We start from the raw sequence: 137,093 nt of genomic DNA, 5'->3' as shown, positions 1-137,093 counted from the left end.
AACGTTGAGTCCAATACTTATACCTTGACCATTTCAGGCAAGTCTTGTGGTTCCTTCTGGAGGTGTGTGGCTCTTGCAGAAATGTGAAGATCTTCCATCGTCCTCAGACTTTGGTGTCATTTGCAATCATCCAGAAAGCTTCCAGGTCTAGGTTCCAGACCACCAGCACACACAGTCAGTAGCCAACGGAGTGGATTCCAGGAATACGCATTGTTCACCGGCATTACCGTTGATATTGTTGCTGCACACTCAATGCAGTGGGCAGGGCCTGGATTGTCCACTGGGTCTCATGTGGAATGGAAAGAAGGGCTCCCCCCCTCCCCCCCCCCACACACACACCACCCACCCCCACTGTTGACAGCCTTGTGACGAGAAACGGTCCCTGAAACAAGAATCAGACAAACCAGAGAAGCCCAGATGATAGTCCTTGAGATGAAGGAACTAAGCAGCTGGTTGCGATGGCACCAAGGGGAAAGGTTGCTCTTTGTGTCTGCCCCTCTACTCCTTTCTTCCTGGACGCCTTAGGGTTTTGTCATGGAGATTTGAAATAAAGTGCACAAAAGTCATATGTGTTGAATCAAGATTTTGCATTTAACCATCTCTCAAAAAGGAAGAGAGCTTCGCCTGCACATGTTTCTTTCAAAACCGTCAATTGCTTTTCAATTCTGGGGTTTCTCTCTTGCCTTGTTCAGTTAGCCTTAACAGTAAAAATCAACGAAAACTACATAAAGATTCAAAGATACCAACAAAGGACAGCTTCTGTTTTTGAAATCGTCTTTCCATTTAGTAGAACACGAGCTCTATTCTTTGTATTTTGCCTAGGGAATTAGCAATGTCCTGGTTCAGATGGCAAGGCATCCGCGCGCAGGAGACTGGGGTTTGATCCCTGGGTCGGGAAGATCCCGCCGGAGAAGGAAATGGCAACCCACTCCCAGTATCCTCGCCTGGGAAATGCCACGGACAGAGGAGCCTGATGGGCCGCAGTCCATGGGTTGTATTAAAGTTGGGCTCAACCCAGCAACTACGAACACAAGTATTTCCAAAGACCACACTCAAGTGTGTGTGTGTGTGTGTGTGTGTGTGTGTGTGTGTGTGTGTGTGTATCTCCTCTTGCCGTCTTGGAGTCTGTCTCGGAATCTTCATGTATTTCTGCCTCTGTATCTCCTGACAGCCAGCCGCCGGCCCGTTCGTCTGGCCCCGGCCTCTCCCAGGCGCTCTGGCTCTGGCTGAGGAGCTTGCGCAGGCCAGCTGTCTCCCTTGGCGTGGGTGCGTGCGAGTGTCTGTGTGTCTGTGTGCCTGCCTGTGGCTCGTCTGCTCTCTCAGGAAGGTCGAGGGCTTGGCGTGGGGGCAAAGGGGGGGCCTCGGTAGTGCGAAGGGGAGGGGCTGAGGCGCTCCGGTCGACCGCGCCTCCCTGGCTTCTGGTGGGTTTGGGCACCGGACAGGTGCCGGGCAAGTTGGGCGCTCAAGTTTCGCTGCGTCTAGGCCCGCAGGAGGTTCAGAGGCCCCTGGGCCCCGGGGGTTGGGAGGCGGCGGGCGCCGAAGACCGACACCTCCGGGGCCGCGCGGGCCTGAGCAGCGAATGGGATCGGGGGGAGGCCCGGCTCAGCGAGCGCGGCCGGGTCTGGAGTGGCCGCGGGTGGGAGGGCGCCGAGACCTCCGCACCCCTCAGCCCAGCCCCCAGGCCCCGCGCGCACGCACGCACGCACGACCTCCCGGTCAATGGGGGGTCCTGGAAGCCCCTCGGGCCCCCGGGCCCGGCCAGGCGCTTGCTGGTCTGGTGTTGGCGGTGTTCGGGGGGTGGGGGTGGGGGGGCGGGCCGGCGTCAGCAGGCTGGAGTCCGGTCGCGGGTCGTGCGGCTCAAGTACAGCATGCCCCGCGACGAGAGGTGCGGCCCGTTGGCCCGACCTGCAGGGCAGAGCGAAAGGGAGGCGAAGCGCAAGGCTCTTAGGGCGCCCCGAGCCAAGCGCCACCGTCTCAGCCTGAAGGCGCCCGATCTCGTCTGATCTCGGAAGCTAAGCAGGGTCGGGCCTGGTTAGTATCTTGGATGGGAGACCACCTGGGAATCCCGGGTGCTCGAGGCTTTTTGCCTACCAGAAGAGGTCCTTTAGCCCCCGCCGCGCGTCCCGATTCTTGGATCCCCCCCGCAGCCCCAGCCCCTCCCGGGCCGCGGGGAGCGGGTGGCCGGGGCCCCGACTCCCGCTGCAGACCTGGGTTGCCTCCGCGCGGCCCGCGAGCCCCTCCGCATTCGCATTCGGCTTCCAGGACACCCGACGACCGGCAGTCCCGTCTCCACCTGGGGCTCCTTTGGCTTGCCTCAGGCAATCCCGGGGCTTGCACCGACTCCAGCCAGAGCCCCGGCCCCCGCCCCACCCCCTGCCTCGAGGCGATCGCGCATGCGCATGTGCGCGCGCACGCACAGATAGATGTGCCCAAACGGGGCATCTATCTTGTTCACTTATACCGTGGGTGGATCTATGCCTGGGAGTCGGACTGCTGGACCATAGGCTACTTCCACTTTTAGTTCCTTCGGGAACCTCCATATTCTTTTCCATACCGGCTCTACCCACGCCCATTCCTACTCACCGTGGAGGAGAGTTCCCTTTGCTCCACATCTTCTCCAGCATCGGTTATTGACAGACATCGCAGTGAGGCCCAGTCGGACTCATGTGAAGTGGTCCCTCCTTGGAGTTTGGAGTTGAGCCTCTCCAATCATTAGTGACGTGGAGCAAGATGACCTTTTGGAAATGCAGATGCAATGCTGTCACCTCCCTGCTCCAACGGCTCTCGTATTTTCCCAGCATATTGAAGATACGACCACTTCCCTTCAGGCTTGCTCCTCACGTTCTTCTCTGATGTCTTTTGCCTGGAATGCCCTCTGCACTCTTTGGCTTCCATCCCATAGGGCATTTTTCGTTTCTTGAATGTCCTAAGTTTCCCTGGTCACATAGCCTTCCAAGATGCTATTTTCCCTGCCTGAAATTCTTCCTGCATCTCAACCCTGGTTTACCTAGGTTCAACCTATGGACCTCAACGAAATGGTGCCTCTGGAAAGCCTTCCCTGACACCCAGGTTTTGTGGTGAGGGAAGAGGCCCCTCTATAGGTTCTCAAAGGATCTGCCTGTGATGTATCATTAGAGTCGTCTCAGTGAAAGCAGGAACTCTGTGTCTTCTTCTCTCCGCCTTCTATTCCCTGAAACTTATTACATGCCTCCTAGCTCATCGTAGGTGCTCAGTATTTACTTAGTGTGTGAAAGACAGAAAAGCTCTTGGAAGCCTCAAGGGGTCACTTGGCTCGGCACTTTTGATCTCTTTGTATATTTGGCGATTCAATTCTTTCCTTTCCTGGGTTGATGGGTACACTATATTCGAGGCACAATCTAAGGCATGAAGACATATCCATACATAGAGGGTCTTGCTTTCAAGGAACTCGTACAGCAGATTTCTACAAGTTAGGGCTTTTCAAATGCTCTAGAAGAATGTGAACGTTCAGTAGGCTCCATTTTCATTTCAAAGAAAGATCGTTTGACTTCCATAGCAAAGGTGGAGACCTTCCAACGTTGAGTCCAATACTTATACCTTGACCATTTCAGGCAAGTCTTGTGGTTCCTTCTGGAGGTGTGTGGCTCTTGCAGAAATGTGAAGATCTTCCATCGTCCTCAGACTTTGGTGTCATTTGCAATCATCCAGAAAGCTTCCAGGTCTAGGTTCCAGACCACCAGCACACACAGTCAGTAGCCAACGGAGTGGATTCCAGGAATACGCATTGTTCACCGGCATTACCGTTGATATTGTTGCTGCACACTCAATGCAGTGGGCAGGGCCTGGATTGTCCACTGGGTCTCATGTGGAATGGAAAGAAGGGCTCCCCCCCTCCCCCCCCCCACACACACACCACCCACCCCCACTGTTGACAGCCTTGTGACGAGAAACGGTCCCTGAAACAAGAATCAGACAAACCAGAGAAGCCCAGATGATAGTCCTTGAGATGAAGGAACTAAGCAGCTGGTTGCGATGGCACCAAGGGGAAAGGTTGCTCTTTGTGTCTGCCCCTCTACTCCTTTCTTCCTGGACGCCTTAGGGTTTTCTCATGGAGATTTGAAATAAAGTGCACAAAAGTCATATGTGTTGAATCAAGATTTTGCATTTAACCATCTCTCAAAAAGGAAGAGAGCTTCGCCTGCACATGTTTCTTTCAAAACCGTCAATTGCTTTTCAATTCTGGGGTTTCTCTCTTGCCTTGTTCAGTTAGCCTTAACAGTAAAAATCAACGAAAACTACATAAAGATTCAAAGATACCAACAAAGGACAGCTTCTGTTTTTGAAATCGTCTTTCCATTTAGTAGAACACGAGCTCTATTCTTTGTATTTTGCCTAGGGAATTAGCAATGTCCTGGTTCAGATGGCAAGGCATCCGCGCGCAGGAGACTGGGGTTTGATCCCTGGGTCGGGAAGATCCCGCCGGAGAAGGAAATGGCAACCCACTCCCAGTATCCTCGCCTGGGAAATGCCACGGACAGAGGAGCCTGATGGGCCGCAGTCCATGGGTTGTATTAAAGTTGGGCTCAACCCAGCAACTACGAACACAAGTATTTCCAAAGACCACACTCAAGTGTGTGTGTGTGTGTGTGTGTGTGTGTGTGTGTGTGTGTGTGTGTATCTCCTCTTGCCGTCTTGGAGTCTGTCTCGGAATCTTCATGTATTTCTGCCTCTGTATCTCCTGACAGCCAGCCGCCGGCCCGTTCGTCTGGCCCCGGCCTCTCCCAGGCGCTCTGGCTCTGGCTGAGGAGCTTGCGCAGGCCAGCTGTCTCCCTTGGCGTGGGTGCGTGCGAGTGTCTGTGTGTCTGTCTGTGTGCCTGCCTGTGGCTCGTCTGCTCTCTCAGGAAGGTCGAGGGCTTGGCGTGGGGGCAAAGGGGGGGCCTCGGTAGTGCGAAGGGGAGGGGCTGAGGCGCTCCGGTCGACCGCGCCTCCCTGGCTTCTGGTGGGTTTGGGCACCGGACAGGTGCCGGGCAAGTTGGGCGCTCAAGTTTCGCTGCGTCTAGGCCCGCAGGAGGTTCAGAGGCCCCTGGGCCCCGGGGGTTGGGAGGCGGCGGGCGCCGAAGACCGACACCTCCGGGGCCGCGCGGGCCTGAGCAGCGAATGGGATCGGGGGGAGGCCCGGCTCAGCGAGCGCGGCCGGGTCTGGAGTGGCCGCGGGTGGGAGGGCGCCGAGACCTCCGCACCCCTCAGCCCAGCCCCCAGGCCCCGCGCGCACGCACGCACGCACGACCTCCCGGTCAATGGGGGGTCCTGGAAGCCCCTCGGGCCCCCGGGCCCGGCCAGGCGCTTGCTGGTCTGGTGTTGGCGGTGTTCGGGGGGTGGGGGTGGGGGGGCGGGCCGGCGTCAGCAGGCTGGAGTCCGGTCGCGGGTCGTGCGGCTCAAGTACAGCATGCCCCGCGACGAGAGGTGCGGCCCGTTGGCCCGACCTGCAGGGCAGAGCGAAAGGGAGGCGAAGCGCAAGGCTCTTAGGGCGCCCCGAGCCAAGCGCCACCGTCTCAGCCTGAAGGCGCCCGATCTCGTCTGATCTCGGAAGCTAAGCAGGGTCGGGCCTGGTTAGTATCTTGGATGGGAGACCACCTGGGAATCCCGGGTGCTCGAGGCTTTTTGCCTACCAGAAGAGGTCCTTTAGCCCCCGCCGCGCGTCCCGATTCTTGGATCCCCCCCGCAGCCCCAGCCCCTCCCGGGCCGCGGGGAGCGGGTGGCCGGGGCCCCGACTCCCGCTGCAGACCTGGGTTGCCTCCGCGCGGCCCGCGAGCCCCTCCGCATTCGCATTCGGCTTCCAGGACACCCGACGACCGGCAGTCCCGTCTCCACCTGGGGCTCCTTTGGCTTGCCTCAGGCAATCCCGGGGCTTGCACCGACTCCAGCCAGAGCCCCGGCCCCCGCCCCACCCCCTGCCTCGAGGCGATCGCGCATGCGCATGTGCGCGCGCACGCACAGATAGATGTGCCCAAACGGGGCATCTATCTTGTTCACTTATACCGTGGGTGGATCTATGCCTGGGAGTCGGACTGCTGGACCATAGGCTACTTCCACTTTTAGTTCCTTCGGGAACCTCCATATTCTTTTCCATACCGGCTCTACCCACGCCCATTCCTACTCACCGTGGAGGAGAGTTCCCTTTGCTCCACATCTTCTCCAGCATCGGTTATTGACAGACATCGCAGTGAGGCCCAGTCGGACTCATGTGAAGTGGTCCCTCCTTGGAGTTTGGAGTTGAGCCTCTCCAATCATTAGTGACGTGGAGCAAGATGACCTTTTGGAAATGCAGATGCAATGCTGTCACCTCCCTGCTCCAACGGCTCTCGTATTTTCCCAGCATATTGAAGATACGACCACTTCCCTTCAGGCTTGCTCCTCACGTTCTTCTCTGATGTCTTTTGCCTGGAATGCCCTCTGCACTCTTTGGCTTCCATCCCATAGGGCATTTTTCGTTTCTTGAATGTCCTAAGTTTCCCTGGTCACATAGCCTTCCAAGATGCTATTTTCCCTGCCTGAAATTCTTCCTGCATCTCAACCCTGGTTTACCTAGGTTCAACCTATGGACCTCAACGAAATGGTGCCTCTGGAAAGCCTTCCCTGACACCCAGGTTTTGTGGTGAGGGAAGAGGCCCCTCTATAGGTTCTCAAAGGATCTGCCTGTGATGTATCATTAGAGTCGTCTCAGTGAAAGCAGGAACTCTGTGTCTTCTTCTCTCCGCCTTCTATTCCCTGAAACTTATTACATGCCTCCTAGCTCATCGTAGGTGCTCAGTATTTACTTAGTGTGTGAAAGACAGAAAAGCTCTTGGAAGCCTCAAGGGGTCACTTGGCTCGGCACTTTTGATCTCTTTGTATATTTGGCGATTCAATTCTTTCCTTTCCTGGGTTGATGGGTACACTATATTCGAGGCACAATCTAAGGCATGAAGACATATCCATACATAGAGGGTCTTGCTTTCAAGGAACTCGTACAGCAGATTTCTACAAGTTAGGGCTTTTCAAATGCTCTAGAAGAATGTGAACGTTCAGTAGGCTCCATTTTCATTTCAAAGAAAGATCGTTTGACTTCCATAGCAAAGGTGGAGACCTTCCAACGTTGAGTCCAATACTTATACCTTGACCATTTCAGGCAAGTCTTGTGGTTCCTTCTGGAGGTGTGTGGCTCTTGCAGAAATGTGAAGATCTTCCATCGTCCTCAGACTTTGGTGTCATTTGCAATCATCCAGAAAGCTTCCAGGTCTAGGTTCCAGACCACCAGCACACACAGTCAGTAGCCAACGGAGTGGATTCCAGGAATACGCATTGTTCACCGGCATTACCGTTGATATTGTTGCTGCACACTCAATGCAGTGGGCAGGGCCTGGATTGTCCACTGGGTCTCATGTGGAATGGAAAGAAGGGCTCCCCCCCTCCACCCCCCACACACACACCACCCACCCCCACTGTTGACAGCCTTGTGACGAGAAACGGTCCCTGAAACAAGAATCAGACAAACCAGAGAAGCCCAGATGATAGTCCTTGAGATGAAGGAACTAAGCAGCTGGTTGCGATGGCACCAAGGGGAAAGGTTGCTCTTTGTGTCTGCCCCTCTACTCCTTTCTTCCTGGACGCCTTAGGGTTTTCTCATGGAGATTTGAAATAAAGTGCACAAAAGTCATATGTGTTGAATCAAGATTTTGCATTTAACCATCTCTCAAAAAGGAAGAGAGCTTCGCCTGCACATGTTTCTTTCAAAACCGTCAATTGCTTTTCAATTCTGGGGTTTCTCTCTTGCCTTGTTCAGTTAGCCTTAACAGTAAAAATCAACGAAAACTACATAAAGATTCAAAGATACCAACAAAGGACAGCTTCTGTTTTTGAAATCGTCTTTCCATTTAGTAGAACACGAGCTCTATTCTTTGTATTTTGCCTAGGGAATTAGCAATGTCCTGGTTCAGATGGCAAGGCATCCGCGCGCAGGAGACTGGGGTTTGATCCCTGGGTCGGGAAGATCCCGCCGGAGAAGGAAATGGCAACCCACTCCCAGTATCCTCGCCTGGGAAATGCCACGGACAGAGGAGCCTGATGGGCCGCAGTCCATGGGTTGTATTAAAGTTGGGCTCAACCCAGCAACTACGAACACAAGTATTTCCAAAGACCACACTCAAGTGTGTGTGTGTGTGTGTGTGTGTGTGTGTGTGTGTGTGTGTGTGTATCTCCTCTTGCCGTCTTGGAGTCTGTCTCGGAATCTTCATGTATTTCTGCCTCTGTATCTCCTGACAGCCAGCCGCCGGCCCGTTCGTCTGGCCCCGGCCTCTCCCAGGCGCTCTGGCTCTGGCTGAGGAGCTTGCGCAGGCCAGCTGTCTCCCTTGGCGTGGGTGCGTGCGAGTGTCTGTGTGTCTGTCTGTGTGCCTGCCTGTGGCTCGTCTGCTCTCTCAGGAAGGTCGAGGGCTTGGCGTGGGGGCAAAGGGGGGGCCTCGGTAGTGCGAAGGGGAGGGGCTGAGGCGCTCCGGTCGACCGCGCCTCCCTGGCTTCTGGTGGGTTTGGGCACCGGACAGGTGCCGGGCAAGTTGGGCGCTCAAGTTTCGCTGCGTCTAGGCCCGCAGGAGGTTCAGAGGCCCCTGGGCCCCGGGGGTTGGGAGGCGGCGGGCGCCGAAGACCGACACCTCCGGGGCCGCGCGGGCCTGAGCAGCGAATGGGATCGGGGGGAGGCCCGGCTCAGCGAGCGCGGCCGGGTCTGGAGTGGCCGCGGGTGGGAGGGCGCCGAGACCTCCGCACCCCTCAGCCCAGCCCCCAGGCCCCGCGCGCACGCACGCACGCACGACCTCCCGGTCAATGGGGGGTCCTGGAAGCCCCTCGGGCCCCCGGGCCCGGCCAGGCGCTTGCTGGTCTGGTGTTGGCGGTGTTCGGGGGGTGGGGGTGGGGGGGCGGGCCGGCGTCAGCAGGCTGGAGTCCGGTCGCGGGTCGTGCGGCTCAAGTACAGCATGCCCCGCGACGAGAGGTGCGGCCCGTTGGCCCGACCTGCAGGGCAGAGCGAAAGGGAGGCGAAGCGCAAGGCTCTTAGGGCGCCCCGAGCCAAGCGCCACCGTCTCAGCCTGAAGGCGCCCGATCTCGTCTGATCTCGGAAGCTAAGCAGGGTCGGGCCTGGTTAGTATCTTGGATGGGAGACCACCTGGGAATCCCGGGTGCTCGAGGCTTTTTGCCTACCAGAAGAGGTCCTTTAGCCCCCGCCGCGCGTCCCGATTCTTGGATCCCCCCCGCAGCCCCAGCCCCTCCCGGGCCGCGGGGAGCGGGTGGCCGGGGCCCCGACTCCCGCTGCAGACCTGGGTTGCCTCCGCGCGGCCCGCGAGCCCCTCCGCATTCGCATTCGGCTTCCAGGACACCCGACGACCGGCAGTCCCGTCTCCACCTGGGGCTCCTTTGGCTTGCCTCAGGCAATCCCGGGGCTTGCACCGACTCCAGCCAGAGCCCCGGCCCCCGCCCCACCCCCTGCCTCGAGGCGATCGCGCATGCGCATGTGCGCGCGCACGCACAGATAGATGTGCCCAAACGGGGCATCTATCTTGTTCACTTATACCGTGGGTGGATCTATGCCTGGGAGTCGGACTGCTGGACCATAGGCTACTTCCACTTTTAGTTCCTTCGGGAACCTCCATATTCTTTTCCATACCGGCTCTACCCACGCCCATTCCTACTCACCGTGGAGGAGAGTTCCCTTTGCTCCACATCTTCTCCAGCATCGGTTATTGACAGACATCGCAGTGAGGCCCAGTCGGACTCATGTGAAGTGGTCCCTCCTTGGAGTTTGGAGTTGAGCCTCTCCAATCATTAGTGACGTGGAGCAAGATGACCTTTTGGAAATGCAGATGCAATGCTGTCACCTCCCTGCTCCAACGGCTCTCGTATTTTCCCAGCATATTGAAGATACGACCACTTCCCTTCAGGCTTGCTCCTCACGTTCTTCTCTGATGTCTTTTGCCTGGAATGCCCTCTGCACTCTTTGGCTTCCATCCCATAGGGCATTTTTCGTTTCTTGAATGTCCTAAGTTTCCCTGGTCACATAGCCTTCCAAGATGCTATTTTCCCTGCCTGAAATTCTTCCTGCATCTCAACCCTGGTTTACCTAGGTTCAACCTATGGACCTCAACGAAATGGTGCCTCTGGAAAGCCTTCCCTGACACCCAGGTTTTGTGGTGAGGGAAGAGGCCCCTCTATAGGTTCTCAAAGGATCTGCCTGTGATGTATCATTAGAGTCGTCTCAGTGAAAGCAGGAACTCTGTGTCTTCTTCTCTCCGCCTTCTATTCCCTGAAACTTATTACATGCCTCCTAGCTCATCGTAGGTGCTCAGTATTTACTTAGTGTGTGAAAGACAGAAAAGCTCTTGGAAGCCTCAAGGGGTCACTTGGCTCGGCACTTTTGATCTCTTTGTATATTTGGCGATTCAATTCTTTCCTTTCCTGGGTTGATGGGTACACTATATTCGAGGCACAATCTAAGGCATGAAGACATATCCATACATAGAGGGTCTTGCTTTCAAGGAACTCGTACAGCAGATTTCTACAAGTTAGGGCTTTTCAAATGCTCTAGAAGAATGTGAACGTTCAGTAGGCTCCATTTTCATTTCAAAGAAAGATCGTTTGACTTCCATAGCAAAGGTGGAGACCTTCCAACGTTGAGTCCAATACTTATACCTTGACCATTTCAGGCAAGTCTTGTGGTTCCTTCTGGAGGTGTGTGGCTCTTGCAGAAATGTGAAGATCTTCCATCGTCCTCAGACTTTGGTGTCATTTGCAATCATCCAGAAAGCTTCCAGGTCTAGGTTCCAGACCACCAGCACACACAGTCAGTAGCCAACGGAGTGGATTCCAGGAATACGCATTGTTCACCGGCATTACCGTTGATATTGTTGCTGCACACTCAATGCAGTGGGCAGGGCCTGGATTGTCCACTGGGTCTCATGTGGAATGGAAAGAAGGGCTCCCCCCCTCCCCCCCCCCCACACACACACCACCCACCCCCACTGTTGACAGCCTTGTGACGAGAAACGGTCCCCGAAACAAGAATCAGACAAACCAGAGAAGCCCAGATGATAGTCCTTGAGATGAAGGAACTAAGCAGCTGGTTGCGATGGCACCAAGGGGAAAGGTTGCTCTTTGTGTCTGCCCCTCTACTCCTTTCTTCCTGGACGCCTTAGGGTTTTGTCATGGAGATTTGAAATAAAGTGCACAAAAGTCATATGTGTTGAATCAAGATTTTGCATTTAACCATCTCTCAAAAAGGAAGAGAGCTTCGCCTGCACATGTTTCTTTCAAAACCGTCAATTGCTTTTCAATTCTGGGGTTTCTCTCTTGCCTTGTTCAGTTAGCCTTAACAGTAAAAATCAACGAAAACTACATAAAGATTCAAAGATACCAACAAAGGACAGCTTCTGTTTTTGAAATCGTCTTTCCATTTAGTAGAACACGAGCTCTATTCTTTGTATTTTGCCTAGGGAATTAGCAATGTCCTGGTTCAGATGGCAAGGCATCCGCGCGCAGGAGACTGGGGTTTGATCCCTGGGTCGGGAAGATCCCGCCGGAGAAGGAAATGGCAACCCACTCCCAGTATCCTCGCCTGGGAAATGCCACGGACAGAGGAGCCTGATGGGCCGCAGTCCATGGGTTGTATTAAAGTTGGGCTCAACCCAGCAACTACGAACACAAGTATTTCCAAAGACCACACTCAAGTGTGTGTGTGTGTGTGTGTGTGTGTGTGTGTGTGTGTGTGTGTATCTCCTCTTGCCGTCTTGGAGTCTGTCTCGGAATCTTCATGTATTTCTGCCTCTGTATCTCCTGACAGCCAGCCGCCGGCCCGTTCGTCTGGCCCCGGCCTCTCCCAGGCGCTCTGGCTCTGGCTGAGGAGCTTGCGCAGGCCAGCTGTCTCCCTTGGCGTGGGTGCGTGCGAGTGTCTGTGTGTCTGTCTGTGTGCCTGCCTGTGGCTCGTCTGCTCTCTCAGGAAGGTCGAGGGCTTGGCGTGGGGGCAAAGGGGGGGCCTCGGTAGTGCGAAGGGGAGGGGCTGAGGCGCTCCGGTCGACCGCGCCTCCCTGGCTTCTGGTGGGTTTGGGCACCGGACAGGTGCCGGGCAAGTTGGGCGCTCAAGTTTCGCTGCGTCTAGGCCCGCAGGAGGTTCAGAGGCCCCTGGGCCCCGGGGGTTGGGAGGCGGCGGGCGCCGAAGACCGACACCTCCGGGGCCGCGCGGGCCTGAGCAGCGAATGGGATCGGGGGGAGGCCCGGCTCAGCGAGCGCGGCCGGGTCTGGAGTGGCCGCGGGTGGGAGGGCGCCGAGACCTCCGCACCCCTCAGCCCAGCCCCCAGGCCCCGCGCGCACGCACGCACGCACGACCTCCCGGTCAATGGGGGGTCCTGGAAGCCCCTCGGGCCCCCGGGCCCGGCCAGGCGCTTGCTGGTCTGGTGTTGGCGGTGTTCGGGGGGTGGGGGTGGGGGGGCGGGCCGGCGTCAGCAGGCTGGAGTCCGGTCGCGGGTCGTGCGGCTCAAGTACAGCATGCCCCGCGACGAGAGGTGCGGCCCGTTGGCCCGACCTGCAGGGCAGAGCGAAAGGGAGGCGAAGCGCAAGGCTCTTAGGGCGCCCCGAGCCAAGCGCCACCGTCTCAGCCTGAAGGCGCCCGATCTCGTCTGATCTCGGAAGCTAAGCAGGGTCGGGCCTGGTTAGTATCTTGGATGGGAGACCACCTGGGAATCCCGGGTGCTCGAGGCTTTTTGCCTACCAGAAGAGGTCCTTTAGCCCCCGCCGCGCGTCCCGATTCTTGGATCCCCCCCGCAGCCCCAGCCCCTCCCGGGCCGCGGGGAGCGGGTGGCCGGGGCCCCGACTCCCGCTGCAGACCTGGGTTGCCTCCGCGCGGCCCGCGAGCCCCTCCGCATTCGCATTCGGCTTCCAGGACACCCGACGACCGGCAGTCCCGTCTCCACCTGGGGCTCCTTTGGCTTGCCTCAGGCAATCCCGGGGCTTGCACCGACTCCAGCCAGAGCCCCGGCCCCCGCCCCACCCCCTGCCTCGAGGCGATCGCGCATGCGCATGTGCGCGCGCACGCACAGATAGATGTGCCCAAACGGGGCATCTATCTTGTTCACTTATACCGTGGGTGGATCTATGCCTGGGAGTCGGACTGCTGGACCATAGGCTACTTCCACTTTTAGTTCCTTCGGGAACCTCCATATTCTTTTCCATACCGGCTCTACCCACGCCCATTCCTACTCACCGTGGAGGAGAGTTCCCTTTGCTCCACATCTTCTCCAGCATCGGTTATTGACAGACATCGCAGTGAGGCCCAGTCGGACTCATGTGAAGTGGTCCCTCCTTGGAGTTTGGAGTTGAGCCTCTCCAATCATTAGTGACGTGGAGCAAGATGACCTTTTGGAAATGCAGATGCAATGCTGTCACCTCCCTGCTCCAACGGCTCTCGTATTTTCCCAGCATATTGAAGATACGACCACTTCCCTTCAGGCTTGCTCCTCACGTTCTTCTCTGATGTCTTTTGCCTGGAATGCCCTCTGCACTCTTTGGCTTCCATCCCATAGGGCATTTTTCGTTTCTTGAATGTCCTAAGTTTCCCTGGTCACATAGCCTTCCAAGATGCTATTTTCCCTGCCTGAAATTCTTCCTGCATCTCAACCCTGGTTTACCTAGGTTCAACCTATGGACCTCAACGAAATGGTGCCTCTGGAAAGCCTTCCCTGACACCCAGGTTTTGTGGTGAGGGAAGAGGCCCCTCTATAGGTTCTCAAAGGATCTGCCTGTGATGTATCATTAGAGTCGTCTCAGTGAAAGCAGGAACTCTGTGTCTTCTTCTCTCCGCCTTCTATTCCCTGAAACTTATTACATGCCTCCTAGCTCATCGTAGGTGCTCAGTATTTACTTAGTGTGTGAAAGACAGAAAAGCTCTTGGAAGCCTCAAGGGGTCACTTGGCTCGGCACTTTTGATCTCTTTGTATATTTGGCGATTCAATTCTTTCCTTTCCTGGGTTGATGGGTACACTATATTCGAGGCACAATCTAAGGCATGAAGACATATCCATACATAGAGGGTCTTGCTTTCAAGGAACTCGTACAGCAGATTTCTACAAGTTAGGGCTTTTCAAATGCTCTAGAAGAATGTGAACGTTCAGTAGGCTCCATTTTCATTTCAAAGAAAGATCGTTTGACTTCCATAGCAAAGGTGGAGACCTTCCAACGTTGAGTCCAATACTTATACCTTGACCATTTCAGGCAAGTCTTGTGGTTCCTTCTGGAGGTGTGTGGCTCTTGCAGAAATGTGAAGATCTTCCATCGTCCTCAGACTTTGGTGTCATTTGCAATCATCCAGAAAGCTTCCAGGTCTAGGTTCCAGACCACCAGCACACACAGTCAGTAGCCAACGGAGTGGATTCCAGGAATACGCATTGTTCACCGGCATTACCGTTGATATTGTTGCTGCACACTCAATGCAGTGGGCAGGGCCTGGATTGTCCACTGGGTCTCATGTGGAATGGAAAGAAGGGCTCCCCCCCCCCCCCCCCCCCACACACACACCACCCACCCCCACTGTTGACAGCCTTGTGACGAGAAACGGTCCCCGAAACAAGAATCAGACAAACCAGAGAAGCCCAGATGATAGTCCTTGAGATGAAGGAACTAAGCAGCTGGTTGCGATGGCACCAAGGGGAAAGGTTGCTCTTTGTGTCTGCCCCTCTACTCCTTTCTTCCTGGACGCCTTAGGGTTTTGTCATGGAGATTTGAAATAAAGTGCACAAAAGTCATATGTGTTGAATCAAGATTTTGCATTTAACCATCTCTCAAAAAGGAAGAGAGCTTCGCCTGCACATGTTTCTTTCAAAACCGTCAATTGCTTTTCAATTCTGGGGTTTCTCTCTTGCCTTGTTCAGTTAGCCTTAACAGTAAAAATCAACGAAAACTACATAAAGATTCAAAGATACCAACAAAGGACAGCTTCTGTTTTTGAAATCGTCTTTCCATTTAGTAGAACACGAGCTCTATTCTTTGTATTTTGCCTAGGGAATTAGCAATGTCCTGGTTCAGATGGCAAGGCATCCGCGCGCAGGAGACTGGGGTTTGATCCCTGGGTCGGGAAGATCCCGCCGGAGAAGGAAATGGCAACCCACTCCCAGTATCCTCGCCTGGGAAATGCCACGGACAGAGGAGCCTGATGGGCCGCAGTCCATGGGTTGTATTAAAGTTTGGCTCAACCCAGCAACTACGAACACAAGTATTTCCAAAGACCACACTCAAGTGTGTGTGTGTGTGTGTGTGTGTGTGTGTGTGTGTGTGTGTGTATCTCCTCTTGCCGTCTTGGAGTCTGTCTCGGAATCTTCATGTATTTCTGCCTCTGTATCTCCTGACAGCCAGCCGCCGGCCCGTTCGTCTGGCCCCGGCCTCTCCCAGGCGCTCTGGCTCTGGCTGAGGAGCTTGCGCAGGCCAGCTGTCTCCCTTGGCGTGGGTGCGTGCGAGTGTCTGTGTGTCTGTCTGTGTGCCTGCCTGTGGCTCGTCTGCTCTCTCAGGAAGGTCGAGGGCTTGGCGTGGGGGCAAAGGGGGGGCCTCGGTAGTGCGAAGGGGAGGGGCTGAGGCGCTCCGGTCGACCGCGCCTCCCTGGCTTCTGGTGGGTTGGGCACCGGACAGGTGCCGGGCAAGTTGGGCGCTCAAGTTTCGCTGCGTCTAGGCCCGCAGGAGGTTCAGAGGCCCCTGGGCCCCGGGGGTTGGGAGGCGGCGGGCGCCGAAGACCGACACCTCCGGGGCCGCGCGGGCCTGAGCAGCGAATGGGATCGGGGGGAGGCCCGGCTCAGCGAGCGCGGCCGGGTCTGGAGTGGCCGCGGGTGGGAGGGCGCCGAGACCTCCGCACCCCTCAGCCCAGCCCCCAGGCCCCGCGCGCACGCACGCACGCACGACCTCCCGGTCAATGGGGGGTCCTGGAAGCCCCTCGGGCCCCCGGGCCCGGCCAGGCGCTTGCTGGTCTGGTGTTGGCGGTGTTCGGGGGGTGGGGGGGGGGGGGGGGGCGGGCCGGCGTCAGCAGGCTGGAGTCCGGTCGCGGGTCGTGCGGCTCAAGTACAGCATGCCCCGCGACGAGAGGTGCGGCCCGTTGGCCCGACCTGCAGGGCAGAGCGAAAGGGAGGCGAAGCGCAAGGCTCTTAGGGCGCCCCGAGCCAAGCGCCACCGTCTCAGCCTGAAGGCGCCCGATCTCGTCTGATCTCGGAAGCTAAGCAGGGTCGGGCCTGGTTAGTATCTTGGATGGGAGACCACCTGGGAATCCCGGGTGCTCGAGGCTTTTTGCCTACCAGAAGAGGTCCTTTAGCCCCCGCCGCGCGTCCCGATTCTTGGATCCCCCCGCAGCCCCAGCCCCTCCCGGGCCGCGGGGAGCGGGTGGCCGGGGCCCCGACTCCCGCTGCAGACCTGGGTTGCCTCCGCGCGGCCCGCGAGCCCCTCCGCATTCGCATTCGGCTTCCAGGACACCCGACGACCGGCAGTCCCGTCTCCACCTGGGGCTCCTTTGGCTTGCCTCAGGCAATCCCGGGGCTTGCACCGACTCCAGCCAGAGCCCCGGCCCCCGCCCCACCCCCTGCCTCGAGGCGATCGCGCATGCGCATGTGCGCGCGCACGCACAGATAGATGTGCCCAAACGGGGCATCTATCTTGTTCACTTATACCGTGGGTGGATCTATGCCTGGGAGTCGGACTGCTGGACCATAGGCTACTTCCACTTTTAGTTCCTTCGGGAACCTCCATATTCTTTTCCATACCGGCTCTACCCACGCCCATTCCTACTCACCGTGGAGGAGAGTTCCCTTTGCTCCACATCTTCTCCAGCATCGGTTATTGACAGACATCGCAGTGAGGCCCAGTCGGACTCATGTGAAGTGGTCCCTCCTTGGAGTTTGGAGTTGAGCCTCTCCAATCATTAGTGACGTGGAGCAAGATGACCTTTTGGAAATGCAGATGCAATGCTGTCACCTCCCTGCTCCAACGGCTCTCGTATTTTCCCAGCATATTGAAGATACGACCACTTCCCTTCAGGCTTGCTCCTCACGTTCTTCTCTGATGTCTTTTGCCTGGAATGCCCTCTGCACTCTTTGGCTTCCATCCCATAGGGCATTTTTCGTTTCTTGAATGTCCTAAGTTTCCCTGGTCACATAGCCTTCCAAGATGCTATTTTCCCTGCCTGAAATTCTTCCTGCATCTCAACCCTGGTTTACCTAGGTTCAACCTATGGACCTCAACGAAATGGTGCCTCTGGAAAGCCTTCCCTGACACCCAGGTTTTGTGGTGAGGGAAGAGGCCCCTCTATAGGTTCTCAAAGGATCTGCCTGTGATGTATCATTAGAGTCGTCTCAGTGAAAGCAGGAACTCTGTGTCTTCTTCTCTCCGCCTTCTATTCCCTGAAACTTATTACATGCCTCCTAGCTCATCGTAGGTGCTCAGTATTTACTTAGTGTGTGAAAGACAGAAAAGCTCTTGGAAGCCTCAAGGGGTCACTTGGCTCGGCACTTTTGATCTCTTTGTATATTTGGCGATTCAATTCTTTCCTTTCCTGGGTTGATGGGTACACTATATTCGAGGCACAATCTAAGGCATGAAGACATATCCATACATAGAGGGTCTTGCTTTCAAGGAACTCGTACAGCAGATTTCTACAAGTTAGGGCTTTTCAAATGCTCTAGAAGAATGTGAACGTTCAGTAGGCTCCATTTTCATTTCAAAGAAAGATCGTTTGACTTCCATAGCAAAGGTGGAGACCTTCCAACGTTGAGTCCAATACTTATACCTTGACCATTTCAGGCAAGTCTTGTGGTTCCTTCTGGAGGTGTGTGGCTCTTGCAGAAATGTGAAGATCTTCCATCGTCCTCAGACTTTGGTGTCATTTGCAATCATCCAGAAAGCTTCCAGGTCTAGGTTCCAGACCACCAGCACACACAGTCAGTAGCCAACGGAGTGGATTCCAGGAATACGCATTGTTCACCGGCATTACCGTTGATATTGTTGCTGCACACTCAATGCAGTGGGCAGGGCCTGGATTGTCCACTGGGTCTCATGTGGAATGGAAAGAAGGGCTCCCCCCCTCCCCCCCCCACACACACACACCACCCACCCCCACTGTTGACAGCCTTGTGACGAGAAACGGTCCCCGAAACAAGAATCAGACAAACCAGAGAAGCCCAGATGATAGTCCTTGAGATGAAGGAACTAAGCAGCTGGTTGCGATGGCACCAAGGGGAAAGGTTGCTCTTTGTGTCTGCCCCTCTACTCCTTTCTTCCTGGACGCCTTAGGGTTTTGTCATGGAGATTTGAAATAAAGTGCACAAAAGTCATATGTGTTGAATCAAGATTTTGCATTTAACCATCTCTCAAAAAGGAAGAGAGCTTCGCCTGCACATGTTTCTTTCAAAACCGTCAATTGCTTTTCAATTCTGGGGTTTCTCTCTTGCCTTGTTCAGTTAGCCTTAACAGTAAAAATCAACGAAAACTACATAAAGATTCAAAGATACCAACAAAGGACAGCTTCTGTTTTTGAAATCGTCTTTCCATTTAGTAGAACACGAGCTCTATTCTTTGTATTTTGCCTAGGGAATTAGCAATGTCCTGGTTCAGATGGCAAGGCATCCGCGCGCAGGAGACTGGGGTTTGATCCCTGGGTCGGGAAGATCCCGCCGGAGAAGGAAATGGCAACCCACTCCCAGTATCCTCGCCTGGGAAATGCCACGGACAGAGGAGCCTGATGGGCCGCAGTCCATGGGTTGTATTAAAGTTGGGCTCAACCCAGCAACTACGAACACAAGTATTTCCAAAGACCACACTCAAGTGTGTGTGTGTGTGTGTGTGTGTGTGTGTGTGTGTGTGTGTGTATCTCCTCTTGCCGTCTTGGAGTCTGTCTCGGAATCTTCATGTATTTCTGCCTCTGTATCTCCTGACAGCCAGCCGCCGGCCCGTTCGTCTGGCCCCGGCCTCTCCCAGGCGCTCTGGCTCTGGCTGAGGAGCTTGCGCAGGCCAGCTGTCTCCCTTGGCGTGGGTGCGTGCGAGTGTCTGTGTGTCTGTCTGTGTGCCTGCCTGTGGCTCGTCTGCTCTCTCAGGAAGGTCGAGGGCTTGGCGTGGGGGCAAAGGGGGTAGTGCGAAGGGGAGGGGCTGAGGCGCTCTGGTCGACCGCGCCTCCCTGGCTTCTGGTGGGTTTGGGCACCGGACAGGTGCCGGGCAAGTTGGGCGCTCAAGTTTCGCTGCGTCTAGGCCCGCAGGAGGTTCAGAGGCCCCTGGGCCCCGGGGGTTGGGAGGCGGCGGGCGCCGAAGACCGACACCTCCGGGGCCGCGCGGGCCTGAGCAGCGAATGGGATCGGGGGGAGGCCCGGCTCAGCGAGCGCGGCCGGGTCTGGAGTGGCCGCGGGTGGGAGGGCGCCGAGACCTCCGCACCCCTCAGCCCAGCCCCCAGGCCCCGCGCGCACGCACGCACGCACGACCTCCCGGTCAATGGGGGGTCCTGGAAGCCCCTCGGGCCCCCGGGCCCGGCCAGGCGCTTGCTGGTCTGGTGTTGGCGGTGTTCGGGGGGTGGGGGGGGGGGGGGGGCGGGCCGGCGTCAGCAGGCTGGAGTCCGGTCGCGGGTCGTGCGGCTCAAGTACAGCATGCCCCGCGACGAGAGGTGCGGCCCGTTGGCCCGACCTGCAGGGCAGAGCGAAAGGGAGGCGAAGCGCAAGGCTCTTAGGGCGCCCCGAGCCAAGCGCCACCGTCTCAGCCTGAAGGCGCCCGATCTCGTCTGATCTCGGAAGCTAAGCAGGGTCGGGCCTGGTTAGTATCTTGGATGGGAGACCACCTGGGAATCCCGGGTGCTCGAGGCTTTTTGCCTACCAGAAGAGGTCCTTTAGCCCCCGCCGCGCGTCCCGATTCTTGGATCCCCCCCGCAGCCCCCAGCCCCTCCCGGGCCGCGGGGAGCGGGTGGCCGGGGCCCCGACTCCCGCTGCAGACCTGGGTTGCCTCCGCGCGGCCCGCGAGCCCCTCCGCATTCGCATTCGGCTTCCAGGACACCCGACGACCGGCAGTCCCGTCTCCACCTGGGGCTCCTTTGGCTTGCCTCAGGCAATCCCGGGGCTTGCACCGACTCCAGCCAGAGCCCCGGCCCCCGCCCCACCCCCTGCCTCGAGGCGATCGCGCATGCGCATGTGCGCGCGCACGCACAGATAGATGTGCCCAAACGGGGCATCTATCTTGTTCACTTATACCGTGGGTGGATCTATGCCTGGGAGTCGGACTGCTGGACCATAGGCTACTTCCACTTTTAGTTCCTTCGGGAACCTCCATATTCTTTTCCATACCGGCTCTACCCACGCCCATTCCTACTCACCGTGGAGGAGAGTTCCCTTTGCTCCACATCTTCTCCAGCATCGGTTATTGACAGACATCGCAGTGAGGCCCAGTCGGACTCATGTGAAGTGGTCCCTCCTTGGAGTTTGGAGTTGAGCCTCTCCAATCATTAGTGACGTGGAGCAAGATGACCTTTTGGAAATGCAGATGCAATGCTGTCACCTCCCTGCTCCAACGGCTCTCGTATTTTCCCAGCATATTGAAGATACGACCACTTCCCTTCAGGCTTGCTCCTCACGTTCTTCTCTGATGTCTTTTGCCTGGAATGCCCTCTGCACTCTTTGGCTTCCATCCCATAGGGCATTTTTCGTTTCTTGAATGTCCTAAGTTTCCCTGGTCACATAGCCTTCCAAGATGCTATTTTCCCTGCCTGAAATTCTTCCTGCATCTCAACCCTGGTTTACCTAGGTTCAACCTATGGACCTCAACGAAATGGTGCCTCTGGAAAGCCTTCCCTGACACCCAGGTTTTGTGGTGAGGGAAGAGGCCCCTCTATAGGTTCTCAAAGGATCTGCCTGTGATGTATCATTAGAGTCGTCTCAGTGAAAGCAGGAACTCTGTGTCTTCTTCTCTCCGCCTTCTATTCCCTGAAACTTATTACATGCCTCCTAGCTCATCGTAGGTGCTCAGTATTTACTTAGTGTGTGAAAGACAGAAAAGCTCTTGGAAGCCTCAAGGGGTCACTTGGCTCGGCACTTTTGATCTCTTTGTATATTTGGCGATTCAATTCTTTCCTTTCCTGGGTTGATGGGTACACTATATTCGAGGCACAATCTAAGGCATGAAGACATATCCATACATAGAGGGTCTTGCTTTCAAGGAACTCGTACAGCAGATTTCTACAAGTTAGGGCTTTTCAAATGCTCTAGAAGAATGTGAACGTTCAGTAGGCTCCATTTTCATTTCAAAGAAAGATCGTTTGACTTCCATAGCAAAGGTGGAGACCTTCCAACGTTGAGTCCAATACTTATACCTTGACCATTTCAGGCAAGTCTTGTGGTTCCTTCTGGAGGTGTGTGGCTCTTGCAGAAATGTGAAGATCTTCCATCGTCCTCAGACTTTGGTGTCATTTGCAATCATCCAGAAAGCTTCCAGGTCTAGGTTCCAGACCACCAGCACACACAGTCAGTAGCCAACGGAGTGGATTCCAGGAATACGCATTGTTCACCGGCATTACCGTTGATATTGTTGCTGCACACTCAATGCAGTGGGCAGGGCCTGGATTGTCCACTGGGTCTCATGTGGAATGGAAAGAAGGGCTCCCCCCCTCCCCCCCCCCCACACACACACCACCCACCCCCACTGTTGACAGCCTTGTGACGAGAAACGGTCCCCGAAACAAGAATCAGACAAACCAGAGAAGCCCAGATGATAGTCCTTGAGATGAAGGAACTAAGCAGCTGGTTGCGATGGCACCAAGGGGAAAGGTTGCTCTTTGTGTCTGCCCCTCTACTCCTTTCTTCCTGGACGCCTTAGGGTTTTGTCATGGAGATTTGAAATAAAGTGCACAAAAGTCATATGTGTTGAATCAAGATTTTGCATTTAACCATCTCTCAAAAAGGAAGAGAGCTTCGCCTGCACATGTTTCTTTCAAAACCGTCAATTGCTTTTCAATTCTGGGGTTTCTCTCTTGCCTTGTTCAGTTAGCCTTAACAGTAAAAATCAACGAAAACTACATAAAGATTCAAAGATACCAACAAAGGACAGCTTCTGTTTTTGAAATCGTCTTTCCATTTAGTAGAACACGAGCTCTATTCTTTGTATTTTGCCTAGGGAATTAGCAATGTCCTGGTTCAGATGGCAAGGCATCCGCGCGCAGGAGACTGGGGTTTGATCCCTGGGTCGGGAAGATCCCGCCGGAGAAGGAAATGGCAACCCACTCCCAGTATCCTCGCCTGGGAAATGCCACGGACAGAGGAGCCTGATGGGCCGCAGTCCATGGGTTGTATTAAAGTTGGGCTCAACCCAGCAACTACGAACACAAGTATTTCCAAAGACCACACTCAAGTGTGTGTGTGTGTGTGTGTGTGTGTGTGTGTGTGTGTGTGTGTATCTCCTCTTGCCGTCTTGGAGTCTGTCTCGGAATCTTCATGTATTTCTGCCTCTGTATCTCCTGACAGCCAGCCGCCGGCCCGTTCGTCTGGCCCCGGCCTCTCCCAGGCGCTCTGGCTCTGGCTGAGGAGCTTGCGCAGGCCAGCTGTCTCCCTTGGCGTGGGTGCGTGCGAGTGTCTGTGTGTCTGTCTGTGTGCCTGCCTGTGGCTCGTCTGCTCTCTCAGGAAGGTCGAGGGCTTGGCGTGGGGGCAAAGGGGGGGCCTCGGTAGTGCGAAGGGGAGGGGCTGAGGCGCTCCGGTCGACCGCGCCTCCCTGGCTTCTGGTGGGTTTGGGCACCGGACAGGTGCCGGGCAAGTTGGGCGCTCAAGTTTCGCTGCGTCTAGGCCCGCAGGAGGTTCAGAGGCCCCTGGGCCCCGGGGGTTGGGAGGCGGCGGGCGCCGAAGACCGACACCTCCGGGGCCGCGCGGGCCTGAGCAGCGAATGGGATCGGGGGGAGGCCCGGCTCAGCGAGCGCGGCCGGGTCTGGAGTGGCCGCGGGTGGGAGGGCGCCGAGACCTCCGCACCCCTCAGCCCAGCCCCCAGGCCCCGCGCGCACGCACGCACGCACGACCTCCCGGTCAATGGGGGGTCCTGGAAGCCCCTCGGGCCCCCGGGCCCGGCCAGGCGCTTGCTGGTCTGGTGTTGGCGGTGTTCGGGGGGTGGGGGGGGGGGGGGGCGGGCCGGCGTCAGCAGGCTGGAGTCCGGTCGCGGGTCGTGCGGCTCAAGTACAGCATGCCCCGCGACGAGAGGTGCGGCCCGTTGGCCCGACCTGCAGGGCAGAGCGAAAGGGAGGCGAAGCGCAAGGCTCTTAGGGCGCCCCGAGCCAAGCGCCACCGTCTCAGCCTGAAGGCGCCCGATCTCGTCTGATCTCGGAAGCTAAGCAGGGTCGGGCCTGGTTAGTATCTTGGATGGGAGACCACCTGGGAATCCCGGGTGCTCGAGGCTTTTTGCCTACCAGAAGAGGTCCTTTAGCCCCCGCCGCGCGTCCCGATTCTTGGATCCCCCCCGCAGCCCCAGCCCCTCCCGGGCCGCGGGGAGCGGGTGGCCGGGGCCCCGACTCCCGCTGCAGACCTGGGTTGCCTCCGCGCGGCCCGCGAGCCCCTCCGCATTCGCATTCGGCTTCCAGGACACCCGACGACCGGCAGTCCCGTCTCCACCTGGGGCTCCTTTGGCTTGCCTCAGGCAATCCCGGGGCTTGCACCGACTCCAGCCAGAGCCCCGGCCCCCGCCCCACCCCCTGCCTCGAGGCGATCGCGCATGCGCATGTGCGCGCGCACGCACAGATAGATGTGCCCAAACGGGGCATCTATCTTGTTCACTTATACCGTGGGTGGATCTATGCCTGGGAGTCGGACTGCTGGACCATAGGCTACTTCCACTTTTAGTTCCTTCGGGAACCTCCATATTCTTTTCCATACCGGCTCTACCCACGCCCATTCCTACTCACCGTGGAGGAGAGTTCCCTTTGCTCCACATCTTCTCCAGCATCGGTTATTGACAGACATCGCAGTGAGGCCCAGTCGGACTCATGTGAAGTGGTCCCTCCTTGGAGTTTGGAGTTGAGCCTCTCCAATCATTAGTGACGTGGAGCAAGATGACCTTTTGGAAATGCAGATGCAATGCTGTCACCTCCCTGCTCCAACGGCTCTCGTATTTTCCCAGCATATTGAAGATACGACCACTTCCCTTCAGGCTTGCTCCTCACGTTCTTCTCTGATGTCTTTTGCCTGGAATGCCCTCTGCACTCTTTGGCTTCCATCCCATAGGGCATTTTTCGTTTCTTGAATGTCCTAAGTTTCCCTGGTCACATAGCCTTCCAAGATGCTATTTTCCCTGCCTGAAATTCTTCCTGCATCTCAACCCTGGTTTACCTAGGTTCAACCTATGGACCTCAACGAAATGGTGCCTCTGGAAAGCCTTCCCTGACACCCAGGTTTTGTGGTGAGGGAAGAGGCCCCTCTATAGGTTCTCAAAGGATCTGCCTGTGATGTATCATTAGAGTCGTCTCAGTGAAAGCAGGAACTCTGTGTCTTCTTCTCTCCGCCTTCTATTCCCTGAAACTTATTACATGCCTCCTAGCTCATCGTAGGTGCTCAGTATTTACTTAGTGTGTGAAAGACAGAAAAGCTCTTGGAAGCCTCAAGGGGTCACTTGGCTCGGCACTTTTGATCTCTTTGTATATTTGGCGATTCAATTCTTTCCTTTCCTGGGTTGATGGGTACACTATATTCGAGGCACAATCTAAGGCATGAAGACATATCCATACATAGAGGGTCTTGCTTTCAAGGAACTCGTACAGCAGATTTCTACAAGTTAGGGCTTTTCAAATGCTCTAGAAGAATGTGAACGTTCAGTAGGCTCCATTTTCATTTCAAAGAAAGATCGTTTGACTTCCATAGCAAAGGTGGAGACCTTCCAACGTTGAGTCCAATACTTATACCTTGACCATTTCAGGCAAGTCTTGTGGTTCCTTCTGGAGGTGTGTGGCTCTTGCAGAAATGTGAAGATCTTCCATCGTCCTCAGACTTTGGTGTCATTTGCAATCATCCAGAAAGCTTCCAGGTCTAGGTTCCAGACCACCAGCACACACAGTCAGTAGCCAACGGAGTGGATTCCAGGAATACGCATTGTTCACCGGCATTACCGTTGATATTGTTGCTGCACACTCAATGCAGTGGGCAGGGCCTGGATTGTCCACTGGGTCTCATGTGGAATGGAAAGAAGGGCTCCCCCCCTCCCCCCCCCACACACACACACCACCCACCCCCACTGTTGACAGCCTTGTGACGAGAAACGGTCCCCGAAACAAGAATCAGACAAACCAGAGAAGCCCAGATGATAGTCCTTGAGATGAAGGAACTAAGCAGCTGGTTGCGATGGCACCAAGGGGAAAGGTTGCTCTTTGTGTCTGCCCCTCTACTCCTTTCTTCCTGGACGCCTTAGGGTTTTGTCATGGAGATTTGAAATAAAGTGCACAAAAGTCATATGTGTTGAATCAAGATTTTGCATTTAACCATCTCTCAAAAAGGAAGAGAGCTTCGCCTGCACATGTTTCTTTCAAAACCGTCAATTGCTTTTCAATTCTGGGGTTTCTCTCTTGCCTTGTTCAGTTAGCCTTAACAGTAAAAATCAACGAAAACTACATAAAGATTCAAAGATACCAACAAAGGACAGCTTCTGTTTTTGAAATCGTCTTTCCATTTAGTAGAACACGAGCTCTATTCTTTGTATTTTGCCTAGGGAATTAGCAATGTCCTGGTTCAGATGGCAAGGCATCCGCGCGCAGGAGACTGGGGTTTGATCCCTGGGTCGGGAAGATCCCGCCGGAGAAGGAAATGGCAACCCACTCCCAGTATCCTCGCCTGGGAAATGCCACGGACAGAGGAGCCTGATGGGCCGCAGTCCATGGGTTGTATTAAAGTTGGGCTCAACCCAGCAACTACGAACACAAGTATTTCCAAAGACCACACTCAAGTGTGTGTGTGTGTGTGTGTGTGTGTGTGTGTGTGTGTGTGTGTGTATCTCCTCTTGCCGTCTTGGAGTCTGTCTCGGAATCTTCATGTATTTCTGCCTCTGTATCTCCTGACAGCCAGCCGCCGGCCCGTTCGTCTGGCCCCGGCCTCTCCCAGGCGCTCTGGCTCTGGCTGAGGAGCTTGCGCAGGCCAGCTGTCTCCCTTGGCGTGGGTGCGTGCGAGTGTCTGTGTGTCTGTCTGTGTGCCTGCCTGTGGCTCGTCTGCTCTCTCAGGAAGGTCGAGGGCTTGGCGTGGGGGCAAAGGGGGTAGTGCGAAGGGGAGGGGCTGAGGCGCTCTGGTCGACCGCGCCTCCCTGGCTTCTGGTGGGTTTGGGCACCGGACAGGTGCCGGGCAAGTTGGGCGCTCAAGTTTCGCTGCGTCTAGGCCCGCAGGAGGTTCAGAGGCCCCTGGGCCCCGGGGGTTGGGAGGCGGCGGGCGCCGAAGACCGACACCTCCGGGGCCGCGCGGGCCTGAGCAGCGAATGGGATCGGGGGGAGGCCCGGCTCAGCGAGCGCGGCCGGGTCTGGAGTGGCCGCGGGTGGGAGGGCGCCGAGACCTCCGCACCCCTCAGCCCAGCCCCCAGGCCCCGCGCGCACGCACGCACGCACGACCTCCCGGTCAATGGGGGGTCCTGGAAGCCCCTCGGGCCCCCGGGCCCGGCCAGGCGCTTGCTGGTCTGGTGTTGGCGGTGTTCGGGGGGTGGGGGGGGGGGGGGGGCGGGCCGGCGTCAGCAGGCTGGAGTCCGGTCGCGGGTCGTGCGGCTCAAGTACAGCATGCCCCGCGACGAGAGGTGCGGCCCGTTGGCCCGACCTGCAGGGCAGAGCGAAAGGGAGGCGAAGCGCAAGGCTCTTAGGGCGCCCCGAGCCAAGCGCCACCGTCTCAGCCTGAAGGCGCCCGATCTCGTCTGATCTCGGAAGCTAAGCAGGGTCGGGCCTGGTTAGTATCTTGGATGGGAGACCACCTGGGAATCCCGGGTGCTCGAGGCTTTTTGCCTACCAGAAGAGGTCCTTTAGCCCCCGCCGCGCGTCCCGATTCTTGGATCCCCCCCGCAGCCCCAGCCCCTCCCGGGCCGCGGGGAGCGGGTGGCCGGGGCCCCGACTCCCGCTGCAGACCTGGGTTGCCTCCGCGCGGCCCGCGAGCCCCTCCGCATTCGCATTCGGCTTCCAGGACACCCGACGACCGGCAGTCCCGTCTCCACCTGGGGCTCCTTTGGCTTGCCTCAGGCAATCCCGGGGCTTGCACCGACTCCAGCCAGAGCCCCGGCCCCCGCCCCACCCCCTGCCTCGAGGCGATCGCGCATGCGCATGTGCGCGCGCACGCACAGATAGATGTGCCCAAACGGGGCATCTATCTTGTTCACTTATACCGTGGGTGGATCTATGCCTGGGAGTCGGACTGCTGGACCATAGGCTACTTCCACTTTTAGTTCCTTCGGGAACCTCCATATTCTTTTCCATACCGGCTCTACCCACGCCCATTCCTACTCACCGTGGAGGAGAGTTCCCTTTGCTCCACATCTTCTCCAGCATCGGTTATTGACAGACATCGCAGTGAGGCCCAGTCGGACTCATGTGAAGTGGTCCCTCCTTGGAGTTTGGAGTTGAGCCTCTCCAATCATTAGTGACGTGGAGCAAGATGACCTTTTGGAAATGCAGATGCAATGCTGTCACCTCCCTGCTCCAACGGCTCTCGTATTTTCCCAGCATATTGAAGATACGACCACTTCCCTTCAGGCTTGCTCCTCACGTTCTTCTCTGATGTCTTTTGCCTGGAATGCCCTCTGCACTCTTTGGCTTCCATCCCATAGGGCATTTTTCGTTTCTTGAATGTCCTAAGTTTCCCTGGTCACATAGCCTTCCAAGATGCTATTTTCCCTGCCTGAAATTCTTCCTGCATCTCAACCCTGGTTTACCTAGGTTCAACCTATGGACCTCAACGAAATGGTGCCTCTGGAAAGCCTTCCCTGACACCCAGGTTTTGTGGTGAGGGAAGAGGCCCCTCTATAGGTTCTCAAAGGATCTGCCTGTGATGTATCATTAGAGTCGTCTCAGTGAAAGCAGGAACTCTGTGTCTTCTTCTCTCCGCCTTCTATTCCCTGAAACTTATTACATGCCTCCTAGCTCATCGTAGGTGCTCAGTATTTACTTAGTGTGTGAAAGACAGAAAAGCTCTTGGAAGCCTCAAGGGGTCACTTGGCTCGGCACTTTTGATCTCTTTGTATATTTGGCGATTCAATTCTTTCCTTTCCTGGGTTGATGGGTACACTATATTCGAGGCACAATCTAAGGCATGAAGACATATCCATACATAGAGGGTCTTGCTTTCAAGGAACTCGTACAGCAGATTTCTACAAGTTAGGGCTTTTCAAATGCTCTAGAAGAATGTGAACGTTCAGTAGGCTCCATTTTCATTTCAAAGAAAGATCGTTTGACTTCCATAGCAAAGGTGGAGACCTTCCAACGTTGAGTCCAATACTTATACCTTGACCATTTCAGGCAAGTCTTGTGGTTCCTTCTGGAGGTGTGTGGCTCTTGCAGAAATGTGAAGATCTTCCATCGTCCTCAGACTTTGGTGTCATTTGCAATCATCCAGAAAGCTTCCAGGTCTAGGTTCCAGACCACCAGCACACACAGTCAGTAGCCAACGGAGTGGATTCCAGGAATACGCATTGTTCACCGGCATTACCGTTGATATTGTTGCTGCACACTCAATGCAGTGGGCAGGGCCTGGATTGTCCACTGGGTCTCATGTGGAATGGAAAGAAGGGCTCCCCCCCTCCCCCCCCCACACACACACACCACCCACCCCCACTGTTGACAGCCTTGTGACGAGAAACGGTCCCCGAAACAAGAATCAGACAAACCAGAGAAGCCCAGATGATAGTCCTTGAGATGAAGGAACTAAGCAGCTGGTTGCGATGGCACCAAGGGGAAAGGTTGCTCTTTGTGTCTGCCCCTCTACTCCTTTCTTCCTGGACGCCTTAGGGTTTTGTCATGGAGATTTGAAATAAAGTGCACAAAAGTCATATGTGTTGAATCAAGATTTTGCATTTAACCATCTCTCAAAAAGGAAGAGAGCTTCGCCTGCACATGTTTCTTTCAAAACCGTCAATTGCTTTTCAATTCTGGGGTTTCTCTCTTGCCTTGTTCAGTTAGCCTTAACAGTAAAAATCAACGAAAACTACATAAAGATTCAAAGATACCAACAAAGGACAGCTTCTGTTTTTGAAATCGTCTTTCCATTTAGTAGAACACGAGCTCTATTCTTTGTATTTTGCCTAGGGAATTAGCAATGTCCTGGTTCAGATGGCAAGGCATCCGCGCGCAGGAGACTGGGGTTTGATCCCTGGGTCGGGAAGATCCCGCCGGAGAAGGAAATGGCAACCCACTCCCAGTATCCTCGCCTGGGAAATGCCACGGACAGAGGAGCCTGATGGGCCGCAGTCCATGGGTTGTATTAAAGTTGGGCTCAACCCAGCAACTACGAACACAAGTATTTCCAAAGACCACACTCAAGTGTGTGTGTGTGTGTGTGTGTGTGTGTGTGTGTGTGTGTGTGTATCTCCTCTTGCCGTCTTGGAGTCTGTCTCGGAATCTTCATGTATTTCTGCCTCTGTATCTCCTGACAGCCAGCCGCCGGCCCGTTCGTCTGGCCCCGGCCTCTCCCAGGCGCTCTGGCTCTGGCTGAGGAGCTTGCGCAGGCCAGCTGTCTCCCTTGGCGTGGGTGCGTGCGAGTGTCTGTGTGTCTGTCTGTGTGCCTGCCTGTGGCTCGTCTGCTCTCTCAGGAAGGTCGAGGGCTTGGCGTGGGGGCAAAGGGGGGGCCTCGGTAGTGCGAAGGGGAGGGGCTGAGGCGCTCCGGTCGACCGCGCCTCCCTGGCTTCTGGTGGGTTTGGGCACCGGACAGGTGCCGGGCAAGTTGGGCGCTCAAGTTTCGCTGCGTCTAGGCCCGCAGGAGGTTCAGAGGCCCCTGGGCCCCGGGGGTTGGGAGGCGGCGGGCGCCGAAGACCGACACCTCCGGGGCCGCGCGGGCCTGAGCAGCGAATGGGATCGGGGGGAGGCCCGGCTCAGCGAGCGCGGCCGGGTCTGGAGTGGCCGCGGGTGGGAGGGCGCCGAGACCTCCGCACCCCTCAGCCCAGCCCCCAGGCCCCGCGCGCACGCACGCACGCACGACCTCCCGGTCAATGGGGGGTCCTGGAAGCCCCTCGGGCCCCCGGGCCCGGCCAGGCGCTTGCTGGTCTGGTGTTGGCGGTGTTCGGGGGGTGGGGGGGGGGGGCGGGCCGGCGTCAGCAGGCTGGAGTCCGGTCGCGGGTCGTGCGGCTCAAGTACAGCATGCCCCGCGACGAGAGGTGCGGCCCGTTGGCCCGACCTGCAGGGCAGAGCGAAAGGGAGGCGAAGCGCAAGGCTCTTAGGGCGCCCCGAGCCAAGCGCCACCGTCTCAGCCTGAAGGCGCCCGATCTCGTCTGATCTCGGAAGCTAAGCAGGGTCGGGCCTGGTTAGTATCTTGGATGGGAGACCACCTGGGAATCCCGGGTGCTCGAGGCTTTTTGCCTACCAGAAGAGGTCCTTTAGCCCCCGCCGCGCGTCCCGATTCTTGGATCCCCCCCGCAGCCCCAGCCCCTCCCGGGCCGCGGGGAGCGGGTGGCCGGGGCCCCGACTCCCGCTGCAGACCTGGGTTGCCTCCGCGCGGCCCGCGAGCCCCTCCGCATTCGCATTCGGCTTCCAGGACACCCGACGACCGGCAGTCCCGTCTCCACCTGGGGCTCCTTTGGCTTGCCTCAGGCAATCCCGGGGCTTGCACCGACTCCAGCCAGAGCCCCGGCCCCCGCCCCACCCCCTGCCTCGAGGCGATCGCGCATGCGCATGTGCGCGCGCACGCACAGATAGATGTGCCCAAACGGGGCATCTATCTTGTTCACTTATACCGTGGGTGGATCTATGCCTGGGAGTCGGACTGCTGGACCATAGGCTACTTCCACTTTTAGTTCCTTCGGGAACCTCCATATTCTTTTCCATACCGGCTCTACCCACGCCCATTCCTACTCACCGTGGAGGAGAGTTCCCTTTGCTCCACATCTTCTCCAGCATCGGTTATTGACAGACATCGCAGTGAGGCCCAGTCGGACTCATGTGAAGTGGTCCCTCCTTGGAGTTTGGAGTTGAGCCTCTCCAATCATTAGTGACGTGGAGCAAGATGACCTTTTGGAAATGCAGACGCAATGCTGTCACCTCCCTGCTCCAACGGCTCTCGTATTTTCCCAGCATATTGAAGATACGACCACTTCCCTTCAGGCTTGCTCCTCACGTTCTTCTCTGATGTCTTTTGCCTGGAATGCCCTCTGCACTCTTTGGCTTCCATCCCATAGGGCATTTTTCGTTTCTTGAATGTCCTAAGTTTCCCTGGTCACATAGCCTTCCAAGATGCTATTTTCCCTGCCTGAAATTCTTCCTGCATCTCAACCCTGGTTTACCTAGGTTCAACCTATGGACCTCAACGAAATGGTGCCTCTGGAAAGCCTTCCCTGACACCCAGGTTTTGTGGTGAGGGAAGAGGCCCCTCTATAGGTTCTCAAAGGATCTGCCTGTGATGTATCATTAGAGTCGTCTCAGTGAAAGCAGGAACTCTGTGTCTTCTTCTCTCCGCCTTCTATTCCCTGAAACTTATTACATGCCTCCTAGCTCATCGTAGGTGCTCAGTATTTACTTAGTGTGTGAAAGACAGAAAAGCTCTTGGAAGCCTCAAGGGGTCACTTGGCTCGGCACTTTTGATCTCTTTGTATATTTGGCGATTCAATTCTTTCCTTTCCTGGGTTGATGGGTACACTATATTCGAGGCACAATCTAAGGCATGAAGACATATCCATACATAGAGGGTCTTGCTTTCAAGGAACTCGTACAGCAGATTTCTACAAGTTAGGGCTTTTCAAATGCTCTAGAAGAATGTGAACGTTCAGTAGGCTCCATTTTCATTTCAAAGAAAGATCGTTTGACTTCCATAGCAAAGGTGGAGACCTTCCAACGTTGAGTCCAATACTTATACCTTGACCATTTCAGGCAAGTCTTGTGGTTCCTTCTGGAGGTGTGTGGCTCTTGCAGAAATGTGAAGATCTTCCATCGTCCTCAGACTTTGGTGTCATTTGCAATCATCCAGAAAGCTTCCAGGTCTAGGTTCCAGACCACCAGCACACACAGTCAGTAGCCAACGGAGTGGATTCCAGGAATACGCATTGTTCACCGGCATTACCGTTGATATTGTTGCTGCACACTCAATGCAGTGGGCAGGGCCTGGATTGTCCACTGGGTCTCATGTGGAATGGAAAGAAGGGCTCCCCCCCTCCCCCCCCCACACACACACCACCCACCCCCACTGTTGACAGCCTTGTGACGAGAAACGGTCCCCGAAACAAGAATCAGACAAACCAGAGAAGCCCAGATGATAGTCCTTGAGATGAAGGAACTAAGCAGCTGGTTGCGATGGCACCAAGGGGAAAGGTTGCTCTTTGTGTCTGCCCCTCTACTCCTTTCTTCCTGGACGCCTTAGGGTTTTGTCATGGAGATTTGAAATAAAGTGCACAAAAGTCATATGTGTTGAATCAAGATTTTGCATTTAACCATCTCTCAAAAAGGAAGAGAGCTTCGCCTGCACATGTTTCTTTCAAAACCGTCAATTGCTTTTCAATTCTGGGGTTTCTCTCTTGCCTTGTTCAGTTAGCCTTAACAGTAAAAATCAACGAAAACTACATAAAGATTCAAAGATACCAACAAAGGACAGCTTCTGTTTTTGAAATCGTCTTTCCATTTAGTAGAACACGAGCTCTATTCTTTGTATTTTGCCTAGGGAATTAGCAATGTCCTGGTTCAGATGGCAAGGCATCCGCGCGCAGGAGACTGGGGTTTGATCCCTGGGTCGGGAAGATCCCGCCGGAGAAGGAAATGGCAACCCACTCCCAGTATCCTCGCCTGGGAAATGCCACGGACAGAGGAGCCTGATGGGCCGCAGTCCATGGGTTGTATTAAAGTTGGGCTCAACCCAGCAACTACGAACACAAGTATTTCCAAAGACCACACTCAAGTGTGTGTGTGTGTGTGTGTGTGTGTGTGTGTGTGTGTGTGTGTATCTCCTCTTGCCGTCTTGGAGTCTGTCTCGGAATCTTCATGTATTTCTGCCTCTGTATCTCCTGACAGCCAGCCGCCGGCCCGTTCGTCTGGCCCCGGCCTCTCCCAGGCGCTCTGGCTCTGGCTGAGGAGCTTGCGCAGGCCAGCTGTCTCCCTTGGCGTGGGTGCGTGCGAGTGTCTGTGTGTCTGTCTGTGTGCCTGCCTGTGGCTCGTCTGCTCTCTCAGGAAGGTCGAGGGCTTGGCGTGGGGGCAAAGGGGGGGCCTCGGTAGTGCGAAGGGGAGGGGCTGAGGCGCTCCGGTCGACCGCGCCTCCCTGGCTTCTGGTGGGTTTGGGCACCGGACAGGTGCCGGGCAAGTTGGGCGCTCAAGTTTCGCTGCGTCTAGGCCCGCAGGAGGTTCAGAGGCCCCTGGGCCCCGGGGGTTGGGAGGCGGCGGGCGCCGAAGACCGACACCTCCGGGGCCGCGCGGGCCTGAGCAGCGAATGGGATCGGGGAGAGGCCCGGCTCAGCGAGCGCGGCCGGGTCTGGAGTGGCCGCGGGTGGGAGGGCGCCGAGACCTCCGCACCCCTCAGCCCAGCCCCCAGGCCCCGCGCGCACGCACGCACGCACGACCTCCCGGTCAATGGGGGGTCCTGGAAGCCCCTCGGGCCCCCGGGCCCGGCCAGGCGCTTGCTGGTCTGGTGTTGGCGGTGTTCGGGGGGGGGGGGGGGGGGGGGGCGGGCCGGCGTCAGCAGGCTGGAGTCCGGTCGCGGGTCGTGCGGCTCAAGTACAGCATGCCCCGCGACGAGAGGTGCGGCCCGTTGGCCCGACCTGCAGGGCAGAGCGAAAGGGAGGCGAAGCGCAAGGCTCTTAGGGCGCCCCGAGCCAAGCGCCACCGTCTCAGGCCGTATCAGCCTGAAGGCGCCCGATCTCGTCTGATCTCGGAAGCTAAGCAGGGTCGGGCCTGGTTAGTATCTTGGATGGGAGACCACCTGGGAAGAAGGGCTCCCCCCCTCCCCCCCCCCCCACACACACACCACCCACCCCCACTGTTGACAGCCTTGTGACGAGAAACGGTCCCCGAAACAAGAATCAGACAAACCAGAGAAGCCCACATGATAGTCCTTGAGATGAAGGAACTAAGCAGCTGGTTGCGATGGCACCAAGGGGAAAGGTTGCTCTTTGTGTCTGCCCCTCTACTCCTTTCTTCCTGGACGCCTTAGGGTTTTGTCATGGAGATTTGAAATAAAGTGCACAAAAGTCATATGTGTTGAATCAAGATTTTGCATTTAACCATCTCTCAAAAAGGAAGAGAGCTTCGCCTGCACATGTTTCTTTCAAAACCGTCAATTGCTTTTCAATTCTGGGGTTTCTCTCTTGCCTTGTTCAGTTAGCCTTAACAGTAAAAATCAACGAAAACTACATAAAGATTCAAAGATACCAACAAAGGACAGCTTCTGTTTTTGAAATCGTCTTTCCATTTAGTAGAACACGAGCTCTATTCTTTGTATTTTGCCTAGGGAATTAGCAATGTCCTGGTTCAGATGGCAAGGCATCCGCGCGCAGGAGACTGGGGTTTGATCCCTGGGTCGGGAAGATCCCGCCGGAGAAGGAAATGGCAACCCACTCCCAGTATCCTCGCCTGGGAAATGCCACGGACAGAGGAGCCTGATGGGCCGCAGTCCATGGGTTGTATTAAAGTTGGGCTCAACCCAGCAACTACGAACACAAGTATTTCCAAAGACCACACTCAAGTGTGTGTGTGTGTGTGTGTGTGTGTGTGTGTGTGTGTGTGTGTGTATCTCCTCTTGCCGTCTTGGAGTCTGTCTCGGAATCTTCATGTATTTCTGCCTCTGTATCTCCTGACAGCCAGCCGCCGGCCCGTTCGTCTGGCCCCGGCCTCTCCCAGGCGCTCTGGCTCTGGCTGAGGAGCTTGCGCAGGCCAGCTGTCTCCCTTGGCGTGGGTGCGTGCGAGTGTCTGTGTGTCTGTCTGTGTGCCTGCCTGTGGCTCGTCTGCTCTCTCAGGAAGGTCGAGGGCTTGGCGTGGGGGCAAAGGGGGGGCCTCGGTAGTGCGAAGGGGAGGGGCTGAGGCGCTCCGGTCGACCGCGCCTCCCTGGCTTCTGGTGGGTTTGGGCACCGGACAGGTGCCGGGCAAGTTGGGCGCTCAAGTTTCGCTGCGTCTAGGCCCGCAGGAGGTTCAGAGGCCCCTGGGCCCCGGGGGTTGGGAGGCGGCGGGCGCCGAAGACCGACACCTCCGGGGCCGCGCGGGCCTGAGCAGCGAATGGGATCGGGGGGAGGCCCGGCTCAGCGAGCGCGGCCGGGTCTGGAGTGGCCGCGGGTGGGAGGGCGCCGAGACCTCCGCACCCCTCAGCCCAGCCCCCAGGCCCCGCGCGCACGCACGCACGCACGACCTCCCGGTCAATGGGGGGTCCTGGAAGCCCCTCGGGCCCCCGGGCCCGGCCAGGCGCTTGCTGGTCTGGTGTTGGCGGTGTTCGGGGGGTGGGGGGGGGGGGCGGGCCGGCGTCAGCAGGCTGGAGTCCGGTCGCGGGTCGTGCGGCTCAAGTACAGCATGCCCCGCGACGAGAGGTGCGGCCCGTTGGCCCGACCTGCAGGGCAGAGCGAAAGGGAGGCGAAGCGCAAGGCTCTTAGGGCGCCCCGAGCCAAGCGCCACCGTCTCAGGCCGTATCAGCCTGAAGGCGCCCGATCTCGTCTGATCTCGGAAGCTAAGCAGGGTCGGGCCTGGTTAGTATCTTGGATGGGAGACCACCTGGGAATCCCGGGTGCTCGAGGCTTTTTGCCTACCAGAAGAGGTCCTTTAGCCCCCGCCGCGCGTCCCGATTCTTGGATCCCCCCCGCAGCCCCAGCCCCTCCCGGGCCGCGGGGAGCGGGTGGCCGGGGCCCCGACTCCCGCTGCAGACCTGGGTTGCCTCCGCGCGGCCCGCGAGCCCCTCCGCATTCGCATTCGGCTTCCAGGACACCCGACGACCGGCAGTCCCGTCTCCACCTGGGGCTCCTTTGGCTTGCCTCAGGCGATCCCGGGGCTTGCACCGACTCCAGCCAGAGCCCCGGCCCCCGCCCCACCCCCTGCCTCGAGGCGATCGCGCATGCGCATGTGCGCGCGCACGCACAGATAGATGTGCCCAAACGGGGCATCTATCTTGTTCACTTATACCGTGGGTGGATCTATGCCTGGGAGTCGGACTGCTGGACCATAGGCTACTTCCACTTTTAGTTCCTTCGGGAACCTCCATATTCTTTTCCATACCGGCTCTACCCACGCCCATTCCTACTCACCGTGGAGGAGAGTTCCCTTTGCTCCACATCTTCTCCAGCATCGGTTATTGACAGACATCGCAGTGAGGCCCAGTCGGACTCATGTGAAGTGGTCCCTCCTTGGAGTTTGGAGTTGAGCCTCTCCAATCATTAGTGACGTGGAGCAAGATGACCTTTTGGAAATGCAGATGCAATGCTGTCACCTCCCTGCTCCAACGGCTCTCGTATTTTCCCAGCATATTGAAGATACGACCACTTCCCTTCAGGCTTGCTCCTCACGTTCTTCTCTGATGTCTTTTGCCTGGAATGCCCTCTGCACTCTTTGGCTTCCATCCCATAGGGCATTTTTCGTTTCTTGAATGTCCTAAGTTTCCCTGGTCACATAGCCTTCCAAGATGCTATTTTCCCTGCCTGAAATTCTTCCTGCATCTCAACCCTGGTTTACCTAGGTTCAACCTATGGACCTCAACGAAATGGTGCCTCTGGAAAGCCTTCCCTGACACCCAGGTTTTGTGGTGAGGGAAGAGGCCCCTCTATAGGTTCTCAAAGGATCTGCCTGTGATGTATCATTAGAGTCGTCTCAGTGAAAGCAGGAACTCTGTGTCTTCTTCTCTCCGCCTTCTATTCCCTGAAACTTATTACATGCCTCCTAGCTCATCGTAGGTGCTCAGTATTTACTTAGTGTGTGAAAGACAGAAAAGCTCTTGGAAGCCTCAAGGGGTCACTTGGCTCGGCACTTTTGATCTCTTTGTATATTTGGCGATTCAATTCTTTCCTTTCCTGGGTTGATGGGTACACTATATTCGAGGCACAATCTAAGGCATGAAGACATATCCATACATAGAGGGTCTTGCTTTCAAGGAACTCGTACAGCAGATTTCTACAAGTTAGGGCTTTTCAAATGCTCTAGAAGAATGTGAACGTTCAGTAGGCTCCATTTTCATTTCAAAGAAAGATCGTTTGACTTCCATAGCAAAGGTGGAGACCTTCCAACGTTGAGTCCAATACTTATACCTTGACCATTTCAGGCAAGTCTTGTGGTTCCTTCTGGAGGTGTGTGGCTCTTGCAGAAATGTGAAGATCTTCCATCGTCCTCAGACTTTGGTGTCATTTGCAATCATCCAGAAAGCTTCCAGGTCTAGGTTCCAGACCACCAGCACACACAGTCAGTAGCCAACGGAGTGGATTCCAGGAATACGCATTGTTCACCGGCATTACCGTTGATATTGTTGCTGCACACTCAATGCAGTGGGCAGGGCCTGGATTGTCCACTGGGTCTCATGTGGAATGGAAAGAAGGGCTCCCCCCCTCCCCCCCCCACACACACACACCACCCACCCCCACTGTTGACAGCCTTGTGACGAGAAACGGTCCCCGAAACAAGAATCAGACAAACCAGAGAAGCCCACATGATAGTCCTTGAGATGAAGGAACTAAGCAGCTGGTTGCGATGGCACCAAGGGGAAAGGTTGCTCTTTGTGTCTGCCCCTCTACTCCTTTCTTCCTGGACGCCTTAGGGTTTTGTCATGGAGATTTGAAATAAAGTGCACAAAAGTCATATGTGTTGAATCAAGATTTTGCATTTAACCATCTCTCAAAAAGGAAGAGAGCTTCGCCTGCACATGTTTCTTTCAAAACCGTCAATTGCTTTTCAATTCTGGGGTTTCTCTCTTGCCTTGTTCAGTTAGCCTTAACAGTAAAAATCAACGAAAACTACATAAAGATTCAAAGATACCAACAAAGGACAGCTTCTGTTTTTGAAATCGTCTTTCCATTTAGTAGAACACGAGCTCTATTCTTTGTATTTTGCCTAGGGAATTAGCAATGTCCTGGTTCAGATGGCAAGGCATCCGCGCGCAGGAGACTGGGGTTTGATCCCTGGGTCGGGAAGATCCCGCCGGAGAAGGAAATGGCAACCCACTCCCAGTATCCTCGCCTGGGAAATGCCACGGACAGAGGAGCCTGATGGGCCGCAGTCCATGGGTTGTATTAAAGTTGGGCTCAACCCAGCAACTACGAACACAAGTATTTCCAAAGACCACACTCAAGTGTGTGTGTGTGTGTGTGTGTGTGTGTGTGTGTGTGTGTGTGTATCTCCTCTTGCCGTCTTGGAGTCTGTCTCGGAATCTTCATGTATTTCTGCCTCTGTATCTCCTGACAGCCAGCCGCCGGCCCGTTCGTCTGGCCCCGGCCTCTCCCAGGCGCTCTGGCTCTGGCTGAGGAGCTTGCGCAGGCCAGCTGTCTCCCTTGGCGTGGGTGCGTGCGAGTGTCTGTGTGTCTGTCTGTGTGCCTGCCTGTGGCTCGTCTGCTCTCTCAGGAAGGTCGAGGGCTTGGCGTGGGGGCAAAGGGGGGGCCTCGGTAGTGCGAAGGGGAGGGGCTGAGGCGCTCCGGTCGACCGCGCCTCCCTGGCTTCTGGTGGGTTTGGGCACCGGACAGGTGCCGGGCAAGTTGGGCGCTCAAGTTTCGCTGCGTCTAGGCCCGCAGGAGGTTCAGAGGCCCCTGGGCCCCGGGGGTTGGGAGGCGGCGGGCGCCGAAGACCGACACCTCCGGGGCCGCGCGGGCCTGAGCAGCGAATGGGATCGGGGGGAGGCCCGGCTCAGCGAGCGCGGCCGGGTCTGGAGTGGCCGCGGGTGGGAGGGCGCCGAGACCTCCGCACCCCTCAGCCCAGCCCCCAGGCCCCGCGCGCACGCACGCACGCACGACCTCCCGGTCAATGGGGGGTCCTGGAAGCCCCTCGGGCCCCCGGGCCCGGCCAGGCGCTTGCTGGTCTGGTGTTGGCGGTGTTCGGGGGGTGGGGGGGGGGGGGCGGGCCGGCGTCAGCAGGCTGGAGTCCGGTCGCGGGTCGTGCGGCTCAAGTACAGCATGCCCCGCGACGAGAGGTGCGGCCCGTTGGCCCGACCTGCAGGGCAGAGCGAAAGGGAGGCGAAGCGCAAGGCTCTTAGGGCGCCCCGAGCCAAGCGCCACCGTCTCAGCCTGAAGGCGCCCGATCTCGTCTGATCTCGGAAGCTAAGCAGGGTCGGGCCTGGTTAGTATCTTGGATGGGAGACCACCTGGGAATCCCGGGTGCTCGAGGCTTTTTGCCTACCAGAAGAGGTCCTTTAGCCCCCGCCGCGCGTCCCGATTCTTGGATCCCCCCCGCAGCCCCAGCCCCTCCCGGGCCGCGGGGAGCGGGTGGCCGGGGCCCCGACTCCCGCTGCAGACCTGGGTTGCCTCCGCGCGGCCCGCGAGCCCCTCCGCATTCGCATTCGGCTTCCAGGACACCCGACGACCGGCAGTCCCGTCTCCACCTGGGGCTCCTTTGGCTTGCCTCAGGCAATCCCGGGGCTTGCACCGACTCCAGCCAGAGCCCCGGCCCCCGCCCCACCCCCTGCCTCGAGGCGATCGCGCATGCGCATGTGCGCGCGCACGCACAGATAGATGTGCCCAAACGGGGCATCTATCTTGTTCACTTATACCGTGGGTGGATCTATGCCTGGGAGTCGGACTGCTGGACCATAGGCTACTTCCACTTTTAGTTCCTTCGGGAACCTCCATATTCTTTTCCATACCGGCTCTACCCACGCCCATTCCTACTCACCGTGGAGGAGAGTTCCCTTTGCTCCACATCTTCTCCAGCATCGGTTATTGACAGACATCGCAGTGAGGCCCAGTCGGACTCATGTGAAGTGGTCCCTCCTTGGAGTTTGGAGTTGAGCCTCTCCAATCATTAGTGACGTGGAGCAAGATGACCTTTTGGAAATGCAGACGCAATGCTGTCACCTCCCTGCTCCAACGGCTCTCGTATTTTCCCAGCATATTGAAGATACGACCACTTCCCTTCAGGCTTGCTCCTCACGTTCTTCTCTGATGTCTTTTGCCTGGAATGCCCTCTGCACTCTTTGGCTTCCATCCCATAGGGCATTTTTCGTTTCTTGAATGTCCTAAGTTTCCCTGGTCACATAGCCTTCCAAGATGCTATTTTCCCTGCCTGAAATTCTTCCTGCATCTCAACCCTGGTTTACCTAGGTTCAACCTATGGACCTCAACGAAATGGTGCCTCTGGAAAGCCTTCCCTGACACCCAGGTTTTGTGGTGAGGGAAGAGGCCCCTCTATAGGTTCTCAAAGGATCTGCCTGTGATGTATCATTAGAGTCGTCTCAGTGAAAGCAGGAACTCTGTGTCTTCTTCTCTCCGCCTTCTATTCCCTGAAACTTATTACATGCCTCCTAGCTCATCGTAGGTGCTCAGTATTTACTTAGTGTGTGAAAGACAGAAAAGCTCTTGGAAGCCTCAAGGGGTCACTTGGCTCGGCACTTTTGATCTCTTTGTATATTTGGCGATTCAATTCTTTCCTTTCCTGGGTTGATGGGTACACTATATTCGAGGCACAATCTAAGGCATGAAGACATATCCATACATAGAGGGTCTTGCTTTCAAGGAACTCGTACAGCAGATTTCTACAAGTTAGGGCTTTTCAAATGCTCTAGAAGAATGTGAACGTTCAGTAGGCTCCATTTTCATTTCAAAGAAAGATCGTTTGACTTCCATAGCAAAGGTGGAGACCTTCCAACGTTGAGTCCAATACTTATACCTTGACCATTTCAGGCAAGTCTTGTGGTTCCTTCTGGAGGTGTGTGGCTCTTGCAGAAATGTGAAGATCTTCCATCGTCCTCAGACTTTGGTGTCATTTGCAATCATCCAGAAAGCTTCCAGGTCTAGGTTCCAGACCACCAGCACACACAGTCAGTAGCCAACGGAGTGGATTCCAGGAATACGCATTGTTCACCGGCATTACCGTTGATATTGTTGCTGCACACTCAATGCAGTGGGCAGGGCCTGGATTGTCCACTGGGTCTCATGTGGAATGGAAAGAAGGGCTCCCCCCCTCCCCCCCCCACACACACACCACCCACCCCCACTGTTGACAGCCTTGTGACGAGAAACGGTCCCCGAAACAAGAATCAGACAAACCAGAGAAGCCCAGATGATAGTCCTTGAGATGAAGGAACTAAGCAGCTGGTTGCGATGGCACCAAGGGGAAAGGTTGCTCTTTGTGTCTGCCCCTCTACTCCTTTCTTCCTGGACGCCTTAGGGTTTTGTCATGGAGATTTGAAATAAAGTGCACAAAAGTCATATGTGTTGAATCAAGATTTTGCATTTAACCATCTCTCAAAAAGGAAGAGAGCTTCGCCTGCACATGTTTCTTTCAAAACCGTCAATTGCTTTTCAATTCTGGGGTTTCTCTCTTGCCTTGTTCAGTTAGCCTTAACAGTAAAAATCAACGAAAACTACATAAAGATTCAAAGATACCAACAAAGGACAGCTTCTGTTTTTGAAATCGTCTTTCCATTTAGTAGAACACGAGCTCTATTCTTTGTATTTTGCCTAGGGAATTAGCAATGTCCTGGTTCAGATGGCAAGGCATCCGCGCGCAGGAGACTGGGGTTTGATCCCTGGGTCGGGAAGATCCCGCCGGAGAAGGAAATGGCAACCCACTCCCAGTATCCTCGCCTGGGAAATGCCACGGACAGAGGAGCCTGATGGGCCGCAGTCCATGGGTTGTATTAAAGTTGGGCTCAACCCAGCAACTACGAACACAAGTATTTCCAAAGACCACACTCAAGTGTGTGTGTGTGTGTGTGTGTGTGTGTGTGTGTGTGTGTGTGTATCTCCTCTTGCCGTCTTGGAGTCTGTCTCGGAATCTTCATGTATTTCTGCCTCTGTATCTCCTGACAGCCAGCCGCCGGCCCGTTCGTCTGGCCCCGGCCTCTCCCAGGCGCTCTGGCTCTGGCTGAGGAGCTTGCGCAGGCCAGCTGTCTCCCTTGGCGTGGGTGCGTGCGAGTGTCTGTGTGTCTGTCTGTGTGCCTGCCTGTGGCTCGTCTGCTCTCTCAGGAAGGTCGAGGGCTTGGCGTGGGGGCAAAGGGGGGGCCTCGGTAGTGCGAAGGGGAGGGGCTGAGGCGCTCCGGTCGACCGCGCCTCCCTGGCTTCTGGTGGGTTTGGGCACCGGACAGGTGCCGGGCAAGTTGGGCGCTCAAGTTTCGCTGCGTCTAGGCCCGCAGGAGGTTCAGAGGCCCCTGGGCCCCGGGGGTTGGGAGGCGGCGGGCGCCGAAGACCGACACCTCCGGGGCCGCGCGGGCCTGAGCAGCGAATGGGATCGGGGAGAGGCCCGGCTCAGCGAGCGCGGCCGGGTCTGGAGTGGCCGCGGGTGGGAGGGCGCCGAGACCTCCGCACCCCTCAGCCCAGCCCCCAGGCCCCGCGCGCACGCACGCACGCACGACCTCCCGGTCAATGGGGGGTCCTGGAAGCCCCTCGGGCCCCCGGGCCCGGCCAGGCGCTTGCTGGTCTGGTGTTGGCGGTGTTCGGGGGGGGGGGGGGGGGGGGCGGGCCGGCGTCAGCAGGCTGGAGTCCGGTCGCGGGTCGTGCGGCTCAAGTACAGCATGCCCCGCGACGAGAGGTGCGGCCCGTTGGCCCGACCTGCAGGGCAGAGCGAAAGGGAGGCGAAGCGCAAGGCTCTTAGGGCGCCCCGAGCCAAGCGCCACCGTCTCAGGCCGTATCAGCCTGAAGGCGCCCGATCTCGTCTGATCTCGGAAGCTAAGCAGGGTCGGGCCTGGTTAGTATCTTGGATGGGAGACCACCTGGGAAGAAGGGCTCCCCCCCTCCCCCCCCCCCCCCCACACACACACCACCCACCCCCACTGTTGACAGCCTTGTGACGAGAAACGGTCCCCGAAACAAGAATCAGACAAACCAGAGAAGCCCACATGATAGTCCTTGAGATGAAGGAACTAAGCAGCTGGTTGCGATGGCACCAAGGGGAAAGGTTGCTCTTTGTGTCTGCCCCTCTACTCCTTTCTTCCTGGACGCCTTAGGGTTTTGTCATGGAGATTTGAAATAAAGTGCACAAAAGTCATATGTGTTGAATCAAGATTTTGCATTTAACCATCTCTCAAAAAGGAAGAGAGCTTCGCCTGCACATGTTTCTTTCAAAACCGTCAATTGCTTTTCAATTCTGGGGTTTCTCTCTTGCCTTGTTCAGTTAGCCTTAACAGTAAAAATCAACGAAAACTACATAAAGATTCAAAGATACCAACAAAGGACAGCTTCTGTTTTTGAAATCGTCTTTCCATTTAGTAGAACACGAGCTCTATTCTTTGTATTTTGCCTAGGGAATTAGCAATGTCCTGGTTCAGATGGCAAGGCATCCGCGCGCAGGAGACTGGGGTTTGATCCCTGGGTCGGGAAGATCCCGCCGGAGAAGGAAATGGCAACCCACTCCCAGTATCCTCGCCTGGGAAATGCCACGGACAGAGGAGCCTGATGGGCCGCAGTCCATGGGTTGTATTAAAGTTGGGCTCAACCCAGCAACTACGAACACAAGTATTTCCAAAGACCACACTCAAGTGTGTGTGTGTGTGTGTGTGTGTGTGTGTGTGTGTGTGTGTGTGTATCTCCTCTTGCCGTCTTGGAGTCTGTCTCGGAATCTTCATGTATTTCTGCCTCTGTATCTCCTGACAGCCAGCCGCCGGCCCGTTCGTCTGGCCCCGGCCTCTCCCAGGCGCTCTGGCTCTGGCTGAGGAGCTTGCGCAGGCCAGCTGTCTCCCTTGGCGTGGGTGCGTGCGAGTGTCTGTGTGTCTGTCTGTGTGCCTGCCTGTGGCTCGTCTGCTCTCTCAGGAAGGTCGAGGGCTTGGCGTGGGGGCAAAGGGGGGGCCTCGGTAGTGCGAAGGGGAGGGGCTGAGGCGCTCCGGTCGACCGCGCCTCCCTGGCTTCTGGTGGGTTTGGGCACCGGACAGGTGCCGGGCAAGTTGGGCGCTCAAGTTTCGCTGCGTCTAGGCCCGCAGGAGGTTCAGAGGCCCCTGGGCCCCGGGGGTTGGGAGGCGGCGGGCGCCGAAGACCGACACCTCCGGGGCCGCGCGGGCCTGAGCAGCGAATGGGATCGGGGGGAGGCCCGGCTCAGCGAGCGCGGCCGGGTCTGGAGTGGCCGCGGGTGGGAGGGCGCCGAGACCTCCGCACCCCTCAGCCCAGCCCCCAGGCCCCGCGCGCACGCACGCACGCACGACCTCCCGGTCAATGGGGGGTCCTGGAAGCCCCTCGGGCCCCCGGGCCCGGCCAGGCGCTTGCTGGTCTGGTGTTGGCGGTGTTCGGGGGGTGGGGGGGGGGGGCGGGCCGGCGTCAGCAGGCTGGAGTCCGGTCGCGGGTCGTGCGGCTCAAGTACAGCATGCCCCGCGACGAGAGGTGCGGCCCGTTGGCCCGACCTGCAGGGCAGAGCGAAAGGGAGGCGAAGCGCAAGGCTCTTAGGGCGCCCCGAGCCAAGCGCCACCGTCTCAGGCCGTATCAGCCTGAAGGCGCCCGATCTCGTCTGATCTCGGAAGCTAAGCAGGGTCGGGCCTGGTTAGTATCTTGGATGGGAGACCACCTGGGAATCCCGGGTGCTCGAGGCTTTTTGCCTACCAGAAGAGGTCCTTTAGCCCCCGCCGCGCGTCCCGATTCTTGGATCCCCCCCGCAGCCCCAGCCCCTCCCGGGCCGCGGGGAGCGGGTGGCCGGGGCCCCGACTCCCGCTGCAGACCTGGGTTGCCTCCGCGCGGCCCGCGAGCCCCTCCGCATTCGCATTCGGCTTCCAGGACACCCGACGACCGGCAGTCCCGTCTCCACCTGGGGCTCCTTTGGCTTGCCTCAGGCGATCCCGGGGCTTGCACCGACTCCAGCCAGAGCCCCGGCCCCCGCCCCACCCCCTGCCTCGAGGCGATCGCGCATGCGCATGTGCGCGCGCACGCACAGATAGATGTGCCCAAACGGGGCATCTATCTTGTTCACTTATACCGTGGGTGGATCTATGCCTGGGAGTCGGACTGCTGGACCATAGGCTACTTCCACTTTTAGTTCCTTCGGGAACCTCCATATTCTTTTCCATACCGGCTCTACCCACGCCCATTCCTACTCACCGTGGAGGAGAGTTCCCTTTGCTCCACATCTTCTCCAGCATCGGTTATTGACAGACATCGCAGTGAGGCCCAGTCGGACTCATGTGAAGTGGTCCCTCCTTGGAGTTTGGAGTTGAGCCTCTCCAATCATTAGTGACGTGGAGCAAGATGACCTTTTGGAAATGCAGATGCAATGCTGTCACCTCCCTGCTCCAACGGCTCTCGTATTTTCCCAGCATATTGAAGATACGACCACTTCCCTTCAGGCTTGCTCCTCACGTTCTTCTCTGATGTCTTTTGCCTGGAATGCCCTCTGCACTCTTTGGCTTCCATCCCATAGGGCATTTTTCGTTTCTTGAATGTCCTAAGTTTCCCTGGTCACATAGCCTTCCAAGATGCTATTTTCCCTGCCTGAAATTCTTCCTGCATCTCAACCCTGGTTTACCTAGGTTCAACCTATGGACCTCAACGAAATGGTGCCTCTGGAAAGCCTTCCCTGACACCCAGGTTTTGTGGTGAGGGAAGAGGCCCCTCTATAGGTTCTCAAAGGATCTGCCTGTGATGTATCATTAGAGTCGTCTCAGTGAAAGCAGGAACTCTGTGTCTTCTTCTCTCCGCCTTCTATTCCCTGAAACTTATTACATGCCTCCTAGCTCATCGTAGGTGCTCAGTATTTACTTAGTGTGTGAAAGACAGAAAAGCTCTTGGAAGCCTCAAGGGGTCACTTGGCTCGGCACTTTTGATCTCTTTGTATATTTGGCGATTCAATTCTTTCCTTTCCTGGGTTGATGGGTACACTATATTCGAGGCACAATCTAAGGCATGAAGACATATCCATACATAGAGGGTCTTGCTTTCAAGGAACTCGTACAGCAGATTTCTACAAGTTAGGGCTTTTCAAATGCTCTAGAAGAATGTGAACGTTCAGTAGGCTCCATTTTCATTTCAAAGAAAGATCGTTTGACTTCCATAGCAAAGGTGGAGACCTTCCAACGTTGAGTCCAATACTTATACCTTGACCATTTCAGGCAAGTCTTGTGGTTCCTTCTGGAGGTGTGTGGCTCTTGCAGAAATGTGAAGATCTTCCATCGTCCTCAGACTTTGGTGTCATTTGCAATCATCCAGAAAGCTTCCAGGTCTAGGTTCCAGACCACCAGCACACACAGTCAGTAGCCAACGGAGTGGATTCCAGGAATACGCATTGTTCACCGGCATTACCGTTGATATTGTTGCTGCACACTCAATGCAGTGGGCAGGGCCTGGATTGTCCACTGGGTCTCATGTGGAATGGAAAGAAGGGCTCCCCCCCTCCCCCCCCCACACACACACACCACCCACCCCCACTGTTGACAGCCTTGTGACGAGAAACGGTCCCCGAAACAAGAATCAGACAAACCAGAGAAGCCCAGATGATAGTCCTTGAGATGAAGGAACTAAGCAGCTGGTTGCGATGGCACCAAGGGGAAAGGTTGCTCTTTGTGTCTGCCCCTCTACTCCTTTCTTCCTGGACGCCTTAGGGTTTTGTCATGGAGATTTGAAATAAAGTGCACAAAAGTCATATGTGTTGAATCAAGATTTTGCATTTAACCATCTCTCAAAAAGGAAGAGAGCTTCGCCTGCACATGTTTCTTTCAAAACCGTCAATTGCTTTTCAATTCTGGGGTTTCTCTCTTGCCTTGTTCAGTTAGCCTTAACAGTAAAAATCAACGAAAACTACATAAAGATTCAAAGATACCAACAAAGGACAGCTTCTGTTTTTGAAATCGTCTTTCCATTTAGTAGAACACGAGCTCTATTCTTTGTATTTTGCCTAGGGAATTAGCAATGTCCTGGTTCAGATGGCAAGGCATCCGCGCGCAGGAGACTGGGGTTTGATCCCTGGGTCGGGAAGATCCCGCCGGAGAAGGAAATGGCAACCCACTCCCAGTATCCTCGCCTGGGAAATGCCACGGACAGAGGAGCCTGATGGGCCGCAGTCCATGGGTTGTATTAAAGTTGGGCTCAACCCAGCAACTACGAACACAAGTATTTCCAAAGACCACACTCAAGTGTGTGTGTGTGTGTGTGTGTGTGTGTGTGTGTGTGTGTGTGTGTGTATCTCCTCTTGCCGTCTTGGAGTCTGTCTCGGAATCTTCATGTATTTCTGCCTCTGTATCTCCTGACAGCCAGCCGCCGGCCCGTTCGTCTGGCCCCGGCCTCTCCCAGGCGCTCTGGCTCTGGCTGAGGAGCTTGCGCAGGCCAGCTGTCTCCCTTGGCGTGGGTGCGTGCGAGTGTCTGTGTGTCTGTCTGTGTGCCTGCCTGTGGCTCGTCTGCTCTCTCAGGAAGGTCGAGGGCTTGGCGTGGGGGCAAAGGGGGGGCCTCGGTAGTGCGAAGGGGAGGGGCTGAGGCGCTCCGGTCGACCGCGCCTCCCTGGCTTCTGGTGGGTTTGGGCACCGGACAGGTGCCGGGCAAGTTGGGCGCTCAAGTTTCGCTGCGTCTAGGCCCGCAGGAGGTTCAGAGGCCCCTGGGCCCCGGGGGTTGGGAGGCGGCGGGCGCCGAAGACCGACACCTCCGGGGCCGCGCGGGCCTGAGCAGCGAATGGGATCGGGGGGAGGCCCGGCTCAGCGAGCGCGGCCGGGTCTGGAGTGGCCGCGGGTGGGAGGGCGCCGAGACCTCCGCACCCCTCAGCCCAGCCCCCAGGCCCCGCGCGCACGCACGCACGCACGACCTCCCGGTCAATGGGGGGTCCTGGAAGCCCCTCGGGCCCCCGGGCCCGGCCAGGCGCTTGCTGGTCTGGTGTTGGCGGTGTTCGGGGGGTGGGGGTGGGGGGGCGGGCCGGCGTCAGCAGGCTGGAGTCCGGTCGCGGGTCGTGCGGCTCAAGTACAGCATGCCCCGCGACGAGAGGTGCGGCCCGTTGGCCCGACCTGCAGGGCAGAGCGAAAGGGAGGCGAAGCGCAAGGCTCTTAGGGCGCCCCGAGCCAAGCGCCACCGTCTCAGCCTGAAGGCGCCCGATCTCGTCTGATCTCGGAAGCTAAGCAGGGTCGGGCCTGGTTAGTATCTTGGATGGGAGACCACCTGGGAATCCCGGGTGCTCGAGGCTTTTTGCCTACCAGAAGAGGTCCTTTAGCCCCCGCCGCGCGTCCCGATTCTTGGATCCCCCCCGCAGCCCCAGCCCCTCCCGGGCCGCGGGGAGCGGGTGGCCGGGGCCCCGACTCCCGCTGCAGACCTGGGTTGCCTCCGCGCGGCCCGCGAGCCCCTCCGCATTCGCATTCGGCTTCCAGGACACCCGACGACCGGCAGTCCCGTCTCCACCTGGGGCTCCTTTGGCTTGCCTCAGGCAATCCCGGGGCTTGCACCGACTCCAGCCAGAGCCCCGGCCCCCGCCCCACCCCCTGCCTCGAGGCGATCGCGCATGCGCATGTGCGCGCGCACGCACAGATAGATGTGCCCAAACGGGGCATCTATCTTGTTCACTTATACCGTGGGTGGATCTATGCCTGGGAGTCGGACTGCTGGACCATAGGCTACTTCCACTTTTAGTTCCTTCGGGAACCTCCATATTCTTTTCCATACCGGCTCTACCCACGCCCATTCCTACTCACCGTGGAGGAGAGTTCCCTTTGCTCCACATCTTCTCCAGCATCGGTTATTGACAGACATCGCAGTGAGGCCCAGTCGGACTCATGTGAAGTGGTCCCTCCTTGGAGTTTGGAGTTGAGCCTCTCCAATCATTAGTGACGTGGAGCAAGATGACCTTTTGGAAATGCAGATGCAATGCTGTCACCTCCCTGCTCCAACGGCTCTCGTATTTTCCCAGCATATTGAAGATACGACCACTTCCCTTCAGGCTTGCTCCTCACGTTCTTCTCTGATGTCTTTTGCCTGGAATGCCCTCTGCACTCTTTGGCTTCCATCCCATAGGGCATTTTTCGTTTCTTGAATGTCCTAAGTTTCCCTGGTCACATAGCCTTCCAAGATGCTATTTTCCCTGCCTGAAATTCTTCCTGCATCTCAACCCTGGTTTACCTAGGTTCAACCTATGGACCTCAACGAAATGGTGCCTCTGGAAAGCCTTCCCTGACACCCAGGTTTTGTGGTGAGGGAAGAGGCCCCTCTATAGGTTCTCAAAGGATCTGCCTGTGATGTATCATTAGAGTCGTCTCAGTGAAAGCAGGAACTCTGTGTCTTCTTCTCTCCGCCTTCTATTCCCTGAAACTTATTACATGCCTCCTAGCTCATCGTAGGTGCTCAGTATTTACTTAGTGTGTGAAAGACAGAAAAGCTCTTGGAAGCCTCAAGGGGTCACTTGGCTCGGCACTTTTGATCTCTTTGTATATTTGGCGATTCAATTCTTTCCTTTCCTGGGTTGATGGGTACACTATATTCGAGGCACAATCTAAGGCATGAAGACATATCCATACATAGAGGGTCTTGCTTTCAAGGAACTCGTACAGCAGATTTCTACAAGTTAGGGCTTTTCAAATGCTCTAGAAGAATGTGAACGTTCAGTAGGCTCCATTTTCATTTCAAAGAAAGATCGTTTGACTTCCATAGCAAAGGTGGAGACCTTCCAACGTTGAGTCCAATACTTATACCTTGACCATTTCAGGCAAGTCTTGTGGTTCCTTCTGGAGGTGTGTGGCTCTTGCAGAAATGTGAAGATCTTCCATCGTCCTCAGACTTTGGTGTCATTTGCAATCATCCAGAAAGCTTCCAGGTCTAGGTTCCAGACCACCAGCACACACAGTCAGTAGCCAACGGAGTGGATTCCAGGAATACGCATTGTTCACCGGCATTACCGTTGATATTGTTGCTGCACACTCAATGCAGTGGGCAGGGCCTGGATTGTCCACTGGGTCTCATGTGGAATGGAAAGAAGGGCTCCCCCCCTCCCCCCCCCACACACACACACCACCCACCCCCACTGTTGACAGCCTTGTGACGAGAAACGGTCCCCGAAACAAGAATCAGACAAACCAGAGAAGCCCAGATGATAGTCCTTGAGATGAAGGAACTAAGCAGCTGGTTGCGATGGCACCAAGGGGAAAGGTTGCTCTTTGTGTCTGCCCCTCTACTCCTTTCTTCCTGGACGCCTTAGGGTTTTGTCATGGAGATTTGAAATAAAGTGCACAAAAGTCATATGTGTTGAATCAAGATTTTGCATTTAACCATCTCTCAAAAAGGAAGAGAGCTTCGCCTGCACATGTTTCTTTCAAAACCGTCAATTGCTTTTCAATTCTGGGGTTTCTCTCTTGCCTTGTTCAGTTAGCCTTAACAGTAAAAATCAACGAAAACTACATAAAGATTCAAAGATACCAACAAAGGACAGCTTCTGTTTTTGAAATCGTCTTTCCATTTAGTAGAACACGAGCTCTATTCTTTGTATTTTGCCTAGGGAATTAGCAATGTCCTGGTTCAGATGGCAAGGCATCCGCGCGCAGGAGACTGGGGTTTGATCCCTGGGTCGGGAAGATCCCGCCGGAGAAGGAAATGGCAACCCACTCCCAGTATCCTCGCCTGGGAAATGCCACGGACAGAGGAGCCTGATGGGCCGCAGTCCATGGGTTGTATTAAAGTTGGGCTCAACCCAGCAACTACGAACACAAGTATTTCCAAAGACCACACTCAAGTGTGTGTGTGTGTGTGTGTGTGTGTGTGTGTGTGTGTGTATCTCCTCTTGCCGTCTTGGAGTCTGTCTCGGAATCTTCATGTATTTCTGCCTCTGTATCTCCTGACAGCCAGCCGCCGGCCCGTTCGTCTGGCCCCGGCCTCTCCCAGGCGCTCTGGCTCTGGCTGAGGAGCTTGCGCAGGCCAGCTGTCTCCCTTGGCGTGGGTGCGTGCGAGTGTCTGTGTGTCTGTCTGTGTGCCTGCCTGTGGCTCGTCTGCTCTCTCAGGAAGGTCGAGGGCTTGGCGTGGGGGCAAAGGGGGGGCCTCGGTAGTGCGAAGGGGAGGGGCTGAGGCGCTCCGGTCGACCGCGCCTCCCTGGCTTCTGGTGGGTTTGGGCACCGGACAGGTGCCGGGCAAGTTGGGCGCTCAAGTTTCGCTGCGTCTAGGCCCGCAGGAGGTTCAGAGGCCCCTGGGCCCCGGGGGTTGGGAGGCGGCGGGCGCCGAAGACCGACACCTCCGGGGCCGCGCGGGCCTGAGCAGCGAATGGGATCGGGGGGAGGCCCGGCTCAGCGAGCGCGGCCGGGTCTGGAGTGGCCGCGGGTGGGAGGGCGCCGAGACCTCCGCACCCCTCAGCCCAGCCCCCAGGCCCCGCGCGCACGCACGCACGCACGACCTCCCGGTCAATGGGGGGTCCTGGAAGCCCCTCGGGCCCCCGGGCCCGGCCAGGCGCTTGCTGGTCTGGTGTTGGCGGTGTTCGGGGGGTGGGGGGGGGGGCGGGCCGGCGTCAGCAGGCTGGAGTCCGGTCGCGGGTCGTGCGGCTCAAGTACAGCATGCCCCGCGACGAGAGGTGCGGCCCGTTGGCCCGACCTGCAGGGCAGAGCGAAAGGGAGGCGAAGCGCAAGGCTCTTAGGGCGCCCCGAGCCAAGCGCCACCGTCTCAGGCCGTATCAGCCTGAAGGCGCCCGATCTCGTCTGATCTCGGAAGCTAAGCAGGGTCGGGCCTGGTTAGTATCTTGGATGGGAGACCACCTGGGAATCCCGGGTGCTCGAGGCTTTTTGCCTACCAGAAGAGGTCCTTTAGCCCCCGCCGCGCGTCCCGATTCTTGGATCCCCCCCGCAGCCCCAGCCCCTCCCGGGCCGCGGGGAGCGGGTGGCCGGGGCCCCGACTCCCGCTGCAGACCTGGGTTGCCTCCGCGCGGCCCGCGAGCCCCTCCGCATTCGCATTCGGCTTCCAGGACACCCGACGACCGGCAGTCCCGTCTCCACCTGGGGCTCCTTTGGCTTGCCTCAGGCGATCCCGGGGCTTGCACCGACTCCAGCCAGAGCCCCGGCCCCCGCCCCACCCCCTGCCTCGAGGCGATCGCGCATGCGCATGTGCGCGCGCACGCACAGATAGATGTGCCCAAACGGGGCATCTATCTTGTTCACTTATACCGTGGGTGGATCTATGCCTGGGAGTCGGACTGCTGGACCATAGGCTACTTCCACTTTTAGTTCCTTCGGGAACCTCCATATTCTTTTCCATACCGGCTCTACCCACGCCCATTCCTACTCACCGTGGAGGAGAGTTCCCTTTGCTCCACATCTTCTCCAGCATCGGTTATTGACAGACATCGCAGTGAGGCCCAGTCGGACTCATGTGAAGTGGTCCCTCCTTGGAGTTTGGAGTTGAGCCTCTCCAATCATTAGTGACGTGGAGCAAGATGACCTTTTGGAAATGCAGATGCAATGCTGTCACCTCCCTGCTCCAACGGCTCTCGTATTTTCCCAGCATATTGAAGATACGACCACTTCCCTTCAGGCTTGCTCCTCACGTTCTTCTCTGATGTCTTTTGCCTGGAATGCCCTCTGCACTCTTTGGCTTCCATCCCATAGGGCATTTTTCGTTTCTTGAATGTCCTAAGTTTCCCTGGTCACATAGCCTTCCAAGATGCTATTTTCCCTGCCTGAAATTCTTCCTGCATCTCAACCCTGGTTTACCTAGGTTCAACCTATGGACCTCAACGAAATGGTGCCTCTGGAAAGCCTTCCCTGACACCCAGGTTTTGTGGTGAGGGAAGAGGCCCCTCTATAGGTTCTCAAAGGATCTGCCTGTGATGTATCATTAGAGTCGTCTCAGTGAAAGCAGGAACTCTGTGTCTTCTTCTCTCCGCCTTCTATTCCCTGAAACTTATTACATGCCTCCTAGCTCATCGTAGGTGCTCAGTATTTACTTAGTGTGTGAAAGACAGAAAAGCTCTTGGAAGCCTCAAGGGGTCACTTGGCTCGGCACTTTTGATCTCTTTGTATATTTGGCGATTCAATTCTTTCCTTTCCTGGGTTGATGGGTACACTATATTCGAGGCACAATCTAAGGCATGAAGACATATCCATACATAGAGGGTCTTGCTTTCAAGGAACTCGTACAGCAGATTTCTACAAGTTAGGGCTTTTCAAATGCTCTAGAAGAATGTGAACGTTCAGTAGGCTCCATTTTCATTTCAAAGAAAGATCGTTTGACTTCCATAGCAAAGGTGGAGACCTTCCAACGTTGAGTCCAATACTTATACCTTGACCATTTCAGGCAAGTCTTGTGGTTCCTTCTGGAGGTGTGTGGCTCTTGCAGAAATGTGAAGATCTTCCATCGTCCTCAGACTTTGGTGTCATTTGCAATCATCCAGAAAGCTTCCAGGTCTAGGTTCCAGACCACCAGCACACACAGTCAGTAGCCAACGGAGTGGATTCCAGGAATACGCATTGTTCACCGGCATTACCGTTGATATTGTTGCTGCACACTCAATGCAGTGGGCAGGGCCTGGATTGTCCACTGGGTCTCATGTGGAATGGAAAGAAGGGCTCCCCCCCTCCCCCCCCCACACACACACACCACCCACCCCCACTGTTGACAGCCTTGTGACGAGAAACGGTCCCCGAAACAAGAATCAGACAAACCAGAGAAGCCCAGATGATAGTCCTTGAGATGAAGGAACTAAGCAGCTGGTTGCGATGGCACCAAGGGGAAAGGTTGCTCTTTGTGTCTGCCCCTCTACTCCTTTCTTCCTGGACGCCTTAGGGTTTTGTCATGGAGATTTGAAATAAAGTGCACAAAAGTCATATGTGTTGAATCAAGATTTTGCATTTAACCATCTCTCAAAAAGGAAGAGAGCTTCGCCTGCACATGTTTCTTTCAAAACCGTCAATTGCTTTTCAATTCTGGGGTTTCTCTCTTGCCTTGTTCAGTTAGCCTTAACAGTAAAAATCAACGAAAACTACATAAAGATTCAAAGATACCAACAAAGGACAGCTTCTGTTTTTGAAATCGTCTTTCCATTTAGTAGAACACGAGCTCTATTCTTTGTATTTTGCCTAGGGAATTAGCAATGTCCTGGTTCAGATGGCAAGGCATCCGCGCGCAGGAGACTGGGGTTTGATCCCTGGGTCGGGAAGATCCCGCCGGAGAAGGAAATGGCAACCCACTCCCAGTATCCTCGCCTGGGAAATGCCACGGACAGAGGAGCCTGATGGGCCGCAGTCCATGGGTTGTATTAAAGTTGGGCTCAACCCAGCAACTACGAACACAAGTATTTCCAAAGACCACACTCAAGTGTGTGTGTGTGTGTGTGTGTGTGTGTGTGTGTGTGTGTGTGTATCTCCTCTTGCCGTCTTGGAGTCTGTCTCGGAATCTTCATGTATTTCTGCCTCTGTATCTCCTGACAGCCAGCCGCCGGCCCGTTCGTCTGGCCCCGGCCTCTCCCAGGCGCTCTGGCTCTGGCTGAGGAGCTTGCGCAGGCCAGCTGTCTCCCTTGGCGTGGGTGCGTGCGAGTGTCTGTGTGTCTGTCTGTGTGCCTGCCTGTGGCTCGTCTGCTCTCTCAGGAAGGTCGAGGGCTTGGCGTGGGGGCAAAGGGGGGGCCTCGGTAGTGCGAAGGGGAGGGGCTGAGGCGCTCCGGTCGACCGCGCCTCCCTGGCTTCTGGTGGGTTTGGGCACCGGACAGGTGCCGGGCAAGTTGGGCGCTCAAGTTTCGCTGCGTCTAGGCCCGCAGGAGGTTCAGAGGCCCCTGGGCCCCGGGGGTTGGGAGGCGGCGGGCGCCGAAGACCGACACCTCCGGGGCCGCGCGGGCCTGAGCAGCGAATGGGATCGGGGGGAGGCCCGGCTCAGCGAGCGCGGCCGGGTCTGGAGTGGCCGCGGGTGGGAGGGCGCCGAGACCTCCGCACCCCTCAGCCCAGCCCCCAGGCCCCGCGCGCACGCACGCACGCACGACCTCCCGGTCAATGGGGGGTCCTGGAAGCCCCTCGGGCCCCCGGGCCCGGCCAGGCGCTTGCTGGTCTGGTGTTGGCGGTGTTCGGGGGGTGGGGGGGGGGGCGGGCCGGCGTCAGCAGGCTGGAGTCCGGTCGCGGGTCGTGCGGCTCAAGTACAGCATGCCCCGCGACGAGAGGTGCGGCCCGTTGGCCCGACCTGCAGGGCAGAGCGAAAGGGAGGCGAAGCGCAAGGCTCTTAGGGCGCCCCGAGCCAAGCGCCACCGTCTCAGGCCGTATCAGCCTGAAGGCGCCCGATCTCGTCTGATCTCGGAAGCTAAGCAGGGTCGGGCCTGGTTAGTATCTTGGATGGGAGACCACCTGGGAATCCCGGGTGCTCGAGGCTTTTTGCCTACCAGAAGAGGTCCTTTAGCCCCCGCCGCGCGTCCCGATTCTTGGATCCCCCCCGCAGCCCCAGCCCCTCCCGGGCCGCGGGGAGCGGGTGGCCGGGGCCCCGACTCCCGCTGCAGACCTGGGTTGCCTCCGCGCGGCCCGCGAGCCCCTCCGCATTCGCATTCGGCTTCCAGGACACCCGACGACCGGCAGTCCCGTCTCCACCTGGGGCTCCTTTGGCTTGCCTCAGGCAATCCCGGGGCTTGCACCGACTCCAGCCAGAGCCCCGGCCCCCGCCCCACCCCCTGCCTCGAGGCGATCGCGCATGCGCATGTGCGCGCGCACGCACAGATAGATGTGCCCAAACGGGGCATCTATCTTGTTCACTTATACCGTGGGTGGATCTATGCCTGGGAGTCGGACTGCTGGACCATAGGCTACTTCCACTTTTAGTTCCTTCGGGAACCTCCATATTCTTTTCCATACCGGCTCTACCCACGCCCATTCCTACTCACCGTGGAGGAGAGTTCCCTTTGCTCCACATCTTCTCCAGCATCGGTTATTGACAGACATCGCAGTGAGGCCCAGTCGGACTCATGTGAAGTGGTCCCTCCTTGGAGTTTGGAGTTGAGCCTCTCCAATCATTAGTGACGTGGAGCAAGATGACCTTTTGGAAATGCAGATGCAATGCTGTCACCTCCCTGCTCCAACGGCTCTCGTATTTTCCCAGCATATTGAAGATACGACCACTTCCCTTCAGGCTTGCTCCTCACGTTCTTCTCTGATGTCTTTTGCCTGGAATGCCCTCTGCACTCTTTGGCTTCCATCCCATAGGGCATTTTTCGTTTCTTGAATGTCCTAAGTTTCCCTGGTCACATAGCCTTCCAAGATGCTATTTTCCCTGCCTGAAATTCTTCCTGCATCTCAACCCTGGTTTACCTAGGTTCAACCTATGGACCTCAACGAAATGGTGCCTCTGGAAAGCCTTCCCTGACACCCAGGTTTTGTGGTGAGGGAAGAGGCCCCTCTATAGGTTCTCAAAGGATCTGCCTGTGATGTATCATTAGAGTCGTCTCAGTGAAAGCAGGAACTCTGTGTCTTCTTCTCTCCGCCTTCTATTCCCTGAAACTTATTACATGCCTCCTAGCTCATCGTAGGTGCTCAGTATTTACTTAGTGTGTGAAAGACAGAAAAGCTCTTGGAAGCCTCAAGGGGTCACTTGGCTCGGCACTTTTGATCTCTTTGTATATTTGGCGATTCAATTCTTTCCTTTCCTGGGTTGATGGGTACACTATATTCGAGGCACAATCTAAGGCATGAAGACATATCCATACATAGAGGGTCTTGCTTTCAAGGAACTCGTACAGCAGATTTCTACAAGTTAGGGCTTTTCAAATGCTCTAGAAGAATGTGAACGTTCAGTAGGCTCCATTTTCATTTCAAAGAAAGATCGTTTGACTTCCATAGCAAAGGTGGAGACCTTCCAACGTTGAGTCCAATACTTATACCTTGACCATTTCAGGCAAGTCTTGTGGTTCCTTCTGGAGGTGTGTGGCTCTTGCAGAAATGTGAAGATCTTCCATCGTCCTCAGACTTTGGTGTCATTTGCAATCATCCAGAAAGCTTCCAGGTCTAGGTTCCAGACCACCAGCACACACAGTCAGTAGCCAACGGAGTGGATTCCAGGAATACGCATTGTTCACCGGCATTACCGTTGATATTGTTGCTGCACACTCAATGCAGTGGGCAGGGCCTGGATTGTCCACTGGGTCTCATGTGGAATGGAAAGAAGGGCTCCCCCCCTCCCCCCCCCACACACACACACCACCCACCCCCACTGTTGACAGCCTTGTGACGAGAAACGGTCCCCGAAACAAGAATCAGACAAACCAGAGAAGCCCAGATGATAGTCCTTGAGATGAAGGAACTAAGCAGCTGGTTGCGATGGCACCAAGGGGAAAGGTTGCTCTTTGTGTCTGCCCCTCTACTCCTTTCTTCCTGGACGCCTTAGGGTTTTGTCATGGAGATTTGAAATAAAGTGCACAAAAGTCATATGTGTTGAATCAAGATTTTGCATTTAACCATCTCTCAAAAAGGAAGAGAGCTTCGCCTGCACATGTTTCTTTCAAAACCGTCAATTGCTTTTCAATTCTGGGGTTTCTCTCTTGCCTTGTTCAGTTAGCCTTAACAGTAAAAATCAACGAAAACTACATAAAGATTCAAAGATACCAACAAAGGACAGCTTCTGTTTTTGAAATCGTCTTTCCATTTAGTAGAACACGAGCTCTATTCTTTGTATTTTGCCTAGGGAATTAGCAATGTCCTGGTTCAGATGGCAAGGCATCCGCGCGCAGGAGACTGGGGTTTGATCCCTGGGTCGGGAAGATCCCGCCGGAGAAGGAAATGGCAACCCACTCCCAGTATCCTCGCCTGGGAAATGCCACGGACAGAGGAGCCTGATGGGCCGCAGTCCATGGGTTGTATTAAAGTTGGGCTCAACCCAGCAACTACGAACACAAGTATTTCCAAAGACCACACTCAAGTGTGTGTGTGTGTGTGTGTGTGTGTGTGTGTGTGTGTGTGTGTATCTCCTCTTGCCGTCTTGGAGTCTGTCTCGGAATCTTCATGTATTTCTGCCTCTGTATCTCCTGACAGCCAGCCGCCGGCCCGTTCGTCTGGCCCCGGCCTCTCCCAGGCGCTCTGGCTCTGGCTGAGGAGCTTGCGCAGGCCAGCTGTCTCCCTTGGCGTGGGTGCGTGCGAGTGTCTGTGTGTCTGTCTGTGTGCCTGCCTGTGGCTCGTCTGCTCTCTCAGGAAGGTCGAGGGCTTGGCGTGGGGGCAAAGGGGGGGCCTCGGTAGTGCGAAGGGGAGGGGCTGAGGCGCTCCGGTCGACCGCGCCTCCCTGGCTTCTGGTGGGTTTGGGCACCGGACAGGTGCCGGGCAAGTTGGGCGCTCAAGTTTCGCTGCGTCTAGGCCCGCAGGAGGTTCAGAGGCCCCTGGGCCCCGGGGGTTGGGAGGCGGCGGGCGCCGAAGACCGACACCTCCGGGGCCGCGCGGGCCTGAGCAGCGAATGGGATCGGGGGGAGGCCCGGCTCAGCGAGCGCGGCCGGGTCTGGAGTGGCCGCGGGTGGGAGGGCGCCGAGACCTCCGCACCCCTCAGCCCAGCCCCCAGGCCCCGCGCGCACGCACGCACGCACGACCTCCCGGTCAATGGGGGGTCCTGGAAGCCCCTCGGGCCCCCGGGCCCGGCCAGGCGCTTGCTGGTCTGGTGTTGGCGGTGTTCGGGGGGTGGGGGGGGGGGCGGGCCGGCGTCAGCAGGCTGGAGTCCGGTCGCGGGTCGTGCGGCTCAAGTACAGCATGCCCCGCGACGAGAGGTGCGGCCCGTTGGCCCGACCTGCAGGGCAGAGCGAAAGGGAGGCGAAGCGCAAGGCTCTTAGGGCGCCCCGAGCCAAGCGCCACCGTCTCAGGCCGTATCAGCCTGAAGGCGCCCGATCTCGTCTGATCTCGGAAGCTAAGCAGGGTCGGGCCTGGTTAGTATCTTGGATGGGAGACCACCTGGGAATCCCGGGTGCTCGAGGCTTTTTGCCTACCAGAAGAGGTCCTTTAGCCCCCGCCGCGCGTCCCGATTCTTGGATCCCCCCCGCAGCCCCAGCCCCTCCCGGGCCGCGGGGAGCGGGTGGCCGGGGCCCCGACTCCCGCTGCAGACCTGGGTTGCCTCCGCGCGGCCCGCGAGCCCCTCCGCATTCGCATTCGGCTTCCAGGACACCCGACGACCGGCAGTCCCGTCTCCACCTGGGGCTCCTTTGGCTTGCCTCAGGCAATCCCGGGGCTTGCACCGACTCCAGCCAGAGCCCCGGCCCCCGCCCCACCCCCTGCCTCGAGGCGATCGCGCATGCGCATGTGCGCGCGCACGCACAGATAGATGTGCCCAAACGGGGCATCTATCTTGTTCACTTATACCGTGGGTGGATCTATGCCTGGGAGTCGGACTGCTGGACCATAGGCTACTTCCACTTTTAGTTCCTTCGGGAACCTCCATATTCTTTTCCATACCGGCTCTACCCACGCCCATTCCTACTCACCGTGGAGGAGAGTTCCCTTTGCTCCACATCTTCTCCAGCATCGGTTATTGACAGACATCGCAGTGAGGCCCAGTCGGACTCATGTGAAGTGGTCCCTCCTTGGAGTTTGGAGTTGAGCCTCTCCAATCATTAGTGACGTGGAGCAAGATGACCTTTTGGAAATGCAGATGCAATGCTGTCACCTCCCTGCTCCAACGGCTCTCGTATTTTCCCAGCATATTGAAGATACGACCACTTCCCTTCAGGCTTGCTCCTCACGTTCTTCTCTGATGTCTTTTGCCTGGAATGCCCTCTGCACTCTTTGGCTTCCATCCCATAGGGCATTTTTCGTTTCTTGAATGTCCTAAGTTTCCCTGGTCACATAGCCTTCCAAGATGCTATTTTCCCTGCCTGAAATTCTTCCTGCATCTCAACCCTGGTTTACCTAGGTTCAACCTATGGACCTCAACGAAATGGTGCCTCTGGAAAGCCTTCCCTGACACCCAGGTTTTGTGGTGAGGGAAGAGGCCCCTCTATAGGTTCTCAAAGGATCTGCCTGTGATGTATCATTAGAGTCGTCTCAGTGAAAGCAGGAACTCTGTGTCTTCTTCTCTCCGCCTTCTATTCCCTGAAACTTATTACATGCCTCCTAGCTCATCGTAGGTGCTCAGTATTTACTTAGTGTGTGAAAGACAGAAAAGCTCTTGGAAGCCTCAAGGGGTCACTTGGCTCGGCACTTTTGATCTCTTTGTATATTTGGCGATTCAATTCTTTCCTTTCCTGGGTTGATGGGTACACTATATTCGAGGCACAATCTAAGGCATGAAGACATATCCATACATAGAGGGTCTTGCTTTCAAGGAACTCGTACAGCAGATTTCTACAAGTTAGGGCTTTTCAAATGCTCTAGAAGAATGTGAACGTTCAGTAGGCTCCATTTTCATTTCAAAGAAAGATCGTTTGACTTCCATAGCAAAGGTGGAGACCTTCCAACGTTGAGTCCAATACTTATACCTTGACCATTTCAGGCAAGTCTTGTGGTTCCTTCTGGAGGTGTGTGGCTCTTGCAGAAATGTGAAGATCTTCCATCGTCCTCAGACTTTGGTGTCATTTGCAATCATCCAGAAAGCTTCCAGGTCTAGGTTCCAGACCACCAGCACACACAGTCAGTAGCCAACGGAGTGGATTCCAGGAATACGCATTGTTCACCGGCATTACCGTTGATATTGTTGCTGCACACTCAATGCAGTGGGCAGGGCCTGGATTGTCCACTGGGTCTCATGTGGAATGGAAAGAAGGGCTCCCCCCCTCCCCCCCCCCACACACACACCACCCACCCCCACTGTTGACAGCCTTGTGACGAGAAACGGTCCCCGAAACAAGAATCAGACAAACCAGAGAAGCCCAGATGATAGTCCTTGAGATGAAGGAACTAAGCAGCTGGTTGCGATGGCACCAAGGGGAAAGGTTGCTCTTTGTGTCTGCCCCTCTACTCCTTTCTTCCTGGACGCCTTAGGGTTTTGTCATGGAGATTTGAAATAAAGTGCACAAAAGTCATATGTGTTGAATCAAGATTTTGCATTTAACCATCTCTCAAAAAGGAAGAGAGCTTCGCCTGCACATGTTTCTTTCAAAACCGTCAATTGCTTTTCAATTCTGGGGTTTCTCTCTTGCCTTGTTCAGTTAGCCTTAACAGTAAAAATCAACGAAAACTACATAAAGATTCAAAGATACCAACAAAGGACAGCTTCTGTTTTTGAAATCGTCTTTCCATTTAGTAGAACACGAGCTCTATTCTTTGTATTTTGCCTAGGGAATTAGCAATGTCCTGGTTCAGATGGCAAGGCATCCGCGCGCAGGAGACTGGGGTTTGATCCCTGGGTCGGGAAGATCCCGCCGGAGAAGGAAATGGCAACCCACTCCCAGTATCCTCGCCTGGGAAATGCCACGGACAGAGGAGCCTGATGGGCCGCAGTCCATGGGTTGTATTAAAGTTGGGCTCAACCCAGCAACTACGAACACAAGTATTTCCAAAGACCACACTCAAGTGTGTGTGTGTGTGTGTGTGTGTGTGTGTGTGTGTGTATCTCCTCTTGCCGTCTTGGAGTCTGTCTCGGAATCTTCATGTATTTCTGCCTCTGTATCTCCTGACAGCCAGCCGCCGGCCCGTTCGTCTGGCCCCGGCCTCTCCCAGGCGCTCTGGCTCTGGCTGAGGAGCTTGCGCAGGCCAGCTGTCTCCCTTGGCGTGGGTGCGTGCGAGTGTCTGTGTGTCTGTCTGTGTGCCTGCCTGTGGCTCGTCTGCTCTCTCAGGAAGGTCGAGGGCTTGGCGTGGGGGCAAAGGGGGTAGTGCGAAGGGGAGGGGCTGAGGCGCTCTGGTCGACCGCGCCTCCCTGGCTTCTGGTGGGTTTGGGCACCGGACAGGTGCCGGGCAAGTTGGGCGCTCAAGTTTCGCTGCGTCTAGGCCCGCAGGAGGTTCAGAGGCCCCTGGGCCCCGGGGGTTGGGAGGCGGCGGGCGCCGAAGACCGACACCTCCGGGGCCGCGCGGGCCTGAGCAGCGAATGGGATCGGGGGGAGGCCCGGCTCAGCGAGCGCGGCCGGGTCTGGAGTGGCCGCGGGTGGGAGGGCGCCGAGACCTCCGCACCCCTCAGCCCAGCCCCCAGGCCCCGCGCGCACGCACGCACGCACGACCTCCCGGTCAATGGGGGGTCCTGGAAGCCCCTCGGGCCCCCGGGCCCGGCCAGGCGCTTGCTGGTCTGGTGTTGGCGGTGTTCGGGGGGTGGGGGTGGGGGGGCGGGCCGGCGTCAGCAGGCTGGAGTCCGGTCGCGGGTCGTGCGGCTCAAGTACAGCATGCCCCGCGACGAGAGGTGCGGCCCGTTGGCCCGACCTGCAGGGCAGAGCGAAAGGGAGGCGAAGCGCAAGGCTCTTAGGGCGCCCCGAGCCAAGCGCCACCGTCTCAGCCTGAAGGCGCCCGATCTCGTCTGATCTCGGAAGCTAAGCAGGGTCGGGCCTGGTTAGTATCTTGGATGGGAGACCACCTGGGAATCCCGGGTGCTCGAGGCTTTTTGCCTACCAGAAGAGGTCCTTTAGCCCCCGCCGCGCGTCCCGATTCTTGGATCCCCCCCGCAGCCCCAGCCCCTCCCGGGCCGCGGGGAGCGGGTGGCCGGGGCCCCGACTCCCGCTGCAGACCTGGGTTGCCTCCGCGCGGCCCGCGAGCCCCTCCGCATTCGCATTCGGCTTCCAGGACACCCGACGACCGGCAGTCCCGTCTCCACCTGGGGCTCCTTTGGCTTGCCTCAGGCAATCCCGGGGCTTGCACCGACTCCAGCCAGAGCCCCGGCCCCCGCCCCACCCCCTGCCTCGAGGCGATCGCGCATGCGCATGTGCGCGCGCACGCACAGATAGATGTGCCCAAACGGGGCATCTATCTTGTTCACTTATACCGTGGGTGGATCTATGCCTGGGAGTCGGACTGCTGGACCATAGGCTACTTCCACTTTTAGTTCCTTCGGGAACCTCCATATTCTTTTCCATACCGGCTCTACCCACGCCCATTCCTACTCACCGTGGAGGAGAGTTCCCTTTGCTCCACATCTTCTCCAGCATCGGTTATTGACAGACATCGCAGTGAGGCCCAGTCGGACTCATGTGAAGTGGTCCCTCCTTGGAGTTTGGAGTTGAGCCTCTCCAATCATTAGTGACGTGGAGCAAGATGACCTTTTGGAAATGCAGATGCAATGCTGTCACCTCCCTGCTCCAACGGCTCTCGTATTTTCCCAGCATATTGAAGATACGACCACTTCCCTTCAGGCTTGCTCCTCACGTTCTTCTCTGATGTCTTTTGCCTGGAATGCCCTCTGCACTCTTTGGCTTCCATCCCATAGGGCATTTTTCGTTTCTTGAATGTCCTAAGTTTCCCTGGTCACATAGCCTTCCAAGATGCTATTTTCCCTGCCTGAAATTCTTCCTGCATCTCAACCCTGGTTTACCTAGGTTCAACCTATGGACCTCAACGAAATGGTGCCTCTGGAAAGCCTTCCCTGACACCCAGGTTTTGTGGTGAGGGAAGAGGCCCCTCTATAGGTTCTCAAAGGATCTGCCTGTGATGTATCATTAGAGTCGTCTCAGTGAAAGCAGGAACTCTGTGTCTTCTTCTCTCCGCCTTCTATTCCCTGAAACTTATTACATGCCTCCTAGCTCATCGTAGGTGCTCAGTATTTACTTAGTGTGTGAAAGACAGAAAAGCTCTTGGAAGCCTCAAGGGGTCACTTGGCTCGGCACTTTTGATCTCTTTGTATATTTGGCGATTCAATTCTTTCCTTTCCTGGGTTGATGGGTACACTATATTCGAGGCACAATCTAAGGCATGAAGACATATCCATACATAGAGGGTCTTGCTTTCAAGGAACTCGTACAGCAGATTTCTACAAGTTAGGGCTTTTCAAATGCTCTAGAAGAATGTGAACGTTCAGTAGGCTCCATTTTCATTTCAAAGAAAGATCGTTTGACTTCCATAGCAAAGGTGGAGACCTTCCAACGTTGAGTCCAATACTTATACCTTGACCATTTCAGGCAAGTCTTGTGGTTCCTTCTGGAGGTGTGTGGCTCTTGCAGAAATGTGAAGATCTTCCATCGTCCTCAGACTTTGGTGTCATTTGCAATCATCCAGAAAGCTTCCAGGTCTAGGTTCCAGACCACCAGCACACACAGTCAGTAGCCAACGGAGTGGATTCCAGGAATACGCATTGTTCACCGGCATTACCGTTGATATTGTTGCTGCACACTCAATGCAGTGGGCAGGGCCTGGATTGTCCACTGGGTCTCATGTGGAATGGAAAGAAGGGCTCCCCCCCTCCCCCCCCCCCCACACACACCACCCACCCCCACTGTTGACAGCCTTGTGACGAGAAACGGTCCCCGAAACAAGAATCAGACAAACCAGAGAAGCCCAGATGATAGTCCTTGAGATGAAGGAACTAAGCAGCTGGTTGCGATGGCACCAAGGGGAAAGGTTGCTCTTTGTGTCTGCCCCTCTACTCCTTTCTTCCTGGACGCCTTAGGGTTTTGTCATGGAGATTTGAAATAAAGTGCACAAAAGTCATATGTGTTGAATCAAGATTTTGCATTTAACCATCTCTCAAAAAGGAAGAGAGCTTCGCCTGCACATGTTTCTTTCAAAACCGTCAATTGCTTTTCAATTCTGGGGTTTCTCTCTTGCCTTGTTCAGTTAGCCTTAACAGTAAAAATCAACGAAAACTACATAAAGATTCAAAGATACCAACAAAGGACAGCTTCTGTTTTTGAAATCGTCTTTCCATTTAGTAGAACACGAGCTCTATTCTTTGTATTTTGCCTAGGGAATTAGCAATGTCCTGGTTCAGATGGCAAGGCATCCGCGCGCAGGAGACTGGGGTTTGATCCCTGGGTCGGGAAGATCCCGCCGGAGAAGGAAATGGCAACCCACTCCCAGTATCCTCGCCTGGGAAATGCCACGGACAGAGGAGCCTGATGGGCCGCAGTCCATGGGTTGTATTAAAGTTGGGCTCAACCCAGCAACTACGAACACAAGTATTTCCAAAGACCACACTCAAGTGTGTGTGTGTGTGTGTGTGTGTATCTCCTCTTGCCGTCTTGGAGTCTGTCTCGGAATCTTCATGTATTTCTGCCTCTGTATCTCCTGACAGCCAGCCGCCGGCCCGTTCGTCTGGCCCCGGCCTCTCCCAGGCGCTCTGGCTCTGGCTGAGGAGCTTGCGCAGGCCAGCTGTCTCCCTTGGCGTGGGTGCGTGCGAGTGTCTGTGTGTCTGTCTGTGTGCCTGCCTGTGGCTCGTCTGCTCTCTCAGGAAGGTCGAGGGCTTGGCGTGGGGGCAAAGGGGGGGCCTCGGTAGTGCGAAGGGGAGGGGCTGAGGCGCTCCGGTCGACCGCGCCTCCCTGGCTTCTGGTGGGTTTGGGCACCGGACAGGTGCCGGGCAAGTTGGGCGCTCAAGTTTCGCTGCGTCTAGGCCCGCAGGAGGTTCAGAGGCCCCTGGGCCCCGGGGGTTGGGAGGCGGCGGGCGCCGAAGACCGACACCTCCGGGGCCGCGCGGGCCTGAGCAGCGAATGGGATCGGGGGGAGGCCCGGCTCAGCGAGCGCGGCCGGGTCTGGAGTGGCCGCGGGTGGGAGGGCGCCGAGACCTCCGCACCCCTCAGCCCAGCCCCCAGGCCCCGCGCGCACGCACGCACGCACGACCTCCCGGTCAATGGGGGGTCCTGGAAGCCCCTCGGGCCCCCGGGCCCGGCCAGGCGCTTGCTGGTCTGGTGTTGGCGGTGTTCGGGGGGTGGGGGGGGGGGGGGCGGGCCGGCGTCAGCAGGCTGGAGTCCGGTCGCGGGTCGTGCGGCTCAAGTACAGCATGCCCCGCGACGAGAGGTGCGGCCCGTTGGCCCGACCTGCAGGGCAGAGCGAAAGGGAGGCGAAGCGCAAGGCTCTTAGGGCGCCCCGAGCCAAGCGCCACCGTCTCAGGCCGTATCAGCCTGAAGGCGCCCGATCTCGTCTGATCTCGGAAGCTAAGCAGGGTCGGGCCTGGTTAGTATCTTGGATGGGAGACCACCTGGGAATCCCGGGTGCTCGAGGCTTTTTGCCTACCAGAAGAGGTCCTTTAGCCCCCGCCGCGCGTCCCGATTCTTGGATCCCCCCCGCAGCCCCAGCCCCTCCCGGGCCGCGGGGAGCGGGTGGCCGGGGCCCCGACTCCCGCTGCAGACCTGGGTTGCCTCCGCGCGGCCCGCGAGCCCCTCCGCATTCGCATTCGGCTTCCAGGACACCCGACGACCGGCAGTCCCGTCTCCACCTGGGGCTCCTTTGGCTTGCCTCAGGCAATCCCGGGGCTTGCACCGACTCCAGCCAGAGCCCCGGCCCCCGCCCCACCCCCTGCCTCGAGGCGATCGCGCATGCGCATGTGCGCGCGCACGCACAGATAGATGTGCCCAAACGGGGCATCTATCTTGTTCACTTATACCGTGGGTGGATCTATGCCTGGGAGTCGGACTGCTGGACCATAGGCTACTTCCACTTTTAGTTCCTTCGGGAACCTCCATATTCTTTTCCATACCGGCTCTACCCACGCCCATTCCTACTCACCGTGGAGGAGAGTTCCCTTTGCTCCACATCTTCTCCAGCATCGGTTATTGACAGACATCGCAGTGAGGCCCAGTCGGACTCATGTGAAGTGGTCCCTCCTTGGAGTTTGGAGTTGAGCCTCTCCAATCATTAGTGACGTGGAGCAAGATGACCTTTTGGAAATGCAGATGCAATGCTGTCACCTCCCTGCTCCAACGGCTCTCGTATTTTCCCAGCATATTGAAGATACGACCACTTCCCTTCAGGCTTGCTCCTCACGTTCTTCTCTGATGTCTTTTGCCTGGAATGCCCTCTGCACTCTTTGGCTTCCATCCCATAGGGCATTTTTCGTTTCTTGAATGTCCTAAGTTTCCCTGGTCACATAGCCTTCCAAGATGCTATTTTCCCTGCCTGAAATTCTTCCTGCATCTCAACCCTGGTTTACCTAGGTTCAACCTATGGACCTCAACGAAATGGTGCCTCTGGAAAGCCTTCCCTGACACCCAGGTTTTGTGGTGAGGGAAGAGGCCCCTCTATAGGTTCTCAAAGGATCTGCCTGTGATGTATCATTAGAGTCGTCTCAGTGAAAGCAGGAACTCTGTGTCTTCTTCTCTCCGCCTTCTATTCCCTGAAACTTATTACATGCCTCCTAGCTCATCGTAGGTGCTCAGTATTTACTTAGTGTGTGAAAGACAGAAAAGCTCTTGGAAGCCTCAAGGGGTCACTTGGCTCGGCACTTTTGATCTCTTTGTATATTTGGCGATTCAATTCTTTCCTTTCCTGGGTTGATGGGTACACTATATTCGAGGCACAATCTAAGGCATGAAGACATATCCATACATAGAGGGTCTTGCTTTCAAGGAACTCGTACAGCAGATTTCTACAAGTTAGGGCTTTTCAAATGCTCTAGAAGAATGTGAACGTTCAGTAGGCTCCATTTTCATTTCAAAGAAAGATCGTTTGACTTCCATAGCAAAGGTGGAGACCTTCCAACGTTGAGTCCAATACTTATACCTTGACCATTTCAGGCAAGTCTTGTGGTTCCTTCTGGAGGTGTGTGGCTCTTGCAGAAATGTGAAGATCTTCCATCGTCCTCAGACTTTGGTGTCATTTGCAATCATCCAGAAAGCTTCCAGGTCTAGGTTCCAGACCACCAGCACACACAGTCAGTAGCCAACGGAGTGGATTCCAGGAATACGCATTGTTCACCGGCATTACCGTTGATATTGTTGCTGCACACTCAATGCAGTGGGCAGGGCCTGGATTGTCCACTGGGTCTCATGTGGAATGGAAAGAAGGGCTCCCCCCCTCCCCCCCCCACACACACACACCACCCACCCCCACTGTTGACAGCCTTGTGACGAGAAACGGTCCCCGAAACAAGAATCAGACAAACCAGAGAAGCCCAGATGATAGTCCTTGAGATGAAGGAACTAAGCAGCTGGTTGCGATGGCACCAAGGGGAAAGGTTGCTCTTTGTGTCTGCCCCTCTACTCCTTTCTTCCTGGACGCCTTAGGGTTTTGTCATGGAGATTTGAAATAAAGTGCACAAAAGTCATATGTGTTGAATCAAGATTTTGCATTTAACCATCTCTCAAAAAGGAAGAGAGCTTCGCCTGCACATGTTTCTTTCAAAACCGTCAATTGCTTTTCAATTCTGGGGTTTCTCTCTTGCCTTGTTCAGTTAGCCTTAACAGTAAAAATCAACGAAAACTACATAAAGATTCAAAGATACCAACAAAGGACAGCTTCTGTTTTTGAAATCGTCTTTCCATTTAGTAGAACACGAGCTCTATTCTTTGTATTTTGCCTAGGGAATTAGCAATGTCCTGGTTCAGATGGCAAGGCATCCGCGCGCAGGAGACTGGGGTTTGATCCCTGGGTCGGGAAGATCCCGCCGGAGAAGGAAATGGCAACCCACTCCCAGTATCCTCGCCTGGGAAATGCCACGGACAGAGGAGCCTGATGGGCCGCAGTCCATGGGTTGTATTAAAGTTGGGCTCAACCCAGCAACTACGAACACAAGTATTTCCAAAGACCACACTCAAGTGTGTGTGTGTGTGTGTGTGTGTGTGTATCTCCTCTTGCCGTCTTGGAGTCTGTCTCGGAATCTTCATGTATTTCTGCCTCTGTATCTCCTGACAGCCAGCCGCCGGCCCGTTCGTCTGGCCCCGGCCTCTCCCAGGCGCTCTGGCTCTGGCTGAGGAGCTTGCGCAGGCCAGCTGTCTCCCTTGGCGTGGGTGCGTGCGAGTGTCTGTGTGTCTGTCTGTGTGCCTGCCTGTGGCTCGTCTGCTCTCTCAGGAAGGTCGAGGGCTTGGCGTGGGGGCAAAGGGGGGGCCTCGGTAGTGCGAAGGGGAGGGGCTGAGGCGCTCCGGTCGACCGCGCCTCCCTGGCTTCTGGTGGGTTTGGGCACCGGACAGGTGCCGGGCAAGTTGGGCGCTCAAGTTTCGCTGCGTCTAGGCCCGCAGGAGGTTCAGAGGCCCCTGGGCCCCGGGGGTTGGGAGGCGGCGGGCGCCGAAGACCGACACCTCCGGGGCCGCGCGGGCCTGAGCAGCGAATGGGATCGGGGGGAGGCCCGGCTCAGCGAGCGCGGCCGGGTCTGGAGTGGCCGCGGGTGGGAGGGCGCCGAGACCTCCGCACCCCTCAGCCCAGCCCCCAGGCCCCGCGCGCACGCACGCACGCACGACCTCCCGGTCAATGGGGGGTCCTGGAAGCCCCTCGGGCCCCCGGGCCCGGCCAGGCGCTTGCTGGTCTGGTGTTGGCGGTGTTCGGGGGGTGGGGGGGGGGGGGCGGGCCGGCGTCAGCAGGCTGGAGTCCGGTCGCGGGTCGTGCGGCTCAAGTACAGCATGCCCCGCGACGAGAGGTGCGGCCCGTTGGCCCGACCTGCAGGGCAGAGCGAAAGGGAGGCGAAGCGCAAGGCTCTTAGGGCGCCCCGAGCCAAGCGCCACCGTCTCAGGCCGTATCAGCCTGAAGGCGCCCGATCTCGTCTGATCTCGGAAGCTAAGCAGGGTCGGGCCTGGTTAGTATCTTGGATGGGAGACCACCTGGGAATCCCGGGTGCTCGAGGCTTTTTGCCTACCAGAAGAGGTCCTTTAGCCCCCGCCGCGCGTCCCGATTCTTGGATCCCCCCCGCAGCCCCAGCCCCTCCCGGGCCGCGGGGAGCGGGTGGCCGGGGCCCCGACTCCCGCTGCAGACCTGGGTTGCCTCCGCGCGGCCCGCGAGCCCCTCCGCATTCGCATTCGGCTTCCAGGACACCCGACGACCGGCAGTCCCGTCTCCACCTGGGGCTCCTTTGGCTTGCCTCAGGCAATCCCGGGGCTTGCACCGACTCCAGCCAGAGCCCCGGCCCCCGCCCCACCCCCTGCCTCGAGGCGATCGCGCATGCGCATGTGCGCGCGCACGCACAGATAGATGTGCCCAAACGGGGCATCTATCTTGTTCACTTATACCGTGGGTGGATCTATGCCTGGGAGTCGGACTGCTGGACCATAGGCTACTTCCACTTTTAGTTCCTTCGGGAACCTCCATATTCTTTTCCATACCGGCTCTACCCACGCCCATTCCTACTCACCGTGGAGGAGAGTTCCCTTTGCTCCACATCTTCTCCAGCATCGGTTATTGACAGACATCGCAGTGAGGCCCAGTCGGACTCATGTGAAGTGGTCCCTCCTTGGAGTTTGGAGTTGAGCCTCTCCAATCATTAGTGACGTGGAGCAAGATGACCTTTTGGAAATGCAGATGCAATGCTGTCACCTCCCTGCTCCAACGGCTCTCGTATTTTCCCAGCATATTGAAGATACGACCACTTCCCTTCAGGCTTGCTCCTCACGTTCTTCTCTGATGTCTTTTGCCTGGAATGCCCTCTGCACTCTTTGGCTTCCATCCCATAGGGCATTTTTCGTTTCTTGAATGTCCTAAGTTTCCCTGGTCACATAGCCTTCCAAGATGCTATTTTCCCTGCCTGAAATTCTTCCTGCATCTCAACCCTGGTTTACCTAGGTTCAACCTATGGACCTCAACGAAATGGTGCCTCTGGAAAGCCTTCCCTGACACCCAGGTTTTGTGGTGAGGGAAGAGGCCCCTCTATAGGTTCTCAAAGGATCTGCCTGTGATGTATCATTAGAGTCGTCTCAGTGAAAGCAGGAACTCTGTGTCTTCTTCTCTCCGCCTTCTATTCCCTGAAACTTATTACATGCCTCCTAGCTCATCGTAGGTGCTCAGTATTTACTTAGTGTGTGAAAGACAGAAAAGCTCTTGGAAGCCTCAAGGGGTCACTTGGCTCGGCACTTTTGATCTCTTTGTATATTTGGCGATTCAATTCTTTCCTTTCCTGGGTTGATGGGTACACTATATTCGAGGCACAATCTAAGGCATGAAGACATATCCATACATAGAGGGTCTTGCTTTCAAGGAACTCGTACAGCAGATTTCTACAAGTTAGGGCTTTTCAAATGCTCTAGAAGAATGTGAACGTTCAGTAGGCTCCATTTTCATTTCAAAGAAAGATCGTTTGACTTCCATAGCAAAGGTGGAGACCTTCCAACGTTGAGTCCAATACTTATACCTTGACCATTTCAGGCAAGTCTTGTGGTTCCTTCTGGAGGTGTGTGGCTCTTGCAGAAATGTGAAGATCTTCCATCGTCCTCAGACTTTGGTGTCATTTGCAATCATCCAGAAAGCTTCCAGGTCTAGGTTCCAGACCACCAGCACACACAGTCAGTAGCCAACGGAGTGGATTCCAGGAATACGCATTGTTCACCGGCATTACCGTTGATATTGTTGCTGCACACTCAATGCAGTGGGCAGGGCCTGGATTGTCCACTGGGTCTCATGTGGAATGGAAAGAAGGGCTCCCCCCCTCCCCCCCCCACACACACACACCACCCACCCCCACTGTTGACAGCCTTGTGACGAGAAACGGTCCCCGAAACAAGAATCAGACAAACCAGAGAAGCCCACATGATAGTCCTTGAGATGAAGGAACTAAGCAGCTGGTTGCGATGGCACCAAGGGGAAAGGTTGCTCTTTGTGTCTGCCCCTCTACTCCTTTCTTCCTGGACGCCTTAGGGTTTTGTCATGGAGATTTGAAATAAAGTGCACAAAAGTCATATGTGTTGAATCAAGATTTTGCATTTAACCATCTCTCAAAAAGGAAGAGAGCTTCGCCTGCACATGTTTCTTTCAAAACCGTCAATTGCTTTTCAATTCTGGGGTTTCTCTCTTGCCTTGTTCAGTTAGCCTTAACAGTAAAAATCAACGAAAACTACATAAAGATTCAAAGATACCAACAAAGGACAGCTTCTGTTTTTGAAATCGTCTTTCCATTTAGTAGAACACGAGCTCTATTCTTTGTATTTTGCCTAGGGAATTAGCAATGTCCTGGTTCAGATGGCAAGGCATCCGCGCGCAGGAGACTGGGGTTTGATCCCTGGGTCGGGAAGATCCCGCCGGAGAAGGAAATGGCAACCCACTCCCAGTATCCTCGCCTGGGAAATGCCACGGACAGAGGAGCCTGATGGGCCGCAGTCCATGGGTTGTATTAAAGTTGGGCTCAACCCAGCAACTACGAACACAAGTATTTCCAAAGACCACACTCAAGTGTGTGTGTGTGTGTGTGTGTGTGTGTATCTCCTCTTGCCGTCTTGGAGTCTGTCTCGGAATCTTCATGTATTTCTGCCTCTGTATCTCCTGACAGCCAGCCGCCGGCCCGTTCGTCTGGCCCCGGCCTCTCCCAGGCGCTCTGGCTCTGGCTGAGGAGCTTGCGCAGGCCAGCTGTCTCCCTTGGCGTGGGTGCGTGCGAGTGTCTGTGTGTCTGTCTGTGTGCCTGCCTGTGGCTCGTCTGCTCTCTCAGGAAGGTCGAGGGCTTGGCGTGGGGGCAAAGGGGGTAGTGCGAAGGGGAGGGGCTGAGGCGCTCCGGTCGACCGCGCCTCCCTGGCTTCTGGTGGGTTTGGGCACCGGACAGGTGCCGGGCAAGTTGGGCGCTCAAGTTTCGCTGCGTCTAGGCCCGCAGGAGGTTCAGAGGCCCCTGGGCCCCGGGGGTTGGGAGGCGGCGGGCGCCGAAGACCGACACCTCCGGGGCCGCGCGGGCCTGAGCAGCGAATGGGATCGGGGGGAGGCCCGGCTCAGCGAGCGCGGCCGGGTCTGGAGTGGCCGCGGGTGGGAGGGCGCCGAGACCTCCGCACCCCTCAGCCCAGCCCCCAGGCCCCGCGCGCACGCACGCACGCACGACCTCCCGGTCAATGGGGGGTCCTGGAAGCCCCTCGGGCCCCCGGGCCCGGCCAGGCGCTTGCTGGTCTGGTGTTGGCGGTGTTCGGGGGGTGGGGGGGGGGCGGGCCGGCGTCAGCAGGCTGGAGTCCGGTCGCGGGTCGTGCGGCTCAAGTACAGCATGCCCCGCGACGAGAGGTGCGGCCCGTTGGCCCGACCTGCAGGGCAGAGCGAAAGGGAGGCGAAGCGCAAGGCTCTTAGGGCGCCCCGAGCCAAGCGCCACCGTCTCAGCCTGAAGGCGCCCGATCTCGTCTGATCTCGGAAGCTAAGCAGGGTCGGGCCTGGTTAGTATCTTGGATGGGAGACCACCTGGGAATCCCGGGTGCTCGAGGCTTTTTGCCTACCAGAAGAGGTCCTTTAGCCCCCGCCGCGCGTCCCGATTCTTGGATCCCCCCCGCAGCCCCAGCCCCTCCCGGGCCGCGGGGAGCGGGTGGCCGGGGCCCCGACTCCCGCTGCAGACCTGGGTTGCCTCCGCGCGGCCCGCGAGCCCCTCCGCATTCGCATTCGGCTTCCAGGACACCCGACGACCGGCAGTCCCGTCTCCACCTGGGGCTCCTTTGGCTTGCCTCAGGCAATCCCGGGGCTTGCACCGACTCCAGCCAGAGCCCCGGCCCCCGCCCCACCCCCTGCCTCGAGGCGATCGCGCATGCGCATGTGCGCGCGCACGCACAGATAGATGTGCCCAAACGGGGCATCTATCTTGTTCACTTATACCGTGGGTGGATCTATGCCTGGGAGTCGGACTGCTGGACCATAGGCTACTTCCACTTTTAGTTCCTTCGGGAACCTCCATATTCTTTTCCATACCGGCTCTACCCACGCCCATTCCTACTCACCGTGGAGGAGAGTTCCCTTTGCTCCACATCTTCTCCAGCATCGGTTATTGACAGACATCGCAGTGAGGCCCAGTCGGACTCATGTGAAGTGGTCCCTCCTTGGAGTTTGGAGTTGAGCCTCTCCAATCATTAGTGACGTGGAGCAAGATGACCTTTTGGAAATGCAGATGCAATGCTGTCACCTCCCTGCTCCAACGGCTCTCGTATTTTCCCAGCATATTGAAGATACGACCACTTCCCTTCAGGCTTGCTCCTCACGTTCTTCTCTGATGTCTTTTGCCTGGAATGCCCTCTGCACTCTTTGGCTTCCATCCCATAGGGCATTTTTCGTTTCTTGAATGTCCTAAGTTTCCCTGGTCACATAGCCTTCCAAGATGCTATTTTCCCTGCCTGAAATTCTTCCTGCATCTCAACCCTGGTTTACCTAGGTTCAACCTATGGACCTCAACGAAATGGTGCCTCTGGAAAGCCTTCCCTGACACCCAGGTTTTGTGGTGAGGGAAGAGGCCCCTCTATAGGTTCTCAAAGGATCTGCCTGTGATGTATCATTAGAGTCGTCTCAGTGAAAGCAGGAACTCTGTGTCTTCTTCTCTCCGCCTTCTATTCCCTGAAACTTATTACATGCCTCCTAGCTCATCGTAGGTGCTCAGTATTTACTTAGTGTGTGAAAGACAGAAAAGCTCTTGGAAGCCTCAAGGGGTCACTTGGCTCGGCACTTTTGATCTCTTTGTATATTTGGCGATTCAATTCTTTCCTTTCCTGGGTTGATGGGTACACTATATTCGAGGCACAATCTAAGGCATGAAGACATATCCATACATAGAGGGTCTTGCTTTCAAGGAACTCGTACAGCAGATTTCTACAAGTTAGGGCTTTTCAAATGCTCTAGAAGAATGTGAACGTTCAGTAGGCTCCATTTTCATTTCAAAGAAAGATCGTTTGACTTCCATAGCAAAGGTGGAGACCTTCCAACGTTGAGTCCAATACTTATACCTTGACCATTTCAGGCAAGTCTTGTGGTTCCTTCTGGAGGTGTGTGGCTCTTGCAGAAATGTGAAGATCTTCCATCGTCCTCAGACTTTGGTGTCATTTGCAATCATCCAGAAAGCTTCCAGGTCTAGGTTCCAGACCACCAGCACACACAGTCAGTAGCCAACGGAGTGGATTCCAGGAATACGCATTGTTCACCGGCATTACCGTTGATATTGTTGCTGCACACTCAGTGCAGTGGGCAGGGCCTGGATTGTCCACTGGGTCTCATGTGGAATGGAAAGAAGGGCTCCCCCCCTCCCCCCCCCCCACACACACACCACCCACCCCCACTGTTGACAGCCTTGTGACGAGAAACGGTCCCCGAAACAAGAATCAGACAAACCAGAGAAGCCCAGATGATAGTCCTTGAGATGAAGGAACTAAGCAGCTGGTTGCGATGGCACCAAGGGGAAAGGTTGCTCTTTGTGTCTGCCCCTCTACTCCTTTCTTCCTGGACGCCTTAGGGTTTTGTCATGGAGATTTGAAATAAAGTGCACAAAAGTCATATGTGTTGAATCAAGATTTTGCATTTAACCATCTCTCAAAAAGGAAGAGAGCTTCGCCTGCACATGTTTCTTTCAAAACCGTCAATTGCTTTTCAATTCTGGGGTTTCTCTCTTGCCTTGTTCAGTTAGCCTTAACAGTAAAAATCAACGAAAACTACATAAAGATTCAAAGATACCAACAAAGGACAGCTTCTGTTTTTGAAATCGTCTTTCCATTTAGTAGAACACGAGCTCTATTCTTTGTATTTTGCCTAGGGAATTAGCAATGTCCTGGTTCAGATGGCAAGGCATCCGCGCGCAGGAGACTGGGGTTTGATCCCTGGGTCGGGAAGATCCCGCCGGAGAAGGAAATGGCAACCCACTCCCAGTATCCTCGCCTGGGAAATGCCACGGACAGAGGAGCCTGATGGGCCGCAGTCCATGGGTTGTATTAAAGTTGGGCTCAACCCAGCAACTACGAACACAAGTATTTCCAAAGACCACACTCAAGTGTGTGTGTGTGTGTGTGTGTGTGTGTGTGTGTGTGTGTGTGTATCTCCTCTTGCCGTCTTGGAGTCTGTCTCGGAATCTTCATGTATTTCTGCCTCTGTATCTCCTGACAGCCAGCCGCCGGCCCGTTCGTCTGGCCCCGGCCTCTCCCAGGCGCTCTGGCTCTGGCTGAGGAGCTTGCGCAGGCCAGCTGTCTCCCTTGGCGTGGGTGCGTGCGAGTGTCTGTGTGTCTGTCTGTGTGCCTGCCTGTGGCTCGTCTGCTCTCTCAGGAAGGTCGAGGGCTTGGCGTGGGGGCAAAGGGGGGGCCTCGGTAGTGCGAAGGGGAGGGGCTGAGGCGCTCCGGTCGACCGCGCCTCCCTGGCTTCTGGTGGGTTTGGGCACCGGACAGGTGCCGGGCAAGTTGGGCGCTCAAGTTTCGCTGCGTCTAGGCCCGCAGGAGGTTCAGAGGCCCCTGGGCCCCGGGGGTTGGGAGGCGGCGGGCGCCGAAGACCGACACCTCCGGGGCCGCGCGGGCCTGAGCAGCGAATGGGATCGGGGGGAGGCCCGGCTCAGCGAGCGCGGCCGGGTCTGGAGTGGCCGCGGGTGGGAGGGCGCCGAGACCTCCGCACCCCTCAGCCCAGCCCCCAGGCCCCGCGCGCACGCACGCACGCACGACCTCCCGGTCAATGGGGGGTCCTGGAAGCCCCTCGGGCCCCCGGGCCCGGCCAGGCGCTTGCTGGTCTGGTGTTGGCGGTGTTCGGGGGGTGGGGGGGGGGGCGGGCCGGCGTCAGCAGGCTGGAGTCCGGTCGCGGGTCGTGCGGCTCAAGTACAGCATGCCCCGCGACGAGAGGTGCGGCCCGTTGGCCCGACCTGCAGGGCAGAGCGAAAGGGAGGCGAAGCGCAAGGCTCTTAGGGCGCCCCGAGCCAAGCGCCACCGTCTCAGCCTGAAGGCGCCCGATCTCGTCTGATCTCGGAAGCTAAGCAGGGTCGGGCCTGGTTAGTATCTTGGATGGGAGACCACCTGGGAATCCCGGGTGCTCGAGGCTTTTTGCCTACCAGAAGAGGTCCTTTAGCCCCCGCCGCGCGTCCCGATTCTTGGATCCCCCCCGCAGCCCCAGCCCCTCCCGGGCCGCGGGGAGCGGGTGGCCGGGGCCCCGACTCCCGCTGCAGACCTGGGTTGCCTCCGCGCGGCCCGCGAGCCCCTCCGCATTCGCATTCGGCTTCCAGGACACCCGACGACCGGCAGTCCCGTCTCCACCTGGGGCTCCTTTGGCTTGCCTCAGGCAATCCCGGGGCTTGCACCGACTCCAGCCAGAGCCCCGGCCCCCGCCCCACCCCCTGCCTCGAGGCGATCGCGCATGCGCATGTGCGCGCGCACGCACAGATAGATGTGCCCAAACGGGGCATCTATCTTGTTCACTTATACCGTGGGTGGATCTATGCCTGGGAGTCGGACTGCTGGACCATAGGCTACTTCCACTTTTAGTTCCTTCGGGAACCTCCATATTCTTTTCCATACCGGCTCTACCCACGCCCATTCCTACTCACCGTGGAGGAGAGTTCCCTTTGCTCCACATCTTCTCCAGCATCGGTTATTGACAGACATCGCAGTGAGGCCCAGTCGGACTCATGTGAAGTGGTCCCTCCTTGGAGTTTGGAGTTGAGCCTCTCCAATCATTAGTGACGTGGAGCAAGATGACCTTTTGGAAATGCAGATGCAATGCTGTCACCTCCCTGCTCCAACGGCTCTCGTATTTTCCCAGCATATTGAAGATACGACCACTTCCCTTCAGGCTTGCTCCTCACGTTCTTCTCTGATGTCTTTTGCCTGGAATGCCCTCTGCACTCTTTGGCTTCCATCCCATAGGGCATTTTTCGTTTCTTGAATGTCCTAAGTTTCCCTGGTCACATAGCCTTCCAAGATGCTATTTTCCCTGCCTGAAATTCTTCCTGCATCTCAACCCTGGTTTACCTAGGTTCAACCTATGGACCTCAACGAAATGGTGCCTCTGGAAAGCCTTCCCTGACACCCAGGTTTTGTGGTGAGGGAAGAGGCCCCTCTATAGGTTCTCAAAGGATCTGCCTGTGATGTATCATTAGAGTCGTCTCAGTGAAAGCAGGAACTCTGTGTCTTCTTCTCTCCGCCTTCTATTCCCTGAAACTTATTACATGCCTCCTAGCTCATCGTAGGTGCTCAGTATTTACTTAGTGTGTGAAAGACAGAAAAGCTCTTGGAAGCCTCAAGGGGTCACTTGGCTCGGCACTTTTGATCTCTTTGTATATTTGGCGATTCAATTCTTTCCTTTCCTGGGTTGATGGGTACACTATATTCGAGGCACAATCTAAGGCATGAAGACATATCCATACATAGAGGGTCTTGCTTTCAAGGAACTCGTACAGCAGATTTCTACAAGTTAGGGCTTTTCAAATGCTCTAGAAGAATGTGAACGTTCAGTAGGCTCCATTTTCATTTCAAAGAAAGATCGTTTGACTTCCATAGCAAAGGTGGAGACCTTCCAACGTTGAGTCCAATACTTATACCTTGACCATTTCAGGCAAGTCTTGTGGTTCCTTCTGGAGGTGTGTGGCTCTTGCAGAAATGTGAAGATCTTCCATCGTCCTCAGACTTTGGTGTCATTTGCAATCATCCAGAAAGCTTCCAGGTCTAGGTTCCAGACCACCAGCACACACAGTCAGTAGCCAACGGAGTGGATTCCAGGAATACGCATTGTTCACCGGCATTACCGTTGATATTGTTGCTGCACACTCAGTGCAGTGGGCAGGGCCTGGATTGTCCACTGGGTCTCATGTGGAATGGAAAGAAGGGCTCCCCCCCTCCCCCCCCCCCCACACACACCACCCACCCCCACTGTTGACAGCCTTGTGACGAGAAACGGTCCCCGAAACAAGAATCAGACAAACCAGAGAAGCCCAGATGATAGTCCTTGAGATGAAGGAACTAAGCAGCTGGTTGCGATGGCACCAAGGGGAAAGGTTGCTCTTTGTGTCTGCCCCTCTACTCCTTTCTTCCTGGACGCCTTAGGGTTTTGTCATGGAGATTTGAAATAAAGTGCACAAAAGTCATATGTGTTGAATCAAGATTTTGCATTTAACCATCTCTCAAAAAGGAAGAGAGCTTCGCCTGCACATGTTTCTTTCAAAACCGTCAATTGCTTTTCAATTCTGGGGTTTCTCTCTTGCCTTGTTCAGTTAGCCTTAACAGTAAAAATCAACGAAAACTACATAAAGATTCAAAGATACCAACAAAGGACAGCTTCTGTTTTTGAAATCGTCTTTCCATTTAGTAGAACACGAGCTCTATTCTTTGTATTTTGCCTAGGGAATTAGCAATGTCCTGGTTCAGATGGCAAGGCATCCGCGCGCAGGAGACTGGGGTTTGATCCCTGGGTCGGGAAGATCCCGCCGGAGAAGGAAATGGCAACCCACTCCCAGTATCCTCGCCTGGGAAATGCCACGGACAGAGGAGCCTGATGGGCCGCAGTCCATGGGTTGTATTAAAGTTGGGCTCAACCCAGCAACTACGAACACAAGTATTTCCAAAGACCACACTCAAGTGTGTGTGTGTGTGTGTGTGTGTGTGTGTGTATCTCCTCTTGCCGTCTTGGAGTCTGTCTCGGAATCTTCATGTATTTCTGCCTCTGTATCTCCTGACAGCCAGCCGCCGGCCCGTTCGTCTGGCCCCGGCCTCTCCCAGGCGCTCTGGCTCTGGCTGAGGAGCTTGCGCAGGCCAGCTGTCTCCCTTGGCGTGGGTGCGTGCGAGTGTCTGTGTGTCTGTCTGTGTGCCTGCCTGTGGCTCGTCTGCTCTCTCAGGAAGGTCGAGGGCTTGGCGTGGGGGCAAAGGGGGGGCCTCGGTAGTGCGAAGGGGAGGGGCTGAGGCGCTCCGGTCGACCGCGCCTCCCTGGCTTCTGGTGGGTTTGGGCACCGGACAGGTGCCGGGCAAGTTGGGCGCTCAAGTTTCGCTGCGTCTAGGCCCGCAGGAGGTTCAGAGGCCCCTGGGCCCCGGGGGTTGGGAGGCGGCGGGCGCCGAAGACCGACACCTCCGGGGCCGCGCGGGCCTGAGCAGCGAATGGGATCGGGGGGAGGCCCGGCTCAGCGAGCGCGGCCGGGTCTGGAGTGGCCGCGGGTGGGAGGGCGCCGAGACCTCCGCACCCCTCAGCCCAGCCCCCAGGCCCCGCGCGCACGCACGCACGCACGACCTCCCGGTCAATGGGGGGTCCTGGAAGCCCCTCGGGCCCCCGGGCCCGGCCAGGCGCTTGCTGGTCTGGTGTTGGCGGTGTTCGGGGGGTGGGGGTGGGGGGGCGGGCCGGCGTCAGCAGGCTGGAGTCCGGTCGCGGGTCGTGCGGCTCAAGTACAGCATGCCCCGCGACGAGAGGTGCGGCCCGTTGGCCCGACCTGCAGGGCAGAGCGAAAGGGAGGCGAAGCGCAAGGCTCTTAGGGCGCCCCGAGCCAAGCGCCACCGTCTCAGCCTGAAGGCGCCCGATCTCGTCTGATCTCGGAAGCTAAGCAGGGTCGGGCCTGGTTAGTATCTTGGATGGGAGACCACCTGGGAATCCCGGGTGCTCGAGGCTTTTTGCCTACCAGAAGAGGTCCTTTAGCCCCCGCCGCGCGTCCCGATTCTTGGATCCCCCCCGCAGCCCCAGCCCCTCCCGGGCCGCGGGGAGCGGGTGGCCGGGGCCCCGACTCCCGCTGCAGACCTGGGTTGCCTCCGCGCGGCCCGCGAGCCCCTCCGCATTCGCATTCGGCTTCCAGGACACCCGACGACCGGCAGTCCCGTCTCCACCTGGGGCTCCTTTGGCTTGCCTCAGGCAATCCCGGGGCTTGCACCGACTCCAGCCAGAGCCCCGGCCCCCGCCCCACCCCCTGCCTCGAGGCGATCGCGCATGCGCATGTGCGCGCGCACGCACAGATAGATGTGCCCAAACGGGGCATCTATCTTGTTCACTTATACCGTGGGTGGATCTATGCCTGGGAGTCGGACTGCTGGACCATAGGCTACTTCCACTTTTAGTTCCTTCGGGAACCTCCATATTCTTTTCCATACCGGCTCTACCCACGCCCATTCCTACTCACCGTGGAGGAGAGTTCCCTTTGCTCCACATCTTCTCCAGCATCGGTTATTGACAGACATCGCAGTGAGGCCCAGTCGGACTCATGTGAAGTGGTCCCTCCTTGGAGTTTGGAGTTGAGCCTCTCCAATCATTAGTGACGTGGAGCAAGATGACCTTTTGGAAATGCAGACGCAATGCTGTCACCTCCCTGCTCCAACGGCTCTCGTATTTTCCCAGCATATTGAAGATACGACCACTTCCCTTCAGGCTTGCTCCTCACGTTCTTCTCTGATGTCTTTTGCCTGGAATGCCCTCTGCACTCTTTGGCTTCCATCCCATAGGGCATTTTTCGTTTCTTGAATGTCCTAAGTTTCCCTGGTCACATAGCCTTCCAAGATGCTATTTTCCCTGCCTGAAATTCTTCCTGCATCTCAACCCTGGTTTACCTAGGTTCAACCTATGGACCTCAACGAAATGGTGCCTCTGGAAAGCCTTCCCTGACACCCAGGTTTTGTGGTGAGGGAAGAGGCCCCTCTATAGGTTCTCAAAGGATCTGCCTGTGATGTATCATTAGAGTCGTCTCAGTGAAAGCAGGAACTCTGTGTCTTCTTCTCTCCGCCTTCTATTCCCTGAAACTTATTACATGCCTCCTAGCTCATCGTAGGTGCTCAGTATTTACTTAGTGTGTGAAAGACAGAAAAGCTCTTGGAAGCCTCAAGGGGTCACTTGGCTCGGCACTTTTGATCTCTTTGTATATTTGGCGATTCAATTCTTTCCTTTCCTGGGTTGATGGGTACACTATATTCGAGGCACAATCTAAGGCATGAAGACATATCCATACATAGAGGGTCTTGCTTTCAAGGAACTCGTACAGCAGATTTCTACAAGTTAGGGCTTTTCAAATGCTCTAGAAGAATGTGAACGTTCAGTAGGCTCCATTTTCATTTCAAAGAAAGATCGTTTGACTTCCATAGCAAAGGTGGAGACCTTCCAACGTTGAGTCCAATACTTATACCTTGACCATTTCAGGCAAGTCTTGTGGTTCCTTCTGGAGGTGTGTGGCTCTTGCAGAAATGTGAAGATCTTCCATCGTCCTCAGACTTTGGTGTCATTTGCAATCATCCAGAAAGCTTCCAGGTCTAGGTTCCAGACCACCAGCACACACAGTCAGTAGCCAACGGAGTGGATTCCAGGAATACGCATTGTTCACCGGCATTACCGTTGATATTGTTGCTGCACACTCAATGCAGTGGGCAGGGCCTGGATTGTCCACTGGGTCTCATGTGGAATGGAAAGAAGGGCTCCCCCCCTCCCCCCCCCCACACACACACCACCCACCCCCACTGTTGACAGCCTTGTGACGAGAAACGGTCCCTGAAACAAGAATCAGACAAACCAGAGAAGCCCAGATGATAGTCCTTGAGATGAAGGAACTAAGCAGCTGGTTGCGATGGCACCAAGGGGAAAGGTTGCTCTTTGTGTCTGCCCCTCTACTCCTTTCTTCCTGGACGCCTTAGGGTTTTGTCATGGAGATTTGAAATAAAGTGCACAAAAGTCATATGTGTTGAATCAAGATTTTGCATTTAACCATCTCTCAAAAAGGAAGAGAGCTTCGCCTGCACATGTTTCTTTCAAAACCGTCAATTGCTTTTCAATTCTGGGGTTTCTCTCTTGCCTTGTTCAGTTAGCCTTAACAGTAAAAATCAACGAAAACTACATAAAGATTCAAAGATACCAACAAAGGACAGCTTCTGTTTTTGAAATCGTCTTTCCATTTAGTAGAACACGAGCTCTATTCTTTGTATTTTGCCTAGGGAATTAGCAATGTCCTGGTTCAGATGGCAAGGCATCCGCGCGCAGGAGACTGGGGTTTGATCCCTGGGTCGGGAAGATCCCGCCGGAGAAGGAAATGGCAACCCACTCCCAGTATCCTCGCCTGGGAAATGCCACGGACAGAGGAGCCTGATGGGCCGCAGTCCATGGGTTGTATTAAAGTTGGGCTCAACCCAGCAACTACGAACACAAGTATTTCCAAAGACCACACTCAAGTGTGTGTGTGTGTGTGTGTGTGTGTGTGTGTGTGTGTGTGTATCTCCTCTTGCCGTCTTGGAGTCTGTCTCGGAATCTTCATGTATTTCTGCCTCTGTATCTCCTGACAGCCAGCCGCCGGCCCGTTCGTCTGGCCCCGGCCTCTCCCAGGCGCTCTGGCTCTGGCTGAGGAGCTTGCGCAGGCCAGCTGTCTCCCTTGGCGTGGGTGCATGCGAGTGTCTGTGTGTCTGTCTGTGTGCCTGCCTGTGGCTCGTCTGCTCTCTCAGGAAGGTCGAGGGCTTGGCGTGGGGGCAAAGGGGGGGCCTCGGTAGTGCGAAGGGGAGGGGCTGAGGCGCTCCGGTCGACCGCGCCTCCCTGGCTTCTGGTGGGTTTGGGCACCGGACAGGTGCCGGGCAAGTTGGGCGCTCAAGTTTCGCTGCGTCTAGGCCCGCAGGAGGTTCAGAGGCCCCTGGGCCCCGGGGGTTGGGAGGCGGCGGGCGCCGAAGACCGACACCTCCGGGGCCGCGCGGGCCTGAGCAGCGAATGGGATCGGGGGGAGGCCCGGCTCAGCGAGCGCGGCCGGGTCTGGAGTGGCCGCGGGTGGGAGGGCGCCGAGACCTCCGCACCCCTCAGCCCAGCCCCCAGGCCCCGCGCGCACGCACGCACGCACGACCTCCCGGTCAATGGGGGGTCCTGGAAGCCCCTCGGGCCCCCGGGCCCGGCCAGGCGCTTGCTGGTCTGGTGTTGGCGGTGTTCGGGGGGTGGGGGTGGGGGGGCGGGCCGGCGTCAGCAGGCTGGAGTCCGGTCGCGGGTCGTGCGGCTCAAGTACAGCATGCCCCGCGACGAGAGGTGCGGCCCGTTGGCCCGACCTGCAGGGCAGAGCGAAAGGGAGGCGAAGCGCAAGGCTCTTAGGGCGCCCCGAGCCAAGCGCCACCGTCTCAGCCTGAAGGCGCCCGATCTCGTCTGATCTCGGAAGCTAAGCAGGGTCGGGCCTGGTTAGTATCTTGGATGGGAGACCACCTGGGAATCCCGGGTGCTCGAGGCTTTTTGCCTACCAGAAGAGGTCCTTTAGCCCCCGCCGCGCGTCCCGATTCTTGGATCCCCCCCGCAGCCCCAGCCCCTCCCGGGCCGCGGGGAGCGGGTGGCCGGGGCCCCGACTCCCGCTGCAGACCTGGGTTGCCTCCGCGCGGCCCGCGAGCCCCTCCGCATTCGCATTCGGCTTCCAGGACACCCGACGACCGGCAGTCCCGTCTCCACCTGGGGCTCCTTTGGCTTGCCTCAGGCAATCCCGGGGCTTGCACCGACTCCAGCCAGAGCCCCGGCCCCCGCCCCACCCCCTGCCTCGAGGCGATCGCGCATGCGCATGTGCGCGCGCACGCACAGATAGATGTGCCCAAACGGGGCATCTATCTTGTTCACTTATACCGTGGGTGGATCTATGCCTGGGAGTCGGACTGCTGGACCATAGGCTACTTCCACTTTTAGTTCCTTCGGGAACCTCCATATTCTTTTCCATACCGGCTCTACCCACGCCCATTCCTACTCACCGTGGAGGAGAGTTCCCTTTGCTCCACATCTTCTCCAGCATCGGTTATTGACAGACATCGCAGTGAGGCCCAGTCGGACTCATGTGAAGTGGTCCCTCCTTGGAGTTTGGAGTTGAGCCTCTCCAATCATTAGTGACGTGGAGCAAGATGACCTTTTGGAAATGCAGACGCAATGCTGTCACCTCCCTGCTCCAACGGCTCTCGTATTTTCCCAGCATATTGAAGATACGACCACTTCCCTTCAGGCTTGCTCCTCACGTTCTTCTCTGATGTCTTTTGCCTGGAATGCCCTCTGCACTCTTTGGCTTCCATCCCATAGGGCATTTTTCGTTTCTTGAATGTCCTAAGTTTCCCTGGTCACATAGCCTTCCAAGATGCTATTTTCCCTGCCTGAAATTCTTCCTGCATCTCAACCCTGGTTTACCTAGGTTCAACCTATGGACCTCAACGAAATGGTGCCTCTGGAAAGCCTTCCCTGACACCCAGGTTTTGTGGTGAGGGAAGAGGCCCCTCTATAGGTTCTCAAAGGATCTGCCTGTGATGTATCATTAGAGTCGTCTCAGTGAAAGCAGGAACTCTGTGTCTTCTTCTCTCCGCCTTCTATTCCCTGAAACTTATTACATGCCTCCTAGCTCATCGTAGGTGCTCAGTATTTACTTAGTGTGTGAAAGACAGAAAAGCTCTTGGAAGCCTCAAGGGGTCACTTGGCTCGGCACTTTTGATCTCTTTGTATATTTGGCGATTCAATTCTTTCCTTTCCTGGGTTGATGGGTACACTATATTCGAGGCACAATCTAAGGCATGAAGACATATCCATACATAGAGGGTCTTGCTTTCAAGGAACTCGTACAGCAGATTTCTACAAGTTAGGGCTTTTCAAATGCTCTAGAAGAATGTGAACGTTCAGTAGGCTCCATTTTCATTTCAAAGAAAGATCGTTTGACTTCCATAGCAAAGGTGGAGACCTTCCAACGTTGAGTCCAATACTTATACCTTGACCATTTCAGGCAAGTCTTGTGGTTCCTTCTGGAGGTGTGTGGCTCTTGCAGAAATGTGAAGATCTTCCATCGTCCTCAGACTTTGGTGTCATTTGCAATCATCCAGAAAGCTTCCAGGTCTAGGTTCCAGACCACCAGCACACACAGTCAGTAGCCAACGGAGTGGATTCCAGGAATACGCATTGTTCACCGGCATTACCGTTGATATTGTTGCTGCACACTCAATGCAGTGGGCAGGGCCTGGATTGTCCACTGGGTCTCATGTGGAATGGAAAGAAGGGCTCCCCCCCTCCCCCCCCCCCCACACACACCACCCACCCCCACTGTTGACAGCCTTGTGACGAGAAACGGTCCCCGAAACAAGAATCAGACAAACCAGAGAAGCCCAGATGATAGTCCTTGAGATGAAGGAACTAAGCAGCTGGTTGCGATGGCACCAAGGGGAAAGGTTGCTCTTTGTGTCTGCCCCTCTACTCCTTTCTTCCTGGACGCCTTAGGGTTTTGTCATGGAGATTTGAAATAAAGTGCACAAAAGTCATATGTGTTGAATCAAGATTTTGCATTTAACCATCTCTCAAAAAGGAAGAGAGCTTCGCCTGCACATGTTTCTTTCAAAACCGTCAATTGCTTTTCAATTCTGGGGTTTCTCTCTTGCCTTGTTCAGTTAGCCTTAACAGTAAAAATCAACGAAAACTACATAAAGATTCAAAGATACCAACAAAGGACAGCTTCTGTTTTTGAAATCGTCTTTCCATTTAGTAGAACACGAGCTCTATTCTTTGTATTTTGCCTAGGGAATTAGCAATGTCCTGGTTCAGATGGCAAGGCATCCGCGCGCAGGAGACTGGGGTTTGATCCCTGGGTCGGGAAGATCCCGCCGGAGAAGGAAATGGCAACCCACTCCCAGTATCCTCGCCTGGGAAATGCCACGGACAGAGGAGCCTGATGGGCCGCAGTCCATGGGTTGTATTAAAGTTGGGCTCAACCCAGCAACTACGAACACAAGTATTTCCAAAGACCACACTCAAGTGTGTGTGTGTGTGTGTGTGTGTGTGTGTGTGTGTGTGTATCTCCTCTTGCCGTCTTGGAGTCTGTCTCGGAATCTTCATGTATTTCTGCCTCTGTATCTCCTGACAGCCAGCCGCCGGCCCGTTCGTCTGGCCCCGGCCTCTCCCAGGCGCTCTGGCTCTGGCTGAGGAGCTTGCGCAGGCCAGCTGTCTCCCTTGGCGTGGGTGCGTGCGAGTGTCTGTGTGTCTGTCTGTGTGCCTGCCTGTGGCTCGTCTGCTCTCTCAGGAAGGTCGAGGGCTTGGCGTGGGGGCAAAGGGGGGGCCTCGGTAGTGCGAAGGGGAGGGGCTGAGGCGCTCCGGTCGACCGCGCCTCCCTGGCTTCTGGTGGGTTTGGGCACCGGACAGGTGCCGGGCAAGTTGGGCGCTCAAGTTTCGCTGCGTCTAGGCCCGCAGGAGGTTCAGAGGCCCCTGGGCCCCGGGGGTTGGGAGGCGGCGGGCGCCGAAGACCGACACCTCCGGGGCCGCGCGGGCCTGAGCAGCGAATGGGATCGGGGGGAGGCCCGGCTCAGCGAGCGCGGCCGGGTCTGGAGTGGCCGCGGGTGGGAGGGCGCCGAGACCTCCGCACCCCTCAGCCCAGCCCCCAGGCCCCGCGCGCACGCACGCACGCACGACCTCCCGGTCAATGGGGGGTCCTGGAAGCCCCTCGGGCCCCCGGGCCCGGCCAGGCGCTTGCTGGTCTGGTGTTGGCGGTGTTCGGGGGGTGGGGGGGGGGGGGGCGGGCCGGCGTCAGCAGGCTGGAGTCCGGTCGCGGGTCGTGCGGCTCAAGTACAGCATGCCCCGCGACGAGAGGTGCGGCCCGTTGGCCCGACCTGCAGGGCAGAGCGAAAGGGAGGCGAAGCGCAAGGCTCTTAGGGCGCCCCGAGCCAAGCGCCACCGTCTCAGCCTGAAGGCGCCCGATCTCGTCTGATCTCGGAAGCTAAGCAGGGTCGGGCCTGGTTAGTATCTTGGATGGGAGACCACCTGGGAATCCCGGGTGCTCGAGGCTTTTTGCCTACCAGAAGAGGTCCTTTAGCCCCCGCCGCGCGTCCCGATTCTTGGATCCCCCCCGCAGCCCCAGCCCCTCCCGGGCCGCGGGGAGCGGGTGGCCGGGGCCCCGACTCCCGCTGCAGACCTGGGTTGCCTCCGCGCGGCCCGCGAGCCCCTCCGCATTCGCATTCGGCTTCCAGGACACCCGACGACCGGCAGTCCCGTCTCCACCTGGGGCTCCTTTGGCTTGCCTCAGGCAATCCCGGGGCTTGCACCGACTCCAGCCAGAGCCCCGGCCCCCGCCCCACCCCCTGCCTCGAGGCGATCGCGCATGCGCATGTGCGCGCGCACGCACAGATAGATGTGCCCAAACGGGGCATCTATCTTGTTCACTTATACCGTGGGTGGATCTATGCCTGGGAGTCGGACTGCTGGACCATAGGCTACTTCCACTTTTAGTTCCTTCGGGAACCTCCATATTCTTTTCCATACCGGCTCTACCCACGCCCATTCCTACTCACCGTGGAGGAGAGTTCCCTTTGCTCCACATCTTCTCCAGCATCGGTTATTGACAGACATCGCAGTGAGGCCCAGTCGGACTCATGTGAAGTGGTCCCTCCTTGGAGTTTGGAGTTGAGCCTCTCCAATCATTAGTGACGTGGAGCAAGATGACCTTTTGGAAATGCAGATGCAATGCTGTCACCTCCCTGCTCCAACGGCTCTCGTATTTTCCCAGCATATTGAAGATACGACCACTTCCCTTCAGGCTTGCTCCTCACGTTCTTCTCTGATGTCTTTTGCCTGGAATGCCCTCTGCACTCTTTGGCTTCCATCCCATAGGGCATTTTTCGTTTCTTGAATGTCCTAAGTTTCCCTGGTCACATAGCCTTCCAAGATGCTATTTTCCCTGCCTGAAATTCTTCCTGCATCTCAACCCTGGTTTACCTAGGTTCAACCTATGGACCTCAACGAAATGGTGCCTCTGGAAAGCCTTCCCTGACACCCAGGTTTTGTGGTGAGGGAAGAGGCCCCTCTATAGGTTCTCAAAGGATCTGCCTGTGATGTATCATTAGAGTCGTCTCAGTGAAAGCAGGAACTCTGTGTCTTCTTCTCTCCGCCTTCTATTCCCTGAAACTTATTACATGCCTCCTAGCTCATCGTAGGTGCTCAGTATTTACTTAGTGTGTGAAAGACAGAAAAGCTCTTGGAAGCCTCAAGGGGTCACTTGGCTCGGCACTTTTGATCTCTTTGTATATTTGGCGATTCAATTCTTTCCTTTCCTGGGTTGATGGGTACACTATATTCGAGGCACAATCTAAGGCATGAAGACATATCCATACATAGAGGGTCTTGCTTTCAAGGAACTCGTACAGCAGATTTCTACAAGTTAGGGCTTTTCAAATGCTCTAGAAGAATGTGAACGTTCAGTAGGCTCCATTTTCATTTCAAAGAAAGATCGTTTGACTTCCATAGCAAAGGTGGAGACCTTCCAACGTTGAGTCCAATACTTATACCTTGACCATTTCAGGCAAGTCTTGTGGTTCCTTCTGGAGGTGTGTGGCTCTTGCAGAAATGTGAAGATCTTCCATCGTCCTCAGACTTTGGTGTCATTTGCAATCATCCAGAAAGCTTCCAGGTCTAGGTTCCAGACCACCAGCACACACAGTCAGTAGCCAACGGAGTGGATTCCAGGAATACGCATTGTTCACCGGCATTACCGTTGATATTGTTGCTGCACACTCAATGCAGTGGGCAGGGCCTGGATTGTCCACTGGGTCTCATGTGGAATGGAAAGAAGGGCTCCCCCCCTCCCCCCCCCACACACACACACCACCCACCCCCACTGTTGACAGCCTTGTGACGAGAAACGGTCCCCGAAACAAGAATCAGACAAACCAGAGAAGCCCAGATGATAGTCCTTGAGATGAAGGAACTAAGCAGCTGGTTGCGATGGCACCAAGGGGAAAGGTTGCTCTTTGTGTCTGCCCCTCTACTCCTTTCTTCCTGGACGCCTTAGGGTTTTGTCATGGAGATTTGAAATAAAGTGCACAAAAGTCATATGTGTTGAATCAAGATTTTGCATTTAACCATCTCTCAAAAAGGAAGAGAGCTTCGCCTGCACATGTTTCTTTCAAAACCGTCAATTGCTTTTCAATTCTGGGGTTTCTCTCTTGCCTTGTTCAGTTAGCCTTAACAGTAAAAATCAACGAAAACTACATAAAGATTCAAAGATACCAACAAAGGACAGCTTCTGTTTTTGAAATCGTCTTTCCATTTAGTAGAACACGAGCTCTATTCTTTGTATTTTGCCTAGGGAATTAGCAATGTCCTGGTTCAGATGGCAAGGCATCCGCGCGCAGGAGACTGGGGTTTGATCCCTGGGTCGGGAAGATCCCGCCGGAGAAGGAAATGGCAACCCACTCCCAGTATCCTCGCCTGGGAAATGCCACGGACAGAGGAGCCTGATGGGCCGCAGTCCATGGGTTGTATTAAAGTTGGGCTCAACCCAGCAACTACGAACACAAGTATTTCCAAAGACCACACTCAAGTGTGTGTGTGTGTGTGTGTGTGTGTGTGTGTGTGTGTGTGTGTATCTCCTCTTGCCGTCTTGGAGTCTGTCTCGGAATCTTCATGTATTTCTGCCTCTGTATCTCCTGACAGCCAGCCGCCGGCCCGTTCGTCTGGCCCCGGCCTCTCCCAGGCGCTCTGGCTCTGGCTGAGGAGCTTGCGCAGGCCAGCTGTCTCCCTTGGCGTGGGTGCGTGCGAGTGTCTGTGTGTCTGTCTGTGTGCCTGCCTGTGGCTCGTCTGCTCTCTCAGGAAGGTCGAGGGCTTGGCGTGGGGGCAAAGGGGGGGCCTCGGTAGTGCGAAGGGGAGGGGCTGAGGCGCTCCGGTCGACCGCGCCTCCCTGGCTTCTGGTGGGTTTGGGCACCGGACAGGTGCCGGGCAAGTTGGGCGCTCAAGTTTCGCTGCGTCTAGGCCCGCAGGAGGTTCAGAGGCCCCTGGGCCCCGGGGGTTGGGAGGCGGCGGGCGCCGAAGACCGACACCTCCGGGGCCGCGCGGGCCTGAGCAGCGAATGGGATCGGGGGGAGGCCCGGCTCAGCGAGCGCGGCCGGGTCTGGAGTGGCCGCGGGTGGGAGGGCGCCGAGACCTCCGCACCCCTCAGCCCAGCCCCCAGGCCCCGCGCGCACGCACGCACGCACGACCTCCCGGTCAATGGGGGGTCCTGGAAGCCCCTCGGGCCCCCGGGCCCGGCCAGGCGCTTGCTGGTCTGGTGTTGGCGGTGTTCGGGGGGTGGGGGTGGGGGGGCGGGCCGGCGTCAGCAGGCTGGAGTCCGGTCGCGGGTCGTGCGGCTCAAGTACAGCATGCCCCGCGACGAGAGGTGCGGCCCGTTGGCCCGACCTGCAGGGCAGAGCGAAAAGGAGGCGAAGCGCAAGGCTCTTAGGGCGCCCCGAGCCAAGCGCCACCGTCTCAGGCCGTATCAGCCTGAAGGCGCCCGATCTCGTCTGATCTCGGAAGCTAAGCAGGGTCGGGCCTGGTTAGTATCTTGGATGGGAGACCACCTGGGAATCCCGGGTGCTCGAGGCTTTTTGCCTACCAGAAGAGGTCCTTTAGCCCCCGCCGCGCGTCCCGATTCTTGGATCCCCCCCGCAGCCCCAGCCCCTCCCGGGCCGCGGGGAGCGGGTGGCCGGGGCCCCGACTCCCGCTGCAGACCTGGGTTGCCTCCGCGCGGCCCGCGAGCCCCTCCGCATTCGCATTCGGCTTCCAGGACACCCGACGACCGGCAGTCCCGTCTCCACCTGGGGCTCCTTTGGCTTGCCTCAGGCAATCCCGGGGCTTGCACCGACTCCAGCCAGAGCCCCGGCCCCCGCCCCACCCCCTGCCTCGAGGCGATCGCGCATGCGCATGTGCGCGCGCACGCACAGATAGATGTGCCCAAACGGGGCATCTATCTTGTTCACTTATACCGTGGGTGGATCTATGCCTGGGAGTCGGACTGCTGGACCATAGGCTACTTCCACTTTTAGTTCCTTCGGGAACCTCCATATTCTTTTCCATACCGGCTCTACCCACGCCCATTCCTACTCACCGTGGAGGAGAGTTCCCTTTGCTCCACATCTTCTCCAGCATCGGTTATTGACAGACATCGCAGTGAGGCCCAGTCGGACTCATGTGAAGTGGTCCCTCCTTGGAGTTTGGAGTTGAGCCTCTCCAATCATTAGTGACGTGGAGCAAGATGACCTTTTGGAAATGCAGATGCAATGCTGTCACCTCCCTGCTCCAACGGCTCTCGTATTTTCCCAGCATATTGAAGATACGACCACTTCCCTTCAGGCTTGCTCCTCACGTTCTTCTCTGATGTCTTTTGCCTGGAATGCCCTCTGCACTCTTTGGCTTCCATCCCATAGGGCATTTTTCGTTTCTTGAATGTCCTAAGTTTCCCTGGTCACATAGCCTTCCAAGATGCTATTTTCCCTGCCTGAAATTCTTCCTGCATCTCAACCCTGGTTTACCTAGGTTCAACCTATGGACCTCAACGAAATGGTGCCTCTGGAAAGCCTTCCCTGACACCCAGGTTTTGTGGTGAGGGAAGAGGCCCCTCTATAGGTTCTCAAAGGATCTGCCTGTGATGTATCATTAGAGTCGTCTCAGTGAAAGCAGGAACTCTGTGTCTTCTTCTCTCCGCCTTCTATTCCCTGAAACTTATTACATGCCTCCTAGCTCATCGTAGGTGCTCAGTATTTACTTAGTGTGTGAAAGACAGAAAAGCTCTTGGAAGCCTCAAGGGGTCACTTGGCTCGGCACTTTTGATCTCTTTGTATATTTGGCGATTCAATTCTTTCCTTTCCTGGGTTGATGGGTACACTATATTCGAGGCACAATCTAAGGCATGAAGACATATCCATACATAGAGGGTCTTGCTTTCAAGGAACTCGTACAGCAGATTTCTACAAGTTAGGGCTTTTCAAATGCTCTAGAAGAATGTGAACGTTCAGTAGGCTCCATTTTCATTTCAAAGAAAGATCGTTTGACTTCCATAGCAAAGGTGGAGACCTTCCAACGTTGAGTCCAATACTTATACCTTGACCATTTCAGGCAAGTCTTGTGGTTCCTTCTGGAGGTGTGTGGCTCTTGCAGAAATGTGAAGATCTTCCATCGTCCTCAGACTTTGGTGTCATTTGCAATCATCCAGAAAGCTTCCAGGTCTAGGTTCCAGACCACCAGCACACACAGTCAGTAGCCAACGGAGTGGATTCCAGGAATACGCATTGTTCACCGGCATTACCGTTGATATTGTTGCTGCACACTCAATGCAGTGGGCAGGGCCTGGATTGTCCACTGGGTCTCATGTGGAATGGAAAGAAGGGCTCCCCCCCTCCCCCCCCCACACACACACACCACCCACCCCCACTGTTGACAGCCTTGTGACGAGAAACGGTCCCCGAAACAAGAATCAGACAAACCAGAGAAGCCCAGATGATAGTCCTTGAGATGAAGGAACTAAGCAGCTGGTTGCGATGGCACCAAGGGGAAAGGTTGCTCTTTGTGTCTGCCCCTCTACTCCTTTCTTCCTGGACGCCTTAGGGTTTTGTCATGGAGATTTGAAATAAAGTGCACAAAAGTCATATGTGTTGAATCAAGATTTTGCATTTAACCATCTCTCAAAAAGGAAGAGAGCTTCGCCTGCACATGTTTCTTTCAAAACCGTCAATTGCTTTTCAATTCTGGGGTTTCTCTCTTGCCTTGTTCAGTTAGCCTTAACAGTAAAAATCAACGAAAACTACATAAAGATTCAAAGATACCAACAAAGGACAGCTTCTGTTTTTGAAATCGTCTTTCCATTTAGTAGAACACGAGCTCTATTCTTTGTATTTTGCCTAGGGAATTAGCAATGTCCTGGTTCAGATGGCAAGGCATCCGCGCGCAGGAGACTGGGGTTTGATCCCTGGGTCGGGAAGATCCCGCCGGAGAAGGAAATGGCAACCCACTCCCAGTATCCTCGCCTGGGAAATGCCACGGACAGAGGAGCCTGATGGGCCGCAGTCCATGGGTTGTATTAAAGTTGGGCTCAACCCAGCAACTACGAACACAAGTATTTCCAAAGACCACACTCAAGTGTGTGTGTGTGTGTGTGTGTGTGTGTGTGTGTGTGTGTGTGTGTATCTCCTCTTGCCGTCTTGGAGTCTGTCTCGGAATCTTCATGTATTTCTGCCTCTGTATCTCCTGACAGCCAGCCGCCGGCCCGTTCGTCTGGCCCCGGCCTCTCCCAGGCGCTCTGGCTCTGGCTGAGGAGCTTGCGCAGGCCAGCTGTCTCCCTTGGCGTGGGTGCGTGCGAGTGTCTGTGTGTCTGTCTGTGTGCCTGCCTGTGGCTCGTCTGCTCTCTCAGGAAGGTCGAGGGCTTGGCGTGGGGGCAAAGGGGGGGCCTCGGTAGTGCGAAGGGGAGGGGCTGAGGCGCTCCGGTCGACCGCGCCTCCCTGGCTTCTGGTGGGTTTGGGCACCGGACAGGTGCCGGGCAAGTTGGGCGCTCAAGTTTCGCTGCGTCTAGGCCCGCAGGAGGTTCAGAGGCCCCTGGGCCCCGGGGGTTGGGAGGCGGCGGGCGCCGAAGACCGACACCTCCGGGGCCGCGCGGGCCTGAGCAGCGAATGGGATCGGGGGGAGGCCCGGCTCAGCGAGCGCGGCCGGGTCTGGAGTGGCCGCGGGTGGGAGGGCGCCGAGACCTCCGCACCCCTCAGCCCAGCCCCCAGGCCCCGCGCGCACGCACGCACGCACGACCTCCCGGTCAATGGGGGGTCCTGGAAGCCCCTCGGGCCCCCGGGCCCGGCCAGGCGCTTGCTGGTCTGGTGTTGGCGGTGTTCGGGGGGTGGGGGTGGGGGGGCGGGCCGGCGTCAGCAGGCTGGAGTCCGGTCGCGGGTCGTGCGGCTCAAGTACAGCATGCCCCGCGACGAGAGGTGCGGCCCGTTGGCCCGACCTGCAGGGCAGAGCGAAAGGGAGGCGAAGCGCAAGGCTCTTAGGGCGCCCCGAGCCAAGCGCCACCGTCTCAGCCTGAAGGCGCCCGATCTCGTCTGATCTCGGAAGCTAAGCAGGGTCGGGCCTGGTTAGTATCTTGGATGGGAGACCACCTGGGAATCCCGGGTGCTCGAGGCTTTTTGCCTACCAGAAGAGGTCCTTTAGCCCCCGCCGCGCGTCCCGATTCTTGGATCCCCCCCGCAGCCCCAGCCCCTCCCGGGCCGCGGGGAGCGGGTGGCCGGGGCCCCGACTCCCGCTGCAGACCTGGGTTGCCTCCGCGCGGCCCGCGAGCCCCTCCGCATTCGCATTCGGCTTCCAGGACACCCGACGACCGGCAGTCCCGTCTCCACCTGGGGCTCCTTTGGCTTGCCTCAGGCAATCCCGGGGCTTGCACCGACTCCAGCCAGAGCCCCGGCCCCCGCCCCACCCCCTGCCTCGAGGCGATCGCGCATGCGCATGTGCGCGCGCACGCACAGATAGATGTGCCCAAACGGGGCATCTATCTTGTTCACTTATACCGTGGGTGGATCTATGCCTGGGAGTCGGACTGCTGGACCATAGGCTACTTCCACTTTTAGTTCCTTCGGGAACCTCCATATTCTTTTCCATACCGGCTCTACCCACGCCCATTCCTACTCACCGTGGAGGAGAGTTCCCTTTGCTCCACATCTTCTCCAGCATCGGTTATTGACAGACATCGCAGTGAGGCCCAGTCGGACTCATGTGAAGTGGTCCCTCCTTGGAGTTTGGAGTTGAGCCTCTCCAATCATTAGTGACGTGGAGCAAGATGACCTTTTGGAAATGCAGATGCAATGCTGTCACCTCCCTGCTCCAACGGCTCTCGTATTTTCCCAGCATATTGAAGATACGACCACTTCCCTTCAGGCTTGCTCCTCACGTTCTTCTCTGATGTCTTTTGCCTGGAATGCCCTCTGCACTCTTTGGCTTCCATCCCATAGGGCATTTTTCGTTTCTTGAATGTCCTAAGTTTCCCTGGTCACATAGCCTTCCAAGATGCTATTTTCCCTGCCTGAAATTCTTCCTGCATCTCAACCCTGGTTTACCTAGGTTCAACCTATGGACCTCAACGAAATGGTGCCTCTGGAAAGCCTTCCCTGACACCCAGGTTTTGTGGTGAGGGAAGAGGCCCCTCTATAGGTTCTCAAAGGATCTGCCTGTGATGTATCATTAGAGTCGTCTCAGTGAAAGCAGGAACTCTGTGTCTTCTTCTCTCCGCCTTCTATTCCCTGAAACTTATTACATGCCTCCTAGCTCATCGTAGGTGCTCAGTATTTACTTAGTGTGTGAAAGACAGAAAAGCTCTTGGAAGCCTCAAGGGGTCACTTGGCTCGGCACTTTTGATCTCTTTGTATATTTGGCGATTCAATTCTTTCCTTTCCTGGGTTGATGGGTACACTATATTCGAGGCACAATCTAAGGCATGAAGACATATCCATACATAGAGGGTCTTGCTTTCAAGGAACTCGTACAGCAGATTTCTACAAGTTAGGGCTTTTCAAATGCTCTAGAAGAATGTGAACGTTCAGTAGGCTCCATTTTCATTTCAAAGAAAGATCGTTTGACTTCCATAGCAAAGGTGGAGACCTTCCAACGTTGAGTCCAATACTTATACCTTGACCATTTCAGGCAAGTCTTGTGGTTCCTTCTGGAGGTGTGTGGCTCTTGCAGAAATGTGAAGATCTTCCATCGTCCTCAGACTTTGGTGTCATTTGCAATCATCCAGAAAGCTTCCAGGTCTAGGTTCCAGACCACCAGCACACACAGTCAGTAGCCAACGGAGTGGATTCCAGGAATACGCATTGTTCACCGGCATTACCGTTGATATTGTTGCTGCACACTCAATGCAGTGGGCAGGGCCTGGATTGTCCACTGGGTCTCATGTGGAATGGAAAGAAGGGCTCCCCCCCTCCCCCCCCCCCACACACACACCACCCACCCCCACTGTTGACAGCCTTGTGACGAGAAACGGTCCCCGAAACAAGAATCAGACAAACCAGAGAAGCCCAGATGATAGTCCTTGAGATGAAGGAACTAAGCAGCTGGTTGCGATGGCACCAAGGGGAAAGGTTGCTCTTTGTGTCTGCCCCTCTACTCCTTTCTTCCTGGACGCCTTAGGGTTTTGTCATGGAGATTTGAAATAAAGTGCACAAAAGTCATATGTGTTGAATCAAGATTTTGCATTTAACCATCTCTCAAAAAGGAAGAGAGCTTCGCCTGCACATGTTTCTTTCAAAACCGTCAATTGCTTTTCAATTCTGGGGTTTCTCTCTTGCCTTGTTCAGTTAGCCTTAACAGTAAAAATCAACGAAAACTACATAAAGATTCAAAGATACCAACAAAGGACAGCTTCTGTTTTTGAAATCGTCTTTCCATTTAGTAGAACACGAGCTCTATTCTTTGTATTTTGCCTAGGGAATTAGCAATGTCCTGGTTCAGATGGCAAGGCATCCGCGCGCAGGAGACTGGGGTTTGATCCCTGGGTCGGGAAGATCCCGCCGGAGAAGGAAATGGCAACCCACTCCCAGTATCCTCGCCTGGGAAATGCCACGGACAGAGGAGCCTGATGGGCCGCAGTCCATGGGTTGTATTAAAGTTGGGCTCAACCCAGCAACTACGAACACAAGTATTTCCAAAGACCACACTCAAGTGTGTGTGTGTGTGTGTGTGTGTGTGTGTGTGTGTGTGTATCTCCTCTTGCCGTCTTGGAGTCTGTCTCGGAATCTTCATGTATTTCTGCCTCTGTATCTCCTGACAGCCAGCCGCCGGCCCGTTCGTCTGGCCCCGGCCTCTCCCAGGCGCTCTGGCTCTGGCTGAGGAGCTTGCGCAGGCCAGCTGTCTCCCTTGGCGTGGGTGCGTGCGAGTGTCTGTGTGTCTGTCTGTGTGCCTGCCTGTGGCTCGTCTGCTCTCTCAGGAAGGTCGAGGGCTTGGCGTGGGGGCAAAGGGGGGGCCTCGGTAGTGCGAAGGGGAGGGGCTGAGGCGCTCCGGTCGACCGCGCCTCCCTGGCTTCTGGTGGGTTTGGGCACCGGACAGGTGCCGGGCAAGTTGGGCGCTCAAGTTTCGCTGCGTCTAGGCCCGCAGGAGGTTCAGAGGCCCCTGGGCCCCGGGGGTTGGGAGGCGGCGGGCGCCGAAGACCGACACCTCCGGGGCCGCGCGGGCCTGAGCAGCGAATGGGATCGGGGGGAGGCCCGGCTCAGCGAGCGCGGCCGGGTCTGGAGTGGCCGCGGGTGGGAGGGCGCCGAGACCTCCGCACCCCTCAGCCCAGCCCCCAGGCCCCGCGCGCACGCACGCACGCACGACCTCCCGGTCAATGGGGGGTCCTGGAAGCCCCTCGGGCCCCCGGGCCCGGCCAGGCGCTTGCTGGTCTGGTGTTGGCGGTGTTCGGGGGGTGGGGGTGGGGGGGCGGGCCGGCGTCAGCAGGCTGGAGTCCGGTCGCGGGTCGTGCGGCTCAAGTACAGCATGCCCCGCGACGAGAGGTGCGGCCCGTTGGCCCGACCTGCAGGGCAGAGCGAAAGGGAGGCGAAGCGCAAGGCTCTTAGGGCGCCCCGAGCCAAGCGCCACCGTCTCAGGCCGTATCAGCCTGAAGGCGCCCGATCTCGTCTGATCTCGGAAGCTAAGCAGGGTCGGGCCTGGTTAGTATCTTGGATGGGAGACCACCTGGGAATCCCGGGTGCTCGAGGCTTTTTGCCTACCAGAAGAGGTCCTTTAGCCCCCGCCGCGCGTCCCGATTCTTGGATCCCCCCCGCAGCCCCAGCCCCTCCCGGGCCGCGGGGAGCGGGTGGCCGGGGCCCCGACTCCCGCTGCAGACCTGGGTTGCCTCCGCGCGGCCCGCGAGCCCCTCCGCATTCGCATTCGGCTTCCAGGACACCCGACGACCGGCAGTCCCGTCTCCACCTGGGGCTCCTTTGGCTTGCCTCAGGCGATCCCGGGGCTTGCACCGACTCCAGCCAGAGCCCCGGCCCCCGCCCCACCCCCTGCCTCGAGGCGATCGCGCATGCGCATGTGCGCGCGCACGCACAGATAGATGTGCCCAAACGGGGCATCTATCTTGTTCACTTATACCGTGGGTGGATCTATGCCTGGGAGTCGGACTGCTGGACCATAGGCTACTTCCACTTTTAGTTCCTTCGGGAACCTCCATATTCTTTTCCATACCGGCTCTACCCACGCCCATTCCTACTCACCGTGGAGGAGAGTTCCCTTTGCTCCACATCTTCTCCAGCATCGGTTATTGACAGACATCGCAGTGAGGCCCAGTCGGACTCATGTGAAGTGGTCCCTCCTTGGAGTTTGGAGTTGAGCCTCTCCAATCATTAGTGACGTGGAGCAAGATGACCTTTTGGAAATGCAGATGCAATGCTGTCACCTCCCTGCTCCAACGGCTCTCGTATTTTCCCAGCATATTGAAGATACGACCACTTCCCTTCAGGCTTGCTCCTCACGTTCTTCTCTGATGTCTTTTGCCTGGAATGCCCTCTGCACTCTTTGGCTTCCATCCCATAGGGCATTTTTCGTTTCTTGAATGTCCTAAGTTTCCCTGGTCACATAGCCTTCCAAGATGCTATTTTCCCTGCCTGAAATTCTTCCTGCATCTCAACCCTGGTTTACCTAGGTTCAACCTATGGACCTCAACGAAATGGTGCCTCTGGAAAGCCTTCCCTGACACCCAGGTTTTGTGGTGAGGGAAGAGGCCCCTCTATAGGTTCTCAAAGGATCTGCCTGTGATGTATCATTAGAGTCGTCTCAGTGAAAGCAGGAACTCTGTGTCTTCTTCTCTCCGCCTTCTATTCCCTGAAACTTATTACATGCCTCCTAGCTCATCGTAGGTGCTCAGTATTTACTTAGTGTGTGAAAGACAGAAAAGCTCTTGGAAGCCTCAAGGGGTCACTTGGCTCGGCACTTTTGATCTCTTTGTATATTTGGCGATTCAATTCTTTCCTTTCCTGGGTTGATGGGTACACTATATTCGAGGCACAATCTAAGGCATGAAGACATATCCATACATAGAGGGTCTTGCTTTCAAGGAACTCGTACAGCAGATTTCTACAAGTTAGGGCTTTTCAAATGCTCTAGAAGAATGTGAACGTTCAGTAGGCTCCATTTTCATTTCAAAGAAAGATCGTTTGACTTCCATAGCAAAGGTGGAGACCTTCCAACGTTGAGTCCAATACTTATACCTTGACCATTTCAGGCAAGTCTTGTGGTTCCTTCTGGAGGTGTGTGGCTCTTGCAGAAATGTGAAGATCTTCCATCGTCCTCAGACTTTGGTGTCATTTGCAATCATCCAGAAAGCTTCCAGGTCTAGGTTCCAGACCACCAGCACACACAGTCAGTAGCCAACGGAGTGGATTCCAGGAATACGCATTGTTCACCGGCATTACCGTTGATATTGTTGCTGCACACTCAATGCAGTGGGCAGGGCCTGGATTGTCCACTGGGTCTCATGTGGAATGGAAAGAAGGGCTCCCCCCCTCCCCCCCCCCCACACACACACCACCCACCCCCACTGTTGACAGCCTTGTGACGAGAAACGGTCCCCGAAACAAGAATCAGACAAACCAGAGAAGCCCAGATGATAGTCCTTGAGATGAAGGAACTAAGCAGCTGGTTGCGATGGCACCAAGGGGAAAGGTTGCTCTTTGTGTCTGCCCCTCTACTCCTTTCTTCCTGGACGCCTTAGGGTTTTGTCATGGAGATTTGAAATAAAGTGCACAAAAGTCATATGTGTTGAATCAAGATTTTGCATTTAACCATCTCTCAAAAAGGAAGAGAGCTTCGCCTGCACATGTTTCTTTCAAAACCGTCAATTGCTTTTCAATTCTGGGGTTTCTCTCTTGCCTTGTTCAGTTAGCCTTAACAGTAAAAATCAACGAAAACTACATAAAGATTCAAAGATACCAACAAAGGACAGCTTCTGTTTTTGAAATCGTCTTTCCATTTAGTAGAACACGAGCTCTATTCTTTGTATTTTGCCTAGGGAATTAGCAATGTCCTGGTTCAGATGGCAAGGCATCCGCGCGCAGGAGACTGGGGTTTGATCCCTGGGTCGGGAAGATCCCGCCGGAGAAGGAAATGGCAACCCACTCCCAGTATCCTCGCCTGGGAAATGCCACGGACAGAGGAGCCTGATGGGCCGCAGTCCATGGGTTGTATTAAAGTTGGGCTCAACCCAGCAACTACGAACACAAGTATTTCCAAAGACCACACTCAAGTGTGTGTGTGTGTGTGTGTGTGTGTGTGTGTGTGTGTGTGTGTGTATCTCCTCTTGCCGTCTTGGAGTCTGTCTCGGAATCTTCATGTATTTCTGCCTCTGTATCTCCTGACAGCCAGCCGCCGGCCCGTTCGTCTGGCCCCGGCCTCTCCCAGGCGCTCTGGCTCTGGCTGAGGAGCTTGCGCAGGCCAGCTGTCTCCCTTGGCGTGGGTGCGTGCGAGTGTCTGTGTGTCTGTCTGTGTGCCTGCCTGTGGCTCGTCTGCTCTCTCAGGAAGGTCGAGGGCTTGGCGTGGGGGCAAAGGGGGGGCCTCGGTAGTGCGAAGGGGAGGGGCTGAGGCGCTCCGGTCGACCGCGCCTCCCTGGCTTCTGGTGGGTTTGGGCACCGGACAGGTGCCGGGCAAGTTGGGCGCTCAAGTTTCGCTGCGTCTAGGCCCGCAGGAGGTTCAGAGGCCCCTGGGCCCCGGGGGTTGGGAGGCGGCGGGCGCCGAAGACCGACACCTCCGGGGCCGCGCGGGCCTGAGCAGCGAATGGGATCGGGGGGAGGCCCGGCTCAGCGAGCGCGGCCGGGTCTGGAGTGGCCGCGGGTGGGAGGGCGCCGAGACCTCCGCACCCCTCAGCCCAGCCCCCAGGCCCCGCGCGCACGCACGCACGCACGACCTCCCGGTCAATGGGGGGTCCTGGAAGCCCCTCGGGCCCCCGGGCCCGGCCAGGCGCTTGCTGGTCTGGTGTTGGCGGTGTTCGGGGGGTGGGGGGGGGGGGCGGGCCGGCGTCAGCAGGCTGGAGTCCGGTCGCGGGTCGTGCGGCTCAAGTACAGCATGCCCCGCGACGAGAGGTGCGGCCCGTTGGCCCGACCTGCAGGGCAGAGCGAAAGGGAGGCGAAGCGCAAGGCTCTTAGGGCGCCCCGAGCCAAGCGCCACCGTCTCAGGCCGTCTCAGCCTGAAGGCGCCCGATCTCGTCTGATCTCGGAAGCTAAGCAGGGTCGGGCCTGGTTAGTATCTTGGATGGGAGACCACCTGGGAATCCCGGGTGCTCGAGGCTTTTTGCCTACCAGAAGAGGTCCTTTAGCCCCCGCCGCGCGTCCCGATTCTTGGATCCCCCCCGCAGCCCCAGCCCCTCCCGGGCCGCGGGGAGCGGGTGGCCGGGGCCCCGACTCCCGCTGCAGACCTGGGTTGCCTCCGCGCGGCCCGCGAGCCCCTCCGCATTCGCATTCGGCTTCCAGGACACCCGACGACCGGCAGTCCCGTCTCCACCTGGGGCTCCTTTGGCTTGCCTCAGGCAATCCCGGGGCTTGCACCGACTCCAGCCAGAGCCCCGGCCCCCGCCCCACCCCCTGCCTCGAGGCGATCGCGCATGCGCATGTGCGCGCGCACGCACAGATAGATGTGCCCAAACGGGGCATCTATCTTGTTCACTTATACCGTGGGTGGATCTATGCCTGGGAGTCGGACTGCTGGACCATAGGCTACTTCCACTTTTAGTTCCTTCGGGAACCTCCATATTCTTTTCCATACCGGCTCTACCCACGCCCATTCCTACTCACCGTGGAGGAGAGTTCCCTTTGCTCCACATCTTCTCCAGCATCGGTTATTGACAGACATCGCAGTGAGGCCCAGTCGGACTCATGTGAAGTGGTCCCTCCTTGGAGTTTGGAGTTGAGCCTCTCCAATCATTAGTGACGTGGAGCAAGATGACCTTTTGGAAATGCAGATGCAATGCTGTCACCTCCCTGCTCCAACGGCTCTCGTATTTTCCCAGCATATTGAAGATACGACCACTTCCCTTCAGGCTTGCTCCTCACGTTCTTCTCTGATGTCTTTTGCCTGGAATGCCCTCTGCACTCTTTGGCTTCCATCCCATAGGGCATTTTTCGTTTCTTGAATGTCCTAAGTTTCCCTGGTCACATAGCCTTCCAAGATGCTATTTTCCCTGCCTGAAATTCTTCCTGCATCTCAACCCTGGTTTACCTAGGTTCAACCTAACCTATGGACCTCAACGAAATGGTGCCTCTGGAAAGCCTTCCCTGACACCCAGGTTTTGTGGTGAGGGAAGAGGCCCCTCTATAGGTTCTCAAAGGATCTGCCTGTGATGTATCATTAGAGTCGTCTCAGTGAAAGCAGGAACTCTGTGTCTTCTTCTCTCCGCCTTCTATTCCCTGAAACTTATTACATGCCTCCTAGCTCATCGTAGGTGCTCAGTATTTACTTAGTGTGTGAAAGACAGAAAAGCTCTTGGAAGCCTCAAGGGGTCACTTGGCTCGGCACTTTTGATCTCTTTGTATATTTGGCGATTCAATTCTTTCCTTTCCTGGGTTGATGGGTACACTATATTCGAGGCACAATCTAAGGCATGAAGACATATCCATACATAGAGGGTCTTGCTTTCAAGGAACTCGTACAGCAGATTTCTACAAGTTAGGGCTTTTCAAATGCTCTAGAAGAATGTGAACGTTCAGTAGGCTCCATTTTCATTTCAAAGAAAGATCGTTTGACTTCCATAGCAAAGGTGGAGACCTTCCAACGTTGAGTCCAATACTTATACCTTGACCATTTCAGGCAAGTCTTGTGGTTCCTTCTGGAGGTGTGTGGCTCTTGCAGAAATGTGAAGATCTTCCATCGTCCTCAGACTTTGGTGTCATTTGCAATCATCCAGAAAGCTTCCAGGTCTAGGTTCCAGACCACCAGCACACACAGTCAGTAGCCAACGGAGTGGATTCCAGGAATACGCATTGTTCACCGGCATTACCGTTGATATTGTTGCTGCACACTCAATGCAGTGGGCAGGGCCTGGATTGTCCACTGGGTCTCATGTGGAATGGAAAGAAGGGCTCCCCCCCTCCCCCCCCCCCACACACACACCACCCACCCCCACTGTTGACAGCCTTGTGACGAGAAACGGTCCCCGAAACAAGAATCAGACAAACCAGAGAAGCCCAGATGATAGTCCTTGAGATGAAGGAACTAAGCAGCTGGTTGCGATGGCACCAAGGGGAAAGGTTGCTCTTTGTGTCTGCCCCTCTACTCCTTTCTTCCTGGACGCCTTAGGGTTTTGTCATGGAGATTTGAAATAAAGTGCACAAAAGTCATATGTGTTGAATCAAGATTTTGCATTTAACCATCTCTCAAAAAGGAAGAGAGCTTCGCCTGCACATGTTTCTTTCAAAACCGTCAATTGCTTTTCAATTCTGGGGTTTCTCTCTTGCCTTGTTCAGTTAGCCTTAACAGTAAAAATCAACGAAAACTACATAAAGATTCAAAGATACCAACAAAGGACAGCTTCTGTTTTTGAAATCGTCTTTCCATTTAGTAGAACACGAGCTCTATTCTTTGTATTTTGCCTAGGGAATTAGCAATGTCCTGGTTCAGATGGCAAGGCATCCGCGCGCAGGAGACTGGGGTTTGATCCCTGGGTCGGGAAGATCCCGCCGGAGAAGGAAATGGCAACCCACTCCCAGTATCCTCGCCTGGGAAATGCCACGGACAGAGGAGCCTGATGGGCCGCAGTCCATGGGTTGTATTAAAGTTGGGCTCAACCCAGCAACTACGAACACAAGTATTTCCAAAGACCACACTCAAGTGTGTGTGTGTGTGTGTGTGTGTGTGTGTGTGTGTGTGTGTATCTCCTCTTGCCGTCTTGGAGTCTGTCTCGGAATCTTCATGTATTTCTGCCTCTGTATCTCCTGACAGCCAGCCGCCGGCCCGTTCGTCTGGCCCCGGCCTCTCCCAGGCGCTCTGGCTCTGGCTGAGGAGCTTGCGCAGGCCAGCTGTCTCCCTTGGCGTGGGTGCGTGCGAGTGTCTGTGTGTCTGTCTGTGTGCCTGCCTGTGGCTCGTCTGCTCTCTCAGGAAGGTCGAGGGCTTGGCGTGGGGGCAAAGGGGGGGCCTCGGTAGTGCGAAGGGGAGGGGCTGAGGCGCTCCGGTCGACCGCGCCTCCCTGGCTTCTGGTGGGTTTGGGCACCGGACAGGTGCCGGGCAAGTTGGGCGCTCAAGTTTCGCTGCGTCTAGGCCCGCAGGAGGTTCAGAGGCCCCTGGGCCCCGGGGGTTGGGAGGCGGCGGGCGCCGAAGACCGACACCTCCGGGGCCGCGCGGGCCTGAGCAGCGAATGGGATCGGGGGGAGGCCCGGCTCAGCGAGCGCGGCCGGGTCTGGAGTGGCCGCGGGTGGGAGGGCGCCGAGACCTCCGCACCCCTCAGCCCAGCCCCCAGGCCCCGCGCGCACGCACGCACGCACGACCTCCCGGTCAATGGGGGGTCCTGGAAGCCCCTCGGGCCCCCGGGCCCGGCCAGGCGCTTGCTGGTCTGGTGTTGGCGGTGTTCGGGGGGTGGGGGGGGGGGGCGGGCCGGCGTCAGCAGGCTGGAGTCCGGTCGCGGGTCGTGCGGCTCAAGTACAGCATGCCCCGCGACGAGAGGTGCGGCCCGTTGGCCCGACCTGCAGGGCAGAGCGAAAGGGAGGCGAAGCGCAAGGCTCTTAGGGCGCCCCGAGCCAAGCGCCACCGTCTCAGGCCGTATCAGCCTGAAGGCGCCCGATCTCGTCTGATCTCGGAAGCTAAGCAGGGTCGGGCCTGGTTAGTATCTTGGATGGGAGACCACCTGGGAATCCCGGGTGCTCGAGGCTTTTTGCCTACCAGAAGAGGTCCTTTAGCCCCCGCCGCGCGTCCCGATTCTTGGATCCCCCCCGCAGCCCCAGCCCCTCCCGGGCCGCGGGGAGCGGGTGGCCGGGGCCCCGACTCCCGCTGCAGACCTGGGTTGCCTCCGCGCGGCCCGCGAGCCCCTCCGCATTCGCATTCGGCTTCCAGGACACCCGACGACCGGCAGTCCCGTCTCCACCTGGGGCTCCTTTGGCTTGCCTCAGGCGATCCCGGGGCTTGCACCGACTCCAGCCAGAGCCCCGGCCCCCGCCCCACCCCCTGCCTCGAGGCGATCGCGCATGCGCATGTGCGCGCGCACGCACAGATAGATGTGCCCAAACGGGGCATCTATCTTGTTCACTTATACCGTGGGTGGATCTATGCCTGGGAGTCGGACTGCTGGACCATAGGCTACTTCCACTTTTAGTTCCTTCGGGAACCTCCATATTCTTTTCCATACCGGCTCTACCCACGCCCATTCCTACTCACCGTGGAGGAGAGTTCCCTTTGCTCCACATCTTCTCCAGCATCGGTTATTGACAGACATCGCAGTGAGGCCCAGTCGGACTCATGTGAAGTGGTCCCTCCTTGGAGTTTGGAGTTGAGCCTCTCCAATCATTAGTGACGTGGAGCAAGATGACCTTTTGGAAATGCAGATGCAATGCTGTCACCTCCCTGCTCCAACGGCTCTCGTATTTTCCCAGCATATTGAAGATACGACCACTTCCCTTCAGGCTTGCTCCTCACGTTCTTCTCTGATGTCTTTTGCCTGGAATGCCCTCTGCACTCTTTGGCTTCCATCCCATAGGGCATTTTTCGTTTCTTGAATGTCCTAAGTTTCCCTGGTCACATAGCCTTCCAAGATGCTATTTTCCCTGCCTGAAATTCTTCCTGCATCTCAACCCTGGTTTACCTAGGTTCAACCTATGGACCTCAACGAAATGGTGCCTCTGGAAAGCCTTCCCTGACACCCAGGTTTTGTGGTGAGGGAAGAGGCCCCTCTATAGGTTCTCAAAGGATCTGCCTGTGATGTATCATTAGAGTCGTCTCAGTGAAAGCAGGAACTCTGTGTCTTCTTCTCTCCGCCTTCTATTCCCTGAAACTTATTACATGCCTCCTAGCTCATCGTAGGTGCTCAGTATTTACTTAGTGTGTGAAAGACAGAAAAGCTCTTGGAAGCCTCAAGGGGTCACTTGGCTCGGCACTTTTGATCTCTTTGTATATTTGGCGATTCAATTCTTTCCTTTCCTGGGTTGATGGGTACACTATATTCGAGGCACAATCTAAGGCATGAAGACATATCCATACATAGAGGGTCTTGCTTTCAAGGAACTCGTACAGCAGATTTCTACAAGTTAGGGCTTTTCAAATGCTCTAGAAGAATGTGAACGTTCAGTAGGCTCCATTTTCATTTCAAAGAAAGATCGTTTGACTTCCATAGCAAAGGTGGAGACCTTCCAACGTTGAGTCCAATACTTATACCTTGACCATTTCAGGCAAGTCTTGTGGTTCCTTCTGGAGGTGTGTGGCTCTTGCAGAAATGTGAAGATCTTCCATCGTCCTCAGACTTTGGTGTCATTTGCAATCATCCAGAAAGCTTCCAGGTCTAGGTTCCAGACCACCAGCACACACAGTCAGTAGCCAACGGAGTGGATTCCAGGAATACGCATTGTTCACCGGCATTACCGTTGATATTGTTGCTGCACACTCAATGCAGTGGGCAGGGCCTGGATTGTCCACTGGGTCTCATGTGGAATGGAAAGAAGGGCTCCCCCCCTCCCCCCCCCACACACACACACCACCCACCCCCACTGTTGACAGCCTTGTGACGAGAAACGGTCCCCGAAACAAGAATCAGACAAACCAGAGAAGCCCAGATGATAGTCCTTGAGATGAAGGAACTAAGCAGCTGGTTGCGATGGCACCAAGGGGAAAGGTTGCTCTTTGTGTCTGCCCCTCTACTCCTTTCTTCCTGGACGCCTTAGGGTTTTGTCATGGAGATTTGAAATAAAGTGCACAAAAGTCATATGTGTTGAATCAAGATTTTGCATTTAACCATCTCTCAAAAAGGAAGAGAGCTTCGCCTGCACATGTTTCTTTCAAAACCGTCAATTGCTTTTCAATTCTGGGGTTTCTCTCTTGCCTTGTTCAGTTAGCCTTAACAGTAAAAATCAACGAAAACTACATAAAGATTCAAAGATACCAACAAAGGACAGCTTCTGTTTTTGAAATCGTCTTTCCATTTAGTAGAACACGAGCTCTATTCTTTGTATTTTGCCTAGGGAATTAGCAATGTCCTGGTTCAGATGGCAAGGCATCCGCGCGCAGGAGACTGGGGTTTGATCCCTGGGTCGGGAAGATCCCGCCGGAGAAGGAAATGGCAACCCACTCCCAGTATCCTCGCCTGGGAAATGCCACGGACAGAGGAGCCTGATGGGCCGCAGTCCATGGGTTGTATTAAAGTTGGGCTCAACCCAGCAACTACGAACACAAGTATTTCCAAAGACCACACTCAAGTGTGTGTGTGTGTGTGTGTGTGTGTGTGTGTGTGTGTGTGTGTATCTCCTCTTGCCGTCTTGGAGTCTGTCTCGGAATCTTCATGTATTTCTGCCTCTGTATCTCCTGACAGCCAGCCGCCGGCCCGTTCGTCTGGCCCCGGCCTCTCCCAGGCGCTCTGGCTCTGGCTGAGGAGCTTGCGCAGGCCAGCTGTCTCCCTTGGCGTGGGTGCGTGCGAGTGTCTGTGTGTCTGTCTGTGTGCCTGCCTGTGGCTCGTCTGCTCTCTCAGGAAGGTCGAGGGCTTGGCGTGGGGGCAAAGGGGGGGCCTCGGTAGTGCGAAGGGGAGGGGCTGAGGCGCTCCGGTCGACCGCGCCTCCCTGGCTTCTGGTGGGTTTGGGCACCGGACAGGTGCCGGGCAAGTTGGGCGCTCAAGTTTCGCTGCGTCTAGGCCCGCAGGAGGTTCAGAGGCCCCTGGGCCCCGGGGGTTGGGAGGCGGCGGGCGCCGAAGACCGACACCTCCGGGGCCGCGCGGGCCTGAGCAGCGAATGGGATCGGGGGGAGGCCCGGCTCAGCGAGCGCGGCCGGGTCTGGAGTGGCCGCGGGTGGGAGGGCGCCGAGACCTCCGCACCCCTCAGCCCAGCCCCCAGGCCCCGCGCGCACGCACGCACGCACGACCTCCCGGTCAATGGGGGGTCCTGGAAGCCCCTCGGGCCCCCGGGCCCGGCCAGGCGCTTGCTGGTCTGGTGTTGGCGGTGTTCGGGGGGTGGGGGGGGGGGCGGGCCGGCGTCAGCAGGCTGGAGTCCGGTCGCGGGTCGTGCGGCTCAAGTACAGCATGCCCCGCGACGAGAGGTGCGGCCCGTTGGCCCGACCTGCAGGGCAGAGCGAAAGGGAGGCGAAGCGCAAGGCTCTTAGGGCGCCCCGAGCCAAGCGCCACCGTCTCAGGCCGTATCAGCCTGAAGGCGCCCGATCTCGTCTGATCTCGGAAGCTAAGCAGGGTCGGGCCTGGTTAGTATCTTGGATGGGAGACCACCTGGGAATCCCGGGTGCTCGAGGCTTTTTGCCTACCAGAAGAGGTCCTTTAGCCCCCGCCGCGCGTCCCGATTCTTGGATCCCCCCCGCAGCCCCAGCCCCTCCCGGGCCGCGGGGAGCGGGTGGCCGGGGCCCCGACTCCCGCTGCAGACCTGGGTTGCCTCCGCGCGGCCCGCGAGCCCCTCCGCATTCGCATTCGGCTTCCAGGACACCCGACGACCGGCAGTCCCGTCTCCACCTGGGGCTCCTTTGGCTTGCCTCAGGCAATCCCGGGGCTTGCACCGACTCCAGCCAGAGCCCCGGCCCCCGCCCCACCCCCTGCCTCGAGGCGATCGCGCATGCGCATGTGCGCGCGCACGCACAGATAGATGTGCCCAAACGGGGCATCTATCTTGTTCACTTATACCGTGGGTGGATCTATGCCTGGGAGTCGGACTGCTGGACCATAGGCTACTTCCACTTTTAGTTCCTTCGGGAACCTCCATATTCTTTTCCATACCGGCTCTACCCACGCCCATTCCTACTCACCGTGGAGGAGAGTTCCCTTTGCTCCACATCTTCTCCAGCATCGGTTATTGACAGACATCGCAGTGAGGCCCAGTCGGACTCATGTGAAGTGGTCCCTCCTTGGAGTTTGGAGTTGAGCCTCTCCAATCATTAGTGACGTGGAGCAAGATGACCTTTTGGAAATGCAGATGCAATGCTGTCACCTCCCTGCTCCAACGGCTCTCGTATTTTCCCAGCATATTGAAGATACGACCACTTCCCTTCAGGCTTGCTCCTCACGTTCTTCTCTGATGTCTTTTGCCTGGAATGCCCTCTGCACTCTTTGGCTTCCATCCCATAGGGCATTTTTCGTTTCTTGAATGTCCTAAGTTTCCCTGGTCACATAGCCTTCCAAGATGCTATTTTCCCTGCCTGAAATTCTTCCTGCATCTCAACCCTGGTTTACCTAGGTTCAACCTATGGACCTCAACGAAATGGTGCCTCTGGAAAGCCTTCCCTGACACCCAGGTTTTGTGGTGAGGGAAGAGGCCCCTCTATAGGTTCTCAAAGGATCTGCCTGTGATGTATCATTAGAGTCGTCTCAGTGAAAGCAGGAACTCTGTGTCTTCTTCTCTCCGCCTTCTATTCCCTGAAACTTATTACATGCCTCCTAGCTCATCGTAGGTGCTCAGTATTTACTTAGTGTGTGAAAGACAGAAAAGCTCTTGGAAGCCTCAAGGGGTCACTTGGCTCGGCACTTTTGATCTCTTTGTATATTTGGCGATTCAATTCTTTCCTTTCCTGGGTTGATGGGTACACTATATTCGAGGCACAATCTAAGGCATGAAGACATATCCATACATAGAGGGTCTTGCTTTCAAGGAACTCGTACAGCAGATTTCTACAAGTTAGGGCTTTTCAAATGCTCTAGAAGAATGTGAACGTTCAGTAGGCTCCATTTTCATTTCAAAGAAAGATCGTTTGACTTCCATAGCAAAGGTGGAGACCTTCCAACGTTGAGTCCAATACTTATACCTTGACCATTTCAGGCAAGTCTTGTGGTTCCTTCTGGAGGTGTGTGGCTCTTGCAGAAATGTGAAGATCTTCCATCGTCCTCAGACTTTGGTGTCATTTGCAATCATCCAGAAAGCTTCCAGGTCTAGGTTCCAGACCACCAGCACACACAGTCAGTAGCCAACGGAGTGGATTCCAGGAATACGCATTGTTCACCGGCATTACCGTTGATATTGTTGCTGCACACTCAATGCAGTGGGCAGGGCCTGGATTGTCCACTGGGTCTCATGTGGAATGGAAAGAAGGGCTCCCCCCCTCCCCCCCCCACACACACACACCACCCACCCCCACTGTTGACAGCCTTGTGACGAGAAACGGTCCCCGAAACAAGAATCAGACAAACCAGAGAAGCCCAGATGATAGTCCTTGAGATGAAGGAACTAAGCAGCTGGTTGCGATGGCACCAAGGGGAAAGGTTGCTCTTTGTGTCTGCCCCTCTACTCCTTTCTTCCTGGACGCCTTAGGGTTTTGTCATGGAGATTTGAAATAAAGTGCACAAAAGTCATATGTGTTGAATCAAGATTTTGCATTTAACCATCTCTCAAAAAGGAAGAGAGCTTCGCCTGCACATGTTTCTTTCAAAACCGTCAATTGCTTTTCAATTCTGGGGTTTCTCTCTTGCCTTGTTCAGTTAGCCTTAACAGTAAAAATCAACGAAAACTACATAAAGATTCAAAGATACCAACAAAGGACAGCTTCTGTTTTTGAAATCGTCTTTCCATTTAGTAGAACACGAGCTCTATTCTTTGTATTTTGCCTAGGGAATTAGCAATGTCCTGGTTCAGATGGCAAGGCATCCGCGCGCAGGAGACTGGGGTTTGATCCCTGGGTCGGGAAGATCCCGCCGGAGAAGGAAATGGCAACCCACTCCCAGTATCCTCGCCTGGGAAATGCCACGGACAGAGGAGCCTGATGGGCCGCAGTCCATGGGTTGTATTAAAGTTGGGCTCAACCCAGCAACTACGAACACAAGTATTTCCAAAGACCACACTCAAGTGTGTGTGTGTGTGTGTGTGTGTGTGTGTGTGTGTGTGTGTGTATCTCCTCTTGCCGTCTTGGAGTCTGTCTCGGAATCTTCATGTATTTCTGCCTCTGTATCTCCTGACAGCCAGCCGCCGGCCCGTTCGTCTGGCCCCGGCCTCTCCCAGGCGCTCTGGCTCTGGCTGAGGAGCTTGCGCAGGCCAGCTGTCTCCCTTGGCGTGGGTGCGTGCGAGTGTCTGTGTGTCTGTCTGTGTGCCTGCCTGTGGCTCGTCTGCTCTCTCAGGAAGGTCGAGGGCTTGGCGTGGGGGCAAAGGGGGGGCCTCGGTAGTGCGAAGGGGAGGGGCTGAGGCGCTCCGGTCGACCGCGCCTCCCTGGCTTCTGGTGGGTTTGGGCACCGGACAGGTGCCGGGCAAGTTGGGCGCTCAAGTTTCGCTGCGTCTAGGCCCGCAGGAGGTTCAGAGGCCCCTGGGCCCCGGGGGTTGGGAGGCGGCGGGCGCCGAAGACCGACACCTCCGGGGCCGCGCGGGCCTGAGCAGCGAATGGGATCGGGGGGAGGCCCGGCTCAGCGAGCGCGGCCGGGTCTGGAGTGGCCGCGGGTGGGAGGGCGCCGAGACCTCCGCACCCCTCAGCCCAGCCCCCAGGCCCCGCGCGCACGCACGCACGCACGACCTCCCGGTCAATGGGGGGTCCTGGAAGCCCCTCGGGCCCCCGGGCCCGGCCAGGCGCTTGCTGGTCTGGTGTTGGCGGTGTTCGGGGGGTGGGGGGGGGGGCGGGCCGGCGTCAGCAGGCTGGAGTCCGGTCGCGGGTCGTGCGGCTCAAGTACAGCATGCCCCGCGACGAGAGGTGCGGCCCGTTGGCCCGACCTGCAGGGCAGAGCGAAAGGGAGGCGAAGCGCAAGGCTCTTAGGGCGCCCCGAGCCAAGCGCCACCGTCTCAGGCCGTATCAGCCTGAAGGCGCCCGATCTCGTCTGATCTCGGAAGCTAAGCAGGGTCGGGCCTGGTTAGTATCTTGGATGGGAGACCACCTGGGAATCCCGGGTGCTCGAGGCTTTTTGCCTACCAGAAGAGGTCCTTTAGCCCCCGCCGCGCGTCCCGATTCTTGGATCCCCCCCGCAGCCCCAGCCCCTCCCGGGCCGCGGGGAGCGGGTGGCCGGGGCCCCGACTCCCGCTGCAGACCTGGGTTGCCTCCGCGCGGCCCGCGAGCCCCTCCGCATTCGCATTCGGCTTCCAGGACACCCGACGACCGGCAGTCCCGTCTCCACCTGGGGCTCCTTTGGCTTGCCTCAGGCAATCCCGGGGCTTGCACCGACTCCAGCCAGAGCCCCGGCCCCCGCCCCACCCCCTGCCTCGAGGCGATCGCGCATGCGCATGTGCGCGCGCACGCACAGATAGATGTGCCCAAACGGGGCATCTATCTTGTTCACTTATACCGTGGGTGGATCTATGCCTGGGAGTCGGACTGCTGGACCATAGGCTACTTCCACTTTTAGTTCCTTCGGGAACCTCCATATTCTTTTCCATACCGGCTCTACCCACGCCCATTCCTACTCACCGTGGAGGAGAGTTCCCTTTGCTCCACATCTTCTCCAGCATCGGTTATTGACAGACATCGCAGTGAGGCCCAGTCGGACTCATGTGAAGTGGTCCCTCCTTGGAGTTTGGAGTTGAGCCTCTCCAATCATTAGTGACGTGGAGCAAGATGACCTTTTGGAAATGCAGATGCAATGCTGTCACCTCCCTGCTCCAACGGCTCTCGTATTTTCCCAGCATATTGAAGATACGACCACTTCCCTTCAGGCTTGCTCCTCACGTTCTTCTCTGATGTCTTTTGCCTGGAATGCCCTCTGCACTCTTTGGCTTCCATCCCATAGGGCATTTTTCGTTTCTTGAATGTCCTAAGTTTCCCTGGTCACATAGCCTTCCAAGATGCTATTTTCCCTGCCTGAAATTCTTCCTGCATCTCAACCCTGGTTTACCTAGGTTCAACCTATGGACCTCAACGAAATGGTGCCTCTGGAAAGCCTTCCCTGACACCCAGGTTTTGTGGTGAGGGAAGAGGCCCCTCTATAGGTTCTCAAAGGATCTGCCTGTGATGTATCATTAGAGTCGTCTCAGTGAAAGCAGGAACTCTGTGTCTTCTTCTCTCCGCCTTCTATTCCCTGAAACTTATTACATGCCTCCTAGCTCATCGTAGGTGCTCAGTATTTACTTAGTGTGTGAAAGACAGAAAAGCTCTTGGAAGCCTCAAGGGGTCACTTGGCTCGGCACTTTTGATCTCTTTGTATATTTGGCGATTCAATTCTTTCCTTTCCTGGGTTGATGGGTACACTATATTCGAGGCACAATCTAAGGCATGAAGACATATCCATACATAGAGGGTCTTGCTTTCAAGGAACTCGTACAGCAGATTTCTACAAGTTAGGGCTTTTCAAATGCTCTAGAAGAATGTGAACGTTCAGTAGGCTCCATTTTCATTTCAAAGAAAGATCGTTTGACTTCCATAGCAAAGGTGGAGACCTTCCAACGTTGAGTCCAATACTTATACCTTGACCATTTCAGGCAAGTCTTGTGGTTCCTTCTGGAGGTGTGTGGCTCTTGCAGAAATGTGAAGATCTTCCATCGTCCTCAGACTTTGGTGTCATTTGCAATCATCCAGAAAGCTTCCAGGTCTAGGTTCCAGACCACCAGCACACACAGTCAGTAGCCAACGGAGTGGATTCCAGGAATACGCATTGTTCACCGGCATTACCGTTGATATTGTTGCTGCACACTCAATGCAGTGGGCAGGGCCTGGATTGTCCACTGGGTCTCATGTGGAATGGAAAGAAGGGCTCCCCCCCTCCCCCCCCCCACACACACACCACCCACCCCCACTGTTGACAGCCTTGTGACGAGAAACGGTCCCCGAAACAAGAATCAGACAAACCAGAGAAGCCCAGATGATAGTCCTTGAGATGAAGGAACTAAGCAGCTGGTTGCGATGGCACCAAGGGGAAAGGTTGCTCTTTGTGTCTGCCCCTCTACTCCTTTCTTCCTGGACGCCTTAGGGTTTTGTCATGGAGATTTGAAATAAAGTGCACAAAAGTCATATGTGTTGAATCAAGATTTTGCATTTAACCATCTCTCAAAAAGGAAGAGAGCTTCGCCTGCACATGTTTCTTTCAAAACCGTCAATTGCTTTTCAATTCTGGGGTTTCTCTCTTGCCTTGTTCAGTTAGCCTTAACAGTAAAAATCAACGAAAACTACATAAAGATTCAAAGATACCAACAAAGGACAGCTTCTGTTTTTGAAATCGTCTTTCCATTTAGTAGAACACGAGCTCTATTCTTTGTATTTTGCCTAGGGAATTAGCAATGTCCTGGTTCAGATGGCAAGGCATCCGCGCGCAGGAGACTGGGGTTTGATCCCTGGGTCGGGAAGATCCCGCCGGAGAAGGAAATGGCAACCCACTCCCAGTATCCTCGCCTGGGAAATGCCACGGACAGAGGAGCCTGATGGGCCGCAGTCCATGGGTTGTATTAAAGTTGGGCTCAACCCAGCAACTACGAACACAAGTATTTCCAAAGACCACACTCAAGTGTGTGTGTGTGTGTGTGTGTGTGTGTGTGTGTGTGTATCTCCTCTTGCCGTCTTGGAGTCTGTCTCGGAATCTTCATGTATTTCTGCCTCTGTATCTCCTGACAGCCAGCCGCCGGCCCGTTCGTCTGGCCCCGGCCTCTCCCAGGCGCTCTGGCTCTGGCTGAGGAGCTTGCGCAGGCCAGCTGTCTCCCTTGGCGTGGGTGCGTGCGAGTGTCTGTGTGTCTGTCTGTGTGCCTGCCTGTGGCTCGTCTGCTCTCTCAGGAAGGTCGAGGGCTTGGCGTGGGGGCAAAGGGGGTAGTGCGAAGGGGAGGGGCTGAGGCGCTCTGGTCGACCGCGCCTCCCTGGCTTCTGGTGGGTTTGGGCACCGGACAGGTGCCGGGCAAGTTGGGCGCTCAAGTTTCGCTGCGTCTAGGCCCGCAGGAGGTTCAGAGGCCCCTGGGCCCCGGGGGTTGGGAGGCGGCGGGCGCCGAAGACCGACACCTCCGGGGCCGCGCGGGCCTGAGCAGCGAATGGGATCGGGGGGAGGCCCGGCTCAGCGAGCGCGGCCGGGTCTGGAGTGGCCGCGGGTGGGAGGGCGCCGAGACCTCCGCACCCCTCAGCCCAGCCCCCAGGCCCCGCGCGCACGCACGCACGCACGACCTCCCGGTCAATGGGGGGTCCTGGAAGCCCCTCGGGCCCCCGGGCCCGGCCAGGCGCTTGCTGGTCTGGTGTTGGCGGTGTTCGGGGGGTGGGGGTGGGGGGGCGGGCCGGCGTCAGCAGGCTGGAGTCCGGTCGCGGGTCGTGCGGCTCAAGTACAGCATGCCCCGCGACGAGAGGTGCGGCCCGTTGGCCCGACCTGCAGGGCAGAGCGAAAGGGAGGCGAAGCGCAAGGCTCTTAGGGCGCCCCGAGCCAAGCGCCACCGTCTCAGCCTGAAGGCGCCCGATCTCGTCTGATCTCGGAAGCTAAGCAGGGTCGGGCCTGGTTAGTATCTTGGATGGGAGACCACCTGGGAATCCCGGGTGCTCGAGGCTTTTTGCCTACCAGAAGAGGTCCTTTAGCCCCCGCCGCGCGTCCCGATTCTTGGATCCCCCCCGCAGCCCCAGCCCCTCCCGGGCCGCGGGGAGCGGGTGGCCGGGGCCCCGACTCCCGCTGCAGACCTGGGTTGCCTCCGCGCGGCCCGCGAGCCCCTCCGCATTCGCATTCGGCTTCCAGGACACCCGACGACCGGCAGTCCCGTCTCCACCTGGGGCTCCTTTGGCTTGCCTCAGGCAATCCCGGGGCTTGCACCGACTCCAGCCAGAGCCCCGGCCCCCGCCCCACCCCCTGCCTCGAGGCGATCGCGCATGCGCATGTGCGCGCGCACGCACAGATAGATGTGCCCAAACGGGGCATCTATCTTGTTCACTTATACCGTGGGTGGATCTATGCCTGGGAGTCGGACTGCTGGACCATAGGCTACTTCCACTTTTAGTTCCTTCGGGAACCTCCATATTCTTTTCCATACCGGCTCTACCCACGCCCATTCCTACTCACCGTGGAGGAGAGTTCCCTTTGCTCCACATCTTCTCCAGCATCGGTTATTGACAGACATCGCAGTGAGGCCCAGTCGGACTCATGTGAAGTGGTCCCTCCTTGGAGTTTGGAGTTGAGCCTCTCCAATCATTAGTGACGTGGAGCAAGATGACCTTTTGGAAATGCAGATGCAATGCTGTCACCTCCCTGCTCCAACGGCTCTCGTATTTTCCCAGCATATTGAAGATACGACCACTTCCCTTCAGGCTTGCTCCTCACGTTCTTCTCTGATGTCTTTTGCCTGGAATGCCCTCTGCACTCTTTGGCTTCCATCCCATAGGGCATTTTTCGTTTCTTGAATGTCCTAAGTTTCCCTGGTCACATAGCCTTCCAAGATGCTATTTTCCCTGCCTGAAATTCTTCCTGCATCTCAACCCTGGTTTACCTAGGTTCAACCTATGGACCTCAACGAAATGGTGCCTCTGGAAAGCCTTCCCTGACACCCAGGTTTTGTGGTGAGGGAAGAGGCCCCTCTATAGGTTCTCAAAGGATCTGCCTGTGATGTATCATTAGAGTCGTCTCAGTGAAAGCAGGAACTCTGTGTCTTCTTCTCTCCGCCTTCTATTCCCTGAAACTTATTACATGCCTCCTAGCTCATCGTAGGTGCTCAGTATTTACTTAGTGTGTGAAAGACAGAAAAGCTCTTGGAAGCCTCAAGGGGTCACTTGGCTCGGCACTTTTGATCTCTTTGTATATTTGGCGATTCAATTCTTTCCTTTCCTGGGTTGATGGGTACACTATATTCGAGGCACAATCTAAGGCATGAAGACATATCCATACATAGAGGGTCTTGCTTTCAAGGAACTCGTACAGCAGATTTCTACAAGTTAGGGCTTTTCAAATGCTCTAGAAGAATGTGAACGTTCAGTAGGCTCCATTTTCATTTCAAAGAAAGATCGTTTGACTTCCATAGCAAAGGTGGAGACCTTCCAACGTTGAGTCCAATACTTATACCTTGACCATTTCAGGCAAGTCTTGTGGTTCCTTCTGGAGGTGTGTGGCTCTTGCAGAAATGTGAAGATCTTCCATCGTCCTCAGACTTTGGTGTCATTTGCAATCATCCAGAAAGCTTCCAGGTCTAGGTTCCAGACCACCAGCACACACAGTCAGTAGCCAACGGAGTGGATTCCAGGAATACGCATTGTTCACCGGCATTACCGTTGATATTGTTGCTGCACACTCAATGCAGTGGGCAGGGCCTGGATTGTCCACTGGGTCTCATGTGGAATGGAAAGAAGGGCTCCCCCCCTCCCCCCCCCCCCACACACACCACCCACCCCCACTGTTGACAGCCTTGTGACGAGAAACGGTCCCCGAAACAAGAATCAGACAAACCAGAGAAGCCCAGATGATAGTCCTTGAGATGAAGGAACTAAGCAGCTGGTTGCGATGGCACCAAGGGGAAAGGTTGCTCTTTGTGTCTGCCCCTCTACTCCTTTCTTCCTGGACGCCTTAGGGTTTTGTCATGGAGATTTGAAATAAAGTGCACAAAAGTCATATGTGTTGAATCAAGATTTTGCATTTAACCATCTCTCAAAAAGGAAGAGAGCTTCGCCTGCACATGTTTCTTTCAAAACCGTCAATTGCTTTTCAATTCTGGGGTTTCTCTCTTGCCTTGTTCAGTTAGCCTTAACAGTAAAAATCAACGAAAACTACATAAAGATTCAAAGATACCAACAAAGGACAGCTTCTGTTTTTGAAATCGTCTTTCCATTTAGTAGAACACGAGCTCTATTCTTTGTATTTTGCCTAGGGAATTAGCAATGTCCTGGTTCAGATGGCAAGGCATCCGCGCGCAGGAGACTGGGGTTTGATCCCTGGGTCGGGAAGATCCCGCCGGAGAAGGAAATGGCAACCCACTCCCAGTATCCTCGCCTGGGAAATGCCACGGACAGAGGAGCCTGATGGGCCGCAGTCCATGGGTTGTATTAAAGTTGGGCTCAACCCAGCAACTACGAACACAAGTATTTCCAAAGACCACACTCAAGTGTGTGTGTGTGTGTGTGTGTGTATCTCCTCTTGCCGTCTTGGAGTCTGTCTCGGAATCTTCATGTATTTCTGCCTCTGTATCTCCTGACAGCCAGCCGCCGGCCCGTTCGTCTGGCCCCGGCCTCTCCCAGGCGCTCTGGCTCTGGCTGAGGAGCTTGCGCAGGCCAGCTGTCTCCCTTGGCGTGGGTGCGTGCGAGTGTCTGTGTGTCTGTCTGTGTGCCTGCCTGTGGCTCGTCTGCTCTCTCAGGAAGGTCGAGGGCTTGGCGTGGGGGCAAAGGGGGGGCCTCGGTAGTGCGAAGGGGAGGGGCTGAGGCGCTCCGGTCGACCGCGCCTCCCTGGCTTCTGGTGGGTTTGGGCACCGGACAGGTGCCGGGCAAGTTGGGCGCTCAAGTTTCGCTGCGTCTAGGCCCGCAGGAGGTTCAGAGGCCCCTGGGCCCCGGGGGTTGGGAGGCGGCGGGCGCCGAAGACCGACACCTCCGGGGCCGCGCGGGCCTGAGCAGCGAATGGGATCGGGGGGAGGCCCGGCTCAGCGAGCGCGGCCGGGTCTGGAGTGGCCGCGGGTGGGAGGGCGCCGAGACCTCCGCACCCCTCAGCCCAGCCCCCAGGCCCCGCGCGCACGCACGCACGCACGACCTCCCGGTCAATGGGGGGTCCTGGAAGCCCCTCGGGCCCCCGGGCCCGGCCAGGCGCTTGCTGGTCTGGTGTTGGCGGTGTTCGGGGGGTGGGGGGGGGGGGGGCGGGCCGGCGTCAGCAGGCTGGAGTCCGGTCGCGGGTCGTGCGGCTCAAGTACAGCATGCCCCGCGACGAGAGGTGCGGCCCGTTGGCCCGACCTGCAGGGCAGAGCGAAAGGGAGGCGAAGCGCAAGGCTCTTAGGGCGCCCCGAGCCAAGCGCCACCGTCTCAGGCCGTATCAGCCTGAAGGCGCCCGATCTCGTCTGATCTCGGAAGCTAAGCAGGGTCGGGCCTGGTTAGTATCTTGGATGGGAGACCACCTGGGAATCCCGGGTGCTCGAGGCTTTTTGCCTACCAGAAGAGGTCCTTTAGCCCCCGCCGCGCGTCCCGATTCTTGGATCCCCCCCGCAGCCCCAGCCCCTCCCGGGCCGCGGGGAGCGGGTGGCCGGGGCCCCGACTCCCGCTGCAGACCTGGGTTGCCTCCGCGCGGCCCGCGAGCCCCTCCGCATTCGCATTCGGCTTCCAGGACACCCGACGACCGGCAGTCCCGTCTCCACCTGGGGCTCCTTTGGCTTGCCTCAGGCAATCCCGGGGCTTGCACCGACTCCAGCCAGAGCCCCGGCCCCCGCCCCACCCCCTGCCTCGAGGCGATCGCGCATGCGCATGTGCGCGCGCACGCACAGATAGATGTGCCCAAACGGGGCATCTATCTTGTTCACTTATACCGTGGGTGGATCTATGCCTGGGAGTCGGACTGCTGGACCATAGGCTACTTCCACTTTTAGTTCCTTCGGGAACCTCCATATTCTTTTCCATACCGGCTCTACCCACGCCCATTCCTACTCACCGTGGAGGAGAGTTCCCTTTGCTCCACATCTTCTCCAGCATCGGTTATTGACAGACATCGCAGTGAGGCCCAGTCGGACTCATGTGAAGTGGTCCCTCCTTGGAGTTTGGAGTTGAGCCTCTCCAATCATTAGTGACGTGGAGCAAGATGACCTTTTGGAAATGCAGATGCAATGCTGTCACCTCCCTGCTCCAACGGCTCTCGTATTTTCCCAGCATATTGAAGATACGACCACTTCCCTTCAGGCTTGCTCCTCACGTTCTTCTCTGATGTCTTTTGCCTGGAATGCCCTCTGCACTCTTTGGCTTCCATCCCATAGGGCATTTTTCGTTTCTTGAATGTCCTAAGTTTCCCTGGTCACATAGCCTTCCAAGATGCTATTTTCCCTGCCTGAAATTCTTCCTGCATCTCAACCCTGGTTTACCTAGGTTCAACCTATGGACCTCAACGAAATGGTGCCTCTGGAAAGCCTTCCCTGACACCCAGGTTTTGTGGTGAGGGAAGAGGCCCCTCTATAGGTTCTCAAAGGATCTGCCTGTGATGTATCATTAGAGTCGTCTCAGTGAAAGCAGGAACTCTGTGTCTTCTTCTCTCCGCCTTCTATTCCCTGAAACTTATTACATGCCTCCTAGCTCATCGTAGGTGCTCAGTATTTACTTAGTGTGTGAAAGACAGAAAAGCTCTTGGAAGCCTCAAGGGGTCACTTGGCTCGGCACTTTTGATCTCTTTGTATATTTGGCGATTCAATTCTTTCCTTTCCTGGGTTGATGGGTACACTATATTCGAGGCACAATCTAAGGCATGAAGACATATCCATACATAGAGGGTCTTGCTTTCAAGGAACTCGTACAGCAGATTTCTACAAGTTAGGGCTTTTCAAATGCTCTAGAAGAATGTGAACGTTCAGTAGGCTCCATTTTCATTTCAAAGAAAGATCGTTTGACTTCCATAGCAAAGGTGGAGACCTTCCAACGTTGAGTCCAATACTTATACCTTGACCATTTCAGGCAAGTCTTGTGGTTCCTTCTGGAGGTGTGTGGCTCTTGCAGAAATGTGAAGATCTTCCATCGTCCTCAGACTTTGGTGTCATTTGCAATCATCCAGAAAGCTTCCAGGTCTAGGTTCCAGACCACCAGCACACACAGTCAGTAGCCAACGGAGTGGATTCCAGGAATACGCATTGTTCACCGGCATTACCGTTGATATTGTTGCTGCACACTCAATGCAGTGGGCAGGGCCTGGATTGTCCACTGGGTCTCATGTGGAATGGAAAGAAGGGCTCCCCCCCTCCCCCCCCCACACACACACACCACCCACCCCCACTGTTGACAGCCTTGTGACGAGAAACGGTCCCCGAAACAAGAATCAGACAAACCAGAGAAGCCCAGATGATAGTCCTTGAGATGAAGGAACTAAGCAGCTGGTTGCGATGGCACCAAGGGGAAAGGTTGCTCTTTGTGTCTGCCCCTCTACTCCTTTCTTCCTGGACGCCTTAGGGTTTTGTCATGGAGATTTGAAATAAAGTGCACAAAAGTCATATGTGTTGAATCAAGATTTTGCATTTAACCATCTCTCAAAAAGGAAGAGAGCTTCGCCTGCACATGTTTCTTTCAAAACCGTCAATTGCTTTTCAATTCTGGGGTTTCTCTCTTGCCTTGTTCAGTTAGCCTTAACAGTAAAAATCAACGAAAACTACATAAAGATTCAAAGATACCAACAAAGGACAGCTTCTGTTTTTGAAATCGTCTTTCCATTTAGTAGAACACGAGCTCTATTCTTTGTATTTTGCCTAGGGAATTAGCAATGTCCTGGTTCAGATGGCAAGGCATCCGCGCGCAGGAGACTGGGGTTTGATCCCTGGGTCGGGAAGATCCCGCCGGAGAAGGAAATGGCAACCCACTCCCAGTATCCTCGCCTGGGAAATGCCACGGACAGAGGAGCCTGATGGGCCGCAGTCCATGGGTTGTATTAAAGTTGGGCTCAACCCAGCAACTACGAACACAAGTATTTCCAAAGACCACACTCAAGTGTGTGTGTGTGTGTGTGTGTGTGTGTATCTCCTCTTGCCGTCTTGGAGTCTGTCTCGGAATCTTCATGTATTTCTGCCTCTGTATCTCCTGACAGCCAGCCGCCGGCCCGTTCGTCTGGCCCCGGCCTCTCCCAGGCGCTCTGGCTCTGGCTGAGGAGCTTGCGCAGGCCAGCTGTCTCCCTTGGCGTGGGTGCGTGCGAGTGTCTGTGTGTCTGTCTGTGTGCCTGCCTGTGGCTCGTCTGCTCTCTCAGGAAGGTCGAGGGCTTGGCGTGGGGGCAAAGGGGGGGCCTCGGTAGTGCGAAGGGGAGGGGCTGAGGCGCTCCGGTCGACCGCGCCTCCCTGGCTTCTGGTGGGTTTGGGCACCGGACAGGTGCCGGGCAAGTTGGGCGCTCAAGTTTCGCTGCGTCTAGGCCCGCAGGAGGTTCAGAGGCCCCTGGGCCCCGGGGGTTGGGAGGCGGCGGGCGCCGAAGACCGACACCTCCGGGGCCGCGCGGGCCTGAGCAGCGAATGGGATCGGGGGGAGGCCCGGCTCAGCGAGCGCGGCCGGGTCTGGAGTGGCCGCGGGTGGGAGGGCGCCGAGACCTCCGCACCCCTCAGCCCAGCCCCCAGGCCCCGCGCGCACGCACGCACGCACGACCTCCCGGTCAATGGGGGGTCCTGGAAGCCCCTCGGGCCCCCGGGCCCGGCCAGGCGCTTGCTGGTCTGGTGTTGGCGGTGTTCGGGGGGTGGGGGGGGGGGGGCGGGCCGGCGTCAGCAGGCTGGAGTCCGGTCGCGGGTCGTGCGGCTCAAGTACAGCATGCCCCGCGACGAGAGGTGCGGCCCGTTGGCCCGACCTGCAGGGCAGAGCGAAAGGGAGGCGAAGCGCAAGGCTCTTAGGGCGCCCCGAGCCAAGCGCCACCGTCTCAGGCCGTATCAGCCTGAAGGCGCCCGATCTCGTCTGATCTCGGAAGCTAAGCAGGGTCGGGCCTGGTTAGTATCTTGGATGGGAGACCACCTGGGAATCCCGGGTGCTCGAGGCTTTTTGCCTACCAGAAGAGGTCCTTTAGCCCCCGCCGCGCGTCCCGATTCTTGGATCCCCCCCGCAGCCCCAGCCCCTCCCGGGCCGCGGGGAGCGGGTGGCCGGGGCCCCGACTCCCGCTGCAGACCTGGGTTGCCTCCGCGCGGCCCGCGAGCCCCTCCGCATTCGCATTCGGCTTCCAGGACACCCGACGACCGGCAGTCCCGTCTCCACCTGGGGCTCCTTTGGCTTGCCTCAGGCAATCCCGGGGCTTGCACCGACTCCAGCCAGAGCCCCGGCCCCCGCCCCACCCCCTGCCTCGAGGCGATCGCGCATGCGCATGTGCGCGCGCACGCACAGATAGATGTGCCCAAACGGGGCATCTATCTTGTTCACTTATACCGTGGGTGGATCTATGCCTGGGAGTCGGACTGCTGGACCATAGGCTACTTCCACTTTTAGTTCCTTCGGGAACCTCCATATTCTTTTCCATACCGGCTCTACCCACGCCCATTCCTACTCACCGTGGAGGAGAGTTCCCTTTGCTCCACATCTTCTCCAGCATCGGTTATTGACAGACATCGCAGTGAGGCCCAGTCGGACTCATGTGAAGTGGTCCCTCCTTGGAGTTTGGAGTTGAGCCTCTCCAATCATTAGTGACGTGGAGCAAGATGACCTTTTGGAAATGCAGATGCAATGCTGTCACCTCCCTGCTCCAACGGCTCTCGTATTTTCCCAGCATATTGAAGATACGACCACTTCCCTTCAGGCTTGCTCCTCACGTTCTTCTCTGATGTCTTTTGCCTGGAATGCCCTCTGCACTCTTTGGCTTCCATCCCATAGGGCATTTTTCGTTTCTTGAATGTCCTAAGTTTCCCTGGTCACATAGCCTTCCAAGATGCTATTTTCCCTGCCTGAAATTCTTCCTGCATCTCAACCCTGGTTTACCTAGGTTCAACCTATGGACCTCAACGAAATGGTGCCTCTGGAAAGCCTTCCCTGACACCCAGGTTTTGTGGTGAGGGAAGAGGCCCCTCTATAGGTTCTCAAAGGATCTGCCTGTGATGTATCATTAGAGTCGTCTCAGTGAAAGCAGGAACTCTGTGTCTTCTTCTCTCCGCCTTCTATTCCCTGAAACTTATTACATGCCTCCTAGCTCATCGTAGGTGCTCAGTATTTACTTAGTGTGTGAAAGACAGAAAAGCTCTTGGAAGCCTCAAGGGGTCACTTGGCTCGGCACTTTTGATCTCTTTGTATATTTGGCGATTCAATTCTTTCCTTTCCTGGGTTGATGGGTACACTATATTCGAGGCACAATCTAAGGCATGAAGACATATCCATACATAGAGGGTCTTGCTTTCAAGGAACTCGTACAGCAGATTTCTACAAGTTAGGGCTTTTCAAATGCTCTAGAAGAATGTGAACGTTCAGTAGGCTCCATTTTCATTTCAAAGAAAGATCGTTTGACTTCCATAGCAAAGGTGGAGACCTTCCAACGTTGAGTCCAATACTTATACCTTGACCATTTCAGGCAAGTCTTGTGGTTCCTTCTGGAGGTGTGTGGCTCTTGCAGAAATGTGAAGATCTTCCATCGTCCTCAGACTTTGGTGTCATTTGCAATCATCCAGAAAGCTTCCAGGTCTAGGTTCCAGACCACCAGCACACACAGTCAGTAGCCAACGGAGTGGATTCCAGGAATACGCATTGTTCACCGGCATTACCGTTGATATTGTTGCTGCACACTCAATGCAGTGGGCAGGGCCTGGATTGTCCACTGGGTCTCATGTGGAATGGAAAGAAGGGCTCCCCCCCTCCCCCCCCCACACACACACACCACCCACCCCCACTGTTGACAGCCTTGTGACGAGAAACGGTCCCCGAAACAAGAATCAGACAAACCAGAGAAGCCCACATGATAGTCCTTGAGATGAAGGAACTAAGCAGCTGGTTGCGATGGCACCAAGGGGAAAGGTTGCTCTTTGTGTCTGCCCCTCTACTCCTTTCTTCCTGGACGCCTTAGGGTTTTGTCATGGAGATTTGAAATAAAGTGCACAAAAGTCATATGTGTTGAATCAAGATTTTGCATTTAACCATCTCTCAAAAAGGAAGAGAGCTTCGCCTGCACATGTTTCTTTCAAAACCGTCAATTGCTTTTCAATTCTGGGGTTTCTCTCTTGCCTTGTTCAGTTAGCCTTAACAGTAAAAATCAACGAAAACTACATAAAGATTCAAAGATACCAACAAAGGACAGCTTCTGTTTTTGAAATCGTCTTTCCATTTAGTAGAACACGAGCTCTATTCTTTGTATTTTGCCTAGGGAATTAGCAATGTCCTGGTTCAGATGGCAAGGCATCCGCGCGCAGGAGACTGGGGTTTGATCCCTGGGTCGGGAAGATCCCGCCGGAGAAGGAAATGGCAACCCACTCCCAGTATCCTCGCCTGGGAAATGCCACGGACAGAGGAGCCTGATGGGCCGCAGTCCATGGGTTGTATTAAAGTTGGGCTCAACCCAGCAACTACGAACACAAGTATTTCCAAAGACCACACTCAAGTGTGTGTGTGTGTGTGTGTGTGTGTGTATCTCCTCTTGCCGTCTTGGAGTCTGTCTCGGAATCTTCATGTATTTCTGCCTCTGTATCTCCTGACAGCCAGCCGCCGGCCCGTTCGTCTGGCCCCGGCCTCTCCCAGGCGCTCTGGCTCTGGCTGAGGAGCTTGCGCAGGCCAGCTGTCTCCCTTGGCGTGGGTGCGTGCGAGTGTCTGTGTGTCTGTCTGTGTGCCTGCCTGTGGCTCGTCTGCTCTCTCAGGAAGGTCGAGGGCTTGGCGTGGGGGCAAAGGGGGTAGTGCGAAGGGGAGGGGCTGAGGCGCTCCGGTCGACCGCGCCTCCCTGGCTTCTGGTGGGTTTGGGCACCGGACAGGTGCCGGGCAAGTTGGGCGCTCAAGTTTCGCTGCGTCTAGGCCCGCAGGAGGTTCAGAGGCCCCTGGGCCCCGGGGGTTGGGAGGCGGCGGGCGCCGAAGACCGACACCTCCGGGGCCGCGCGGGCCTGAGCAGCGAATGGGATCGGGGGGAGGCCCGGCTCAGCGAGCGCGGCCGGGTCTGGAGTGGCCGCGGGTGGGAGGGCGCCGAGACCTCCGCACCCCTCAGCCCAGCCCCCAGGCCCCGCGCGCACGCACGCACGCACGACCTCCCGGTCAATGGGGGGTCCTGGAAGCCCCTCGGGCCCCCGGGCCCGGCCAGGCGCTTGCTGGTCTGGTGTTGGCGGTGTTCGGGGGGTGGGGGGGGGGCGGGCCGGCGTCAGCAGGCTGGAGTCCGGTCGCGGGTCGTGCGGCTCAAGTACAGCATGCCCCGCGACGAGAGGTGCGGCCCGTTGGCCCGACCTGCAGGGCAGAGCGAAAGGGAGGCGAAGCGCAAGGCTCTTAGGGCGCCCCGAGCCAAGCGCCACCGTCTCAGCCTGAAGGCGCCCGATCTCGTCTGATCTCGGAAGCTAAGCAGGGTCGGGCCTGGTTAGTATCTTGGATGGGAGACCACCTGGGAATCCCGGGTGCTCGAGGCTTTTTGCCTACCAGAAGAGGTCCTTTAGCCCCCGCCGCGCGTCCCGATTCTTGGATCCCCCCCGCAGCCCCAGCCCCTCCCGGGCCGCGGGGAGCGGGTGGCCGGGGCCCCGACTCCCGCTGCAGACCTGGGTTGCCTCCGCGCGGCCCGCGAGCCCCTCCGCATTCGCATTCGGCTTCCAGGACACCCGACGACCGGCAGTCCCGTCTCCACCTGGGGCTCCTTTGGCTTGCCTCAGGCAATCCCGGGGCTTGCACCGACTCCAGCCAGAGCCCCGGCCCCCGCCCCACCCCCTGCCTCGAGGCGATCGCGCATGCGCATGTGCGCGCGCACGCACAGATAGATGTGCCCAAACGGGGCATCTATCTTGTTCACTTATACCGTGGGTGGATCTATGCCTGGGAGTCGGACTGCTGGACCATAGGCTACTTCCACTTTTAGTTCCTTCGGGAACCTCCATATTCTTTTCCATACCGGCTCTACCCACGCCCATTCCTACTCACCGTGGAGGAGAGTTCCCTTTGCTCCACATCTTCTCCAGCATCGGTTATTGACAGACATCGCAGTGAGGCCCAGTCGGACTCATGTGAAGTGGTCCCTCCTTGGAGTTTGGAGTTGAGCCTCTCCAATCATTAGTGACGTGGAGCAAGATGACCTTTTGGAAATGCAGATGCAATGCTGTCACCTCCCTGCTCCAACGGCTCTCGTATTTTCCCAGCATATTGAAGATACGACCACTTCCCTTCAGGCTTGCTCCTCACGTTCTTCTCTGATGTCTTTTGCCTGGAATGCCCTCTGCACTCTTTGGCTTCCATCCCATAGGGCATTTTTCGTTTCTTGAATGTCCTAAGTTTCCCTGGTCACATAGCCTTCCAAGATGCTATTTTCCCTGCCTGAAATTCTTCCTGCATCTCAACCCTGGTTTACCTAGGTTCAACCTATGGACCTCAACGAAATGGTGCCTCTGGAAAGCCTTCCCTGACACCCAGGTTTTGTGGTGAGGGAAGAGGCCCCTCTATAGGTTCTCAAAGGATCTGCCTGTGATGTATCATTAGAGTCGTCTCAGTGAAAGCAGGAACTCTGTGTCTTCTTCTCTCCGCCTTCTATTCCCTGAAACTTATTACATGCCTCCTAGCTCATCGTAGGTGCTCAGTATTTACTTAGTGTGTGAAAGACAGAAAAGCTCTTGGAAGCCTCAAGGGGTCACTTGGCTCGGCACTTTTGATCTCTTTGTATATTTGGCGATTCAATTCTTTCCTTTCCTGGGTTGATGGGTACACTATATTCGAGGCACAATCTAAGGCATGAAGACATATCCATACATAGAGGGTCTTGCTTTCAAGGAACTCGTACAGCAGATTTCTACAAGTTAGGGCTTTTCAAATGCTCTAGAAGAATGTGAACGTTCAGTAGGCTCCATTTTCATTTCAAAGAAAGATCGTTTGACTTCCATAGCAAAGGTGGAGACCTTCCAACGTTGAGTCCAATACTTATACCTTGACCATTTCAGGCAAGTCTTGTGGTTCCTTCTGGAGGTGTGTGGCTCTTGCAGAAATGTGAAGATCTTCCATCGTCCTCAGACTTTGGTGTCATTTGCAATCATCCAGAAAGCTTCCAGGTCTAGGTTCCAGACCACCAGCACACACAGTCAGTAGCCAACGGAGTGGATTCCAGGAATACGCATTGTTCACCGGCATTACCGTTGATATTGTTGCTGCACACTCAGTGCAGTGGGCAGGGCCTGGATTGTCCACTGGGTCTCATGTGGAATGGAAAGAAGGGCTCCCCCCCTCCCCCCCCCCCACACACACACCACCCACCCCCACTGTTGACAGCCTTGTGACGAGAAACGGTCCCCGAAACAAGAATCAGACAAACCAGAGAAGCCCAGATGATAGTCCTTGAGATGAAGGAACTAAGCAGCTGGTTGCGATGGCACCAAGGGGAAAGGTTGCTCTTTGTGTCTGCCCCTCTACTCCTTTCTTCCTGGACGCCTTAGGGTTTTGTCATGGAGATTTGAAATAAAGTGCACAAAAGTCATATGTGTTGAATCAAGATTTTGCATTTAACCATCTCTCAAAAAGGAAGAGAGCTTCGCCTGCACATGTTTCTTTCAAAACCGTCAATTGCTTTTCAATTCTGGGGTTTCTCTCTTGCCTTGTTCAGTTAGCCTTAACAGTAAAAATCAACGAAAACTACATAAAGATTCAAAGATACCAACAAAGGACAGCTTCTGTTTTTGAAATCGTCTTTCCATTTAGTAGAACACGAGCTCTATTCTTTGTATTTTGCCTAGGGAATTAGCAATGTCCTGGTTCAGATGGCAAGGCATCCGCGCGCAGGAGACTGGGGTTTGATCCCTGGGTCGGGAAGATCCCGCCGGAGAAGGAAATGGCAACCCACTCCCAGTATCCTCGCCTGGGAAATGCCACGGACAGAGGAGCCTGATGGGCCGCAGTCCATGGGTTGTATTAAAGTTGGGCTCAACCCAGCAACTACGAACACAAGTATTTCCAAAGACCACACTCAAGTGTGTGTGTGTGTGTGTGTGTGTGTGTGTGTGTGTGTGTGTGTATCTCCTCTTGCCGTCTTGGAGTCTGTCTCGGAATCTTCATGTATTTCTGCCTCTGTATCTCCTGACAGCCAGCCGCCGGCCCGTTCGTCTGGCCCCGGCCTCTCCCAGGCGCTCTGGCTCTGGCTGAGGAGCTTGCGCAGGCCAGCTGTCTCCCTTGGCGTGGGTGCGTGCGAGTGTCTGTGTGTCTGTCTGTGTGCCTGCCTGTGGCTCGTCTGCTCTCTCAGGAAGGTCGAGGGCTTGGCGTGGGGGCAAAGGGGGGGCCTCGGTAGTGCGAAGGGGAGGGGCTGAGGCGCTCCGGTCGACCGCGCCTCCCTGGCTTCTGGTGGGTTTGGGCACCGGACAGGTGCCGGGCAAGTTGGGCGCTCAAGTTTCGCTGCGTCTAGGCCCGCAGGAGGTTCAGAGGCCCCTGGGCCCCGGGGGTTGGGAGGCGGCGGGCGCCGAAGACCGACACCTCCGGGGCCGCGCGGGCCTGAGCAGCGAATGGGATCGGGGGGAGGCCCGGCTCAGCGAGCGCGGCCGGGTCTGGAGTGGCCGCGGGTGGGAGGGCGCCGAGACCTCCGCACCCCTCAGCCCAGCCCCCAGGCCCCGCGCGCACGCACGCACGCACGACCTCCCGGTCAATGGGGGGTCCTGGAAGCCCCTCGGGCCCCCGGGCCCGGCCAGGCGCTTGCTGGTCTGGTGTTGGCGGTGTTCGGGGGGTGGGGGGGGGGGCGGGCCGGCGTCAGCAGGCTGGAGTCCGGTCGCGGGTCGTGCGGCTCAAGTACAGCATGCCCCGCGACGAGAGGTGCGGCCCGTTGGCCCGACCTGCAGGGCAGAGCGAAAGGGAGGCGAAGCGCAAGGCTCTTAGGGCGCCCCGAGCCAAGCGCCACCGTCTCAGCCTGAAGGCGCCCGATCTCGTCTGATCTCGGAAGCTAAGCAGGGTCGGGCCTGGTTAGTATCTTGGATGGGAGACCACCTGGGAATCCCGGGTGCTCGAGGCTTTTTGCCTACCAGAAGAGGTCCTTTAGCCCCCGCCGCGCGTCCCGATTCTTGGATCCCCCCCGCAGCCCCAGCCCCTCCCGGGCCGCGGGGAGCGGGTGGCCGGGGCCCCGACTCCCGCTGCAGACCTGGGTTGCCTCCGCGCGGCCCGCGAGCCCCTCCGCATTCGCATTCGGCTTCCAGGACACCCGACGACCGGCAGTCCCGTCTCCACCTGGGGCTCCTTTGGCTTGCCTCAGGCAATCCCGGGGCTTGCACCGACTCCAGCCAGAGCCCCGGCCCCCGCCCCACCCCCTGCCTCGAGGCGATCGCGCATGCGCATGTGCGCGCGCACGCACAGATAGATGTGCCCAAACGGGGCATCTATCTTGTTCACTTATACCGTGGGTGGATCTATGCCTGGGAGTCGGACTGCTGGACCATAGGCTACTTCCACTTTTAGTTCCTTCGGGAACCTCCATATTCTTTTCCATACCGGCTCTACCCACGCCCATTCCTACTCACCGTGGAGGAGAGTTCCCTTTGCTCCACATCTTCTCCAGCATCGGTTATTGACAGACATCGCAGTGAGGCCCAGTCGGACTCATGTGAAGTGGTCCCTCCTTGGAGTTTGGAGTTGAGCCTCTCCAATCATTAGTGACGTGGAGCAAGATGACCTTTTGGAAATGCAGATGCAATGCTGTCACCTCCCTGCTCCAACGGCTCTCGTATTTTCCCAGCATATTGAAGATACGACCACTTCCCTTCAGGCTTGCTCCTCACGTTCTTCTCTGATGTCTTTTGCCTGGAATGCCCTCTGCACTCTTTGGCTTCCATCCCATAGGGCATTTTTCGTTTCTTGAATGTCCTAAGTTTCCCTGGTCACATAGCCTTCCAAGATGCTATTTTCCCTGCCTGAAATTCTTCCTGCATCTCAACCCTGGTTTACCTAGGTTCAACCTATGGACCTCAACGAAATGGTGCCTCTGGAAAGCCTTCCCTGACACCCAGGTTTTGTGGTGAGGGAAGAGGCCCCTCTATAGGTTCTCAAAGGATCTGCCTGTGATGTATCATTAGAGTCGTCTCAGTGAAAGCAGGAACTCTGTGTCTTCTTCTCTCCGCCTTCTATTCCCTGAAACTTATTACATGCCTCCTAGCTCATCGTAGGTGCTCAGTATTTACTTAGTGTGTGAAAGACAGAAAAGCTCTTGGAAGCCTCAAGGGGTCACTTGGCTCGGCACTTTTGATCTCTTTGTATATTTGGCGATTCAATTCTTTCCTTTCCTGGGTTGATGGGTACACTATATTCGAGGCACAATCTAAGGCATGAAGACATATCCATACATAGAGGGTCTTGCTTTCAAGGAACTCGTACAGCAGATTTCTACAAGTTAGGGCTTTTCAAATGCTCTAGAAGAATGTGAACGTTCAGTAGGCTCCATTTTCATTTCAAAGAAAGATCGTTTGACTTCCATAGCAAAGGTGGAGACCTTCCAACGTTGAGTCCAATACTTATACCTTGACCATTTCAGGCAAGTCTTGTGGTTCCTTCTGGAGGTGTGTGGCTCTTGCAGAAATGTGAAGATCTTCCATCGTCCTCAGACTTTGGTGTCATTTGCAATCATCCAGAAAGCTTCCAGGTCTAGGTTCCAGACCACCAGCACACACAGTCAGTAGCCAACGGAGTGGATTCCAGGAATACGCATTGTTCACCGGCATTACCGTTGATATTGTTGCTGCACACTCAGTGCAGTGGGCAGGGCCTGGATTGTCCACTGGGTCTCATGTGGAATGGAAAGAAGGGCTCCCCCCCTCCCCCCCCCCCCACACACACCACCCACCCCCACTGTTGACAGCCTTGTGACGAGAAACGGTCCCCGAAACAAGAATCAGACAAACCAGAGAAGCCCAGATGATAGTCCTTGAGATGAAGGAACTAAGCAGCTGGTTGCGATGGCACCAAGGGGAAAGGTTGCTCTTTGTGTCTGCCCCTCTACTCCTTTCTTCCTGGACGCCTTAGGGTTTTGTCATGGAGATTTGAAATAAAGTGCACAAAAGTCATATGTGTTGAATCAAGATTTTGCATTTAACCATCTCTCAAAAAGGAAGAGAGCTTCGCCTGCACATGTTTCTTTCAAAACCGTCAATTGCTTTTCAATTCTGGGGTTTCTCTCTTGCCTTGTTCAGTTAGCCTTAACAGTAAAAATCAACGAAAACTACATAAAGATTCAAAGATACCAACAAAGGACAGCTTCTGTTTTTGAAATCGTCTTTCCATTTAGTAGAACACGAGCTCTATTCTTTGTATTTTGCCTAGGGAATTAGCAATGTCCTGGTTCAGATGGCAAGGCATCCGCGCGCAGGAGACTGGGGTTTGATCCCTGGGTCGGGAAGATCCCGCCGGAGAAGGAAATGGCAACCCACTCCCAGTATCCTCGCCTGGGAAATGCCACGGACAGAGGAGCCTGATGGGCCGCAGTCCATGGGTTGTATTAAAGTTGGGCTCAACCCAGCAACTACGAACACAAGTATTTCCAAAGACCACACTCAAGTGTGTGTGTGTGTGTGTGTGTGTGTGTGTGTATCTCCTCTTGCCGTCTTGGAGTCTGTCTCGGAATCTTCATGTATTTCTGCCTCTGTATCTCCTGACAGCCAGCCGCCGGCCCGTTCGTCTGGCCCCGGCCTCTCCCAGGCGCTCTGGCTCTGGCTGAGGAGCTTGCGCAGGCCAGCTGTCTCCCTTGGCGTGGGTGCGTGCGAGTGTCTGTGTGTCTGTCTGTGTGCCTGCCTGTGGCTCGTCTGCTCTCTCAGGAAGGTCGAGGGCTTGGCGTGGGGGCAAAGGGGGGGCCTCGGTAGTGCGAAGGGGAGGGGCTGAGGCGCTCCGGTCGACCGCGCCTCCCTGGCTTCTGGTGGGTTTGGGCACCGGACAGGTGCCGGGCAAGTTGGGCGCTCAAGTTTCGCTGCGTCTAGGCCCGCAGGAGGTTCAGAGGCCCCTGGGCCCCGGGGGTTGGGAGGCGGCGGGCGCCGAAGACCGACACCTCCGGGGCCGCGCGGGCCTGAGCAGCGAATGGGATCGGGGGGAGGCCCGGCTCAGCGAGCGCGGCCGGGTCTGGAGTGGCCGCGGGTGGGAGGGCGCCGAGACCTCCGCACCCCTCAGCCCAGCCCCCAGGCCCCGCGCGCACGCACGCACGCACGACCTCCCGGTCAATGGGGGGTCCTGGAAGCCCCTCGGGCCCCCGGGCCCGGCCAGGCGCTTGCTGGTCTGGTGTTGGCGGTGTTCGGGGGGTGGGGGTGGGGGGGCGGGCCGGCGTCAGCAGGCTGGAGTCCGGTCGCGGGTCGTGCGGCTCAAGTACAGCATGCCCCGCGACGAGAGGTGCGGCCCGTTGGCCCGACCTGCAGGGCAGAGCGAAAGGGAGGCGAAGCGCAAGGCTCTTAGGGCGCCCCGAGCCAAGCGCCACCGTCTCAGCCTGAAGGCGCCCGATCTCGTCTGATCTCGGAAGCTAAGCAGGGTCGGGCCTGGTTAGTATCTTGGATGGGAGACCACCTGGGAATCCCGGGTGCTCGAGGCTTTTTGCCTACCAGAAGAGGTCCTTTAGCCCCCGCCGCGCGTCCCGATTCTTGGATCCCCCCCGCAGCCCCAGCCCCTCCCGGGCCGCGGGGAGCGGGTGGCCGGGGCCCCGACTCCCGCTGCAGACCTGGGTTGCCTCCGCGCGGCCCGCGAGCCCCTCCGCATTCGCATTCGGCTTCCAGGACACCCGACGACCGGCAGTCCCGTCTCCACCTGGGGCTCCTTTGGCTTGCCTCAGGCAATCCCGGGGCTTGCACCGACTCCAGCCAGAGCCCCGGCCCCCGCCCCACCCCCTGCCTCGAGGCGATCGCGCATGCGCATGTGCGCGCGCACGCACAGATAGATGTGCCCAAACGGGGCATCTATCTTGTTCACTTATACCGTGGGTGGATCTATGCCTGGGAGTCGGACTGCTGGACCATAGGCTACTTCCACTTTTAGTTCCTTCGGGAACCTCCATATTCTTTTCCATACCGGCTCTACCCACGCCCATTCCTACTCACCGTGGAGGAGAGTTCCCTTTGCTCCACATCTTCTCCAGCATCGGTTATTGACAGACATCGCAGTGAGGCCCAGTCGGACTCATGTGAAGTGGTCCCTCCTTGGAGTTTGGAGTTGAGCCTCTCCAATCATTAGTGACGTGGAGCAAGATGACCTTTTGGAAATGCAGACGCAATGCTGTCACCTCCCTGCTCCAACGGCTCTCGTATTTTCCCAGCATATTGAAGATACGACCACTTCCCTTCAGGCTTGCTCCTCACGTTCTTCTCTGATGTCTTTTGCCTGGAATGCCCTCTGCACTCTTTGGCTTCCATCCCATAGGGCATTTTTCGTTTCTTGAATGTCCTAAGTTTCCCTGGTCACATAGCCTTCCAAGATGCTATTTTCCCTGCCTGAAATTCTTCCTGCATCTCAACCCTGGTTTACCTAGGTTCAACCTATGGACCTCAACGAAATGGTGCCTCTGGAAAGCCTTCCCTGACACCCAGGTTTTGTGGTGAGGGAAGAGGCCCCTCTATAGGTTCTCAAAGGATCTGCCTGTGATGTATCATTAGAGTCGTCTCAGTGAAAGCAGGAACTCTGTGTCTTCTTCTCTCCGCCTTCTATTCCCTGAAACTTATTACATGCCTCCTAGCTCATCGTAGGTGCTCAGTATTTACTTAGTGTGTGAAAGACAGAAAAGCTCTTGGAAGCCTCAAGGGGTCACTTGGCTCGGCACTTTTGATCTCTTTGTATATTTGGCGATTCAATTCTTTCCTTTCCTGGGTTGATGGGTACACTATATTCGAGGCACAATCTAAGGCATGAAGACATATCCATACATAGAGGGTCTTGCTTTCAAGGAACTCGTACAGCAGATTTCTACAAGTTAGGGCTTTTCAAATGCTCTAGAAGAATGTGAACGTTCAGTAGGCTCCATTTTCATTTCAAAGAAAGATCGTTTGACTTCCATAGCAAAGGTGGAGACCTTCCAACGTTGAGTCCAATACTTATACCTTGACCATTTCAGGCAAGTCTTGTGGTTCCTTCTGGAGGTGTGTGGCTCTTGCAGAAATGTGAAGATCTTCCATCGTCCTCAGACTTTGGTGTCATTTGCAATCATCCAGAAAGCTTCCAGGTCTAGGTTCCAGACCACCAGCACACACAGTCAGTAGCCAACGGAGTGGATTCCAGGAATACGCATTGTTCACCGGCATTACCGTTGATATTGTTGCTGCACACTCAATGCAGTGGGCAGGGCCTGGATTGTCCACTGGGTCTCATGTGGAATGGAAAGAAGGGCTCCCCCCCTCCCCCCCCCCACACACACACCACCCACCCCCACTGTTGACAGCCTTGTGACGAGAAACGGTCCCTGAAACAAGAATCAGACAAACCAGAGAAGCCCAGATGATAGTCCTTGAGATGAAGGAACTAAGCAGCTGGTTGCGATGGCACCAAGGGGAAAGGTTGCTCTTTGTGTCTGCCCCTCTACTCCTTTCTTCCTGGACGCCTTAGGGTTTTGTCATGGAGATTTGAAATAAAGTGCACAAAAGTCATATGTGTTGAATCAAGATTTTGCATTTAACCATCTCTCAAAAAGGAAGAGAGCTTCGCCTGCACATGTTTCTTTCAAAACCGTCAATTGCTTTTCAATTCTGGGGTTTCTCTCTTGCCTTGTTCAGTTAGCCTTAACAGTAAAAATCAACGAAAACTACATAAAGATTCAAAGATACCAACAAAGGACAGCTTCTGTTTTTGAAATCGTCTTTCCATTTAGTAGAACACGAGCTCTATTCTTTGTATTTTGCCTAGGGAATTAGCAATGTCCTGGTTCAGATGGCAAGGCATCCGCGCGCAGGAGACTGGGGTTTGATCCCTGGGTCGGGAAGATCCCGCCGGAGAAGGAAATGGCAACCCACTCCCAGTATCCTCGCCTGGGAAATGCCACGGACAGAGGAGCCTGATGGGCCGCAGTCCATGGGTTGTATTAAAGTTGGGCTCAACCCAGCAACTACGAACACAAGTATTTCCAAAGACCACACTCAAGTGTGTGTGTGTGTGTGTGTGTGTGTGTGTGTGTGTGTGTGTATCTCCTCTTGCCGTCTTGGAGTCTGTCTCGGAATCTTCATGTATTTCTGCCTCTGTATCTCCTGACAGCCAGCCGCCGGCCCGTTCGTCTGGCCCCGGCCTCTCCCAGGCGCTCTGGCTCTGGCTGAGGAGCTTGCGCAGGCCAGCTGTCTCCCTTGGCGTGGGTGCATGCGAGTGTCTGTGTGTCTGTCTGTGTGCCTGCCTGTGGCTCGTCTGCTCTCTCAGGAAGGTCGAGGGCTTGGCGTGGGGGCAAAGGGGGGGCCTCGGTAGTGCGAAGGGGAGGGGCTGAGGCGCTCCGGTCGACCGCGCCTCCCTGGCTTCTGGTGGGTTTGGGCACCGGACAGGTGCCGGGCAAGTTGGGCGCTCAAGTTTCGCTGCGTCTAGGCCCGCAGGAGGTTCAGAGGCCCCTGGGCCCCGGGGGTTGGGAGGCGGCGGGCGCCGAAGACCGACACCTCCGGGGCCGCGCGGGCCTGAGCAGCGAATGGGATCGGGGGGAGGCCCGGCTCAGCGAGCGCGGCCGGGTCTGGAGTGGCCGCGGGTGGGAGGGCGCCGAGACCTCCGCACCCCTCAGCCCAGCCCCCAGGCCCCGCGCGCACGCACGCACGCACGACCTCCCGGTCAATGGGGGGTCCTGGAAGCCCCTCGGGCCCCCGGGCCCGGCCAGGCGCTTGCTGGTCTGGTGTTGGCGGTGTTCGGGGGGTGGGGGTGGGGGGGCGGGCCGGCGTCAGCAGGCTGGAGTCCGGTCGCGGGTCGTGCGGCTCAAGTACAGCATGCCCCGCGACGAGAGGTGCGGCCCGTTGGCCCGACCTGCAGGGCAGAGCGAAAGGGAGGCGAAGCGCAAGGCTCTTAGGGCGCCCCGAGCCAAGCGCCACCGTCTCAGCCTGAAGGCGCCCGATCTCGTCTGATCTCGGAAGCTAAGCAGGGTCGGGC

The 137,093-nt window shown here is 56.5% G+C and overlaps 15 pseudogenes; all 15 read left to right on the top strand.

The window, feature by feature from the left end:
- Positions 1-35,747: 35,747 nt before the first annotated feature.
- On the top strand, positions 35,748-35,867 carry LOC147350795 (5S ribosomal RNA; annotated as a pseudogene).
- Positions 35,868-44,645: 8,778 nt separating this feature from the next.
- Positions 44,646-44,765, top strand: LOC147350794 (5S ribosomal RNA; annotated as a pseudogene).
- A 7,000-nt stretch (positions 44,766-51,765) lies between these two features.
- Positions 51,766-51,885, top strand: LOC147350793 (5S ribosomal RNA; annotated as a pseudogene).
- A 3,444-nt stretch (positions 51,886-55,329) lies between these two features.
- LOC147350792 (5S ribosomal RNA) lies at positions 55,330-55,449 on the top strand (annotated as a pseudogene).
- A 3,444-nt stretch (positions 55,450-58,893) lies between these two features.
- Positions 58,894-59,013, top strand: LOC147350791 (5S ribosomal RNA; annotated as a pseudogene).
- A 6,967-nt stretch (positions 59,014-65,980) lies between these two features.
- Positions 65,981-66,100, top strand: LOC147350790 (5S ribosomal RNA; annotated as a pseudogene).
- Positions 66,101-69,530: 3,430 nt separating this feature from the next.
- LOC147350789 (5S ribosomal RNA) lies at positions 69,531-69,650 on the top strand (annotated as a pseudogene).
- Positions 69,651-90,827: 21,177 nt separating this feature from the next.
- LOC147350788 (5S ribosomal RNA) lies at positions 90,828-90,947 on the top strand (annotated as a pseudogene).
- Positions 90,948-97,947: 7,000 nt separating this feature from the next.
- Positions 97,948-98,067, top strand: LOC147350787 (5S ribosomal RNA; annotated as a pseudogene).
- Positions 98,068-101,514: 3,447 nt separating this feature from the next.
- On the top strand, positions 101,515-101,634 carry LOC147350786 (5S ribosomal RNA; annotated as a pseudogene).
- A 3,448-nt stretch (positions 101,635-105,082) lies between these two features.
- Positions 105,083-105,202, top strand: LOC147350785 (5S ribosomal RNA; annotated as a pseudogene).
- Positions 105,203-108,646: 3,444 nt separating this feature from the next.
- On the top strand, positions 108,647-108,766 carry LOC147350784 (5S ribosomal RNA; annotated as a pseudogene).
- Positions 108,767-112,210: 3,444 nt separating this feature from the next.
- On the top strand, positions 112,211-112,330 carry LOC147350783 (5S ribosomal RNA; annotated as a pseudogene).
- A 6,967-nt stretch (positions 112,331-119,297) lies between these two features.
- LOC147350782 (5S ribosomal RNA) lies at positions 119,298-119,417 on the top strand (annotated as a pseudogene).
- A 3,430-nt stretch (positions 119,418-122,847) lies between these two features.
- Positions 122,848-122,967, top strand: LOC147350781 (5S ribosomal RNA; annotated as a pseudogene).
- Positions 122,968-137,093: the final 14,126 nt, after the last annotated feature.

Source organism: Bos grunniens, chromosome 20 (genome assembly GCF_055505025.1).
Source record: "Bos grunniens cultivar Pamir isolate PY7600 chromosome 20, Bosgru_T2T1.0, whole genome shotgun sequence".
In the NCBI taxonomy this organism is placed as follows: Eukaryota; Metazoa; Chordata; class Mammalia; order Artiodactyla; family Bovidae; genus Bos; species Bos grunniens.
This window is presented reverse-complemented; position numbering and strand designations above follow the sequence as displayed.